Source organism: Echiichthys vipera (assembly GCF_963691815.1).
Source record: "Echiichthys vipera genome assembly, chromosome: 9".
NCBI lineage: Eukaryota > Metazoa > Chordata > Actinopteri > Perciformes > Trachinidae > Echiichthys > Echiichthys vipera.
Window position 1 is genome coordinate 31,354,472 of NC_139834.1, and position 142,901 is coordinate 31,497,372.

The window sequence follows — 142,901 nt, forward strand, 5'->3', positions numbered from 1 at the left end:
TCTGAATTAATTTCAACAATTACAGTATACAGTATTATCAATGTAAACCCTATAAAAATAATACTTAAATGTGTACAGAAGAATGTAATAAATAATAAATTCAGTGCAAAATTTACATTCAAGTGTATCTATGTAAAAATACATACAGTAAATACAAAATCCAGTATGTCAGCTCCCTTAGTGCCAAGGCTGTTCCCTTGTTCTCTGTAGCTCTGTCAGCCCATCACCGGACATAGTCTCCTATAATCCACACACTGGCTGGGTGGACAGAAAACATTGTAATTGTGAGAAATGGATCATATTGTAGGCTGTCGAGGAAAAGCCTTAGTTATAAAAAAATAAAATGTCTGCTGTTCTGTTTTACATTAAATAGCAATAGAAAAGTAACGTATTACTCACATAGCACAGGTTTACATGCCATTGTGACATGACCTGAAACAGAAAAGATTAATATCAATGGCTTCTTAGTTACTTATGTTTAACATTGTTAACAATATTAATAATTCAGTTAAAAAGGACTAGTTAAAACTAGTTAAGAAGAAGAAGAAGAATTACTTTATTTTTATCCCACACGGGGAAATTCAATTTTCACTCTTATTATCATACATGTTACACACACAGGCCCGAAATACACACATGCACAACCAGGACCTATACATGCAATTGAGGAGAGATGTTAGAGCGAGGGGGCAGCCAGTGACCAGCGCCCCGAGCAGTTGGGGGTTCGGTGCCTTGCTCAACAGCACCTCGGCAGTGCCCAGGAGATGAACTGGCACCTCTCCAGCCACCAGTCCACGCTCCATATATGGTCCACACAGGGACTTGAACCAGCGACCCTACGGTTCCCAGCCAAGTCACCTATGGACTGAGCTACTGCCGCTTAAATAAGCTCATGTCCATCTGCTGATAGCCTGAGTCTTGAACAAACAGCACGTCATTAACAAACTGTAGGTAATATTATAATAATGTAATATAATACTGTTATCATTCCATTATTCACGTTATCTACCGTCAAGTAACGACAGTGACAGCTTACAACGTGTAACTTCAGCTACAATAACAATACAAGTTTAAAGGTTATTTTTCATGTTTAACAAACGTAGTACTGCTACAAAGCAATTTCAGTCAAAAGCAAGTGGACTTGGTTATTTGTCTAGAAAGACTTTTCACCTCTCATCCAAGAGGCTTCATCAGTTCATGTACGCATCTGACCAGTCCCAGCCTGGGAACAATTGACCGTGTACCTCCCGTTCAGCAGCATGGGACCATTGGAAGGCTGCTCTCTGGGAGATGAGGGTTGTTAGGTGAGCTGCCACAGAACTATAGTTGCGGATAAACCTAGGATAGAAGTTGGCAAACCCCAGGAACTGTTGGCTGAAGGGAAGAGCCCAATCCCCCACTGCGTTAACCTTGGCGGGATCCATGTGAATACACCAAACTGAAATGATGTATCCTTGGAACGATATCTCTTGGTTTAAGGGAGGAGGTCAATGGCACAATCGTACGGACGGTGTGGAGGAAGCGAGGAAGCCCGTACCTTGTTAAACACCTCCTTTAAGTCATAGAACTCAGACAGGACATCTAGGAGATCTAGGGTTCGATTCCCACTTGGAGCCCTACGAACACCAACAACATCCAGTGTGGGCCCTTGGGCAAGACCCTTAATGCTATACTGCCCACCTCATACCACGATGAGAGACAACAAACGCAATGAGATGCCGGCTCAGAAGTCGCCCGGCCAAACAAGGTCTGCGTCAGGTGCCGAGGAACCAATGGGCTACTGGAACAAGTCAGAAATGGGCGAGATGCGAGAACAAGGCTCTGTTGGAATGCTTCTGGAAGAGCATATGGGAGAAGGAGGCAGCACATAACAACAGTGCACAATGGCTGGTCTCTCTGAGAGAGGAGCACAGAAACCTTCCTGAACAGAACCCAGTGATCATCACAGAGGCAGACATCCAAGAACGAGTCTCAGGTATGAAAAACTGGACAGCACCCAGCCCGGACATGATCCATGCCTACTGGCTAAGGAGACTCACAGCACTCCATGAGCGTATTGCAGTAACTTTGCTGCTGAGAGACGGGACCCCATAAAGGGTGCAGTCCCCTCCAACTATCGGCGAATAACATGTCTCTCCACAACATGGAAGCTCATGTCTGGCATCATATCAGCAAAGCAAAGAAGGGCATTGGTAGAGACACCAGAGGAGCCAAACACCAGCTCCTGGTTGACAGCTCCTGGTCGCCCAAGACTGCAAGTCCCGACACACCAACCTGTGCACAGCCTGGATTGATTACCAGAAAGCCTACGATTCGATGCCACACACATGGAAAACGGAATGCTTGAAGTTGTATAACATCAACAGGACTCTAAGGGCCTTCATTGCAAACTTCACGCAGGGTCTCTTCCTGCTTTGCTACAGTGCGGACGCTTTTCTGCTTGCTCTCGCCTTTGCTTGCATTTTTTGCTACTATCTGCTACTATTTGCTTCTCCTCAATAAGAAACAAAGAGCAACAGCTCCTGGATACTTACAAAACCAGTGGGATTATATTTCTTTTAGATAACAGAGGCATTTTTCAATATTTTTACGACTTCCTCAACGCTAGGCAGGGAGGCCTACCATTCAAGATAAGCCTGAGCCTGTGCTACAGTGCTAAAGGTTATCACCAGAAGATGCCTCCCTTCTCTATGGAAGATTACCACAAACTACTACAGAAGATTTTGCTGTTGGAAACAAAAATTAATCGGCTAGAAGTATTTATAGAAGTGAATGGATATTGTGACAACAATACCACTCTAGCACTGACTGAAAACAGTGGACAGGGGCAGGCCAGAGCCCAGCTAACTAGCAATGATGAAGCTACGAGGAAACGGGAGGTCCCTGCACAGGGTAATAAATCTACCAGCGATAATCCTCCCTGGAACACACTTGGGGCAAAGCCAAAGAGAATACCACCTCCCTGCGACAAGGGAGAACGGATAACCGGGAGGACCCAGCGCCCCGATATCTCTGATCTGACCGGTTGGCCTACGCTACCATCTCTATCCAGGCATAGCGCTTCATCAACTCCCCTGCCACGTAGGACACAGCAGCGGACAGCTGAGAAGAGGAAAAGTACCAAGAAACTTCCCCAGCAAGCAAGTGTTCAACTAAAGAACAGGTTTGCTCCACTGTTGCCCGACAATGGATCCCCCTCTGATAGCCTGAATAACCCACCATCACCACGCAGAAGGGTAAGACCTGCTAACTTAAAACCACAGAGAAAGCTTACAAGTGGGCCTGAAAATCTGATTGTGGGTGACTTTTCTGTAAAAGATATGAAAAGCAATAATAGCACCAAAGTACTGTGCTTTCCGAAGGATACGGTGTCTGACTTGGAAAAAAGAATCCTGGATATTGTGGCTGCACACCCAAATGTGAAAAATATCATTCTGCACATTGGTTTTAATGACATTGAAAAACAAAAATAAAGGGAGCTGAGAGAGCACTTCAATAAACTCTTTGAAACAGTCAGCGCTGTGAATGCTGAGGTGTTTATCAGTGGTCCTCTACCTCCGATCAGGAGAGGAGCTGAGAGATTCAGTCCAGTTTACTCGCTGAATGAGTGGCTCTCCAGCGTTTTTCTTGCTCGTTCGATGCATTTTATTGACAATTTTAGCTTTTTCTGGGACCGCAGGCATCTTTTTAAGGCAGACGGACTTTGTCTAAATAAGCTGGGAGTAAAGCTTTTCATGACCAACATGTCTTACTTCCTGCGTCATCCATCTATCATCACTGCCAAGGACAACAGACAAGAGGAACCAACGGAAAAGACAGACACAACACAGCTTATCATGAACGTCGAAGGAGGACCGCCATTGCAAAAGGAGAGCGCTGACCATGAGAGACACCGGCGCAAAGAGGAGACGTGTCAATCCCCCTCTACCTCCCCTTTCATTTCAAGAGGGCGTGAAGATCCCTCCCCCACACCCCCCAAGACTAAATCCAGGTCTCCATCCTTCTCCCTTCCTCAAGTAAGCCTTTCTCCCCCCTTCTCCCCCTTGGAGTTCCGGGAGCTACCCCCACCCACTCCCCGCCCTACTCCTATTTTTACCCCCCTTGACCGACCTCAGCGATCCCCCCCTCAGCGTCATCTCAGTGACACCTCCCTCCCACCTCCTCCCCCCCTCCACGAAGGCGTGCTTCACAAACCCTCAGCCCTACTCCGCCCCTCTTACGTAAACCCCCTCTACGCCCTCAACGTCCACCTCCAGTAGTTCATTCCAGCTCTGACGCTGCCCACTCCTCCTCCCCCTCATGGCCATCCCTGCCCCGCCCCGACAGCAGTCCTGAATACTACTGATACAGAAAAGGGTTCAGCAGTAGACCACATTATCAGCTGGGCCCAAGGCTGCCTACGTCAAAGCTTGGCACCTTCTACATTCCTGTTGTGACTACCAAGTGAACATTGGGAAACGTAGACACCCTGCTAACCTAAACAATCTCATTCCTATCCTCTCCAAATCAAAGTCAACATCGAAGCCTGTCAATAACACCATTAGGATGGGTCTGCTCAATGTTAGGTCTCTGAATAACAAATCATTTTTAGTCAACAATTTCATTACTACTTCCAAACTTGATTTTATGTTTTTAACTGAAACATGGCTGGAGCAATATAACAGTGCAAGCATTCTGATCGAGACAGCACCCCCCAACTATAACTTTATTGATGTATGTAGATCTGGGAAAAGGGGGGGAGGGGTTGCTGCTATATTTAAAAACATATTTCAGGGGAAACAGATGTCACTTGGTGATTTTACATCATTCGAATACCTGTGTGCTGTGTTGAAATGCTCTCCCAAAATTCTTCTGTTAATTATTTACAGGCCACCTAAATACTCAGCAAATTTTTTCGAGGATTTTACCGAATTATTGTCTAGTATCTCCACTGACTTTGACTGCCTAGTTATAACTGGTGACTTTAGTTTTCATATTGACGATTTGAATGGCAAGGGTGCAAAGGAACTTTTTACTATTTTAGATACATTTGACCTGTCTCAACATGTGAAAGAGGCTACTCATTGTAAAGGACACACCCTGGACCTGATTATCACAAAAGGTCTCAATGTTTCTGATGTTCTTGTGACTGATCTTTCATTGTCTGATCACTTCTGTGTTTTCTTTAATATTTCTTTAATTCCGGAGACACAAACAGAATCAAAGAATGTCAAAAAGCGCTACATCAGTGAACATGCTAATGTACTCTTTAAAAATGCCATCTCCTCGCTACCACCTCTAAACCCATGCCGTGCTGATGATCTTGTAAACAACTTTAATTCCAAAATTGTGAATATCATAGATGTCATTGCACCGGTTACAGTTAAAACGATTTCTGGTAAGCAAAAGGCACCCTGGAAAAAAGCTGCTGTTGTAACAGCCCAGAGAAGAGAGTGCAGGAAGGCTGAACGAATCTGGCGAAATACAAAACTTGATATTCACCATGACATCTATAAAGAGAGGCTCCAGGCCTACAATTTAGTCTTAAAAAGTGCTAGAGAAACATTCTTCTCCAATATCATAAACAGCAACACTAATAAGGCCAAAACCCTATTTGCAACTGTCGACAGACTGACCAAACCCCCGACACAAATACCAGCCGAACTCCATTCCACACAGAAATGCAATGAGTTTGCATTCTTTTATACTGATAAAATTGAAGGCATCAGACGTGCCATCAATATCTCAAACAAAAAAGTTGGATCACCACCCTGTTTAGGCCAAAATAACATAGCAATGATGGTGAGCTTTAATGCCATAGACTCTAAAACTCTAGTGGAAACAGTAAACGATCTAAAGCCAACCACCTGCTGTCTTGATGCTTTATCTACCAACTTCTTTAAGAATGTTTTTGACTGCCTATCAACAGACGTATTGCAAATAGTTAATAACTCTATTCAATCGGGCAATTTCCCAAAGGCCTTCAAAACTGCAGTCATTAAACCTCTTCTAAAAAAGCGGAGCCTAGATGCCTCTATTATCAACAACTACAGACCAATTTCAAATCTACCATTCATAAGTAAAATAATTGAGAAAGTTGTACTCCAACAACTAAATCGCTTCTTGGATTCTACTGGCTGCCACAAAAACCTCCAGTCAGGATTTCGACCTTTTCATAGCACCGAGACGGCCCTTATTAAAGTTATAAATGACATCCGTCTTAACACAGACTCTGGCAAAACTTCAGTATTAATGCTATTGGACCTCAGTGCTGCATTTGACACTGTCGACCACTCAATACTTTTGGACAGGTTGGAAAACTGGGTGGGGCTCTCAGGCACAGTCTTAAACTGGTTCAAGTCATATCTACAAGATAGGAACTATTTTGTTTCCATTGGCGACTTTGTATCAGAACAAACCAACGTAACGTGGGGAGTCCCCCAGGGTTCCATCTTGGGGCCGACTTTATTTAACATCTATATGCTCCCACTAGGACAAACCATGCAAAATAATAACATTGACCACCATTGCTATGCCGATGACACCCAAATCTATGTAGCGCTATCTACAAAAGATTATCGCCCCATAAATCTACTGTGCCAGTGCATTGAGCAAGTCAAACACTGGATGTGCCAAAATTTCCTTCAACTAAATGAGGATAAAACTGAGATAATTGTTTTTGGTGCTAAGAAAGAAAGGTTTAAAGTCATCCAACACCTTCAATCACTGTCCCTGAAAACCTCAAATAAAGCCAGAAATCTTGGGGTTATTATGGATTCTGATTTACATTTCAACAGTCACATCAAATCAGTAACAAAATCGGCCTATTATCACCTTAAAAATGTAACAAGACAAGAGGGCTCATGTCAGCTCAAGACTTAGAAAAACTTGTCCATGCCTTTATAACCAGTAGGCTAGACTACTGTAACGGTCTCCTTGCAGGTCTTCCCAAAAAAACTGTCAGGCAGCTACAGCTTGTTCAGAACGCTGCTGCTCGAGTTCTAACAAAGACCAAAAAATGTGAGCACATTACACCAATTCTTAAATCATTACACTGGCTTCCTGTACGTCAGAGAATTGATTTCAAAATCCTCCTGCTCACATATAAATCACTACATGGTCTAGGGCCGAGGTATATCACTGATATGCTCCCACTACATAAGCCTTCTAGATCACTAAGATCCTCTGAGACCAATCTGTTAGTGGTTCGCAGAGTAAACTCAAATCAAGGGAAAGCATCTTTCAGTCATTATGCAACAAACAGCTGGAATAAACTTCCTGAAGATGTAAGACTTTCACCCACTCTGACCACTTTTAAAACTAGACTGAAAACTTTTATGTTCACCTTAGCTTTCTGCTAAATCTTCACACTTTTAACGTCCGCACTGTTTTGATTATTGTCTATGTTTTTATTCTCTTTGTCTTTCTGTAAAGCATTTGAATTCATGATATGTTGTGCTGTGAAGCACTTTGAGTCTGCCTTGTGTATGAAAAGTGCTATACAAATAAAGCTGCCTTGCCTTGCCTTGCCTCAAATGGGGATATGGAAAACCACACTTGAGGCCAATGGTAAGCCACTTGCACAAGTATCCATCCAATTTGGCATCTACCCAGGAGATGCTCTGTCCCCCCAAAGCTGTTCTGCATAGGTCTGAACCCCCTAAGCCAAATAATCAAGAAGACTGGCTATGGATACCGCATCAAGAATGGAGCTTCGATCAGTCACCTCCTCTACATGGATGACATCAAGCTGTACGCTAAGAGCGAACAGGACATCGATTCCCTGATCCACACCACCAGGATCTACAGCAATGACATTGGGATGTAATTCAGGCTCGAGATATGTGGTATGACGGTGACACGGAGAGGCAAGGTAGTCCAAACCAAAGGGGTCCCACTTCCAGAAGGAACAATAGCAGACGTGGAGGAAGGTTAAAAGTACCTTGGAATACCAACTGCCAAATACCTCCAGCAAGTCCTAAGAAGCCAGCTCAATGGCAAGAACAAGTCTCGGGTAATAAACAGCTACGGCCTAGAATAATCAGGTGGCCAAAGGACGAGATACAGACCACAGATGTTAAGACCCAGAAGCTCCTCACCATGCATGGCGGGTTCCATCCCAAATCCAGCACCCTGAGACTGTATGCAAGCCGTAAGGAAGGAGGTCGTGGACTAGTGAGCGTGAGAGCCACTATCCAGGATGAAACATCCAAGCTCCATGAATATATCAAGGAAAGGCCCCACGGATGACGTACTCAGTGAATGTCTCAGACAATGGCGAGCAAATGAGGAGGTGCTTGAGGAGGAGCCAACATGGGAGGACAAGCCCCTACACAGCATGTACCACCAGAACATCACTGAAGTTGTTGATCTCAAGAAGTCCTACCAATGGCTAGAGAGGGCTGGCCTACAGGACAGCACTGAGGCACTCATCATGGCTGCACAGGAGCAGGCCCTGTGCACCAGAGTGATATAGGCCCAAATATACCACACCAGACAAGACCCAAGGTGTAGCTTGTGCAAAGAGGCACCTGAAACAATCCAACACATAACCGCAGGGTGCAAGATGCTGGCAGGAAAAGCATACATAGAACGGCATAACCAAGTGGCTGGCATAGTGTACAGAAACATATGTGCAGAGTATGGACTGGAAACCCCAAGATCCAAATAGGAAACTCCTCCAAAGGTGGGAGAGAATGAGCAAGCAAAGATCCTGTGGGACTTCCAGATACAGACTGACAGGATGGTAATGGCAAACCAAGCAGATCGTGGTGGTGGATAAAGGACAGAGGAAAGCTGTGGTGGTGGATGTGGCGATACCAAGCGATGGGAACATCCGCAAAAAGGAACACGAGAAACTTGAAAAATACCAAGGGCTCAGAGAGGAGCTGGAGAGAGCCTGGAAGGTAAAGGTGACAGTAGTGCCCGTGGTTATCAGAGCACTAGGGGCAGTGACCCCCAAGCTGGAGGAGTGGTTACAGAAGATTCCCGGAACAATCTCTGACATCTCGGTCCAGAAAAGTGCTGTGTTCGGAACAGCAAAGATACTGCGCAGAACCCTCTAGCTCCCTGGCCACTGGTAGAGGACCCGAGCTTAGAGAAAGGGTCAACCACCTGCGCACCTGCAGAGGGTGAGGAGGATATATATATATATATATATATATATATTTGGGGTTGAACGGTTTATTAAAAAAATCTGTCCTGTTCGGTATGCATGTCACGGTTCGGTACACACGGTTTATGAGGTGCAACGTGGCGTAAGCCTTCATGACCACTGTCATCTCTTTTATCCATCTCAGCACTACGTCTCAGCGCTACGTCTCAGCACTACATCTCAGCGCGTCAAATCCCGGCGCGCTGGGAGACTTGCTCCATGCGCTCCCTGTAGGCACACGGCCACAACGCTACGCAAGCTCCCGCTTCATAGGTTTTTTTGAATCCTCTTGGCAACAGCTTGCTAAGCTCCGCTCTGTTTGTTCATTTCAGTCTGGTCAAATCCATGGTTAAATCACCTCATCAATGTTTCTTTCTACTCTAAAAGAAAAGTTGTCACAGAAAACCGCAAGGTAACTAGAGAATGGACAGAGAAGTTTTTGTTTCTGTCACTGGGAAGCCTGTGTTTACTCTGCAGCCATATTGGAGTGTAAAGAGGATAAGTAGAGAAGGCATTTTCAGAAAAATCCTGCTACTCAGTATTTATGTTACGTTCATTTGTGACAGTCCAGTTTTTGATGAATAAACTAATGTTTCATATGTACTTGTAAGCCTGGTAAAGTAACTAGTAACTAAAGTAATCAGATAAATGCAGTGGAGTAAAAAGTAGAATATTTCCACTGATTTGTAGAGGAGCAGAAGTATAAAGTAGCATGGAAATAAAATACTCAAGTTACAAGTACCTTGGAATACCAACTGCTAAATACCTCCAGCGAGTCCTAAGAAGCCAGCTCAACGCCAAGAACAAGTCTTGGGCAATAAACAGCTACGCCCTGCCAGTGATCAGATACCCTGCGGGAATAATCAGGTGGCCAAAGGACGAGATGTTACGTACATTTGTGTCAGTCCAGTTTTTGATGAATAAACTAATGTTTCATATTTACTTGTAAGCCTGGTAAAGTAACTAGTAACTAAAGTAATCAGATAAATGCAGTGGAGTAAAAAGTAGAATATTTCCACTGATTTGTAGAGGAGCAGAAGTTCAAAGTAGCATGGAAATAAAATACTCAAGTAAAAGTAAAAGAGCCTCAAACTTTACTTTAGTCCAATAATTGGTTAAACTGGTTCGAGGTTTTATCGTTTAACAAGGATTGTTTTTGACGAGCTTGTTGCACTTTGAGGTCATGACTAATATTTATATTGATAAAATGAAGACATTATATGCACTCCTATGTCGCTGCATTGTTTTACAATATCCATTAATGTGATGCTCATATTTTTACAGCCCCTCATTTTTTATCATTTTCGTCAACCGGCCCCAATTCCAAATTAATAACATAACCCTAGCCTTTATTCAGTAAGTTCAGTGATTGCTGCTTGTGCGTATTTAAGTGAAAGAAAACCTATTTTCTTCATTTTTTCTAAGATTTGATAATGTAAAAGTGTTTATCTTCTTACCTAGAAGGCAAACAATTGTTTACCTTTTTGCCAACTAAATATATAAACGCGTAAATGTAGCAATGTGTATCCTACTGTTTCAAAATCTCACTTCACTTTCATTGTAAGATTGTAATCCCTAAACAAGCTGCCTCATTATTTCAGTTTTTGCATGATTGCATGACATGTCCTTAAGAATATCTGATTAAAAAATATTTTTAATTATTAGACTATGGATTTGATACATGGTATTTTTAGAATCTAAAACAAAAAGATAAAAACAACCGAACCGAACCAAACCGAAAAACCGTGACCCGAAAACCGTGATATGAACAGGGGATTTTGTGAACCTTTCCACCCCTAATATATATATATATATATATATATATATATGAGAGAGAGAGAGAGACTCCTCGGAGAAGGAGACGAGGCACATTTAGATGCTGAAGGATTAAAAATCATGTGTTAGTGTGTGTATTAGTAATAATTCAATTATTAATCACGTGTTAGTGTGTGTATTAGTAATGATTAATAAGAGTGTGATAATCAATGATTGAAGAATTAATAATCATATGTTAGCAAGTTTATTAGTAATGATTAATCAGAATGTGATAAGTGTGATTATTAGGTATGATCATTTAAAGTGTGATAGTAATTATAAGTTCAAGCTCAAACTTTTCTGTTCCCAGCAAAGCACACAAACTTTTGACTCAATCTTTTTCTGCTTTCTCCAAAAGCACAGGAACAGTAAGTTGGTCAAGGTCACAAAGACAATGAACTAGCCATGTTGCAAATATGCACCTGGCAAAGTTAGTTGAGATTAGGGAAATTGCTGTACGTGTTGTGCTTTCTTCACAGATAAAGAAGAAGACTCCTGCTATACAGAGGCTACTCCTACGCGCAGGGAGGAAGATGGAGGCTGGAGGACTGCTACTTCTGAAATACACATATGCACGCACAAGCGCACACATAACCACGCCTTTGTAACAAGTTTATATGCTGGAGTAGTTAGAATAGATATCAGAACTTCTTGACTCTGATCACGGGTACTGTGTGTTCACAGCTACTCTAGATAGAGACTAGAACATTTCTCCAGACGTCTGTAGAATCCGATGTCATCCTGCTAATAAATGCCTGCTGGCGCACTAAACTACCAGCGACTCTGCTGACTCCAGGAAGCCTCCTGTAGAATTTGAATTACGCAATATATACTCTGTTAGGTCCTTTTGATTTGACTTAAGTTTTTTGTGTAAAATTCCTTCAGAGAAACTTGGTGACCCCGGACGTGATTCTAAAAAGGAGGCTAAGCTAAAAGGAGCTGCAGAGGTTGGACCGGTGACCAAGCGGAGTCACTGGGAACCTCCTGGGGCCGACTGAAATTCTCCACAAGGGCGCCCACCACTAAGAAAGGTAAGCAGTCACCTATTCTTCTTAAGAAGTAAAGACTGTGATTCGGCCTATAATCTAAATTGGTGGAGAAAGTCAGTATGTTTCCTAGAGGTTAATTTGATCCAAATTTAGCCGGGGGACTGACGATTTGAAAAAAGGCCTGTTAAACTGATTTGGAATCAGTATAAGTAAAAGGTAAAGGAGTGTTGGGATCATAAATCCTGACAGGTCCTAGGCGCATAAACAGTGCTCAGTAAGACGTTCAGGGAACGCAGAAAGGCCGGAGGCTGTAGAGACCCTTGAATATACATTAGGCATTAAGGACTAAAAGCGCCACAGGGGGATAGCCCCTAGGTGAGCCTAGAAAGCCACCATAGGTCTGGGACCTAAAGGTTCTGGGAACCAAAGAAAAAATTGTAGGTCTGGGACCTAAAGGTTCTGGGAACCAAAGAAAAAATTGTAGGTCTGGGACCTAAAGGTTCTGGGAACCAAAGTGTAAGAAATACTTAAAAACTGTGTTTGTTTGTGGGATTGTTGTATGGGAGGTTTCGAGGATAATAGAGAACACAAACAGATAAAAGTGTGAGTAGGTTTCTGTGATGGTGGATACACCCTGTCTGTAGCCGCTGATGGTGAAACACTGTCAGTAGAAGCTTGTTGCAGACATCACAGAAAAGCCTGACGATTAAACTCACCACTGGTCTTCTCTTATCTGGGGGTACATAAATAACGGGGCTGTGACACTCAGCTTTTGGTCATTAAAACTAGTGATTAACATCGTCTCACTCCGCTCTATCACGGTAGAGTAGAAGCTTGAGTGAGGGGAGGATCACTAGGGACTAGATTCACTGACCAGATAACGAGTGTGTGTGAATAAAGAATAAATAAATACCTGTGAATAGTACTTTAACAGCTGAAATAACTATGGCAGGCCCTGTAGCGTCCCGGCTGATTGATGGTCGGACATCTTAACTGATGGTTCACAAGTGTTTATTTTTGGGCAAAATAGATGATACAGTTGCTCCATTAAATCTTTTGACACCTTGAAGACTCTGAACACACAGTGAACACACCGTGAACAATAAGAGTAAAATCTATGGAATAGAACAAAATAATATAATACCATCTATGTAATATCATGTTCAATAATATCAAAATAGTGTGTTTTTTTATCTTTTACAGAAAATGAATTGTCATTTACAATCATGAATATGATATATAAATAAATTTTATATATATATATATATAATATCCCTTTTAACCTATTATCTTGATTACAAACTCAGAATAGAGTGCAATAAACAAACATATTTAACTTAAAAAATGATATTATAACTGTCAGTTTGCAGCTTTAACTTCCAAAGATTGTTAATGCACACAAAAATAATGATGTATTTATTAAATACTAGCAAGCAGTGTAATGAAATAATTGTCTCCTTCAGAAAGACAGATGCTCTGAATCGCTCCAAAACAGCGTTACTGATTAAATTAAAAGCTTAAAATAGACTTGTATAAAACGATGCAAAACAATACAAGGACATCCCGTTTTGATAAAGCATTAAGCACCACAGTGAAACAAAAAGATGACAAACCTTGTGCCCTTATCAGCCAGGTGCTAAACAAACTTGTCGGTTTACATTTCCTTAAGTTTTTGCACTTTTGATAGACCCGTTTGCCAGACATTTAAAACTGTAAAAATGTTCTTTTTTTCTCTTTTCCGGTTACACTCAAAAAGCACAAGCTTAAAAACAGGAAGTAACGGTAAAAAATAAACACATTTTAAGAGATTTCTCATGAAAATCCAACTACACATTTTGGGAGTATGATGTGCTATATTAAAGGTAATTTACAGGCCGAGGATTAGGTTGGGATGAATACTGGCAGCGAGTAGTAGGACGGGTGAAGCGAGCCAGAGAATATGGTAAAATATGTATGTATATGTATGTAATATATGGTTCAGTTAGAGGAGGAGTTAGAGAAGGACAGAGCACGTGAAGAAGTAGTGGGAAACAGAAATAATGGTCTGAGTAGGCTGTGGCATAAGAGAAAGAAGGAGGAGAAGGAATAGGAGAAGAGGGAGGAGCGAAGAGCAGATTTGCATATGGCCGGACTGGCAGCTGAGAGTGTAGAGACAGCTGAGAAATAGGGCAGAAGAGAAGGAGGCAGAAACAGTACCCCCACCCTATCCACACCCACCCCCGTCACCATCAGCCCCTTCAGCAAGTAGAATTTATCCAGATTTGTCTTTACAGTTACCTACGATTGAGGCAGAAGGAAGTATGAAGGTAAGAATGAGAAGAAACGCAGATTATGAGGATACGAAAAAGAGGGAAGAAAGACTATAGTATAATAACAGGTGAATCTGAGAGGGTGAGACTTCAGACAGAAGAGGAGAGACAGTGGGAGGAGGAAAAACAGTAGGAGAAGGAGAGACAGTGTCAGAGAGGAGCTAGAGAGGAAGGCGCAAGCCACAAACAAGCAGCCAAAGCAAAGACACAAGCACAAAAGAGCCAACAGCAGGCGGAGCCAGCGCCAATGGGAATCCCCAGTTCCAGTTGCCCCAGTTGGAGGCCAATTTTATACAGGACCCCCTCCCCAGGGACCATGGAACCCGTCCGGACCATGGGGCCCACCACAATCACATTATAGAGGAGGAAGAGGACGAGGCTTTAATCCTCGAGGAGGTTATGGAAGGGGCAGGGGCTGATCACCGGGGGCTAGGGACAATGGGTGTTTCGTGTGTGGAGGTCATGTGTGGAGGTCACCAAGAGGGGGACCTCCTCCACAGCAGCAACAACAGCATGTGCCATCGCAACCACAACTGGCCCCAGGTAACCAGTTGCCCCAAGGCACCAGGTATCCAGACCAATACCAGGGGTGCCCAGGGTCAAGGGCAAGGGGAGAGGCTGACCCCTTGCTATGGGGAGAAGTGAACGAACGAAAAGTGAACTTTTTAGTCGATACAGGAGCAACACATTCGACTCTGATACAACCTCGGTTCGGTCAACAGCTCTCCAAATATTCCATAGACCTGGTGGGATTTGGAGGACAGCCAATGCCACTCCCTTTCACAGAACCCCTCACCACTAAAATAGCTGATTACCAGTTTCATCAAAGCTATGTATATTCACCACAATGCCCAATCTCACTACTAGGAAGAGATGTCCTGGTTAGATTGAAAGCATCTATCCTATGTGGCCCACAGGGGGTGCAAGTTCATTTCCCTAATGGGGTAAAAATAGACTGTTCAGAGACAATTACTTCAAGATGTAACAATGGACAATGGATCCTAGGGGAAGATCCTGATCAGCAGCAACAGTCGGCCAACGTTTACTGGGCTCAATTGAAAGAGGACCCAGACCCGCCAATTACCAATGTTTTGAAACTGTATCAACAATGGACACCGTGGATTCACTCAGTGCACCCATATGAATATATATAATAATAAATATATATAGTGTAATAGCGTTAATCTCATCATCCGTTTTTACTCTATCAGACTCTCGACTCAGAAAAGTAGAGGACGGCTTAAATGCAAACATAACGTATACACACAAAGGAGTTAATGCAGCGAGCTGTTTAGCAGTTCCAGAAGACGAAAAACCCAAATGACTGCATTCCACTGACAACGCAAGCCATTAAAGTGAGACCCGACTTGCATGCAAAATCACAGGACCGACCAGACATTGACTTGTATGTATACGGCTGCTGTTTCAGAAAAGATTAGCGCAGGACTAAGCGCAGCATGGGCAGTGGTTATCAAAGATCAGGGAAAGTTTGAGACACTAAGTACAGGAGAAGTGACAGAAAAACCGTCAGCTCAGCGAGAGGAAGTGATGGCAGTGACAGCAGCTTGTAAGCATGGTGAGGGAAAGAGACTGAACATATATGATAGATAGATAGAGGGAAAGATAGATAGATAGATAGATAGATAGATAGATAGATAGATAGATAGATAGATAGATAGATAGATAGATAGATAGATAGGTAACTGTATTTATCCCGAGGGGAAATGAGGTAATCGTAGCAGCGGTACAGAGCAATCGGAAATACTAAAAATAAGATAAAACATAAAATACAAAATATGAACAACAATAAAATAAAATAAAAGTACAGTATCGAAGATAAACACTATATTACAATGTGCTATGTGGATTTTAATGTGCAAGAGAGATAAAGGTGCATTTCAGTGATAGTTCACTTTGAGTAGTGTGAGTTTATTCCCTGAGCGTTGCTCAGCTTTGATGGCAACTACAGGTCTATCATGATTAGACTGTTTGCCTATGGCATTATACTCTAAGAGGGCTAGTGTGAACAGAGAAAAGAAATTTACCCCTTATGAGTTACTTACCGGTTGCACCATCCCTGGACCAAGACAACAGGAACCGCTGCAGCCAGGGGCCACACCAGGACTGGCATGGTCCTACGTGACTCAACTCCAAGGCTGGGTAAAAACATTGTCAGGAAGCCAAGGGGGGTCAGGACCAGTACCGGCCCCATTGATGATTGACCCACATACATCATTAGTAAAAACCCCACAGCATATAGAGTGGATAAATAGGGTAAAAAAGAGAGCACAAAAACAAACAGTGTGTGTGTGGACACTTAGTGTGTTTATTGTAATATTCATTATTTTAGTGGTAATTTATCTCATATGTGCATGGTTTGATAATTGTTGGAGTTATGGAACTTGGCAGGCCACGTCCGTGTTATCCCTTTAGACATCCAGGATTTTGTGGTCTCGGAGGAATGATCACTCTGGTGAGTGATCAACAGGGGGAATTGAAGGATTAAAAATCATGTGTTAGTGTGTGTATTAGTAATAATTCAATTATTAATCACGTGTTAGTGTGTGTATTAGTAATGATTAATAAGAGTGTGATAATCAATGATTGAAGAATTAATAATCATATGTTAGCGAGTTTATTAGTAATGATTAATCAGAATGTGATAAGTGTGATTATTAGGTATGATCATTTAAAGTGTGATAGTAATTATAAGTTCAAGCTCAAACTTTTCTGTTCCCAGCAAAGCACACAAACTTTTGACTCAATCTTTTTCTGCTTTCTCCAAAAGCACAGGAACAGTAAGTTGGTCAAGGTCACAAAGACAATGAACTAGCCATGTTGCAAATATGCACCTGGCAAAGTTAGTTGAGATTAGGGAAATTGCTGTACGTGTTGTGCTTTCTTCACAGATAAAGAAGAAGACTCCTGCTATACAGAGGCTACTCCTACGCGCAGGGAGGAAGATGGAGGCTGGAGGACTGCTACTTCTGAAATACACATATGCACGCACAAGCGCACACATAACCACGCCTTTGTAACAAGTTTATATGCTGGAGTAGTTAGAATAGATATCAGAACTTCTTGACTCTGATCACGGGTACTGTGTGTTCACAGCTACTCTAGATAGAGACTAGAAAATTTCTCCAGACGTCTGTAGAATCCGATGTCATCCTGCTAATAAATGCCTGCTGGCGCACTAAACTACCAGCGACTCTGCTGACTCCAGGAAGCCTCCTGTAGAATTTGAATTACGCAATATATACTCTGTTAGGTCCTTTTGATTTGACTTAAGTTTTTTGTGTAAAATTCCTACAATGCCCAGTCTACAACATGCCACAACCTGAGGGACAGTGAGTGATCGCACATACACACACACACAAACACACACACACAGTGTGAGGGATAATCTACATAATGTATATAACGCGTCTGAATATTTGGACTCCAGTAAAGCCTGTTTGGAATGTTCACCTGTTCATTTAAGAAAATTACGTGTCACATGTGACAGGTGTATATTTTTGAACACTTGCCCGTCACCCCTTTTCTCATTATTCAATAATAGCGGCCGTATTATCTTTTATTACTTTTTATACTATCACTAGTCTAATAAACTATAAAATTTGTAGCCATAAAAACACCATTAGTGATATGTCTCGCTGTATTGTAGCTGCTATTGCCACTACTCATCATTGATCAAGTTTGCCACCATAATTATTATCATTGTCATATTCCATCACCTTAGTTGTGCTTGTTTCTACTATTCTGCTATATTAACCGCCATAACATATAAGTCATATTCACATTACTATAGACATATTTATAGCTTGCATCTCTGGAAGTCTGTCCGTCTCTCTGTCTTCGTGTCTGTCCTTGTTTCTCTCTGTCCATCTGTCCGTCTTTTCTCTCTTTCTCTCTCCCTTTCTTCCTCCCTAACCGGTGTAGACAGAAGGCCGTCCTCCATAGAGCTGGGTCTGTCCGTCGTTCCTGCCTGTTATAGGGAAGGTTTTCGTTGACACCGCACTCTACGGGGGAATTGTTTGGTCTTTGTAAATCATAAATAAGTCATAGAGTGTGGTCTTTACCTACTCTGTGTCCTGAGATAACTTTTTTTAGGATTTGGCACTATAAATAAAATTGAATTGAATTAAATTGAATTATTATTGACATGCTTCAATGGTCTTCCTTTGAAATCCGTGAACGCGCACGCAACAGAATTACTTTCACATGGTTTGACATAGCCGCAGCTTCTCATCCTGGCTTAGTGTATGTGCAACCAATTAAGCCAGAATGATCAGACCAGACAGGTTTAAGGCTGGCTTTTTCATTCATCCCGGATGTCTTAATTCTGCCTTCGTGCAATTTCCCTCAGAAACATAAGCAGTAGGCCTATCAGTTAAAATTACTGCCACAAACTCTGCATGCATTTAAAGAAAAACATTATACAGGAATTTTGACTCACAGTTGTGAATGTGAAATGATGAGATCATAAAACATGTGACATTAAATGACAATGGCCTTTAAAGAGGCAAATATCAGTAATCTATAATGACTCAACGACTCCCATTAGCAACACCACCACCCTTCACATGATGTTGTGATGTTGTGTAAAACATAAATAAAAACAGAATACAAGGATTTGCACTCATTTTGAATTTGATGCCTGTAACATGTTCCAAAAAAGACTGGACTAGGGGCATGTTTACCACTTTTTTACATCACCTTTCCTTTTTAACAACACTCAGTAAGTGTTTGGGAAATGTGGACAGTAATTGTTGAAGCTTTGTAGATGGAATTCTTTCCCATTCTTGATTGATGTACGACTGTTGCTCAACAGTCCAGGACAAGACGCACAAAAACTCAGAGGTCTATGGAAAGATTTGTAAACAAAGCGACGCATCGCGATGACGTCATCAATGCGTGTGACGTGTTACGGCGTGATGACGTATGGACAGGCAAGAAGCATTTGCGCGAGGCCCAGGCAGTGTGAGTACAAACGGGCTGGCCAGGGGGGGTTAGACAAGTACCCTAAGGCCCGGGGCACAGTGCCGTAGGACAGTGTGAGCGCGCCCTAATAGAGGAGAATAAGAACAATCCTAGATTTCTTTTCAGCACTGTAGCCAGGCTGATAGAGAGCCACAGCTCTATTGAGCCATGTATTCCTATAACCCTCATTGGTAACAACTTCATGACCTTCTATAATGACTAAATTAGAACTATCAGAGACAATATCAACTCGCTTGGCCCTAATTTTTCTTCAAACCCAGGAATATTAGAAACAACTGTACGACCTGATATTTTTTTTTGGACTGCTTTTATACAGTTGACCTTAACAAATTAACCTCTACTGTTTCCGCATCAAAGCCTTCTACTTGTCTCGTAGACTCTATTCAAACTAGGTTACTTAAAGAAGTGTTACCTTTAGTTAGCACTGCTGTATTAGATATGATTAATATGTCTTTATCAGCAGGTTATGTACCACAGTCTTTTAAAGTAGCTGTAATGAAACCTCTTCTTAAAAAGCCCAGTCTTGATCCAGAGGTACTAGCCAACTATAGACCCATATCTAGTCGCCAATCAGCTGTGTGACTTTTTACATAATAATGAGTTATTTGAGGACTTCCAGTCCGGATTTAGAGCGAATCATAGTGTACAGTACAGTGTAAAAACGAACTTCTTATAGCTTCAGAGAAAGGGCTTGTTTTACTAGATCTTAGTGCTGCCTTCGACACTATTGACCATAGCATCCTGCTACAGGGACTGGATCATCTAATTGGCATTAAAGGAATGGCATTAAGCATGGGAAAAGGATATGAGGATAGACATTACTGAAGTCCAGTGGAGGGACATTTTCCGGTCCGTTACAGCTTTTTTCTAATCCTAACCAAGTGTTTTTTTTTCGTGCCTAACCCTTACCGTCATCTTTTCTTGGCTAAAATCGTTGTTTTTGGTACATTGTTGCACTTCTGGGTTGGCGACTTTTCGCAGCCATTTTCCGGTCCATTACATTTACATTATTAATATTTGTAATAATAGCAGCAGGAAGTGCCATGCAGGACCACGGCAGCAGGTACCACCGCGATCAGCAGAGACCTGTGAGACGACAAAGCACAAACAACTCCAGGGAAGAAGTTTGCATTAGTAACATGCATTGCTGAGACCTGAATGATACAGAGAGAGGAGAGAAGCTCAGATTATCAGGAACAGTATTATCCCCCAGCTGACTAGGTCTATAGCAGCAGAATTAAGGGCTAGTAGAGGAATGTTTTAAGTCTTAAATATGGGGAATGTGTCTGCCTCCCGAGTGGAGTTTGTTCCACAGGCAGTGTTGTGCCTCAACGCATTCAGTTCATGAATTCATTAATATTTTGGGTGAACCTAAACTGAACATACTGTATTCTGCCTGATGAACGTTACTGTGAACGCGTTCATTCTGGTGTCTGTGAACGACACGCCCTCTCAGCTTAACTTCATTCAGTAGGGTGCCAGATTTCTATAGAGCCTTCCAGGCAAAACCCAGGCTAAAACACACCGTACACAGGCCTCAATATGGAGTGGAAAAAACACCAATCTGGCAACATCAGTCACCAGTGTCGCACCACAGCATGCGTCATCAAAACAAAAAACAGAATGGAGGCAACAGTGAACTGTAGGGGACAAAGCAGCAATGAGGTGTTGTATTATCGGTTAAACAAGTTTTATGACAAGGTCGGTGGGGATAGGAAAACCTTACACCTCTGTGCAAACTTTGCCCCTTGGCTTTCAAAAAAATAAATTCTGCACTTCAGTCACATCCACAGCAAACCAGAAATGGCACATTGAACTGAAGCACCCGGCATTTCAAGGTATGTGCAAGCAAATAAAAAATCAAGAGGCAGTCAAGACAGGTCCTCGACCCAAATCCCATTAACTGAGTACAGTAGCGGCTCCATTGTCATCTCCCAGCCACAGCTGGACAACCTGGTGGTGCAGTATATCATTGGAGACCTGCAGCCCATGAGTAAAGTGGAAAAGTGGGAAAGAATGAAATAATATTAATAAATGACAATTACCAAATGAAAAGCAAACAAAAAAACAGGAAAAGTCTAGAAACTATCTTACAATAATCTTATGATGGGAGCAGACCAGGCACTGATGAGTTTGTGCCAACAGTAGTGTTCCATCTGTCCACAACACCCTCCACTGACATGCATTGTACTGCAGCCTCCATATCATGTGATAGACTGGTTGCTTGTTTTTGTATTAATCAGATACATCAGACGCGCCTTCACAAATGCCAAAGAGAGAAGAGTCTGTGTCAGCCACATGAAAGTAGCAGCCTCCATTTACCATGCAGTTTGTCAATTAGATTCACTTAATCAATCTTGGTGACCGAGCCATGAAAAGAGTCTGATGCCCCACAATGCCCCAGTTCACCAAATGGCAACATTCAGGCCTGCCTGCTCCCAAATATCATTTCCACCTCCTTTAAAAAAACATTTCTGAAATAACTACACCTGAGTCATACCAGAAAACGTATGCTTATATATTTTTATATTCACACAGCATCATTCATCATGGCTCAGTGAGCTGCTGGACCCCCATTAACTCTGCATTCCCCCTCTCTCTGTGTAGAGTGAATGGGATTCTTATGCTGCAATACTACATGGCCTGTTCCTTGTATCCATTTATCCCAGTGTACTTGACAAGATGTTCCATGCTCAGACAGAATTATGCTGCTAAATTGGTTGCTGTCTTTCTTTGTCTCTGCATTAGAAAGCATGGAGGTTTCACTAAACAAGTGAAACCCAAACGTTAGCTTAAAAGCTAATCCAATTTTTGAATGAAGGGAATTATTTCCATACAAATTCAACAGCCTTTTCATGTTGTGGGGGGCACAGGCTGTTTTGGCCACCACAGAAAAAACCTCAGTAATCAAGATTATAAGTCAGCATTTGATACAGAGACATGGTATATAAACATGGGTTTCAGAGTTCCACAGCAGTGAGCCAAACCAAGCCTGATGTGTGGCTGATTTGAAGTTGAAACTTGATTGAACTAATTCAAGTTCACATGGAGTAGTCTTTATGTGGGTCAGGAATTACACTTTGGCCCCACAACCTCCCTGCAAAAGTAATGTACACAGACGACAGCACTGGATCATTCTACTGGTAAATATTGAGCTTATGAGGAACATGTTCCAAGTTGTCTATAGTCAAATTATTAGCAATTAAATTAATGTGGATGAACCTCACTTGATTCAGGTAACTATTGGTCACTACTAAAGAGAAAAGATACAAATCAGTCACACTGTGCCCAGGGGGAAGTCAAAGATTTCCAAAAGTTAAAGTCAGCACTAGACACATAGCTAATTTATTATGGGGTTTTTTTTTAACTGTTTTCTGGCTTATTACGACTCTGTCGAAAGCATCGCTAACTTGTTTTTTCACAGGCGATTACAGCAAGAACAAGACTGGCTCACAGACCAGAAGAGCATGGGACCTTCATGGGTCTCAGAGCCACCTCTGGGATCAATGTTGCCATTTTGTTGATCAAGCAGCACAGATCCACCATGCAAGATGCATTTCGTTTGCTTAATAGCTGTCTGAAGTGCCCATTCATCTAGCAATTTTTCACAGGAGTAAAAGTGGATAGCATGATGATGCTGAGTGGTTGAATAACATCTCCAGTCTGCACGAGATCCATTTGGTACATGTTTTACAAAGTTTGTATTATACTAATGAATGGCTGAAATTGGCCAATGGTTTATTGTGGTTAATTGGTTAATGGCAAGTTGGTCACTTTCTTTGTTACAGAGTAGGTCTGCACCACTGAACGAGCTGGACTTTTCTTTCACATCAACTGATCATTATTAATAATAATGCAAATTACTTATAAATCCCTTTCTATAGGGTTAGGCATACACAGTGTTGCCCCTAAAGTAGAAGGAATAATGACAGTCTAACTGCTAACACAGGAAGGTAAGGAACAAAAATCAACACAATAAAGTCGACAGGATAATGACACAGGCTAATAAGATCCAAAGATAAACTATTAACTACAAAGTTTGAAATAATCTTGTAATTGTAATATAGTGTTCATCTGTGATACTGTACTTTTATTGTAGTTCATATTTTGTATTTTATATTATGTACTTCTGATTGCTTTGTACCGCTGCTACGATTACCTAATTTCCGGGAAAATACCTATTTAGATAAATAAAGTTATCTATCTATCAATCACTCAATCACTCAATCAATCAATCAATCAATCAATCAATCAATCAATCAATCAATCAATCAATCAATCAATCAATCAATCAATCAATCAATCAATCAATCAATCAACCAACCAACCAACCAACCAACCAATCAATCAATCAATCAATCAATCAATCAATCAATCAATCAATCAACCAACCAACCAACCAACCAACCAACCAACCAACCAACCAACCTACCTACCTACCTACCTACCTACCTACCTACCTACCTACCTACCTACCTACCTACCTACCTACCTACCTACCTACCTACCTACCTACCTACCTACCTACCTACCTACCTACCTACCTATCTATCTATCTATCTATCTATCTATCTATCTATCTATCTAACGTTGCATCCACTATGACACAGTGAGATCGTTTATCTTTCTGTCTTTTTAGATGTTTGACTTTAGCTTCTCGTTGAGCTAGCTATAGGGCCTTGGGCCCTGTTCTGCATAATGTGGCTAACTGAGTTAGCTTGATTTGAATGCTGAGTTGATACAAGCCTGGAATGATCAGTTCTAAAAAGCATCTTAATAACGGTCATCAGAGCATCAAGTCCTGTTCATTCACAGTGAGTGAATCATTGACTTCGCCAAGAAGCCTGTTGACCCCCTGAATCAGTAGATGGCTGGAGAAAGATCAAAGAGGATATCAGATAGCATCAGGGTAGAGCATGTTGTCCACTTGATGAAAAGGAATCCTGGGAAAGGGAAATCAAACAGGAGCGATCCCCTGCTCCTCCTGTGAGAGTCCTTGGGTGAGATACTGAACCCCAAACTTCTCCTGATGGTCAGACTGGCATTGCTTTGGATGAAAGCACTAAATTAATCATTCTTTCAACGTTTACATAACAACTAAGCCAGTTTAATTCCCTGATGCAAACTATGACATGCGACATAGTAAGTGGAACTCAAATTGATGCTTTTAGGACAGTAGTCTCCTTTTCAATGGCAAACAGATGTGTGTTAAATCTAGAAAATAATCTACTATATCAAATCATGTTATATTAATTTCTGATACATCAACAAGGGCTAAAAAACAATTGACATGAGAATTTAAACTGAATAAGTGCCGTGACAAAGCTTGTAATGTAAGTGATCTAAGTCATCACACTGTATTCTAATCCCTCAACCTCCCCTATGTGTGTGAATGGGGTTCTTTGTAAAGATATGAATAGAAAGAGGGGAGCATGGAGAACACTGAAAGCCCACATATTGAGGACATTTCGCCTTCTCCTCATTGAAAGTCAGATTGACTACTATAGTCTTTTTGATAAAGGAACATATCATGACAGGGTTGACAAACACTGACTGATTTTCACTGCGTCAGCTTGCAGCAAGTTCATCATAAAGTACACCTACAGTGCAGCAGATATTACCCCTTGAAAAGTGAATGCAGGATTTTTTATGTTTTACAAAACATATGGGCATAAATCTGATGTGGAAGTGGTCGTTTTGAGCAGTGCTTCTAAAACCTCTTTTTTTCAACATCACTCGTCACATGTGTCATATTACGTAAGAATGGGAAGTGATCCTCACTATCCACTGTTCGATCATAGGCAATAGTGGGTGATATTTTTTGTTTTCGGCAATCTGGCTTTATTCAGAATTTTTACATACATTTTCACCATGATGTCATCATTTATTTATTGTATTTGTATCGGACCCCAAACTTCCGCCTGTCAAGATATGGATTCCTTAGAGGACTGGAGCTAGCTTGGTGCCTAAGTATGTTTGTTCAGGGAAGAGACGGTTCTTCACTGCTGTAGCTGTAATAAAAACTCTTATTTTCCTGGGGATATTATGGATTTCAGAGTGAGATATTAAAGCAGACACACATGTGAGGCAGACAGCTGGTACACCTTCATTACAGAAGCTTTGTCCGCCTCAGGTGCTGCTTCCGCCCCCAAGGTCCTTCACCGCCTGCGCAGCGTAAAACCTCTGCGCAGGCTGCTTCCCACGTTTCGCAGTTCAAAATGAGACCGTCCCACCCACCGTGTCTGGTCGGCCCGGCTGGTTTAAGAAGCCCTCGACCCCAGCTACAGCTCTGCCGGCAGCTTGCGTGGGCAACAAGGCGAGAAAGAAGAAGAGTGCGGCCTGACGCGCCCCTCTCTCCACCGGTGTTGCAGTTGGAAGTTCCCCGTTCTCCAGGTCCACCTGTTTGGCTTCTGAGCGTGCATCTAGGGGCCCCCCACACCCCTATCTCCCAGCTGCCACGGACCCTGCCAGAGCAGACCGGGAGAGACAGACATTTGACGGCAGAGGGTTCAGCGGTTGCCCCTCTTTCATGTCCACAAGCACGCACACACACACACACACACACACACACAAAGTTTTCAAAGAAAATAAAATGTGTCCCGCTGTGCTGTCCTCCCGGGCCAAGATGCACAGCACCTCCCGGGGGTCATGTCAGTATTCCACCAGGAGAGGGCGCCACCGCACCGTGGTTGGGCTCTCATGGTGAAGGAGCTGCAGCATGTGTCACCTCTCTGCCGCAGGTGGGAGAGATGGGCCGCGCTCACAGCTCCACCCTGGGTGCTGAGGATGATTTCGAGGGGATACAGGCTGCAGTTTGCCGCTGTTCCCCCTTGATTAGCAGGCATAATATACTCCCAGGCTCAGGGAGAGTCAGCTCTTGTTTTACAGGAGGAAATCCTCTCACTGTTAAACAAAGGAGCAATCTGTGTCGTTCCTCCCACACAGTGTCAGAGCGGTTTTTACTCCAGGTATTTTCTGGTCCCCAAACAGGGGGGAGCGGCATTCGCCCTATCCTGGATCTACGTGCTCTGAACAAATATCTCAGGAAATACAAGTTCAGGATGCTTACACACGCATCCCTGCTGCGCCTGGTGCGACAGAACGATTGGTTCACTTCTGTCGATCTGTTATGTCCGGTCTGTGCAATGCGCACTTACATGGACAGGACTAAGGGTTTCAGGAGGAGCAATCAGCTGTTTGTCTCCTGGGCTAATCCTCAGAAGGGGAAGCCTATCACAAAGCAGAGCCTGTCCCACTGGTTCGTAGAGGCAATTGCTTTGGACTATACGAGTCGGGGTCTGCAGCCGCCTGCGGGCCTGCGGGCTCACTCGACTCGGGGAAGGCCGCATCCTGGGCCTTATTCAGGGGAGTTTCTGTTAAGGACATTTGTGCTGCAGCAAGCTGGTTCTCGCCTCTCACTTTTGTCCGTTTTTATATGCTGGACATCTTGCGGTGTTGCTGTCCTTGGATTGGAACAGAGTGCCTTTCCCTGTGGGTTGGTGGACGCGAGATAAGCCTGTCTGGCAATACGGGAGCAACCATTTCCCATCGTGAGACATCGAACGAAATATTATGAAAGAGAACTTTAGGTTATTTACATAACCCAGGTTCTCTGAGTAATATGAGTGAGATGTCTCACCAGACAACCCTTCTTGCTTGGGCGAGTGAGAAGAGGAGCTTATTTTGAATGAGGTGGTGCCGTTAAGGTAGGTGGAACTACCTGTGGCGGAAGGACACCTTTTAACCAGCCAATCAGGATTGGCGTAAGGAGGCAAGCCCCCGCCTCTTCTGCGCACAATTTCTCCAATCAGCTGTGCATTTCTTTGAAGAGGAAATCCTCCCTCCTCAGGTTACGCTATCTGACTCCCCATTCCTACTTTCACATTCCTGTGTGAGTGTTTCCCTGCGGCTAACTGCACATTCCTTCATTGTGTCATCAGTGTTACATTACTAATTATATAAAAGCATGCTAAATTAATTTTCTATTAATTCTATATGTGCACAATAAACAATAGTAAACTTTAATCAGGTTGTGACAGAAATAAACACTTTATGTATTCAAATATGTGTGCGCAGTGAGCAATAGTAAACCTCAATCATATTGTGACTAGCATTAACATTTTGTTATATTTATGTAGGGGAGTGAGCCTACATTTATTATGACTGGGATATATTAGTCGCTGAATTAATTATGAATTAACTCGACTCGTTAAAATTTAGGATTTAATTTACCTTGAAGTAGGGCACCACACCAAAATAAGACAGGATGTTTATTAAACTTTGGTGAAGGTTTAATACCTGTTAGCACTTAAAGTAATTGATTGTTTAAATTGTATCAGCCTTGTCTCGAACGCGTTAGTTCGTACCACAGCCTTGTCAGTGACCATCACTTTCTGTACAGAACAGAAGACTCTCACAACGACGTAAAGTTATAAACATTTATTTGACTACCTAGCAAGGAGAAAACAGGATAGTGCATTACTGAATAGATGAGTGAAAAGGGTTAAATGTGGATATAAAAAAGTTTAAGACCAGAGTGATTCAGACCTACGGGGCAGGTTTATAATATTACTGGCAGACTTAAACTAGCTCTAATTAGCCTGTCAACAGAACTCAGATCAGAATTTAATTATCACTAACGTTTTCAACCAGGAGTTGTATTAAAATGCCAACCTTACTTTGCCGTTGATATTACAGTTGCCCTGGCGTCTTACAGTACCGATGAAGGTTCCGTAGGTCCGAGTCCCGGTGTTGGGCAGACCTGAGTTCTGGTCTGTAGACTGGGTCAGCTGCGGAGTTGGATCGGCGGGGCTTGTCTGCTCCCGTCCCGGCTTGGATCCAGCTCTTCAGGCGACTGCAGCTCTGCAAGTGGCTTGCCTTTGGCGGTCATTTGTTGGTTGACAAAAAGGTTCTGACCGGTTCGGTGGACTGGTGTCGCGAGTTCGATGCAATTTGCCGGCCGGACAAAAAGGCAAAGACAGCACAAGGGGTTTTACTATACTTATAATAGATAAAAACGTGTCGTAGAAAACTTAGAAAGTCACGCGATAAAAGTAGATGAAAACTAAAATATTTTAACAAGAAAACAAATATAAAGTAATGTCTCTTGCGAACTTTGGGTTAACAAAGTTGAACAAAAGAAACAAAAGAAACCACAACACAGGAAGCGCAGGAGAGAAGAGTTGAAGTAAAAAGAGTGAAGCAGAGTGAAGTGAGACACCTCTGTTTGTAGTTGTTTTTTCTCACGGAGGAGCGAGAAGGGGGGGGGGGGTCAGGGAATATTAAACTATCTCTGGTTGATTTTCCGTTATTAATCTTTCTGATATCCAATTTAACCAAAATCTTTAGGCAGGCAGGAGACTTTGCACTTCTGAAACCACATAAACATCACAACAAGATACAAATAATGCATACACTGTTACACATTTGCAAGAATGTCTTTGAACAGCCAGTTGCGATGAAACATGGAACTCTAACTGTTTTTCAAACTTTTCTAAGTCCTGTTGTTTCACTGAACGTCCCTCTGTCTCCAGAACAGAGACCGACCCTCCAGTCCAAATTGCGGTCAGATTTGACGTTGATTTAGGATAAAAGGTCCTCCGTCCTGAAGTTCTGGGGTTTAATTACCCTAGGAGGGTTTGAGGTTTGTAAAACACACCTTATCTCATATTGAAACAAGTATGAAAAACGTCTTATCTCCCACTCCCTTCCTGTGACGCTGAACAGAAAAACACACAGGACTCACAAAAGAGCGCTTCCTATTGGGGTCCTACAATTCCCCCCTGTTGTCGAGCAAAGGATTAGGAACCTTTGGCCTCGAGAAGTCCTGCAGGTCCATGTGGAAGGGCTCCGCTGGTCATCGATGGCGAGTTCTGCCTGTCGTCGTTGAGGAGGCAAGAATGGTTATGGCACAGCTCATGGTTAAACGTTGGTGATAATTTTGTAAAGGTAAAAGGGGATAAGGAAAGATAGAGGGAGGTTGATGACGATCCCTATCTCTCTCTGTTCTGGATTGACATAAATGGGAACGGTGCTACCTAGCGAATATGCTAAATGGGCCTGCAGAGGGGTGACGTCCCTAGTGGTGGTTGCCAGAATGTTCTGCACCAGAAAAAGGGGAACGAGGTATTGGGGGACCCCACTCATCGCTAAGCTATCTACTGACGATCCTATGTCTCTAAGCATGTCGTTCAGCAGGGTAACTAGTTGAATGTGAGCATAATCAACCGAAACAACTGACAGGAGAGAGTTTAGGGCGCGGATGGTCTTGTTCAGGGCCTCGCTGTGAGTCTTCACCACGAGGATGGTTCCTTTCAATGACTGTCCTACCACTTGTAACTCGCACTGTTGTCGGTTAACCTGTGCTCTGAGGTCTGGGATTTCGGCCTGTAATTCACCCGTTTGGCTTTTTACCGTGGACAAGCTGACAGCGCTGACTGAGGAGAGTCCCAATCCAAAAAGGGAGCCCACGACAGCAGCCGCCGTCAGGAGTGTCAGCAGCCAGGTCATCTCGGCGAGAGGAATACACCTGATTAGATATACAATTTAGTCTGTTGGCTACCCCCCTGAAGTGTCCAGAACTTCAATTGGGTGACTTTGAGATGAACCTACAATCAATTTTCTTTGAATTTGCAAACAACACAACAACAAAAAATGAGATTTCCTATTTTTCTACTTTCTTTTTATGACCTAAATAGAGACGTTGGTGTCCCCTACAAGTCCCATGGGGTTTTTGTGTGGTCTAATCTGGTTTCTATGTACCCATTTAAACGTTGGCTCTTTCTGACCTCTGCTAACCTTGATCTGATAAACCACGACAGAGAGTTTGTCTGTGATTACATAAGGACCAGCCCAGTGAGGGAGAAACTTGCGAGTAAGTTTCCTGGCTCCCTGGTTGTCCTTTCTGTTCAGTGGAGCAAAGATGTAGTACCACATCTTGTCTCCCACCTTGAGTTCGCCGTGGGACACTTTTTGGTCATAGTACGACTTGCGTCCTTCTGCGCTTTTCTCTAAGTGTTCTTGAGCGAAAGCAAAAGTGGCCTTGGGGTGTTTGTTCAAGTCAGCCATGTATTCATGAGTGGTGTGTGCTGTAGCTATGTTTGCCTCGCCTGGTTGATAGAGCAGGTGCAGTGGGAGTATCATCTGTCTGCCAGTCATCATTTCAAAGGGATAAACTCCTGTTGATTTATGGGAGGTGGCTCGGGTAGCCATCAGACCTAAAGGAAGCTTCATGTCCCAATCTCTCTGGTCGAGCGCCACATACTTTCTCAGTATGCTGACGATTGTCTGGTTAGCTCTTTCTACCTGGCCAGAGGACTGAGGGTGGTATCTGATGTGGAGATTGGCTTTCACACCCAGCAGTTGCCATAGCTTCTGCATGACTTCTGCAGTGAAGTGTGTGCCTTTATCTGAGTCCACACGACTTGGGAGACCGAACCGCGAGAAAATGTGGTTCATCAGTAGGTAGGCCGTGGTCTGTGCTGTGTCATTTGGAGCTGGAAGGGCTCACCCATTTGGTGAATGCACAGGTGATGGTAAGAAAATACTTGTTGCCCCTAATTGACTTTGTTAGGGGTCCCAGTCAATTTCATGTTCATGGGGAGTCATGGGCGTGTATAAGCATCACCTGCCTGAGGCTGCTAGGAACCACGAAAGCAGAGGAAGTGAGGTCCTTGGAGACGTGAACAAGTAGCCCCTTGACGACATGCAGGGACGGCCGCACATTGTACGGGTGCCGCAAGCCAGGGATCGCGTCCAAGTCCTCGGCAGAGACGCCATGGGCGGAAGCGTCAGTCACATACAGAAGCCGGGACAATAGCCGGGTCAAGGGACTGAAGGGACACGAGGTCCGAATCAGTGAATTCAGGCGCGACAGAAACAGCCGCCGGCGCCGTACCAGGGGTAGGAGCCGCTGCTTGGGCCCGAGTGACCGCATAGACCAGTGGGTTGGGAGGGCAGGGAAAAGACTCAGCGTCGAATTGCCATTGAGACCCATTTACAGCGCCCTGTTTGCCAAATGTCAGTCAGGTCGTTGAGCACTTTGTCCTGTCCAGGGACACGAGAGTGTCCTCTGACCTTTTTCCAGTAAACCTGCATGTCGTGTTCCTCTACCAGGTGATCGCAAGCCATGAAGAGTTCCCTGTGCTTGACCTCCAACCTTCCTGTTGGAGGTCAGGAAACCATTCCGTTTCCACAAGGGCAGGTGGCATGAAAAGCTCAGACGTGTGTAATTGGAGTCCGTGCAGACGACCAATGTTTTGAGGTTTCCCCACACTGCCAACTGGAGCGTGATCAGAATGCCCGCTATTTCAGCATATTGGGAGGATTGGGAGCCCAGGTCGAACTGTTCTGGTTGAAATGGATTGTCATCGACCCACGCCCCACTTACATCTGCCCGCACCGTTGCTTTGTGGTGAAAAGAACAGCCATCCACGTAAGCTGTGATCATGCCTGCACAGACATTTTGATCAAAGTAGTGGTGACGTGACGGTTCTGTAGGCTGGGGGTCTAAGATTACCGTGCTATCAGGGGAATCATCCCCTGTGCACCTTTGGCAGGCTGCAAGACCGGTGCCAAGGGGTGTTCTATTGTTTTGTGCATAGCGCACCTCCATGTCAAAACTCTGGAGAGCCATCAGCAGTGATACAACTCTGGCGTTGGTCACAACGCCCTCTCTAATCCGTTGGCTGTTGAGGAAGGTCACTGGCTGGTGGTGGATTTCGACGATAATCTTTTGTCCACCCAAGTAGTTGGAGAAGTGCTTAACAGCCCACACCTTCGCCAGCAGTGCCTTTTCACAACCGCTGTATTTGAGTTCGGGGGCCAGTAAGGCTTTGCTGGCATAGGCCAAGACTCGTTTATCGCGGTCATGCAGCTGGTACAGGCCTGCACTCATACAGCCATCAGAGAAGCCCACTCCCAGTCGGAATTCTTTGGTGCAGTCTGGATACGCCAGGCAGGGAGCAGAGCAAAGCCTTTCTTTCAAAGCCTGCATGGCCTGCTCTTGTGGTGCATCTAAGATGAAAGGAGAGTCTTTCTTAAGCAACTCTGTTAGTGGTTTGGCTAAATCTGCATAGTTCTCTATAAACTGGCGAGAATAGTTGCAAACTCCCAAGAAGCTGCGAAGCTCGGATATGTTTGTAGGAGCTTTGATGTTCGAGATGCCTTGAACGCGGTCCGTTTGCGGTTTGACTCCATCTGAAGAAAATGTTGAATTCGGCAGGTGAGTTGGCATAACCAAAGGGGCACCTGGTGAAAGTATACAGTCTGTTTGCAAAGGTAAAAGCCAGCTTGTGCTGGTCATCCGGGTGGACAGAACCCTGATGCTATGTCCATGGATGAAAAATACTTTGCATTCGTGACATTGGGAAGCTCCTGTCCCAGTTGAGTCATTGGCCATCTGGACAACGGCAGCTGCTGGTTGAGCTTGCGATAGTCAATAGTCAGGCGCCACTTGCCATTTGGTTTATCACCGGCCAGAGGGGTGCTGAGTATGTGCTGTTGCATGGACGGATGATGCCTTTTTCCAATCGGTCATCTGTGATTTCCTGTACCGGTTCATAGGAGGCTAGTGGGATTTTGTACTGTCGTACAAAGGTTGGCGGTGCATTAGGTGGGGTTGGGATACACACAGAGTGAATGGTGGTAAGACCACAGTCGAGGGAATCCTTTGCAAATTACGCTTTATACTTGTTAAGTACATTGCAGAGTTTATTGCCTTCATCTGCACAGCTTAGAGCATCTGCTTGTGCCACCACCTGCTCAACCTGAGCTGTGAACACTTCATTTAGATCCCCAATAGAGTCAGTTTCGGCCTCTGAGGGCTCATGTCTGACGCTGTTTGTCTTCAACGGACAGCCCCAGTTCAAAGAACAAAGGGGAATGTTGAAAGAATGCCTGTGAATGATTCAAGCGTTGGCCAGGTTGAATGTACACTTCTACAGCGACATCTTTGGTTCTGGTCGGGACCACCATGTGATGACTGCGAGCCACCTGGCAGACTTCATGTTTTCTGGGTCATAGACAGTGTCATTGTCTTGAACACCTGTCAGGGCCGTTGATATTACAGTCGCCCTGGCATCTTACAGTACCGATGCAGGTTCCGTAGGTCCCAGTCCCGGTGTTTGGCGGATCTGTAGACTGGGTCAGATGCGCAGTTGGATTGGCGGGGCTTGTCTGCTCCTGTCCCGGCTTGGATTTTTGCTCTTCAGGCGACTGCAGCTCTGCACGTGGCTTGCCTCTGGCGGTTGTTTGTTGGTTGACAAAAAGGTTCTGACCGGTTCGGTCGACTGGTGTCGCGAGTTCGATGCAATTTGCCGGCCGGACAAAAAGGTAAAGACAGCACAAGGGGTTTTACTATACTTATAATAGATAAAAACCTGTCGTAGAAAACTTAGAAAGTCGTGCGATAAAAATAGATGAAAACTAAAATATTTTAACAAGAAAACTAATATAAAGTAATGTCTCTTGCGAACTTTGGGTTAACAAAGTTGAACAAAAGAAACAAAAGAAACCAAAACGCAGGAAGCGCAGGAAGGGGGAGAAGAAAGAAGAGTTGAAGTAAAAGAAAAAAGTGAAGCAGAGTGAAGTGAGACACCTCTGTCTGTTGTTGTTCTCTCACGGAGGAGTGAGAAGGGGGGGGGGATCTTTAGGCAGGCAGTTTTACCCTACAGATACCCTACTGAGTGAAGGGAAGTATTATTAAAACACAGAATATTTCAGGAATTAGACAGAGACTTTGCACTTCTGAAACCACATAAACATAATCACAACAAGATACAAATAATGCATACACTGTTACACATTTGCAAGAATGTCTTTGAACAGCCAGTTGCGATGAAACATCAAACTTTTTTTCAAACTTTCCTAAGTCCTGTTGTTTCACAGAATGTCCCTATGTCTCCAGAACAGAGACCGACCCTCCAGTTCAAATTGCGGTCAGATTTGACGTTGATTTAGGATAAAAGGTCCTCCGTCCTGAAGTTCTGGGTTTTTAATTACCCTAGGAGGGTTTGAGGTTGTAAAACACACCTTATCTTATATTGAAACAAGTATAAAAACGTCTTATCTCCCACTCCCTTCCTGTGACGCTGAACAGAAAAACAAACACACAGGACTCACAAAAGAGCACTTCCTATCGAGGTCCAACTTACACTGTATATATATAAATCACCACGATCTTCAAAAGTTGAATCTAAATGTGTCTCTGAGATTGCTAGGATGTGTAGGTAATCAGAAAATAATATTTCACTTATCTTATTCGTATTACTCATCTCATCTCATCTCATCTTCATCCACTTATCCGGGGTCGGGTCGCGGGGGCAGCAGCTTTAGCAGGGGACCCCAAACTTCCCTTTCCCGGGCCACATTAACCAGCTCTAACTGGGGGATCCCGAGGCGTTCCCAGGCCAGTGTGCAGATATAATCTCTCCACCTAGTCCTGGGTCTTCCCCGAGGCCTCCTCCCAGCTGGACGTGCCTGGAACACCTCCCTAGGGAGGCGCCCAGGGGGCATCCTTACTAGATGCCCGAACCACCTCAACTGGCTCCTTTCAACGCTAAGGAGCAGCCAACGCTTGTGTTTCCCGCATTGAGAGTAGCCATGGTCAGTCTGTTCTAGAGTCCTCTGCTAACGCCGAGTCACCCCTTACCCCTTAATCCCCCGCCCTGCGAACCCTATGTACCCGCACCTGAGTGTTATTATGTGAAGTTAGGTGAATGCAGAAATGTTTTGTTTCAGTGTTCACTAGTGTTTGTCCAACAGCCCCTTACTTACGCTAATGACGGCGCTAAGATAGCCTATGTGTTAGGCTTGCTCACTGGTAGGGCCAGTACCTGGGAAGCAGATTTCTGGCATAACCCTCTGACTGAACATAAAACTTTTTGGCAATTTTCACCTGAAATGCTCTCTGTGTTTGATCATCCTGTTGCTGATTGTGACACTAGAAACCAGTTGCTCAACCTGCACAAGGGTTTCTCCAGTGCAGCAGATTATTCGGTGGATTTTCGTACCCTGGCGGCTGAATTGAGAGGGGATGATAGAGCGCTGCAGAGTATTTTCTTCAAGGGCCTTAACAAGGAGGTAAAGGTGGGTAGATCTGAGACCAGTAGCTTTACGGAACTCATCGGGTTAGCTATAAGAATAGACAACCGTCTCCGTGAGAGATGCCATGAGCATCGGTCATTACCTCCTGTTCTACAGATGCCACTTGTGCGCACTTGTGCACAGAACCAGCAGAGGAACTGCTGGTACAAGAGGCACAAAAGAAAAAGCAAGGGTGGGGGACTCATCATGTATGTGAACAACCACTGGTGTAACCCAGGACATATCTCAGTAAAGACAGTCTCATGTTGCCGGGGCCTTGAGCTGCTAGCTGTTAGCCTACGGCCATATTGTCGGCCGAGGGAGTTAAGTCACGTGATCACTTTCTATGTTTAGATCCCTCCCAGAGATGCAGCCACTGCCTGTGGTGGACAGATCCACTCAGTCACTGCAAGGCTGCAGTCACAGCACCCTGAGGCATTTATGATCAGCTCTGGGGACTTTAATCATGCAACTTTGGACTCTACTTTGGCTTTTTCTCACCAGGTTGTAGACTGTACACAACAGGACAATTGATCTCCTGTATGCTAATGTGATGGATGCATACAGAGCGACTGGTGGACTGGATCAGAGACTATCTCACTGACAGGCCACAGTACGTCAGGCTGAAGGACACCACGTCTGACACTATGGTCAGCAGCACTGGAGCCCCTCAGGGCACAGTGCTGGCCCCTCTTCTCTTCACCCTGTACACCTCAGACTGCTGCTACAACTTGGAGCTGTGTCACATACAGAAGTATGCCAATGACACAGCCATCGTGGGATGTATCAGGGACGACAAAGAGGAGGAGTATCAGAGTCTGGTGAGAACTTTGCTCTCTGGTGCCACACTAACCACCTACAGCTCAACACCTCAAAGACCAAGGAGCTGGGGCCTCATGTACTAAGAATTGCGTGGCTTTCTTACTAAAACATGGCGTACGCTAGAATCCAGAAACTGGCGTAAGCACAAAAAAATTCAGATGTATCAATGTGTGCGTACGCATGGATCCAAGGACTTTTCCTTTGTACATCCCAATCAACGTGGAATTGAGCGCACATGCAGAAGTGCTAAACTCCTCCCTGTCCACGCCCCCATTTAAATATGCAAATCAATGTAAATAGGGCCTGCACCGGGGATTCCCTCTCTGCACTATCAGATTTAAACGATGAGTAAAGGTAAGAAGCGCAACTTCAACGAGTCTAAGCTCGAAATTTTATTAAATGAAGTGGAGACCGAAGAGCGGTTTTATTTGGTAGCCTCTTTTCTGGGATAAACACAAAGAAAAAGACATTTCTGGGGAGTGTGTGTGTGAGGCAGTGAACGCTGTTGGGTCGGAGCAGCGCACAACCACTGAAATAAAAAAAAAAATGGTCCGACGTGAAGCGGAGGATTTCGGCCCACCGCCGAAGTATCACCGCAACGGGCGGGGTGACAGGAGGGGAGGAACTGACCCCCTTTTGATCAGAGAGTGGCGGCTATTGTGGAGGGAACAGCTCTAAGCGGAGTTGTGGGGGGCCATGAAGGCGACACAGATCATCCTCAAGGTAAATGTGTTAAACTCAGAAATGTCATTATACTAGGCTGCTCTCATTACACATTCTCGTGCGTTAAGTTGCCAGGATATAAACACATTGACTCATGTTTAATTACTTCATTTTTTTTATTATTATTTCTCAATAGACGATGAGACAGGAGAGGGCTCCTCCCTCTGCACCGTGCGCCCTGTCGTCTCCACTGGCTCCTCCAGCACCACGCGCCCCGGCGACTCCACGCCAGCTGACGTCCGCCCGAATGGCCGTGTCCTTTCACAAGCTGTGCTGGAATCACAGGAGGAAATAGTGAGAGCAATCCGTGGCGTCAGTGATCTTCTAGATCAAATTGTCATTGCACTGGGAGATATTTATCATGCAATGAATGCACGTACAAAGTAAATCGTGTCCTTGCCTCTTTACATCATTGAAATCAGACGCTGACGGGCCCGTATCGCTTTGCGGGGTGGGTCGAGGTTGACGGGTCCGGCATCCGGTTCCTCTGGTGGGGGGGATGTGCTCTGGCAGTGGTATGCCATGGCGGTGTGCCAAGTTGTGCAGGACACCATAGGCCAGCACGATGCGGCACACCTTCTCAGGTGTGTGCAGCAGCACCCCGCCCGACCTGTCTAGACAGCGCCAGCGCCCCTTCAATAGGTCAATTGCCCTCTCAACCACTGCCCGAGTTCGGGAATGGCGGTCGTTGTATCTCCCCTCTTGGTCGGTGCCGGGGTTAGTGAGAGGGGTCAACAGCCACGTTCTCAGGGGGTAACTATATATATATAAATCACACTACTGTTCGCGGGAAAAACAAACAGGACAAAATAACTGCATTACAAGGATTGACAAGACTGATCACACTTATATTAATGACTGCAGAGGTTCCAACTTTACGCACGCGTTTATTGAGACGAATAATGAACACAAGGAGACATTCTTTTTTCACCAGGGAAAAAAACAAATACACATATTTGAATGCGCGTGTCCAAACGGGCATTGTGCTGGTTTAAATTCGGGGCGCATTAAACGGATACATGATTTACTCACCGAGAAGCCACCCATCGCGCACCGTGCCAGCCTCCAACCTGTTACCAACCATGCTATTGTTTAGATTGAACGAGTCATGCGTTGCCAGAAATCCCAGAGTGGTCAGCACCTGTGTGGGAATGGACAACCCCTGGCTCCTGAGCGTGTGTCGTTCTAAGTCTGGCCGCGGCTCCGCGCACAGCTCCAGTAACACTGGCCTCGGCAACCCGAAACGACTCATGAGCCAGTTGTCGTCATTTGCAAACAGATCTTCCCGCTCTCTAAACACCCTCTCACGGCTGACATAACCATTTGCGATGTCTTCTAACAAGGCCAAGGCTGCCATTGTTAATTCCATTTTTTATTAAATTGCGCATGCTTTTATATCCTTCTCCTTATTTTATATCCTTACGATTGCAAACACGTGTGTGTTAATTGTCCATTAATGTGTCTCTGATGCGCACATTACACTGAGGATGAATTGTTTTCACATAACTAACAGTTTCCCAGCATCACCTCTAAGTGTCGCCAACGAAACAATAGCTGTAGAAACGTGCGTACGCCAGCCATGAAGTTTGCGTGGCGCACCGCACATTTCCACGGTCATTTCACTTTTGATACATCCGAACGTTGGCGTGGAAAATGGCGTACGCCACGTTTTTGTGCGTACGCAACATTGATACATGAGGCCCCAGGTCATTGATTTTCGGAGGTCCAGACCAAGACCGCGACCAGCCCTGCTAGAGGGAGCTGAGATGGAGGCTGGTGATAGACAATAAACTGGACTGGACAACACACACCAGCCACCTGTACAGTAAGACTCAAAGCAGGTTGTACTTCCTGAGGAAACTGCAGTCCATCAACAACTGCAGCAAACTGCTGTGGATGTTTTACCAGTCTGTGGTCACCAGTGTCCTCTTCTACACTGTGTTGTGCTGGGTGCTGGAGGGGGGCAGCATATCCAAGAAGGACAACTCCAGACTGGATAAACTGATCAGGCAGACTGGACTGGACTCACTGGTGAAGCCGGCAGAGAGGAGGACACTGGACAAACTGCTGGATATTATGGAAAATGCCAGCCACCCCCTGCACACCGAGTACCCAAGAGTAAGACCAATAGACTCAAGAAATCCTTTGTCCCTCAGGCCATCATCCTCTACAACTCCTCACTCAGGGGGAGGAGGAAATAAAGAGGAAAGAAGGGAAGGAGCCACTTGCTGTAAAATACCGCATACCGCAGTTTGTGAGATTAAAGAACTATGTTTCTGGTTTTCTGAGCAGCAACATTGGGGCCTCAAATTACAGGGTCCTGGTTGACCTCTTTGTGAAGTGGTGTGGGGAGAACCCCCTGCAGCTAAACGTGGAGAAGACGAGGGAGATGGTGGTGGACTTTAGGAAGAACAAGCCCCTGCCCTCTCCAATCAGCATCAGTGTTAAGGATGTGGACTTGGTGGACTGGATATAGGTATCTGGGTGTCACACTGGAAAATAAATTGGACTGGTCCACCAACACATAGGCCATCTACAAAAAGGGCCTGAGCCGGCTTTACTTCCTGAGGAGGCTCTGGTCCTTTAATGTCTGCAACAAGATGCTGCAGATGTGCTCAGTCTGTGGTTGCAAGCACCATCTTCTTTGCCGCGGTGTCCTGGGGTGCGGGCATCAAGGAAAAGTATGTCAACAGACTGAACAAACTGATTAGGAAGGGTCTGTAGTTGGCTCCAAGCTTGTCACCCTGGAGGAGGTGGTAGAGGACAGAATGCTGGCAAAACTGCTACCAATCATGGACAATCCCTCTCATATACATATACTCTAGTATTTTATTTTACCATCATCCTGCCACTGCACCTTACTATTCATTTATCTTGCTTTATCTCATGCTTTTGTCTAAGTGCCCATGTTCCGTTTTGTGTTTCTACTTATTTCTTATAATCAGATATTTCTATTTTTATTTTATCTTATTTTTATTATTTTGTATCGTATCATATTCAGTTGTACCAGATTGCTGCAACAAAATAATTTCACTTCAGGGATGAATAAAGTAATCTATCTCTAAAGTATCTATCTACCTATCTCTAAAGCATTCCCAAACATTTGACTGTTACTGTAGATCTCATTTTTACATTCTTAAATCACCTGAAAACAACAGCAGGCTCTACTCCGAGTTCCTCACGGATGGCTGAACTTCTCACCCTATCTCTAAGGGAGACTCCAGCCACCCTCCTGAGAAAACCCATTTTGGTCGCTTGTACCCACGACCTCGTTCTTTCGGTCATGACCCAGCTTTCATGACCATAGGTGAGGGTAGGAACGAAGATTGACCGTTAGATCGAGAGCTTTGCCTTCCGGCTCAGCTCTCTTTTCATCACAACATTGCGGTAGAGATCCAGTGAGGGCTGAAGGTCACTGACCGACGATATTATCAGGACCACATCATCTGTAAAAAGCAGAGACCAGATCCTCAGCCCACTGAACTGCCAACCCCCACCAGGAACGAATCCAACTTACTGCCGAGGATCCGGACACAGCTCTCGCTTTGGGTGTACAGAGATTGGATGGCCCACAGAAGTGACCCACTCACCCCATATTCCCACAGCACCTCCCACAGTATCTCCCGGGCGACCGGGTCATATGCCTCCTCCAGATTTACAAAGCACATGTAGACTGGATGGGCATACTCCCAGACCCCCTCCAGGATCCTTGCGAGAGTGAAGAGCTGGTCCGTTGTTCCACGTCCCTGGGGCTTTGCCACTGTGGAGTTGTTTGACTACCTCAGTGATCTGCCAGAGATATTGACAATGATTCCCCATCAGCCTCCAGCTCTGCCTCTACAAAAGAGGGTGTGTTAGTCGGATTAAGGAGTTCCTCAAAGTGCTCTTTCCACTGCCCGATTACCTCATCAGCTGAGATCACCAGTGTCCCGTCCTTACTATAAACAGCTTGGATGGTTCCCCATTTCCCCCTCCTGAGGTGTCGAATGGTTTTCCAGAAGCACCTTGGTTCCGCCAGAAAGTCCTGCTCCATGACTTCTCAGAACTACTCCCACACCCGCTGCTTTGCCTCTGACACAGCAGAGGATTTAGCCCTTCTGGCCCGTCGGTACCTTGCAACTGCCTCCGGAGTCCTCTGGGATAACATATCCCGGAAGGCCTCCTTCTTCAGTCAGACAGCTTCCCTGACCACTAGTGTCCACCACGGTGTTTGAGGGTTACTGCCCCTTGAGGCACCTAGGACCTTGAGGCCACAGCTCATTGCTGCAGCTTCAGCAATGGAAGCTTTGAACATTGCCCACTCCGGTTCAATGCCCCCAACCTCCACAGGGATGCCAGAAAAGCTCCGCCGGAGGTGTGACTTGAAGATCTCTCTGACAGGGGCCTCCTCTAGACGTTCCCAGTTAACCCGCACTACCCGTTTGGGCTTACCTGATCCGTCCAGAATCTTCCCCCGTCCTCTGACCCAACTCATCACCGATGGTGATCAGTTGACAGCTCTGCCCCTCTCTTCACTCGAGTGTCCCAAACATACGGCCTCAGATCATCGACCTTTGTAGTAGGGTGCTCTGGTACCACGTACACTCATGAGCATCCTTATGTTCAAACGTGGTGTTAGTTATAGACAATCCATGGCTAGCAGAAATTTAGATCAGGGAGGCCCAATCACGCCTCTCCAGGTGTCTCCATCATTGCCCACGTGGGCGTTGAAGTCTCCCAGCAGAACTATGGAGTCTCCTACTGGAGCCCCATGCAGGACTCCATTCAGGGTCTCCAAGAAGGCCGAATAGTCTGAACTGCTGTTCGGTGCATATGCACAAACAACAGTCAGAGTTTTCCCCCCTACCACCCGCAGGCGTAAGGAAGTGACCCTCTCGTCCACCGGAGTAAACTCCAACACCGCGGCACTCAGCCGGGGGTTTGTGAGTATCCCAAACTGGGCCCTCCTCTTCCTCATTGTTCCATAGAGTCTTTGTGAACCATTCTTTGTCAGGCCCCTCGCCTGAGACCACTCTGCCATGGGAGACCCCACCAGGAGCACTGGCCTCCAGACAACACAGCCCTCAGATTCACAGGGAAACCCAAACCTCCCCACCACAATAAGGTGATGGTTCCCGGAGAGGGGCAATATTTCATATTACTTATATACTAATTCCCTTTTAATTGTTGGCTTTGTATAGTATATTGACTATCTTGAAATAATAAAAAACATAATGGGTCACTAGTAACATTTGGGCATAGAAAGTGGTTATGTTGTTACTAGTCTAATCAGTTTGCAGTACCTTTGCCTTCCAGTGACAGCTTCAATCTCTGCTCAAAGATGACTTAGTTTTACCAAAAATGCCAAAGATATCCTGATTATATCGTTAAAGAATTCCACATTGGCCCCACATTTGCCTTTGCCGCTCCAGCACTTTTTACCATAGCAATGCCATTCAGGCACAGGATCATGGATGTGTGTGTGTGTGTGTGTGTGTGTAGCCCTACATACTCTGGATGTTTGGATATTCTCTCATTTAGTAATGTCATCTGTAAGTTACACTATTTCTGAAGTTTCACCACAATTGTTCTCATCTGGCTTGTAACTACGGCCTGGCATGGCCTGATAGCCTAAAACATGTTCAATACAATACAATAGGTCCTCGCCGATTTCGTCAGTGCTCTGGTCCTATTAATAATAATAATAATCCTTCCAATTACAATACTACATCGGTGCTCGGGCCCTAATAATAATAATAATAATTATTATTATTATAATAATAATAATTCCAATTACAATAGGGTCCTCACCGACTTTGTCAGTGCTCGGGCCCTTATAATAATCATTCCAATTTTTTTATTATTATTAGGGCCCTCGCCGAATTCTGGCTCTAGTATTAATAAAAAAACATTTTATTGTTGGCGCCTTTGTTAACACCCAAGGTCACCCTTACATGTTAAAAAAACAGATATGAAATACAATAGCACATATACAGTAAATACATACACATAAAGGATGGAGGATAAAACCGTTGGGGGACAGATTTTTATTATTATTATTAAAAAAATGTTGTTGTTATTTAAAAAAGTGTGTTTTGAGATGGGACTTGAAGTTGACAATGGAGTCCAAAGTCTGTGTTGTAAGTGTGAGTTCCAGAGCAAAACAGCTACTGTAAAAGCATGAGGGCCCATTGAGGTGAGTGAAAACGAACGGTTGGAAAGCAGTGAGGAACAAAGTGAATGGGGTGGGATATAAGCATGTAGCATATTAGAGAGACATGGGGAGGCCTGGTTATGGAGAGCTTTAAATGTTTGAGCTGTTGGACAGGGAGCCAGTGGAGTTGCATGAGGACTGGTGTAAAATGATCCGAGGAACGCCACCAGGCGCCAAAGATTCGTCTGACCGCAGCGGGCCCGTCCTCCACCTCGGCACCCGGTATCCACTGGTTCTTGAGTTCACACCAAGCAGGTCCCGCTGCATCTGCTGCAGCTGCCAGTGACCAATAGCCACATCACAAACCCTGTCGGACGGTACAACATCCCGTATAGACAGCCTGTTCTCCAGGTTCTCGTTCGCGACCTTAGCAAGTTGCAGGTGGCTTCCTGGTTTGTTGACTTAGTGGGAAAGCCGGCTGGCTTCGCGTTTCGTGCAGTCTCAGGACCAGGGCATTGGTGTATATCTCCAGATAACAATAAACAGTTTGATTACCACCCCTGCTGTATAAAGACATGCGAGCCCTTCTAGCAGTTATGCTGCAAAATGGCATTTTAACTGAAAGTTCTAACCCCTGGGCAGCACCAATAATTATAGTGAGAAAGATGGCAGTTGGAGATTTTTTATGTGGAAAATAGGAAGTTAAATCCTGTGACTCATAAGGATGCTTTTCCACTTCTCAGAATTGAGGAGACCATGAATTCGATGACCCAATGGCCAGCGGCTACTGGCAAGTAGAGGTAGACCCACAGGAACGTGAGAAAACTGCCTTCACAACCCCATTAGGTCTATTCGAGTTCCAACGCATGTCCTTTGGCCTCTGCAATGCTCCAGCGACGTTTCAGCATTTTATGCAGCAGTGCCTCTCGGGTAAAATCACAGACTCTTTATTCGCCTATCTGGAGGACATCAGTGTCTACTCCCCAAAAGAAAGAAAGAAAGAAAGACTCCTGTCAGTAGAACATTACATTAGTCGAGTCTATTGGCGATGAAAGGATGAATCAGCTTCTCCTAATCAGTTTGGGACATAAAAGCCTTAATTCTGGATATGCTCTTAAGTTGAAAAAAGGCTGATTTGGTGACTGATTTGATATGGCTGTTGAAGGTCAGATCTGAGTCTATCAGCACGCCAAGGTTTCGGACTTGGTCTTTAGTTTCTAAAGACAGTGACTCAAGGTGTTTAGTGACAGCAACCCTCTTCTCGTTATTGCCAAAATCAATTATCTCGGTTTTTCCCTGATTTAACTGAAGGGAATTTTGGTTCATCCAAGTCTTGACTTTGGCTCTAAACAGTGACATAATGACTCTATTGGACTGCAGTCATCTGGAGACAGTGCAAAATACCCTCACCAGCTACTTTATTAGGTACACCTGTCCAACTGCTCGTTAAAGCAAATTTCTAATCAGCCAATCACATGGCAGCAGCTCAATGCATTTAGGCATGTAGACATGGTGAAGACGATGTCTTCAGTTCAAAGCGAGCATCAGAATGGGGAAGAAAGGTGAATGAAGTGACTTTGAATGAGGCATGGTTGTTGGTGCCAGACGGGCTGCTCTGAGTATTTCAGAAACTGCTGATCTACTGGGATTGTCACGCACAACCATCTCTAGGGTTTACAGAGAATGGGCCGAAAAACAGAAAATATCCAGTGAGCGGAAGTTCTGTGGGCACAATGTTGATGCCAGAGGTCAGAGGAGAATGGCCAAACTGGTTGGAGCTGATAGAAAGGCAAGTAACTCAAATATACACTGGTTACAAAAGATGAATTCAGGAGAGCATCTGTGCACACCCAACAACACCACCTACTTTCTAGCAGATAGGTAACAGCAGCAGAAGACCACACTGACACTTTATTTAGCACCAGGTATGCCTAATAAAGTGGCTGCTGAGTGTATATATGTGTATGAAAGAGTTTATGAAATAATGTTTTGGGGAGTGATCATAGATTATAAACTTTGTTGGAAGCCACATATAGAATATACCAAAAGGAAATTTTCTAAATCTATTGTTCTTTACAAAACAAGGGATTTGTTGAATAAGAAATGCTTTCATATATTGTCTTGTTCACTTATAATGCCATATATGTAATATTGTCATATAAGAAGGAGCCCATTGATGATTTATTCCAGCAAAATACGTAAACGTTGTGGTTTGTGGCAGTTTGGTGAAATATCTTTACCTCCAGTCTCTCCGTAGTCAGTTGCTGCACTCGTGGGATGGCATTCTTCTTCAAGCATGCCTTCTTTGAGTCAGAAGCTCTTCTAGGAATTATGAAGTCGTCCTTTTTTAAAATCTTTGCTGCTGACACGGTAATCCCTCTGCCTAAGTGTCTCAATGTTCAGATTCAAAACAATGAGCCACTGGTTTATCAGAACACGGTCATCGTACCACAATGGCAGTCAATGAAAAGTTTTTGGGCTGTGAACTTTAATTTTTGTTTCGCAGCCAGGAAAGATACAAACACGAACCATTATGTCTCTCTTCACTTCAAGATACAGGCTACTTGGCTTTACCTGTGCATCCTCCAGCAACACACGCCCCTTGACCCCTGACCCCTGACCACTGACCCACTGACCTCTTGCGTGACATTTCGGCTCTGCAGTAAAGATGCTGTGGGACTTTTCCAAACCTTTTACCGTCTATTATTAACTTATATTTCACTATCACACCAAAACGTTCACATGTTTTGCTAGAATAAATCATCAATGGGCTCCTTCCTGTTGGATTGCATTTGTAATCTACTTGAATGGACTTTACTAAGAGACAAGCTGCTACCGGTCGAGTTGGTAAGTCTTTCCATCACAGTGACTGCAAAGTGTTTTGATGATAGACACTTGGCACATAAATTCCACTGTATTAATCATCTTATGAGCATATGAGATGTACTCTGTGATATTTAATATTTAATCTCACGAATGTAACTTTGTACCAGTGAATGAAAAGTTTTAGGTCAAGACAATAAATCTATTTTTCACAGTGGTCTTAGTTTGTTCATCATAACTTATTATTTGTTATAAGATTCACTTGAGATTTCACTATTATAAATAAATAGAATACATGTAAATATACTGTATATAATGAAAAAGAGAATCTGAGGAAGATTTGAGCCCTTGGAAGAATATTCATTGATTAGGTACATGTTTGTTTCACCTAAAGGCAGACGTTGGGCCCATATGCAGGAGACAGGAGAAGGCTTTACTTGGCAAACATTATATTTCGTTACACAAAATGAATCAATCTTCTCGGGAGTAAAATAAACAGGCAAGGCTCTAAAACTACTTGAGGAACTGAGTAATACAGTGTCACCAAGCAAAATAAAAAACAAGCACTGAGCAACAAAAATCAAGGCTTTAAATACAAGTCGTAACAAGATTGAATTCTCTTGAAATGTCCCCCACCCCTGCTGGCCAGGCCTGGCTTGCACTCACACTGCTTCCGATCCAGGCCATGGCAAGATTGCTTCTTGCTTATACACTATCACCCCTCTAAGGTTTGTGCATTTTGTCCAACTGCTTTTTAATATTTTCATCTGAAAAATGTTTCTACAGTAAACACTAATACCACCACAAACCCTTTGTTGGCATTTTTAATGTTACAGGGAACAATCGCATATTGATGTCATGACCACCTTTTATGCTCATGCTCGTACACGTGACATTGTGCCGTGCCAAAGCCCACCTCTCTCAACCAGGCAAGTGCTGAGAGGCACGGTTGCGCTCACACTGGTCAAAAGAATTAGACTTTAGCCATGAATCATGCTTGGGAACGGTACGAATGCCAAGTGTGAGTGCAGCCTTAGTGTACACACTAAAACATGGGAAAATAGGGTCCAGGTGGAAGCATATCTAAGTTTCCAATATATTCACAATATATATCAGTACCAGTGTACATGCAAATTTAAAAACATAGGTCAGGAAATACTTATGTGTCTGTTTCTGGTTAATTATTTTAAGAATTAATACCTTAAACTGACCATGTCACTTCCATTTCTATTTTTAATTTAATTTTGTTTATCCCCATCAAAAGCTCACCTCAGTAAGAAGTAAAACTTCCCTGAATGACATATAAATCTTTATAGGCAATTTTGAGGAAAGGGGCCCTGAATTGGTCAGTTTGTGTCACTTGAAGTTTGCCAAACTGGTTTCAAGGATTTAAATGAAGGTGATGCTGACAGTTATGTAATGCTGACATCTGCTGGCCACATTCTTAGATACACCAAAGCCTTTAAATGTCTGTGGTAATAACATGTGCTTGGGAGGACATTTACACAATTTTCTGTAATAGGACACACAGATATTAGGATTTTCAAGAAATGTTGGTTTTCATTTCTTTCTATAAGAACATCCAAATCTGAACATATTTGTATAACAAAGATGTCAATGTGACATTTTCATCATTTCATCAAGAAAAACAGTCTAAAAAGAAAAGAAGTCCATATGAAACCAAGTTCTGATTCAAACAGTTCGGAAGCTCCTTTTGACTGTCATTAATTCACGAACAAACACACACACACACACACACACACACACACACACACACACACACATACACACACACACACACACACACACACAATGTCTGTAATTTGTTGTGATTTATTTGTTTCCATCATGTTGTATACCACTGAGGACCACATTGGTTTTTGGGATTATTGTGTTATGATACTTCTTCGAGTTGTTGTGCTTAAATTCCTGATGAAAAGCAAATCAGTGTTTTCACACAAGACAAAAAGATACTGTTGACTTGTTTATAAGCAGTCTCTTTTTCTCAGTAGGTTTGGCCAAGTGTGTAATCAGATGTTCAATATATCTGTGTAGGTTTATAGATGTTTCAACCATATTTTGCCTTCTCTGCTCACTGATTTTTTAACTCTCAGGGCAAAGTTCAGGCGTCACAGATTGGTGGGAGGTGTTTTCCTGTGCTTTTGGCCACTAATCGAATATTGTTACATTAAATAATGAAGATCAACATCCAATTTTAGTATCTGTTTTTTCCCCCCAAGATAATAATTTAATTTAATTAATTCTTTCAAATGATCTAAGCTACTCCACAATCTTTCTAAGTACCCTTTCGTGTGTAGGCCTACACTGCTGTAGTCCATGACCAAAAGCTTTTCATCCATGTCAACCATGCAGTGTGATCAAGTATGTAACTGTCCTCAGATGTGTGCTCAAACACCCAGAGAGCACAGAGGTCAAAGAGATCTTTACCACTCATATGAGATGGCTGATGTGCTGACGTGTTACAATGAGTGAATGGCCTCATTTTTGATGCTTCTGTGTGTTGGTCACTAGCAGCTCACTGTTTGCAGCTCGAGCTTTAAGCTATGATCTATATCCTGATTTTTTTGGTACTTTTTGCTATTCATATTGTGTAGATCGGACTACAGCACCATAATCACCATATAAACGATGTTAATAATAACTACCAATATTCAAAATGGTAGAGCATACCTTAAACTGAGCAATGCCAGCAAAATTGCGGCCAGTCCGGTCGTTATCATGCATGAGTAAAGAAATATCTTTGATTTTCACACCTAAAAAATGGACTCAATACCCAACCATAAACAATTATTGTAGAGAGTTCAAGAGCTAACAATGTCTGACTTTCGCTTTTAGTTTAACAAACTTTTGACTAATGCTAGCTCTAACGAACTAGCTAACCGTTAGATAGTGTAATGATTCACAATTTTGCGGCTACAATGGAGAATACGAGAATGGCTGAAAAAGGAGGAGACGGAGTGACGGAAACAATCTACAAGACCGATAAAAATTTCTTTCATTTTTAAGCACTGAAGTCACAACCATAGATGTACATTCCTCAGCAATTTCCCAGCTTGGATCAATAAAGTATTTCTATTCTATTCTATTCTATTCTATTCTATTCTTACGCACAGCAGAAAGGTCCAGATTGTGTGCTGTTACTGACTCCATGCCCAGTACTCCTCTGTGAAGAAAGAGAAACCAGAGCCAACCCTGGCTGAAATGCAGGACAATATTGTCAGGCTAGTAGTAGATTAAAAACAAACAAACGAGAGAGCAGACGGTCGAGAAAATAAGGCTGATGATCTGGAAAAGTTGATTAAACAAAATACAGGAAGTATCAACGCCTTGAAAGAAAAGTTTTTTTTTTAAAGTACAGGATATGACAATAGATGTCACAACAGTGAAGACTACAACCGCAGACCATGAGCAGAAAATTTCTAAATTTGAAGACAAAGTGAATGAGGCTGAGCGCTACTAACGAAGATGGAACCTGACGCTATATGGATTACAAGTGCAAGAATAAGAGAATGTCAAACAATGTGTGATCGATATATGCCGTACAATCATTCCAAAGGTCGGAGATAATCTTCTCTCCACAATGATGTCCTACTTTCCTTCACATCTCTACTAACATGACAGCTTCTTCACTGGAAATCTGAGCGTGCCCAATCCATCTCTCAATGGCTTCAGCATATCATGTTTTTTTAAAAGTCGAAAAATCTGGAAGGAACAAATGGGTAACTTTGTTTTTAACTGGACTTGTTTTACCAGATCTTAGTGCTGCCTTCGACACTACTGCTGACCATCACATCCTGTTACAGAGACTGGAGCATCTGAATGGCATTAAGGGAACCACATTAAGCTGGTTTACGTATTATTTATCAGATCAATCTCAGTTTATTAAAGACGAATGCACACTAAAGTTAGTCACAGAGTTCTACAGGGTTCTGGCCTTGGATCGATTCTATTCACCATATATATGCTTTCCTTAAGGAAGCACTACAGAAATTTTCATTGTTATACTAATTATACCCCATTGTATTTGTCGATCAAACCAGAAGAAACTGATCAGTTGGATAAACTTCAAATGTGCATTAAGGAAATAAAAAGCTGGATGATCTGCAATTTTCAGATAAAAATGAAGTTATTGTAATTGGCCCCGAAGGCCTCCGAAAACTCACTAGCTAAAAATATTGTTACTCTGGATGATGTTGTGTTGTCCTCCAGCACCACAGTAAGGAATCTGGGTGTTATTTTTGATCAGGATATGTCCTTCAATTCTCACATAAAACTAACCACAAGGACTGCATATTTTCACCTGCGTAATATTGCGAAAATTAGGAACATTGTGTCTCAGAAAGATGCAGAAAAGTCCATGCATTTGTTACTTCTAGGCAACTCCTTATTATCAGGCTGCTCCAATAAGTCTGTTAAGAGTCTCCAGTTGGTCCAAAATGCTGCAGCTCGAGTACTGACTAAAACAGCCGTGGGATAATACTGTTCCTGATACTCTGAGCTTCTCTCCTCTCTGTCTGTATCAATTATGTTTCATCAATGCATGTTACTAATTCAACTTCTTCCCCTGAGTTGTTTGTGCTTTGTCGTCTCGCAGGCCTCTGCTGATCGTGGTAGTGCCTGCTGCCGTGGTCCTGCATGACGCTTCCTGCTAGTATGATTACTATTACTCATATTGTCATATCATTAGTTTTATAAATTATAAAATTTGTAGCCATAAAAACATCATCAGTAATATACAGTATTTCATTGTATCATAGCTGTTATTACCACTACTCATCATTGATCATATTTACCACCATGATTATTATCATTTTCATATCATAGCTGTGCTTGTTTCTACTATTCTACTATATTAACTGCCATAACATATGGGTCATATTCACATTACTATAGATATTATTCTATGGGCTTTGAAAAGCACACAGTCTATTATTGCTCGGGCTTATTGTTCGAAATACTTTGTAAGCATTTCCAATTACTGTTATTCTGTTCGCCATTTTCTTTATTGGTGGAAATGCTTTGAGCATATTGTTAACCTGTTCAGCCATTTTGTTTATCATTATTATTATTATTATTATTATTATTATTATTATTATTATTATTATTCCATATGTTTTTCAGCAGCCTCTAGCTTCTGCATACTTTCAGCTACAGAAACTATACAACTATCAGCTCTTTTGGCTCTCTCTTGGCCATCTTCATCTTTTTTCTGCCATTCATACTTTTTCATATATTCAACCTTTTCCATAATTTTTTATAATGCAAACAAATGGAGATCAGCTTTAAATCCTTTCAAACATGCCTCTCTTTGAACCTCATCTAGTTCGACATATTTCCACGTACAGACTTCATTCCAGCTTTAAACAAGACTTTGGCCTATACGGCTATGTCTTTTCACTTTCATGTCTTTTAAAGTTTTCCTATTATCACAGGTTATGTTTTATGATTTTAGACCTCATCAGAGTTTATAATGAGTGTGTATTGTGTGGCAGAGTGAAGAGAATCTCTTTGATCTCTCCCCCACTGTAGCTCAAGTGTTCAGTTCATTTTCTGACTAAATGTCCTATAGCTTCCACTGTGTTCAAATCTCATATATAATTTATCTATCTCAAAATGTAGGCATTCTTGTCTTCTTTCATAAAATGTGCTCATTGTAGCACTGGGACTTATAGTTTTTTTCATTCTGTAGTTCAAACCACCAAGAAGTTTCTTTCTGCTCCCATTCACTCCAATGTTAAAATTTGTTCAAATGAACGATCAGAGAGAGATAACTTTGTGATTTTAAAACTATAATTTATCAGTCATTTTTTACTTTTTCTACACAAAAAACATGTCTCCATGTCAATCAAACCCTCATAATGCTCAAAGTGAAGACATTTTAACAATACAATTCATAGTTATTCTGTGAGAAGGAGTTGTTTTCGAAGCATGTTTGAGAAGTTTGGTCAAATACATTCTCTATGAGTCCCTGTCTGCCCCAGGGGTCAAAGAGCACTGACCATCGCTATGGCAACATCTCACTGCTGCTGACATGACATCATCACTGCAGTATGACACTCCCTTCAAAATAAAAGCCCAATATGGTATATTATATATTGGCATGGTATATATATTTATACTGATGGGGTCTTTGATACTGTCTGTCTGTCTGTCTGTCTGTCTGTCTGCTTGTCTGTCTGTTTGTCTTACTCTCTCTGTCTGTCTATCTGATCTGTCTGTCTGCCTGTCTTTACCTCTGTCTGTCTATTTGCCTGTCTGTACCTCTGTCTGTCTATCTGCCTGTCTGTCTGTCTGTCTGTCTGTCTGTCTGTCTGTCTAACTGGCATAGAGAGGGTTTTACTGGCATTGAATAGAAGAGTTAACTTTGTCAAAAACAATGACATAAAATAATAAAACAAGCACAAAACCATTAAAATATTAAGCTGCTTATCTTGAGCTTATTTCTACCTTTAATATTATTTTCAAAACGTTATGGTTTTTTTCACATTTGTCAAACTATTTAGCTTCTTTCATACTTTATTAAAAAAATAACTCTATTTAGTGTTTTATACTTTTGCCAATGTTAAACTTTTTTCATATATCTTAACACAGCTTTCAACTGCTTTGACGTGAATATATACTCTTATCTAGTAATTTGTACTCCATTCGATCCTAAAAATGTTCCACACATTAGTGGTATTATTCATCTTTTAAATCCGATCCATACTAATTAGACCCTTTTCAACATTTCCAACGTATCCATTCCTCATCAACTGCTTCTCCATACACACCAGCAATGCAGTTTAGTGTCAGCTTTTAGACAACGCTTCAAATATTCAAAGTGTTTTTAAAAATATATTACGGGTATTATTCATTCTCTAAATGCTTTGCATAACAATTAAACCTGTTCCCCCTTTTTAAACTGTTTCTACTACTTCACCTTTTGGGAGGTCCAGACCAAGACCGCAACCAGTCCTGCTAGAGGGAGCTGAGCTGGAGGCTGTGGACTCATACAAATACCTCGGGCTGTGGCTGGACAACAAACTGGACTGGACAACACACAGCAGCCAACTGTACAGGAAGAAACAAAGCAGGTTGTACTTCCTGAGGAGACTGCGGTCCTCCAACATCTGCAGAAAACTGCTGTGGATGTTTTACCAGTCTGTTGTCACCAGTGTCCTCCTCTACACTGTGTTGTCCTGGGGGGGGCAGCATGTCCCAGAAGGACACCTCCAGACTGGATAAAGTGATCAGGCGGGCCGGCTCTGTGGTTGGCATGAAACTGGACTCACTGGTGACGTGGCAGAGAGGAGGACACTGGACAAACTGCTGGACATTATGGACAATGCCAGCCACCCCCTGCACACCGTCATCAGCAACCAGAGGAGCCTGTTCAGTCGAAGGCTGCTCCTGCCCAAGTGTAGGACCAACAGGCTCAAGAAGTCCTTTGTCCCTCAGGCCATCCCACTCTACAACTCCTCACTCAGGAGGAAATAAAGAGGACAGAAGGGAAGGAGTGGGAGCCTCTCACTGTGCAATTAATAATCCACTCATACACACCTGGGCACTTATGTTCTTTTTTTGTGCAATAACTTTATCCACCACTTAAGTGCAATAATTTAATCTTACTGCTCATTTCTGTCATATACAGTCACACATATTTTATCTTATACATTTCCTCTACATTTAACTTATCTGATTTAACTTTCTGTGAATTTTATTTGATCTGATTCTTACATCTACCTCATATATATTTGACTAAGAGTTTATTGTTTAGTGTTTATTGTTTTTTTATACTTTCTGTATTTATTTAGCTGGGAATTTTTGTTTATCCTATAGTGAATTTCTTTTATACCTCCCTTGTGGTTTTGTAAGCTGCTGGAAACTCAATTTCCTTGCAGGAGTCATCCCAAAGGATCAATAAAGAGAAGTCTAAGTCTAAGACTATTCGGCTTATTACTATTAGTTTCAAATATTCAACTTTTTCATACTTTTTCAAATATTCAGCTTTTTAATATTCTTTTCAAATATTCAGCTTTTTAATACTTCTGTACATATTCAGCTTTTTTAATATTTTCTTCAAATCTGCAGCTTTCCAAATTTTTGCACATATTCAGCTTTTTAATATTCTCTTCAAATCTTCAGCTTTTTTATATTTTTGCAAACATTAAGCTTAACATTAACATTTTAGCATTAAAGCATTTCCACGCTTTTTCCGCAGGAAAGGCATTTTCTAGTTGTTCTTTTTCTGTACGTTTTTGAGTCATTTCTAGCTTCTTTATACTTTCAGCTACAAAACCATTCAACTATCAAAATATTCAGCTCCTTCAGCTGATTTATGCTTCCCTTTCATACTTTTTAATATATTCAGCCTTTTTCATTTTTTGTTTTTAAAAATGCAAATCAATAGAGATCAGCTCAAAATACTCTTGAACATGCCATCTTTGAACCTCATCTAGTCCCACATACTTCCACTTACAGACTTCATTCCAACTTTAAACGATTCAAAACACTGTCATCTATAAAAATATAGTTGTGTATAAAAGTGTTCAGTTCTCTTTCTCAGTAAATTTCCTCTAGCTTCCACTACGTTCATTTCTCAGATATAATTTATATCTCAAAATGTAGGCATTCTTGTCTTCTTTCAGAAAATGATTTCATTGTAGCACCAGGACGTATAGTTTTTTTAAATTATGTAGCTCAAACCACCAAGAAGTCACTTTTTGCTCCCATTCAATCCAATATGACTTTGTGATTTATCAGACATGTTTTACTGTTTTGTACACAAAAAAAATATATATCTCTATGTTGACCAAACCCTCATAATGCTCAAAATGAAGAAATTTTAACAATCTATCTATGTAGCAAATTGAACTACACATGCACATTTCTTAGTTAGAACAACAGAGTCAGTCGTCATAGTACATTGGCCTCTGATTGTCTCGCGGCCTCTGATTGACTCTCAGAGTTGCCAAGTCATCGACTCTCACAGAGCTGGCCTCTGATTGGCTCTCACAGAGCTGGCCTCTGATTGGCTTTCACAGAACTGGTCTCTCATTGCCATTCGGGCATTTGCACAATTTCAGCTTTTTTTAAAATATTCTTTTCAAATATTTAGCTTTTTCATACTTTTCCACTTATTCAGCTATTCTAATGTTCTTTTTCACATACGAAGCTTTTTTAATATTCCTTCCAAATATTCAGCTTTTTCATACTTTTGCACATATTCAACTTTTTTTATATTTTCTTCAAATATTCATCTTTTTATATTCAGCATTAAAGCATTTCCACACATTTTCTGAAGGAAATGCATTATCTAGTTATTAGTGGAAATGGAAATGCTTTGAGCATTTGCAACTATTGTTATCCTGTTCGGCCATTTTGTTTATTGGGAGAAATGCTTATTCAGCATTTCAAACCTATGTTATCCTAATCTTTATTTTTTTTCTCTTCTGTACGTTTTTCATTCGTCTCTAGCTTCTGCATCAAAATGTTTTTTCAGCTCTTTTGTGATGACTTTCAACCCATTTTCTGCCTTTCATACTTTTTCATATATTCAGCCTTTGTCATATTTTTTTTATAATGCAAACCAATGGAGATAAGCAAAAAACTCTCTCAAACCTGCCTCTCTTTGAAATTCATCTAGTTTCACTTCCATGTACAGACTTCCGTTCAACTTTAAACGGTTTGCAAGACTTTGACCTATGTCCTTTTAACTTTCATATCTTTTATAGTTTTTAAATGATCGCAGTTTAAATGTGATGCTGTTTTCAGACTTCTTTTGAGTTTTCAATGGGTGTGTATTGGACAGAATGTTCAGCCACAGAGTGGGGGCTCAATCATTAGAGTGAAGGTGTCAAGACTCGGTTCTGTCAGTATCCTCCTCTCTTCCTTTTGTGTGAGTTTGTCTCCCTCTGTCTGTGTTTCCCTGTATGTGTCTCCCTCTTGTTTTTTTTTGTCGTCTAGGTCCGGTAGGCGTATTTCCCCCAAGCTGCAGCCCGTTACGCTAATCACCTGGTGACTACTTATACCCTGGGCTGACAGGCATGCAGCGCCGGACCGTTGTATTCCTTCATTGGTAAAACTATTGGCATTCCTTTCTCGTTTGTGGTTTTCACGCTCCCCGTAGATAAGTATATTTAATATAATAGTTTGTATTTTGTTTCTTCGTAGTTTCCCGTGTTCCTGTTTCCTCGTCCGTCTCCCTGATCATCCGTCGTCTCCTCGTTCCTGTTTTCCCTCGACCGTCTCGTCCATAGTATTCCTGTTTTCCCTGTAGTGTTTAACGTTTTGTTTGTAGTTTATATTAAACGTTTGTTTTGTACTTTTATCCCGTGTCCGTGTCTGCATTGGGTCCAGTCTTTTGTGTTATCTGTGTACCGTTCATGACAGAAGGGCAACAGAGAGATAATCTCTCTTAAACTGCTATTATGTCAACAATTTTTACTCGTCCTACATCATTTTAGTGTTAACATGTAGGAAAACCTGTGCCCATTCTAAAGATGTAGCTTTGCTAGCAATCAGACTCATATGTGGCACAGTGAGCCTCCAAGTGACAGAAAGTCAACCAACTGCCGCATTGACTCCAATAGTAAAGGAAGGTTTCCGGGTCTTTGTAAAAACTGCTCTGATGCTCACAGTTTTTGGACTAACCACACAAATTTCAAAGATAATTTATACGTCTTTCTGCTATTTCGGCTTCTTCTTATACATTTAAGCGAGCATTGCAGTGTAGCTTCAGCCTTTAAGCATAATTCTGCTTTTATTCAACTTTTTTCTCTCTTTAATATTCTTTTCAAATATTCATCTTTTTATACGTTTGCACATTAAGCTTTTTAAATATTCTTTCTAATATTCATCTTTTTATACTTTTGCACATATTCAGCTTTTTTATACTTTTGCACATATTTACCTTTTTAATGTTCTTTTCAAATATTAAGCATTTTTCATACTTTTGCACATATTTAGCTTTTTTAATATTCTTTTTAAATATTAAGCTGTTTTTATACTTTTGCAAACATTACACCTTTTTCACTTTAGCTTCAGTATTAAAGCATTTCCACAAATTTTCTGCAGGAAAATCTTCCGGTTCCGGGTCGCTGCTCGTGTGGTCGACCAGACGGAGCACAGAGCAACTTTTAGCGTTATTTAGCATTTATTACGTTTTTCCACTTGTTTTATGTATACATTTGTTACTTTTTAGTTTACCTTTTGCATGCCACACACGCCGAGTGTGTTTTCTAACTTTTTAACTACGTTACATAGACGTAGCGGACTTTCTTTTCCTGCCCGTCCCTCGTGACTCTTTGTTTACCTTCCTGTTAACCCCGTGACTGCCGGACAACGCGGAAGTTCTTCTCCTTGTTTTTCTTTTCCTTTTCACCCGGCACTTTAACTCTCCACTCGGCATGGATATACCCGTGTTTTTTATGGCCATTCTTCAAGTGTGGTTTCTCCTGGAGTTTGTGACGGCGAGCAGAAACAACGACCAGCGGAACACGCACTCCAGAGAGACCCTACTGCAGCTCGGACTCCATCCTCTACACGCCTTCGCCGTAGACACGCTACCGAAGGAATTACTGCGGAGTAACTCAACCAGCCATGACAAGTCCACACACAAGAGAAAGAGTGGAATCAGGGCCAGGCTCAAACGAGAGACTTGTAAACAACGGCCGCTTCCATCTATAGTCCTAGCTAATGTTAGATCCCTCCGGAACAAAACGGACGAGCTACAAGCTAACGTTAACCACATGCATGAGTACAGGACTGCCTCAGTTCTTGCTTTCACTGAGACGTGGTTAAATAAGAACGACGATGACAATGCCCTGCACGTTGATGGCTTCGGCCCCCCTCTAAGACTTGATCGAGACAGTGAGCTCACCGGTAAACAACATGGCGGCGGCGTGTGTCTGTATGTAAACACACGCTGGTGCTCAGCGATCGTCGTGAGGGAGAAACTGTGCACCCTGGACATTGAGCTTCTGGCTGTCTCCCTTCGCCCTTTCCCAGAGCCAACGCAGTCACAGCCACTGAACACATCACAGACTCTTTAAACAAACTGGACCACATTTCACCGGACTCTCCCAAATTCATCTTGGGTGATTTCAACCACTGCTCCCTGGACAAATCATTAAAAGGTTATCGACAGTATATCACATGCCACACACGCCATGAGAAGACACTGGACAACTGCTATGGTTCAGTACCCGACGCATACAGATCTGTCGCCCTCCCCCCTCTGGGCTCTGCTGATCACCATGCCATCCTGCTTGCATCTCTGTCATGAGAGGGGTGAAGAAAGTTGTCAAGAACATCAAGCAGTGGACCAACGAAAGCATCATCACACTCCAAGGATGCTTTGAATCCACTGACTGGGACAACCTCCTGGCCCCCTCTGATGACATTAATGAACATGTGGACACTGTGTCATCGTACATTTCCTTCTGTGTGGACAACATCATCCGCTCCAAAACGGTCACTATCTACTCCAACAACAAACCCTGGATCACCAAAGAGCTCAAGGAGATCCTCAACAAGAAGAAATGGGTCGTCTTCACCGGCTCTGAAAGGGAGAAAAAGGAGGTCAACAGAGAGGTCAAGCATGCCTTAAAAACTGCCAAGCTGGAGTACAAGAGCAAAGTGGAGGAGTGCTTCACGCAGGGTAACCTCCGCTCAGCCTGGCAGGGACTCAAGAACATGGCTGCTGTGAACACTGCTGCCAGCAACACAAAAACCATCCAGGTTTCAGGCAGCAGCTCTTCATCTCTCCCCAACAACCTTAACTCTTTCTACACAAGGTTCGAGCAGGACAACACCACCCAGCTTGAAGAAGCGATGTCCAAGCTCAAGCCCAGTGACTCAGCAGCCTTCACCTTCAGCGCAGAGGATGTGGTGAAAGCCCTCAGGAAGACAAGGGAGAACAGCTCACCTGGCCCAGACAACATCAGCCGCCGCGTCCTGAAGCACTGTGCTGAGCAGCTAGGGGTCGTGTTTCAGACCCTGTTTCAAAGATCCATGGACAGCGGCATAGTCCCTCAGCAATGGAAACACTCAACAGTTATCCCCATCCCCAAGAAGAGTGCCGTCAAATGTCTGAATGACCTCCGGCCGGTGGCCCTCACCTCTCTTGTGATGAAGGCCATGGAGAGGATCATAAAACAACACATCATCAGGGAAACCCACTCCCAGATGGACCCGCTCCAATTCGCTTATCGAGCTGGCAGGGGCGTCGATGACCCAACACCGCAGCCAGACTCCTGTTTGCAGACTTCTCCTCTGCATTTAACACCATGCAGCCCCACATCCTGGCTGACAAACTCTCAACCCTCTTTCATCTGGACCAACAGCTAATCCTGTGGATACTGGACTTCCTGACCAACCGTTCACAGAGAGTCCTGGTCAACAGCACCTTCTCCGACCTCCAACACACCTCAACCGGCTCCCCCCAGGGCTGTATGCTCTCACCTCTGCTCTTCATCCTCTACACCGATGACTGCAGAACCACACAGCCTAACTGTCATCTGGTGAAGTACACTGACGACACCGTCCTCCTGTCTCTGCTGTCAGGCCCATCTCTGCACCACGGACCAGCTCTTCAGGAGTTTGTGGAGTGGTGTGACAGCTCCTGCCTGGAGCTGAATGTCAACAAAACCAAAGACATGGTGGTGACCTTCTCCAGCAAGCAGAGGGAACTGGCTGCATCAGCAAACACCGTGATCCACGGGAAGCCTGTTGAAGCAGTTGAGGGGTACAGGTACCTGGGCACAGCCTGCTGAAATTCTCCTCCAACACAGAGGAGATTCTCAGGAAATGTCAGCAGCGGAAATACCTCCTTAGGAAGCTCAATTCCTTTGGAGTCAGCAAGAACATCCTCCTGACCTTTTACTACTCCTTCATCGAGAGCATCATCACGTTTTCCATCACATGCTGGTTCTACTCCACCAGCCTACAGAACAGAAACCGCCTGCAGAGCGTAGCCACGGTCTGCTCTAAGATCATTGGACTTCCTGTTAGAACTCTGTCGACCATCCACCAGCAGCAGACACTCAGGTTAGCTGGTCGGATCATGCAGGACCCCTCTCATGCTCTCTTCTCAGCGTTTGAGTGGCTCCCCTCAGGACGCCGTCTTCGCTGTCCCTGCTGCAGGACACAGAGGAGAAGAGCAACCTTCATCCCCAATGCTGTCCAGCTCCTTAACTCCTGACCCCGCTGACCATCCCCCTCCCCACTTTTGACACCCTCCCCTGGACACTTCACCCCCCCCTCCCTGGACACCATCACCCCCCTCCACTCCAGACACCCTCCCTGAACACCTCACCCCCCTCTCCACCCCGGACACCCCTCCCACCACCCCTCCTCCTCCCCTCTCCAGACACCCTCCCTGGACACCATCACCATCACCCCGCCCTTCCCACCCCTGACACCTTCCCTGGACACCTTCACCCCCTGCACTACAGTTCTGTTCATACCTGTTTCAACAGTCTACTGCATGTTTACATTGTTTACATCATATACACCCGTTCACATGTCTGCTTACATCTGATACATGCATGTCTTTCTACATCCCACGCCGACGATGTTCTCCGTATCTAACCTGCACTAACACACTAATATCCTGACACTTATTCTTCTCTTACACTTTATTCTTGTTGTTAGGTTAAAATGTTTTGTATAGTTGCACTGTCGTTATTTGCTGCTCTGTGTGCCCTGAATTGCCCCACGGGACAAATAAAGTTTTTTGAATTGAATTGAATTGAATTGAATTGGAAATGCATTTTCTGGTTCTGTTTATTCTCATTCTTCCGCCTTCTTCTTTTATTCGATTCAAGTCTGAAAGCATTACCAACATATGTGCAAAACATACACCAAAACGTGCGGAATGATCAAGAAAGGATAAGCTATTATTTTTGTCAAATATTTGTCAAGCTGTTTTTAACAAAAATCACAAATAAACGTGTCAAAATTTCCACATATGATGGATGGACTTTATATTGTATCAGGCTGATGTAAACATTAAAGTCAGCATCTTCAGTGAAGCCTCCTGTCGTTCACAGTTAAATAGGTTTTTAGATACAACTTTTGGATTTTGAGCCGAGAGTGTGTTGTTAATGAAGTGCCACAAATGCTACCACATCCTGCATCTGGATTTCTTAACTGTTAGTGAATTAAAGGGGATGTCCAATCCAACTCCTGCATGTTTTAGGTTTCTCCCTGCTGTAACACACCTGAGTCTAATGTTCTGCTGAGAATTAGACTTGGGTAAAATAGGTCAAAAACTTGAAATGCTCTGCTCGTTATCAAGCAGCTGAAGGTAGATAAGGGAAGCTGTTTTATTAAGCTCATGCGACATGAGGCTACGGTTAATGTGTCGGGTTTTAACGCTAGCTTTAGCGTTAGCCACTGGAGCTGAGAACGTGTTTGTGTGTGTGTGTGTGTGTGTGTGTGTGTACTTATTTGTGAGAGTGTAAGTGTGTTTTTAGTTTCTACCTGACTGACTCACTCTATAAGTGCACTAAACTTCCCCTTGTTGGCCAAATACTTTCACTAGTTTTGTATTTCACAGAGCAAATCACACCGAACCGAATTTGGCATCAACATAAATTGGATTAACTATTCTAGACCTGTACATGCATGTAAACTTAAGATATCTGCATGGGTTTGGCTAAAAGAAAATGTTGGTTTCGTCAATACTACTAGGTACTTTTATTATACTGATTAAATATAATTGCATTACTAAAAAAGAGACTAATGTACAATTTTCTTTGACTAAAACTAGACTAAAATGCTCAGACTTTTAGTCGACTAAAACTAGACTAAAATGCTCAGACTTTTAGTTGACTAAAACTAGACTAGACTAAAAGTAAAACAGACCGCCAAAAACAACACTGGTTGAGTGCTGATTTTTGATCGTTTCATTCATTTCATTTTTTTCTTTGCTTAATTTGAGAAAATTCTGCTCCATCCAGTCGTTTATTTGCTTCATGCATCTACCCAGTGCTTGTATTGGACTATAGTTGCCAGGTAGTTATGTAGATTTGTCTCTCGTCTGCATAGCTGTGGTAACATATGTTGTTTTTCATGATATGAGCCAGTGGCGTGGTCCAGCATGACGCTTCCTGCTACTATTATAACTATAAGTCATATATACTATCACAAGTCTTATAAACTATAAAATTTGTAGCCATAAAAACACCATCGGTGATATGTCTTGCTGTATTGTAGGGGCTATTGCCACTACTCATCATTGATCATGTTTGCCACCATAATTATTATCATTTTCATACTCTATTACCTTAGCTGTGCTTGTTTCTACCATTCTGCTGTATTAACTGCCATAACATATCAGTCATATTCACATGACTATTGATAGTATTATAGTTACGGTTACTTTTTGGTAGCTTGCATCTCTGGAAGTGTGTCTGTCTCTCTGTCTTTGTGTCTGCCTTTGTCTGTCCGTCTTGTCTCTGTTTCTCTCTCCTTTTCTTCCTCCCCAACCAGTCAAGACAGATGTCCGTCCTCCATAGAGCTGGGTCTGTCCGACTTTCCTGCCTGTTAAAGGGAAGGTTTTCGTTCCCACCGTACTCTACTGGGGAATTGTTGGGTCTATGTTGGGATCAGGATGCAGAGTCACAGTTTAATACACCTCTCTGCGCTGCCCTTACCACAGACGTACAGGAAGCAGAGTTGCAGTCTTACACACCTCTCCATGCTCCCTGTGGATCACTTTCCAGCTTAGTATCCTAAACAAATGCTGTGTGCCTCACGGTCATCTAAATTAATTAAATCAAAAATTAACATTAGAGGAGCTATACAGCAAACTTGATACAAATCCACACCAAATCTGCTATAATACAACAAAATCAGAAAATAAAATGTGGAAAAATCAGATCTCTGTCATCTAAAGCTGTATTAATAAATTATCTGATATCAGATAACCATATTGATTTACTCTGCCTGACTGAAACCTGGCTGTCTCATGAAGAATATGTTAGCCTAAATGAATCCACTCTTCCGAGTCATATTAATACTCATATTCCTCGAGGCAGTAGTCGAGGAGCAGGCATTGCAGCTATTTATGACTCAGGCCTATTAATCAACCCTAAACCTAAACTTAATTATAATTCATTTGAAAGTCTTGTTCGTTGTCTTTCACATTCAATCTGAAAACCATGCAACCAGTTGTACCGTGCTCCTGGTCCGTACTCTGAATTTCTATCTGAATTCTCAGAATTTCTGTCAAATTGAATCCTTAAATCCTATAAAGTAATCATTGTAGGAGATTTTAATATTCACGTGGACGTTGATAATAATAGCCTTAGTATTGCGTTTATCACTCTATTAGATTCGATTGGTTTTAGTCAGAGTGTACATAAACCTACTCACTGTTTTAATCACACCCTCGACCTTGTTTTGGCTTATGGAGTGTGTTATAGCCTTAACAGTGTGTCAGTACTTTATTAGAGGTTTGCACCCCGGAACCTTGGTGTCGGGTTTTTGTACCCTGTGGGACTGTTATTGGTGTTACTCCCCACTTGTACACATGGATGGCTGGCTACAACAAAGTTTCAGTAAAGTACACAGAACTACATTGAAAGTGTGGGTCCATTATTACCCTCGGGTTACCACACTTTTTGGCGACGAGGATTAAAACCGAGAGCAGCCGAAAGTGAAGTTAGAGTCGAAGAAGACGTTCATAATGGCTATGGTCGGCTCGCTTAGTGAATTCGTCAAGATGGACGGAGACTGGATTGAATATGTCGAGAGACTTGAGCACTTTTTCCTGGCGAATGACATTTCTGAAGAGGAGAAGAAACGGTCAATTCTTCTGAGTGTGTGCGGTGCTAAGACGTATAAGTTGGTACGCAATTTAGCAACGCCGTGGAAGCCAGGTGACTTGAGCTTCAAGGAGTTGGTGACGCTGTTGCAAAATCATCACAGCCCGAAGCCATCGGTGATAGTGCAGCGCTTCAAGTTCCACACCCATTCACGCAAGCCTGGGGTTTCAGTAGCTGCGTTCGTGGCGGAGAGGAGACAACTGTCGGAGTACTGTGAATTTGGGGCTGTACTGGACGACATGCTGCGGGACAGGTTGGTTTGTGGCATAAATGATGACGGCCTGTTAGGAGAAACCACACTTACCTTCAAGAAAGCGCTGGACATTGCTCAGGCATTGGAAACGGCAGTTAACAACACTAAAGACATTCAAAACGGTAGCACACAGCCAAGCGCCGTTCATCACGTGTACAAGGACAACAAAGGCAGACCATCAAAACCCGTTGAATGTAACCGTTGTGGAGGAGCACATTTTGCCAATGATTGTGGCTTTAAGGACTCTGTGTGTCACAACTGCAAGAAAAAGGGACACATAGCAAAGAAGTGCAGGGGTGCTAAACATAAACAAAACAAAGACTTGGGGAAGATAAGACCCAGGGCAACACATCACCTTCAGAGTGAGGAGCCTGAGGAGCAGTGTTCCTTCAACATGTTCAACCTCAGTGAGCCAAGGGCGGAGCCCATCTATGAAACATTGCAGGTGAATGGAAAAGACCTGAAAATGGAGGTGGACACAGGCACCTCAGCTTCAGTGATAAGTCAAGCAACCTACTGCAGTTTGTGGTGCTCTGGAGAGGCACCTGTGCTTTAAAAGACTGATATCAGACTGAGACAATATACGGGTAAGTGCATTCCACTTCTTTGGGCTATAGAGGTGGAGGTGCTGTATCGAGGCCAGGAGGCTACAGTGAGACTGCTCGTGGTTAAAGGGGCTGGACCAAGTTTGCTGGGACGTGACCTCCTACAGAAAATCCGTCTGAATTGGAGAGAAATCAGGTATGTGGCAGTGATGGGAGAAATCCTAGAAAAATATGCAGATGTTTTTAAAGATGAACTTGGCACCCTACGTGGCACTACAGTGAAGCTGTGTGTGGACCCCAAAGCGCCACCACGCTTTTTCAAACTGCGCACAGTCCCATATGCCATGAAGGCTAAAGTAGAGGCTGAGATGGACAGACTGCAGCAGATGGGTGTCATCGAGCCTATTGAGTTCTCAGACTGGGCAACTCCGATTGTGCCAGTGCTGAAAGTTGATGGTGGGGTACGCATATGTGGTGATTACAAACTAACAATAAACCAAGCCTCACAACTGGACACCTATCCTTTGCCTCGCGTGGAGGACCTGTTTGCTACACTGGCAGGTGGACAAACATTTACCAAGCTGGACATGAGTCATGCATATCAGCAGCTGTTACTGGATGAGGATTCTAAACAATATGTGACCATAAACACCCACAAGGGACTGTTTAAGTACAACCGCCTGGTGTTCGGCGTCGCATCCAGTCCAGCTATCTTCCAACGCACTATAGACAACCTGCTGCAGTCTATTTAGATGACATTTCGGTCACAGGTAAAACAGAAGAGGAGCATCTTAAAAATCTGGACCAGGTGTTAAAAAGACTGGCAGAAGCCGGGCTGCGTTTGAAGCGCAATAAGTGTGTGTTCCAAGCTCCGAGTGTAACCTACCTGGGCCACCAGATTTCGGCTCAGGGCATATCTCCGGTGGAAGAGAAGGTGAGGGCAATAAAGGAGGCTCCAAGTCCAAAGAATGTAGCAGAGCTCAGGTCATTCTTGGGCTTAGTGAACTATTACGGGAAGTTCTTACCCGAGCTCTCCACGGTGCTCGCCCCTCTCTACCAGCTGCTGCACAAAGACAGCTCATGGACGTGGCAGCAGGCTCAAGAGAAAACGTTTGAGCACGTTAAAAAACTGTTACACTCTGCACCGCTACTTGTGCATTTTGATCCAGACAAAGAAGTCATCTTATCCTGTGACGCATCCCCTTATGGCGTGGGAGCTGTTCTGTCGCATTGCATGGAGGATGGAGATGAACAGCCTGTTGGGTATGTGTCACGCACTCTCACAGCAGCAGAAAAAGGGTATTCGCAGTTAGAGAAGGAAGGGCTAGCTGTAGTTTTTGCTGTAAAACGTTTCCATCAGTACCTGTACGGACGCCCTTTTACTATCTTTACGGACCATAAGCCCCTACTAGGTCTGTTCAGTGAATCAAAAGGCATTCCACCCATGGCTGCAGCAAGAGTGCAACGCTGGGCATTAACTTTGTCAGCGTACCAGTATCACATAGTCTACAAAGCAGGCAGAATGCAAATGCTGATGCTTTCAGCCGTCTTCCTCTCCCAGAGACACCAAGCCAAACGAGCCTACCTCCTGAAACTGTATTTTTGTTGGAAAGACTGTCTAACTCTCCTGTGACGGCAAAACAAATCAAACTGTGGACGGAAAGAGACCCAGTGTTGTCGCAGGTGAAGAGAATGCTGATGCAGGGCTGGCCGGCAATGGTTGAGCATGAGGAGCTCAAACCTTATGCGAAGCGGCAGCAGGAGCTGAGTGTTCTTGATGGATGTATCCTATGGGGATCCAGGGTGGTGGTTCCACCCCAAGGACGAGCCCAGATTGTGGACGAACTGCATGAGGCCCACCCCGGAGTCTCCCGGATGAAAAGGCTTGCCAGTTAATTTGTGTGGTGGCCTGGGATGGACTGCGCCTTAGAGGAAAAGGTAAAAGCATGTTCACAGTGTCAAATAATCAAAAGATGCCAGCACCTGCTCCCCTCCACCCATGGGAGTGGCCAAGCCGCCCGTGGACAAGGCTCCACTTGGATTTTTGCCGATCCATTTATGGGTCATATGTTCCTAGTGCTGGTGGACTCACATTCAAAGTGGATGGATGTACATATCATGACAAACATCACAGCTCCAGTCACCACTGACAGGCTCAGAAGCGTGTTTGCTATACATGGACTGCCAGATGCTGTTGTAACTGACAACGGGCCCACTTTCACTAGTGAGGTTTTCAAGGAGTTCATGGAGAGAAACGGTATACGCCACATCCTCACTGCACCTTATCACCCAGCCTCCAACGGCTTAGCAGAACGTGCGGTGGAGACTCTGAAAGAGGGTCTGAGAAAAATGTCTAAGCTTGCACGTTTCCTGTTCCAGTATCGGATTACCCCTCACACAACAATGGGTTTGCCGCCAGCAGACATGTTACTGAGGAGAAAACCTAAATCTCATCTGGATCTTCTCCGACCAGACGTGGCAGCAAGAGTGGCTCGATCACAGGAGGAGCAGAAGGTGAGGCGAGACCAACATGCCAAAGAACGGTCCTTTAAGACAGGGGACGCTGTTTATGTAAAGAACTTTGCCAGGGGCCCGCCCTGGTTACCAGAGGTTATTCAACAACGGGCAGGTCCGGTGTCTTTTGTGGTGGAGTTAAAGGATAGCAGGCAAGTTCGCCACCATCAGGATCACGTGCGACTCTGCCTTGACAGGGGTGGGGAGGTTTCACAGGGTGTTTCACACAAGGACAGTGTGAGCGGCTCTATGGACTGTTGGGTGGAGCCTGCATCACTTCAGCACACTGATGGACTGTCTATTTCATCTGATGGACTGTTAGTTCAAACTCCCCCACCTACTCTTGTCTCAAACTCTGCTCAGGAAGCACAGGCTGCTCCAGAACCTGTGGACACTACAGCAGGGCTGAGGAAATCAAAGAGGCAGCATAAGCCTCCTGATAGGCTGAACTGTTGAAAAGAAATGCTGTGCAATACAGAAGACAATGTTGTTGTCATTGTATGTGAGCATCAGTTTGTCATTGTGCAATATTCTGTTCTGTTGAATTCTAAAGAGGCAGCTAAATGACTAAGTTCTAGTTAATTGTTTACAATGTAGCCTATACTGGGGACTGTAAGTCCAGGTATGTGGTTTTCATTTGTACCTTATATGTTTATATGGGGAGAAGTGTTATAGCCTTAACGGTGTGTCAGTACTTTATTAGAGGTTTGTACCCCGGAACCTTGGTGTCGGGTTTTTGTACCCTGTGGGACTGTTATTGGTGTTACTCCCCACTTGTACACATGGATGGCTGGCTACAACAAAGTTTCAGTAAAGTACACAGAACTACATTGAAAGTGTGCATGCATTATTACCCTCGGGTTACCACAGAGTGGAAATCAATGACTTAATAATCTTTTCACAGAATGCTATTTTATCAGACCATTATTTAATAACTTTTGAATTCGTATTACAGGACTACCCAACTCTGGGCAAAAGTTTCTACACTAGATGTTTACCTAATAGTGCTTTAACTAAATTTAAGGAATCTATTCCATCTGCATTTAATTCAATACCTTATCCTAATAGTCAAGATTCCTGTACTAACGTCAGTTTCTCTGAAAGTGTTGCAGGCTCACTACGAACAACACTCGACTCTGCTGCTCCTTTAAAAAAGAAGATAATGAAACAGAGGAACTCAGCTCCAAGGAATAACTCACACACGAGTGAATTATGTAGGAATTTTACACACAATACGTTAGTCAATACAAAAGACCTCACAGAGTATATATTGCGTAATTCAAATTCTACAGGAGGCTTTCTGGAGTCAGCAGAGTCTAGGTAGTTTAGTGCGCCAGCAGGCATTTATTAGCAGGAGAACATCGGAATGATACAGACGTCTGGAGAAATGTTCTAGTCTCTATCTAGAGTAACTGTGAACACACAGTACCCGTGATCAGAGTCAAGAAGTTCTGATATCTATTCTAAAAACTCCAGCATTTATGCTTGTTACAAAGGCGTGGTTATGTGTCTGCTTGTGCATGCATATGTGTATTTTTGAAACAGCCGTCAGCACGCCTTCATTTCGACACCCACGCGTAGGGGTTCCCTCTGTGTCCACAGGAGTCTTCTTCTTTATCTGTGAAGGAAACAAAACACGGACAGCAATTCTCCTAACTCTTACTCTATCTGCGTAAGTTCTTTGTCTTTGTGACCTTGACATGTTCCTGTGCAGAGAAAGCAGATACAGATTGAGTCAAAAGTTTGTGTGCTTTTCTGGGAGCAGAAAAGTTTGAGCTTGAACTTAGAATCACTATCACACTTTAAATGATCATACCTAATAATCACACTTATCACATTCTTATTAATTATTATTACTAATACACACGCTAACATATGATTATTAATTCTTCACACATTGATTATCACACTCTTATTAATCATTACTAATACACATGCTAACACATGATTATTAATTGAATCATTACTAATACACACACTAACACAAGATTTTTAATTCTTCAATTCCCTTGTTGATCACTCACCAGAGTGATCATTCCTCCGAGACCACAAAATCCTGGATGTCCAAAGGGATGCCACGGACGTGGCCTGCCAGGTTCTATAACTCTAACAATTATCAAACCATGCACATATGAGATAAATTACCACTAAAATAATGAATATTACAATAAACACACTAAGTGTCCACACACACACTGTTTGTTTTTCTGCTCCTTTTTTTTTTACCCTATTTATCAACTCTATATACTGTGGTGTTTTTACTAATGGTGTATGTGGGTCAATCATCAATGGGGCCGGTACTGGTCCTGACCCCCCTTGGCTTCCTGCCAATGTCTTTACCCAGCCTTGGAGTTGAGTCACGTAGGACCGTGCCAGTCCTGGTGTGGCCCCTGGCTGCAGCGGTTCCTGTTGTCTTGGTCCGGGGATGGTGAGACCTGTAAATAACTCATAAGGGGTAAATTTCTTTTCTCTGTTCACACTAGCCCTCTTAGAGTATAATGCCATAGGCAAACAGTCTAATCCTGATAAACCTATAGTTGCCATCATTTTAGCTATTTTCTCTTTCCTCATTTCCTCCTCATGCTTAATAGGCAGACCTGAAGCTGTCACAAAACCTGCTCTCTCTCTCACACTCTTTCAACTCAAAATGCAATGCTGCACTGGCATATACAGAGTCTGCATATGCCAGCCATCAGACTGTACAGCGCTGCACGACAACGCTGAGCGACACTCAGGGAATAAACTCACACTACTCAAAGTGACCTATCACTGAAATGCACCTTTATCTCTCTTGCACATTAAAATCCACATAGCACATTGTAATATAGTGTTTATCTGCGAAACTGTACTTTTATTCTATTTTATTGTTGTTCATATTTTGTATTTTATATTTTATCTTATTGTAAGTACTTACGATTGCTTTGTACCGCTGCTACGATGACCTAATTTCCCCTCGGGGATAAATAAAGTTATCTATCTATCTATCTATCTTTTCCTCTATCTATCTATCATATATGTTCACTCTCTTTCCCTCACCATGCTTACAAGCTGCTGTCACTGCCATCACTTCCGCTCGCTGAGCTGACGTTTTTTTCTGTCACTTCTCCTGTACTTAGTGTCTCAAACTTTCCCTGATCTTTGATAACCACTTCCCATGCTGCGCTTAGTCCTCCATTATCTTTTCTAAAACAGCAGTCGTCTACATACAAGTCCATGTCTGGTCGGCCCTGTGATTTTGCATGCAAGTCAGGTCTCACTTTAATGGCTTGCGCTGTCCGTGGAATGCAGTCATTTGGGTTTTTCGTCATCTGGAACTGCTAAACAGCTCGCTGCATTAACTCCTTTGTGTGTGTACGTTATGTTTGCATTTAAGCCGTCCTCTACTTTTCTGAGTCGAGAGCCTGATAGAGTAAAAACGGATGATGAGATTAACGCCATTACACTATGCCTGGTCAAAATTTTGAGTGGATGCCTGCATTACCTTTTTCTCTAATTCTGATTGTGAGGTGATGTGATGAGTGATCTTGTACACTGGTCCTTCTTTAGAGTATGTGACTGCCTGGATTGTGGTTTGTTCCCAGCCCTGTAACTGAGATGTTGTTTTTACCATGGGCCCTAAATCTTTAGCTTGACTTCCTGCTCCTAATGCTAAGCTAATATGGGGTGCTGCAGTGTCACCCATGTTGTACCACTCTGCCTGTTCTGCATTGAGCAGGACTTGTGCTACTACTTTCTTTGATACATATATACTATGTACTAAGGTCACTTCTGTTTTTGCACTATTTGGTCTTATTAACTCATATTTATTCACTCCATATTATATTATTACAAAACAAACAAAACCAGAACAACTGCACCATATCATGTGAATATTTACATATATCTATTTCTATTTCTTCCCTTTTTAAAATTTAACTTTATTGCTTATTTTTGCTATTTTTAATCTTATTTTGTAATATTCTGTTGCTGCTGTGACAAAAGAATTTCCCCGTCTGCGGGACATTAAAGGTTTTCTGATTCTGATTCTGATATATACAGTCTGAAGTCAGTGTCCAAGGGGAACCCTCCACTTCCCCTCAAATTTTCCTCATTGACTTCTTCAGTTTGGATGCGGTCATAGAGAAGAGTACGGTGGGGAACGTAAGGGACCGGTTCATATGGGTGCACTGAGTGAATCCACGGTTTCCATTGTTGATACAGGTTCAAAACATTGGTAATTGGAGGGTCTGGGTCTTCTTTCAATCGAGCCCAGTAAATGTTGGCCGACTGTTGCTGCTGATCAGGATCTTCCCCTAGGATCCATTGTCCATTGTTACATCTTGAAGTAATTGTCTCTGAACAGTCTATTTTTACCCATTAGGGAAATGAACTTGCACCGCCTCTGGGCCACATAGGATAGATGCTTTCAATCTAACTAGGACATCTCTTCCTAGCAGTGAGATTGGGCATTGTGGCGAATATACATAGCTTTGATGAAACTGGTAACCAGCTATTTTAGTGGGGAGGGGTTCTGTGAAAGGGAGTGGCATTGGCTGTTCTCCAAACCCCACAAGGTCTAGAGCTGTTGACCGAACCGAGGTTGTATCAGAGTCGAATGTGTTGCTCCTGTATCGACTAAAAGGTTCACTTTTCGTTCGTTCACTTCTCCCCGTAGCAAGGGGTCAGCCTCTCCCCTTGCCCTTGACCCTGGGCACCCCTAGTATTGCTCTGGATACCTGGTGCCTTGGGGCAACTGGTTACCTGGGGCCAGTTATGGTTGTGGTGGCACATGCTGTTGTTGCTGCTGTGGTGGTGGTCCCCCTCTTGGTGGCCCTCTCTGGTTTTGTGGACAGCCTCGTGCCCAATGTCCATGACCTCCACACACGAAACACCCATTGTCCCTAGCCCCCGGTGATCCGCCCCTGCCCCTTCCATAACCTCCTCGAGGATTAAAGCCTCGTCCTCTTCCTCCGCTATAATGTGATTGTGGTGGGCCCCATGGTCCGGACGGGTTCCATGGTCCCTGGGGAGGGGGTCCTGTATAAAATTGGCCTGCAACTGGGGCAACTGGAACTGGGGATTCCCATTGGCGCTGGCTCCGCCTGCTGTTGGCTCATTTGTGCTTGTGTCTTTGCTTTAGCTGCTTGTTTGTGGCTTGTGCCCTCCTCTCTTTTGCTTTTGCTAACTGTAATTTGGTCAGTTATATTTTCAAATTCTCTATCTCTGTTTTGCTCGCAGCCTTTCTTTCATCTGCTCTACGCATGTGATGTTGGAGTGTCCTCATCCATATGTGTAATGGCTCTGTGTCTGCTCTGGGGTCATCCTCCATCTTTGCCTGTTCCTCCTTATCTGTTCCTTTCATAAGTGCAGCTTTAAACATTGATCCCTGCAGTGGATCTGACCCTGGGTTTGTTCCTGACCTCTCCTGCCATCTTCTAATTCTCTTCGATTCTTTTCCACTTATTCTTGCATCTCTACTAATTCCTGCATATATACTCCCTCATCCTCCTTTCTTCCTTCATGTCTCGTCTAGTCTTAGTTCCTGGTCCTCTGCTTCCGCATTCTGACCATAGTATCTCCTCTTCCTCCCCCTCTGAGCCAGAACTCATCTTACTGATTTTTTAGACTTACGTGTTTGTTTTTAAATCCCTCTCTCTTTCTCCCGTGTTTGTCGCTTTTCTGGCTTCTACAGTCATAGTCAGAGTGGTCTGAGTCAGTTAAGTCAGTCTCAGGTTTGGGTTTTCCTTCTTTGTGTCGCTGTCGTGTGTGTTGCTGCTCCCTCTATTTCTCCCTCTAACTCTTCTCCTAGTATTCCTGACTTCCCATGTTCCCTTTCATACTTTTTTTTTTCTCATACTGTCTCTCCGAAAGCCCCTCCTTTCTGTTGTGCCCTCTCATGCAATCTCTCTTCCTCCTATCACGCTCCTCTCTGACGCCGTCTCTCCTTCTCCTACTGTTTTTCCTCCTCCCACTGTCTCTCCTCTTCTGTCTACCTCAGCTGCCAGTCCGGCCATATGCAAATCTGCTCTTCGCTCCTCTCTTCTCCTATTCCTTCTCCTCCTTCTTTCTCTTATGCCACAACCTACTCAGACCATTATTTCTGTTTCCCACTACTTCTTCACGTGCTCTGTCCTCCTCTAACTGGATAATTTTAACCATAGGTTAAAATGTTTTTTGTATTATTGCACTGTCGTGATTTGCTGCTCTGTGTGCCTTGAATTGCCCCCCGGGGACAAATAAAGTTTTTTGAATTGAATTGAATTGAATTGAATATTCTCTGGCTCGCTTCACCCCCACCTTTACACGTCTCTAAATATTCCTTCAAATCTGTCAATCTAGTCTTATGTTTCTTTTTATCCTGACCGTGAGTAGGCCTTCCGGAAATGGCCTGTCCTACTACTTGCTGCCAGTATTCATCCCAAACTAATCCTGGGCCTGTAAATTACCTTAAATATAGCACATCATACTCCCAAATTTATGATGTTTTTAGGCTTGTGCTTTTATTTTGATAGAGTATGACCAGAAAAGAGAGAAAAAAAACAAAACAACTTTACAGTTTTTAAATGTATTGCAAACGGGTCTATCAAAAGTGCAAAAACTCAACGAAATGTAAACTGACAAGTTTGTTTAGCACCTGGCTGATAAGGGCACAAGGTTTGTCATCATTTTGTCTTAATGTGGTGCTTAATGCTTTATCAAAGCGGGATGTCCTTGTGTTGCTTTGCATCGTTTTATACAAGTAACACTGTTTTGGAGCGATTCAGAGCATCTGTCTTTCTGAAGGAGTCAATTATTTCATTACACTGCTTGATAGTATTTAATAAATAGAGCATTATTTTTGTGCGCATTAACAATCTTTGGAAGTTAAAGCTGCAAACTGACAGTTATATCATTTTTGAAGTTAAATATGTTTGTTTATTGCACTCTATTCTGAGTTTGTAATCAAGATAATAGGTTAAAAGGGATACTTCATGATTGTAAAAGACAATTCATTTTCTGTAAAAGGTTAAAAACACTATTTTGATATTGTTGAACATGATATTACATAGATGGTATTATTTATTTATTTATTACATATTATTTTTGTTTCATTCCATAGCTCTTACTCTTATTGTTCACTGTGTGTTCAGAGTCTTTAAGGTGTCAAAAGATTTAATGGAGCAACTGTATCATATATTTTGCCCCAAAATAAACACTTGTGAACCATCAGTTAAAGAGTCCGACCATCAATCAGCCGGGGCCACTACAGGGCCTGCCATAGTTATTTCAGCTGTTAAAGTACTATTCACAGGTATTTATTTATTCTTTATTCATACACACTCGTTAGCCGGTCATTGGATCTAGTCCCCAGTGATCCTCCCCTCACTCAAGCTTCTACTCTACCGGGATAGAGCGGAGTGAGACGATATAAATCACCAGTTTTAATGACCAAAAGCCGAGTGTCACAGCCCCGTTATTTATGTACCCCCAGATAAGAGAAGACCAGTAGTGAGTTTAATCGTCAGGCTTTTCTGTGATGTCTGCAACAAGCTTCTACTGACAGTGGCTCCAGACAAGGTGTATCCACCACCACAGAAACCTACTCACACTTTTATCTGTTTGTGTTCTCTATTATCCTCGAAACCTCCCATACAACAATCCCACAAATAAACACAACTTTTAAGTATTTCTTATACTTTGGTTCCCAGAACCTTTAGGTCCCAGACCTATGGTGGCTTTCTAGGCTCACCTAGGGGCTATCCCCCTGTGGCGCTTTTAGTCCCTAATGCCTAATGTATATTCGAGGGTCTCTACAGCCTCCGGCCTTTCTGCATTCCCTGAACGTCTTACTGAGCACCGTTTATGCGCCTAGGACCTGTCGGGATTTATGATCCCAACACTCCTTTACCTTTTACTTATACTGATTCCAAATCAGTTTACCAGGCCTTTTTTCAAATCGTCAGTCCCCCGGCTAAATTTGGATCAAATTAACCTCTAGGAAACATACTGACTCTCTCCACCAATTTAGATTATAGGCCGAATCATAGTCTTTACTTCTTAAGAAGAATAGGTGACTGCTTACCTTTCTTAGTGGTGGGCGCCCTTGTGGAGAAGTTCAGTCGGCCCCAGGAGGTTCCCAGTGACTCCGCTTGGTCACTGGTCCAACCTCTGCAGCTCTTTTTACCTGAACCTCCTTGTTAGAATCACGTCCGGGGTCACCAAGTTTCTCTGTAGGAATTTTACACACAATACGTTAGTCAATACAGAAGGACCTCACAGGGGTATATATTGCGTAATTCAAATTCTACAGGAGGCTTTCTGGAGTCAGCAGAGTCGTTGGTAGTTTAGTCCGACAGCAGGCATTTATTAGCAGGAGAACATCGGAATGATACAGACGTCTGGAGAAATGTTCTAGTCTCTATCTAGAGTAACTGTGAACACACAGTACCCGTGATCAGAGTCAAGAAGTTCTGATATCTATTCTAAAAACTCCAGCATTTATGCTTGTTACAAAGGCGTGGTTATGTGTCTGCTTGTGCATGCATATGTGTATTTTTGAAACAGCCGTCAGCACGTCTTCATTTCGACACCCACGCGTAGGGGTTCCCTCTGTGTCCACAGGAGTCTTCTTCTTTATCTGTGAAGGAAACAAAACACGGACAGCAATTCTCCTAACTCTTACGCTATCTGCCAGATTCCTTGTGTGAGAACCGACTAGTTCTTTGTGACCTTGACTTGGTTCCAGAAAGCAGATACAGATTGAGTCAAAAGTTTGTGTGCTTTGCTGGGAGCAGAAAAGTTTGAGCTTGAACTTATAATGACTATCACACTTTAAATGATCATACCTAATAATCACACTTATCACATTCTTATTAATCATTACTAATACACACGCTAACATATGATTATTAATTCTTCAATCATTGATTATCACACTCTTATTAATCATTACTAATACACATGCTAACACATGATTATTAATTGAATCATTACTAATACACACACTAACACATGATTTTTAATTCTTCAATTATAAATGAAGAGCTCTTTTCCAAAACGAGATAAAAGCCAAATTTAAAAAAAATGAGTTTGATACACTTTGCTGCATACAGAACCTTTTCACTGCTTCATCAATGTGTCATGCCAAATCGCTGTATTTCCTTGTTTAACATGGTCCGCAAGATGCAGTTCCATTCCAAACCGCGACCAGCGCCAAACCTATTTTTAGCCTAAATGCGATACGTCCTCTCGACCAATCAGAATTCAGTGAGCGGTCTATGCGAGCCAACATGGCGGCGCTCTGAAGCGGGAGAGTTTTTTTGTTTTGTCCGTCCGTTCAATATGTTCAGACTGAGCCATAAAAAACATTTTGACAAGATACATTGAATATTAACCAAATGTGTGGGTCTAGGTAAAAAATGTAATTATCCTGAAAACTATTAAAATGGATTTATAGCGTTTTGGAAAAGAGCTCCTCAAATAACGTTCCACTAAATTGGAGGAATCTCACTTAGTTTGGCAAGAAAGTCTAACAAATATATATAACATAAAGGAAGGCCCTCCGTAATGCCAGAGCAGCCTATTACTCATCTTTAATAGAGGAGAATAAGAACAATCCTAGATTTATTTTTAGCGACAGCTCTATTGAGCTATGGATTCCTATAACCCTCAGTAGTAACGACTTCATGACCTTCTTTAATGACAAAATTATAACTATTAGAGACAAAATCAACTCGCTTAGCACCAATCTTAGTGTGAGAATGACCACAATTACAGCTGGATGATACAGCAAAAAATGATCCACAGGCAAGGTTTGAGGTGGGTCATCAAGGCGATTCTTTTATTCATTGCCCTTGGCAAACCGTATAGGCACATCAGGATCACCAAACAAAAGAGAACCCCAGGTTGCCAAAATGGCGACTATTTATAGGGTGTCAACCTATTACCCTGGAAGAATCCATTCTCCGGGATCCCCTGTCTAAAACATTTTTAACCCACCATTGTTTTTTTATTTCTGTATCTGCACCACATCATCTGTGACTTATATACATCCTACTCTACATCCACTGACAGAAAAAATACACCAATACACTTCATATTACCTCCACTAAAATACAATGCACACATTTACCATCCCCACACCAATTTACACTTGGCTGCCCCCGGAACTATATAAGTGGCGTCCGTTTCCTGGGGAAGCGTTTTGCCTGCACACCCGGAAGACAAAAGACTGGTGAGTACACAACACTCTTGATTTATCCACTGCACACTCATTAAGCAACACAATACACATTTTTAACTTAGCTCCTTGTTTGATCAATTAACAACTTAATAGGCACATTTAACCCCATGTCCCTCTGCTCTAGGTAAACTGCGTGGCCTACACAGCACCTATCAGCCAGATCAAGACCCGCCAAACATCAATCAACATGGCTACAAATACTCAATACACACACACACACACACACATCTATATATATCCATACAAATGTGCCAAAAACAGTGTTAAAATGTATTGTGCAAATCTCCAATAAAGTGCTGTTGCTCTTCTTAAAGTGTCTGTGCAATTATTAAAGTGCATCTGTAATCATAGTCTAAAGTGCGTGGTGCCATGTGTGCAAAACTGGTGACGATGTGCTCTTCATCACATTTCCTCCTCCCTCTCCCCAAAGAGAACAGTACCTCATTCCTCTGACACTCTGGACAAACAGTCCGCCACCACATTTGACTTCCCCGACCTGTAGTGCACCGTGAAGTCATAGGGCTGCAGGGCCAGATACCATCCAGCGATGCGCATGTTGGCATCCCTCATGCGATGCAGCCACTGTAGAGCCCGATGATCAGTTTCCAGGAGGAAGTGCCGTCCCAGCAGATAATATCTGAGGGTGTCGATGGCCTACTTCATCGCTAAGCACTCCTTTTCTACTGTAGAGTACCTTGTCTCTCTGTCCAGCAGCTTCCTACTTAGAAACACCACGGGTCTCCTTTCTCCTTCCACCTCCTGCAGCAACACTGCTCCCAGGCCCACTCCGGAAGCGTCCGTCTGCAGGAGGAAAGGCTTCTCAAAATCAGGACTGTGTAGGACTGGGTGAGTGCAGATGGATTCCTTGAGGTCCCTGAAGGCTCTATCACATTCATCAGTCCATTGAATCTTGTTTGGAGCAGAGGCTTTGGTTAGATCATTCAACACAACAGCTTTATCTGCAAAATGAGGCACAAACTTACGATACCAGCCCACCAGACCAAGGAATCCCCTCAATCTCATTTTGGTAGTGGGAACAGGAAAGGATTGGATGGCCTCCATTTTCCCCAGCTGTGGTCTAATTTGTCCAAAACCAATGACGTAACCCAAGTACTCCACTTCTCTTTGGGCAACAGCACACTTGTGAGGGTTAATGGTGAGGCCGGCTGCCCTATTTTCTGCAGCACCTGCTGCAGATGAACCATATGCTCCTCCCATGATTGGCTGAAATAACTACATCATCCAAATATGCAGCCACACAGCTGATTTCATATGGCCCATGCCATTTAGTCAGTAACTTTCTTTCACTGGTTGGCAGCAATAACAGCACTTTTTGACCTGGGTGAAAGACCCGCTCTCTGGCCTTTTGATCATACCACACCTTCTGGTTTCGTTGAGCTGACTCCATGTGTTCATGTGCAAGCGCCGTCATCTCCTCCAGTCTCTCCCTCATTTTTACCACATATGCCACCACATTTTCTCCTTCCGGCTTCGAACTCTCCCAGTAGTCTTTCAGCAGGTCCAGTGGTCCTCTCACCTGGCGCCCATACAACAGTTCAAACGGAGAGAAACCTGTAGATGCCTGTGGGACCTCTCTGTAGGCAAACAGAAGGTATGGCAGCCAGCGGCCCCAATCAGAGCCTGTGTGGGATACAAACTTGCGCAGCTTGTTTTTCAGTGTCTGGTTATAGCGCTCCACCAGTCCATCCGTCTGGGGGTGGTAAGGGGTGGTCTTAATGCCCTTTACTCCTAACACTTGATAAACCTGCTGCAACAGTTTGGACAAAAAATTTGTCCCACAGTCTGTTAAAATCTCCTTGGGTATGCCCACTCTAGAAAAAAGTTGCACAAGGCAATCTGCTACTTGTCGAGCTTTGAAAGATCTGAGTGGGTAGGCTTCAGGGTACCGTGTGGCATAGTCGCAGATAACCAAAATCTAACGGTGGCCTGAGGAACTTGTCTCTATTGGGCCTACAATGTCCATGCCTATCCTCTCAAAGGGTGTATCAATGATGGGTAAAGACTGTAATTGGGCACATACGACTCCTTTAGCAGAGGTTAGTTGGCAGGTTTCACATGAAGCACAGAAATGAGGGACTTGAGTGTACATCCCTGGCCAAACAAAACGGCTTGCAATCCTGTATAGAGTTTTCTGGAAAGCCATGTGGCCTGCCCATGGAATTGAATGACCCATCTCCATAACTCTCTGTCTAAACTGTTGTGGCAGCGCTAAAGTCTCAGTTTTTCCCTTTTTCTGATAGAGAAGACACTCCTTCACCATGTAGGTGGCATCATCTAAACAGCTTGGGTTATTTTGCTGAACACCCTCTACATCTGTCACCCTTTCAAACCAGTGCTTCAGTGTCACATCTTGCTTTTGCAGTGAGCTCAGATCTGGGGGAAACTCAAAATCAAGCAGTTCTGGTGGTTTAGGAGGGCTTTGTGCTCCTTGTCTAAGTGAACCTTTTAGCTTCTCCTGCCTTCTCTGTGCTCTTGACTTGTGAGGTTTCACTGGCCCTGCTTCCCAGTCTACCCCAAAGAAAGGCAGCTCTCTGAGGACTCCCTCTGCACTCTGTGCTCTGGTGGTGACATTACATTGTTTTACAGGCAACGTGACTGAATCACTCAGTGGCCCACTGAAATCGGCTACTGAACTCTGACCATCACTGCTCCTGTCAAGTTTGCATATTGGCTGGGTCATAAGGTCATAGAGTGTGGGTACATCATTGCCTAAAATTACAGCATATGGCAATGTTGGCGCTAATGCCACAGACAACAGAAAAGTCTGTCCCGCCACCGTCAGATAAACTTCAGCTGTAGGATAAACATGCTCATCTCCATGAATACAGCTTATACGTGATCTGTCTTCACTCCATTTATCTCTGGGGACCAAACCTGACAAAACTACAGTCTGAAAACATGCAGAGTCAAGTAATGCAATTTCACGCTTTCCATTGACCAGAACTGGGGCTGTACGGCCTGCATCCCTCACTGTACCCACTGTGGCTGGTCTTGGGGCAGAACAAAGGAAAGATGGTTTAGTGGGGCTCAAGACTGGACAAAATGGTTTTGTGTGCCCTAAACCATTAGTGGTAACACCTGACATCATTTTTAGAGGCTCGGGGGGGGGGGGGGGGGGGGACTTTTTAGCATAGCTTGTGGCCTGGGGAGTAAACTGCCTATCACTTGAAAACCCTCTACCTCGTGGCTGACCAAACCCGTTCATCCCCAGAGGACTTACTCGAATGGTCCTGGTGGTTCTCCCAGCCAAAGGTGGCAGCTCGGCTTCCTTTTCTGGCTGATGTGAAGACGTCGGCCAGTCGTGCAGCTTCCTCTGCTTTCTTGGGGTCATGCTCTCTGATCCAGATCTCCAGCTCTGGATGGACCATCCTGAGGAACTGTTCAAGTATCATAGTCTCTACTAGTTCTTTAACTGTTGATTTCTCTGGCTTAACCCATTTGCAAAAAAGGTCTTTTAGACGCACATACAGCTCTCGGAGTTTCACCAGACTCAATCTTGAGGGATGGGAATCTTCTTCGGTAAGTATCCGGTGCATGCTTTGCCAGTGAGCAGAGGGACCAGACGCACAGCCCATCCATCTTTAGGCCAGTGACAAACCTGGGCCATCCTCTCAAACGTTGTTAAGAAATGCTCAATGTCATCATCTGGAGATAATGGAAGTAGTTTGGGTTCCCTCTGTCTGACAACCCAACTTGCCTGGCTCATCATTTCATCTGGGTCATCAAAATCACCATCATTTTTGTCATCTATTTGTGGGTGCTGACTCCCATCCATAGTGTCCGGCTCTGTTCTTTGTTCTTCTCTCCTCATGTTTACTTGTTGCTGCATTTGGGAGACTTGAGACTGCATGCGTCTCCATCGCTTTTCTTGAAGAGAGGACTCTTTCTCTCTTTGGTGGTCTCTCTCTGTTTGTGCTCGTATGAGTGATTTCACCAGACCTGCTAATTCATCCAACTTGCCTTCTGTCTTAGGATCTGTCATGGTGTATGGCCCGCTTGGCCCCTCATCTGGTTCTTCTTGGCCATCGCTCTTCCCCTTCCTTGGCATCATTTACTGTAACGTGGTATCCCACTTCTGACACCACTTGTGAGAATGACCACAATTACAGCTGGATGATACAGCAAAAAATGATCCACAGGCAAGGTTTGAGGTGGGTCACCTAGGCGATTCTTTTATTCATTGCCCTTGGCAAACCGTATGGTCACATCAGGATCACCAAACAAAAGAGAACCCCAGGTTGCCAAAATGGCGCCTATTTATAGGGTGTCAACCTATTACCCTGGAAGAATCCATTCTCCGGGATCCCCTGCCTAAAACATTTTTAACCCAACATTGTTTTTTATTTCTGTATTTGCACCACATCATCTGTGACTTATATACATCCTACTCTACATCCACTGACAGAAAAAATACACCAAGACACTTCATATTACCTCCACTAAAATAAAATGCACACATTTACCATCCCCACACCAATTTACACTTGGCTGCCCCCGGAACTATATAAGTGGCGTCCGTTTCCTGGGGAAGCCTTTTGCCTGCACACCCGGAAGACAAAAGACTGGTGAGTACACAACACTCTTGATTTATCCACTGCACACTCATTAAGCAACACAATACCAATTTTTTAACTTAGCTCCTTGTTTGATCAATTAACAACTTAATAGGCACATTTAACCCCATGTCCCTCTGCTCTAGGTAAACTGCGTGGCCTACACAGCACCTATCAGCCAGATCAAGACCCGCCAAACATCAATCAACATGGCTACAAATACTCAATACACACACACACACACACACACACATCTATATATATCCATACAATTGTGCCAAAAACAGTGTTAAAATCTATTGTGCAAATCTCCAAGAAAGTGCTGTTGCTCTTTTTAAAGTGTCTGTGCAATTATTAAAGTGCATCTGTAATCATACTCAGTCTAAAGTGCGTGGTGCCATGTGTGCAAAACTGGTGACGATGTGCTCTTCGTCACACTTAGTTAGCACTCCTGTATTAGATTTGTTTAACATGTCTTTATCAGCAGATTATGTACCAAAGTCTTTTAAAGTAGCTGTAATAAAACCTCTTCTAAAAAACAGCTTGATCCTGAGGTGCTAGCCAACTATAGACCTATATCTAACCTTCCTTTTCTCTCTAAGAGAAATTAGTCGCCAATCACCTGTGTGACTTTTTACATAATAATGAGTTATTTGAGGACTGTCCAGTCAGGATTTAGAATGAATCATAGCACTGACATTACTAACGACCTTCTAATAGCTTCTGACAAAGGAATTGTCATTGTCTTGTTTTACTAGATCTTTGTGTGGCCTTCGACACTATTGACCATCGCATCCTGCTACAGAGACTGGAGCATCTAATTGACATTAAAGGAACCGCATTAAGCTGGTTTAAGTCATATTTATCAGATAGGTCTCAGTTTGTACATGTTAACGACAAATCCTCCATGCACACTAAAGTCAGTCACGGAGTCCCACAGGGTTCTGTCCTTGGACCGATTCTATTCACCTTATATGTGCTACCCTTAGGAAATATTTTAAGGAAGCACTCGCTGATGATACACAATTATATTTGTCGATCAAACCAGTGCATGTGAATTAAGGAATTAAAAAGCTAAGATAACTAAGAAAACTAAGATAAAACTGAAGTTACTGTACTTGGCCCCGAAGGCCTCCGAAACTCAATAGCTAAAGATATTGTTACTCTGGATGATGTTGTGTTGTCCTCCAGCACCACAGTAAGGAATCTGGGTGTTAGTTTTGATCAGGATATGTCCTTTGATTCTCATATAAAACTAACGTCAAGGACTGCATATTTTCACCTGCGTAATATTGTGAAAATTAGGAACATTGTGTCCTGGATAGGGGTTGGACCCTATTCTTCTCTGGAGTTGCCCAGGGTTTGGGGGCCGGGCAGGTGTGGGGATACTCACAAACCCCTGGCTAAGCGCCGCGGTGTTGGAGTTCACTCGAGTGGATGAGAGGGTCGCCTCCTTAAGCCCCCCCTACCACCTTAGGTGGTAGGGGGGGAAACTCTGACTGTTGTTTGTGCATATGCACCGAACAGCAGTTCAGAGTTTTTGGCCTTCTTGGAGACCCTGAATGGAGTTCTGCATGGAGCTCCAGTAGGAGACTCCATAGTTCTGCTGGGAGACTTCAACGCTCACGTGGGCAATGATGGAGACACCTGGAGAGGCGTGATTGGGAGGAACGGCCTCCCTGATCTAAATTCGAGCAGTCGTCTGTTATTAGACTTCTGTGCTAGTCACGGATTGCCTATAACTAACACAATGTTCGAACATAAGAATGCTCATAAGTCTACGTGGTACCAGAGCACCCTAGGCCAAAGGTCGATGATAGATTTTGTGATCGTATCATCTGATCTGATCTGAGTTGGGTCAGAGAATGGGGGAAGATTCTGGACGGATCAGGTAAGCCCAAACGATTAGTGTGGGTGAACTGAGAAAGTCTGGAGGAGGCCCCTGTCCGAGAGATCTTCAACTCACACCTCCGGCGGAGCTTTTCTGGCATCCCTGTGGAGGTTGGGGGTAGAACCGGAGTGGGCAATGTTCAAATCTTCCATTGCTGAAGCTGCAGCGGTGAGCTGTGGCCTCAAGGTCTTGGGTGCCTCAAGGGGCGGTAACCCTTGAACACAGTGGTGGACACTGGTGGTCAGGGAAGCTATCCGACTGAAGGAGGAGGCCTTCCTGGATATGTTATCCCAGAAGACTCCGGAGGCAGTTGCAAGGTACCGACGGGCCAGAAGGGCTGCAGCCAAGGCTGTGTCAGAGGCAAAGCAGTGGGTGTGGGAGGAGTTTGGAGAAGTCACGGAGAAGGACATTCTGGCAGCACCAAGGTGCATCTGGAAAACCATTCGACACCTCAGGAAGGGAAAACGGGGAACCGTCCAAGCCGTTTACAATAAGGACAGGACGCTGGTGACCTCAGCTGATGAGGTAATCGGGCGGTGGAAGGAGCACTTTGAGGAACTCCTTAATCTGACTATCACGCCCTCTTTTGTAGAGGCAGAGCTGGAGGCTGTTGAGGAATCATTGTCAGTATCTCTGGCGGAAGTCACTGAGGTAGTCAAGCAACTCCACAGTGGCAAAGCCCCAGGGATTGATGAGATTCCTCCAGAAATAATGAAAACTTTGGGTTTGGAGGGGCTGTCTTGGTTGACACGTCTCTTCAACATTGCGTTGAAGTCTGGGACAGTGCCATGGGAGTGGCAGACTGGGGTGGTGGTTCCCCTATTTAAAAAGGGGGACCAGAGGGTGTGTGCCAATTACAGGGGTATCACACTACTCAGCCTCCCTGGTAAAGTCTACTCCAAGGTGCTGGAAAGGAAGGTTCTTCCTATAGTCGAACCTCAGATTGAAGAGGAACAATGCGGATTCCGTCCTGGACGTGGAACAACAGACCAGCTCTTCACTCTTGCAAGGATCCCGGAGGGGGCCTGGGAGTATGCCCATTCAGTCTACATGTGCTTTGTGGATCTGGAGAAGGCGTATGACCGGGTCTCCCTGTGGGAGGTGCTGCGGGAGTATGGGGTGAGGGGGTCACGTCTGTGGGCCATCCAATCTCTGCACACCCAAAGCGAGAGCTGTGTCCGGAACCTGCGCAGTAAGTCGGATTCGTTCCCGGTGGGGGTTAGCGTCCGCCAGGCGTGCGCTTTGTCACCAATCCTGATCTTGATTTTCATGGACAGGATATCGAGGCGTAGTCGTGCTGGGGAGGGGTTGCAGTTCAGTGGGCTGAGGAACTCGTCTCTGCTTTTTGCAGATGATGTGGTCCTGATGGCATCATGGATCAGTGACCTGCAGCCCTCACTGGATCGGTTCGCAGCCGAGTGTGAAACGGCTGGGATGAGGATCAGCCCCTCTAAATCTGAGGCCATGGCTCTCAAGAGGAAACCGATGGATTGCTTACTCCAGGTTGGGAATGAGACCTTACCCCAAGTGAAGGAGTTCAAGTACCTCGGGATCATGTTCACGAGTGAGGGGACGATGGAGCGTGAGTTTGGCCAGAGAATCGGAGCAGCAGGGGCGGTACAGCAGTCGCTCTACCGCACCGTTGTGACGAAAAGAGAGCTGAGCAGGAAGTTTAAGCTCTCAATCTACCGGTCTACTGGTCATGAAAGCTGGGTCATGACCGAAAGAACAAGGTCGCAGGTGCAAGTGGCCGAAATGGGTTTTCTCAGGAGGTTGGCTGGAGTCTCCCTTAGAGATAGGGTGAGAAGTTCAGCCATCCGTGAGGAACTCGGAGTAGAGCCACTGCTCCTTTGCGTTGAAAGGAGCCAGTTGAGGTGGTTCGGGCATCTAGTAAGGATGTCCCCTGGGCGCCTCCCTAGGGAGGTGTTCCAGGCACGTCCAGCTGGGAGGAGGCCTTGGGGAAGACCCAGGACCAGGTGGAGAGATTATATCTCCACACTGGCCTGGGAACGCCAAGTTAGAGCTGGTTAATGTGGCCCGGGAAAGGGAAGTTTGGGGTCCCCTGCTAAAGCTGCTGCCCCCGCGACCCGACCCCGGATAAGCTGTTGAAGATGAGATGTTATCCTGATTCAACCAGGTTTCAGTTAAAAATAAACAATCAAGATGATAATTAAATCATTGATTAAAAATCACCACTTCTCTCTAACCTATCATGCTTCTCCTTGATGAACTCAGCCAATTAGGTCGTAGCTGTCAAAATTCACCTCCAAGTCCCTGCAACATCTCAATTATCAGGACTTCTTCTCCAGTCTCAGTCGTCTCACCACCACCAGCCCCCGATCGCTTCAGGTTTCTGGGATCTACAATGTCTCGAGCCCTGTCAACACAGTCATCAAAAAGGCCCAGCAGAGAATGGACTTCCTGTGCCAGCTCGGGAAGTTCAACCTGCCTCCTGATCCAGTTTTATACTGCAGTCATCAAGTCTGTTCTCTGCACTCTAATAACTGTCTTGTTTGGATCGGCCTCCAAACAGGACAGGAACAGGCTCCAACGAACAGTCAGGTCTGCAGAAAAGATCATCGGTGCCAACCTGCCCACCATCTAGCACCTACATCTCCAGTCAGAGTCAGGAAACGGGCAGGAAAAATCACAGCAGACTCCTTCAGCCCTGGGCATCACCTGTTCCAACCCCTCCGGTAGGTGCTACAGAACACTCTGGAGGGGGGTTAACCTTTTTATGTTTTTAACATTTCCACTCTGGAGGGGGTTTACCTTTTTATGTTTTTAACATTTCCATTCTGGAGGGGGGTTTACCTTTTTATGTTTCTAACATTTCCACTCTGGAGGGGGTTCACCCTTTTGAGGTTTTTAAGCACCAAAAATGTTGTCTAAACAAAAGGCACATCTGATCAAATATTGTGTCGTTTGTTTATAAAATAAAGCCTTTTTCATGAGACATTTTTTTGGAATAAAACAAGTACTTATCACTTGATTAAGTGTCACACTTGATAACTGAGCAAACTTAATTCAGTGAAGGTTGAGAGAAATATAACCCAGGTACAGCTGATCACTGGGGGAACACTTGCACTCTTCACAAAGGCTCAATACAGTTTTTGCACCTTTATTTTTTTACATACATACATATGTTTGAAAGTTTGAACAGACTACAAACTACAGCAGCTACTGCATGCAGGTACTTTCACCTTCCGGAAGCAAAACACAAACACTTTGTGTAGCCCAGAGTAGATTTCAGGGAGAAAAAAACTCATCATACTAAACAAAACCAAAAAGCAGCAAATTGATAAAGTGCGTATGTTCACTCTTAAGGAAGTGTTGTACGACAGCCTCCCTGCTCACTAGGCAACACAGTGTATGGCTGTAATTTACAGCATGGCCCAATCAACCAGACCTTTACATAGTGAACAAATGTAGGCACATCCACTCTGGTGTCGTTTTGCCCCCCTTAGCATTTCCCTATTCTTTCCAATTGAAAGGCAAGTTATTAAATGACATTATATACACACATTTTAGAAACCAAGAGTACATTTTAATCTCAAAAAGGGGCTGTTGCTAGATTTGGCCACTTACATATGGCATCATATGTAGTTCATATGTGACTGACAGAGGGTGACAGACAGTTGATCTGCAGTAACAGGGTCTGGCATATTCATGTTGTTTTAGTGTACCTGACAAATCAAATTCCTTCTGAACTCCACATTGATGGTTTGAAAATGTAAACATTTTCCAGATGAGAACATTAAATGTAAGGTGTCAGAGCAGAGACCCACCCACGGAGGATTTTAAAGGTTCATAATAAATAACAGTGATGGTATTTCTGCAGAGAAGGAAATTAATAGTGATAGACCGATACATCGTCCAGCCGATATTTGCGTTTTTTTATATGTACCAGCATCGACCAATGCAGGCTGCTGCGTTTGCCGATAGTTTTTTCCCGGCATTATTTTCAGACAGGTGCCCACAGGCAGCTCTGTGTTGCCGGAGAAGTCAGTTAGTTTTAAGTGATGAAAAAAAAAATCCATATCTCCTGATCCCTAGAAATGAACATACACTCCTGTGGTCTCTCTCAGGACAAACTCTGATTGAGTCCTCAGACATATCTTTGGTATTTCTGTACTGACATTTGTTACTTAAAAGATGACATATGCTGATACACTATTCAAAATTTAAATGGTGAAAAGGTCAAATTTCTGATCTTCATTGTTTACTATGCTCAAATCTTTTAATTTTTTTCACAGGCCAACTGATTTGTCCTCGCAAGTAAATAGATGTAGGTTTCCTCTCAGAAGGAACAATAATGGAAATACACTGAACAAATAAGGCTATTCTACATGCAGGGTGAAGGGTTTATGTGTAGTTGATATCCTAATGTATTTTTATTTGAGTAATCATCCGTCAGTGTGTGAAGTCTCCACTCTGACACTACAAACAGCTGTGACAGGCTCAACAAAAATCAGTTGAACAGGTAAGATCAGTTCTAGTGCTCACAGAACTAAACTTTTAGAGTGAAAAGCAGTTTTCTGTCTATTCACTTTGATTGAAAAATTTGGGCATGTAATTACAACAGTGATTTTCAAGATGCAGCCTCCTGCTCCACCAAGATCATTTTGGCAGCTTCATTCTCTGAAAACAGACAGCTACATTTGTCAAATATAGTGCAACAACTGGAGGAATAAATGTTTCACTATCCCTTCATGTGAACAGTATTGCACTTTTCCATTGTTCAATAATGTATATACAAAATCAAATATACACAAGGTCAATGTGGCAGAGTTAATTTGATTAGATTTAAAAGACGACAGAGTTTCAGACAGAACCTTGTACAAGTCACTCAACAGTGCTAATAATCATAGGAGAGCACAGACTACCTGTTCTGGAGTCAGATCCATGAGCCACCTGGGGAGCTCAGGCTCATTTGCATCTCACTTCAACTGAACATGAAAGGTGAGTTCAAATGAAGCCTAAGGAAATACATTTCTCAAGTCTCAAGACCATTTTAATGCATGTTGTGACTTATATTTAATAGCCGATTCCCTTTTTAAACTTTATTTTTGTGTGACAAGTCACCAGCTGACCGCAGGATTCCCATTCTAAACAAAAAAGTCCACATATCCACAACTCACATCACTTATATCAGATATCCAAACTATACCTTGCATTTCTCTCTTCTGTTCACAACACTGTGGAGTATTTTCTCACATGAAACTACATAAGTGTGTCAACTAGAGGGGAAGCAGGAGTACCAAATGATCCTCTGGTGTTGCTTAGTCTCTCAGGTGGATGCTTTATTTGGTTTACTTGCTGTGGTGGAGGTACTGCTGGGTGAACATGTTGAGCTCACTGTCCAGCCAGCCTGCCTTGTTCCTAAAACCAGAAAACATACATATTATTATTATTACTACTACTACAACAACAACCCTGTTTTCAAAACACATTATGAATTAATAAATCATATTAAATGTTGAAATTAACTAATTCATCCATTAATTTTTCTTAAAAAATTATATGCACATTTTGACTTTGATGCCAGCAGCAGGTTTAAAAAAAATTGGGACAGTGGCAAAAAAAGAGTGTAAAAGTGGTGAAATGCTCAAAGACAACAGCTGGTGGAACATCCCACAGTTAATGAGGTGAACTGGTGACCAGTCAGTAACTTGATTGGGTCTAAAAAGAGCATCCGTAGAGACACGTTCACGGTTATTTTTTCAAAACAGAGACATGTCCCTGCGTCTGTGAAAGTCTGCACTAGAAAATAGTGACACAATTTAACAATAATGTTTCAACGTAAAATTGCAAAGAATTGGGGATTTCATCCTCTACATACAGTTGTTTCTTATTTTGTTTGACCGACTTCCTGCCACTCAAAGACGGGACATCGCAGCGGTAAGCGGGGGGCTTCATTGTGTGCTGCACTTGATAACTGCAGACACTAGGGGGCAGCAGTAAGCTTAAATCTGTTTACAGGATTGAAGAAAAATACACCCTCAGACCACAAAGTGAGTTACAATGACAGAGTGGTGCCATCCGTATTTCTGCATGTTGAATTCACAGGAAATAAGCAGAAGAAGAAGTAACATGAGTGACAGCTACAGCAAAGATGCTAAAGTTGGCTGTAAAAAATAACCGAAATCTGAGAGAACCGTGTCCTGCCATGTTTCTGGTGGCTCAAACTCACAGAACTTGATGTTGACTGGTGGACTGATATTCATCTTTTTTATCAGAATCAGAAAGACTTTAATAATCCCAGGGGGAAATTGTTTGTGTTTCAAACTCCAGCTTTACAAAAAATATATATATATTTATAGAAATATATAAATATATATATAAATATATATATATATATTTATAGAAATATATAAATATATATAGAAATATATATATATATAAATCTATTTATATATATATTTATATAAATATATATATATATATATATAAATATATTTATATATATATTTATATATATATATATATATATATAAATATATAAATATATATTTATATATATATATATATATAAAACATCAAAATTACAATGGTAATGTATATACAGATCAAAACTGTAATACTGTGCAAAGTACTGTACAAATGTGCAAAGAACAGATTGTTTATGATTGAATCCATTATTTCAGAGAGTAGGTGAAAGACTCTCCTAGGGATGCATTGTATAGTTTAATGACCATAAACAGGAAAGATTTCCTGCGGCGCTCTGTGGTGCATCTGGGTGCGAGGAGTTTTCTGCTGAAGGTGCTGCTCTGCTGGGCCAGTGTGTCGTAGAGAGGATGTGAGACATTGTCCAGGATAGACCGGAGCCTGGACAGCATCCTCCTGTCTGCAACGGTCGTCAGGGTGTCCCGCTCCTCCCCCACGACATCACCAGCCCTCCTGATCAGTTTGTGTCTGTTCTGTTGATATCTGCAACCTTCAGCCCACTGCCCCAGCATGTGACAGTGTAGAAGATCGCACTGGCCACAACAGACTCATAAAACATCCTCAGCATGTCTGGCAGATGTTAATGGACCTCAGCCTCCTAAGGAAGAAGAGTCGAAGTATACCCCCAGGTAAATATACTCCTCAACAGTCCACAGGGACCCCCTGGATGGAGAGAGGGGTCACAGGTGTTTTCACCCTCATCAGATCCACTATGAGCTCTTTTCTTTTAGTCACGTTGAGCTGCAGATGATTCTACTCACACCAAGTGACAAAGTTGCAACAGTCCTGTATTCACTTTCATCCCCCTTTCCAATGGAGCCATCTATTGCTGAGTCATCAGAAACTTCTGAAGGTGAAGAGAAAGGGAGAGAGGCCAGTCCCCAGTGGGGCCCCAGTGTTGCTCACCACCCTGCCAGACACACAGTTCTGTAGGCGTACATATAGTGGTCTGCCCACCAGGTAATCCACAATGAGGACACGATGGGGGCCTCCACCTGCATCGCAGCCATCTTCTCACCCAGTCTCGTCAACTGTCTGTCTATACAATGTGTAGGCTGCTCATAAAGCAAGTTTTATGGAAGAAGTAAAAAAAGCATCAACCAAATGGAGGCTGGTGCACTGTACATCACAGACCAGGAAGAAGCCTGGTGATTGAAAACCTTTAACAGGGACTGTGACTTGTTCTTTAATGTCGTTCATGATTAGCCTCACCACCACTCCATCCAAGAAGCTGTCTAGCTGTGTGTATATATATGCTAGGTGAGGTTCTTCGAGGGGTGGGCGATAAGATGATATTAGCTGGTGAAGGATTAGAAAGTGCTGACTATCGTAGTACAGTCTGTAGGGCACATTCCATCCACTGCTGTTCTATGCTCTTGCACAGACGCATCAGGTTTTTTTTCCCTCAACCAAATCACACTACTGGCTAGTCCACCTCATGCACCGCCCTAAAGTCACGGCGATCGACCAATAATAGCGAACTAGAGGCAGTGACCAGGATTGATGGTTGAAAAAATATAAACGAAACTACCAGGTCCTAACAGCACTCGAGCGTCAGACTATCGCATCAATGCTGTCTGTCCACACATATTCATAGAATTTGTGGAAAAAGCTGTAAAATATTCGCTTATTAAAACAGATAAATATCCTGTGAAGCCGCAGTTTCCTAATGTGTTTAACAAGGAGGCAGAGTCGTCACTTCACAGAGCACGCTAAATGCTCTGTTATATATTTTCTCTTTTGGGGCTATATTTTTTACATAGGGAAAAACTTTGGTTGCACTGTTCAGTCACTTGCAAAATAATTAAAAATCATGATAAAATCGTGATTGTGATTTTACTGTTAAAAAATTGTGACATGATATTTTTGTCATATCACCCACCCCTAGGTTCTTACCTCAGCAGCTTTGCCTTGCTCTGTAGGTTGTCCAGCAGCTCGATCTTGCTGTTCATGTCAGTAATCTCATCCTCGAGGTTCTGACGGGTGACATCTACCTGCTGGCAGAGCTGAGCAAACACACCTGCTAGCTCCCTGATAACCACAGACAGCAGCGACAAAACAGGGTTAGAAAACATGATAGAGATTCTTCAAGGTTTTCTTTCGAATCACTGATTTAACTGACATCATAACTGCTCTAAGGTAATGAATTTCTAATTGTTAGCATGCTCACTGCTGGACTTGGTGGCTGCAGTTGGATCCGGTATAGCTGACAATGAGTTGCAGCTTCTCGCTGGCGTAGTCTACAAACTGTCTCTTGAAGGCTCTCTCCTTGGCCTTGGTTGTCCAGGTGAGCCGCTCGTAGATGTACAGGAGTCCATACAGACCCACTGAGAGGGCGATCAGACGCCAGCCAACAGCCTTCCAGATCTGCACACACCAACAAAGCTTTAGGTCTGGCTGAATGCTCCTCTCTCTGATATCTACACACATTGAAACAGAATTTAGCTGCAGAAAGCCCTGTATGACATGAAGACTGTTGGATGATGGTTTGTCCTGGTGTACAAAAGCTATTCGAGGTAAAGGGCTTTAAGAATGAATGGAATAGGTAATTAACAATATAACTAGTCAAGACCCTTCATAATAAATGCAGGCATGAAAATGGGTTAGGGATAAAAAAGGTGAGAAGGAAGTGGAAGGGGGCATGCTACCCCTGGAAGAAAATTTGGAATATTATTTAGCATCAATCTGATGCATTTTGAGAGAAACATTAATCATTTTGAATATATATTAGAGTATCAATCTATATATATGTGGTCAGAACTGAACTGAACTATTGTGCTTTAAAAGAAATGAGACTGCCAACTTCTCTCATGAAATGCACAACAGCACAACTTTAACAGCGCAATCTGCCGCAGAATGAACAAAGCAAGCCCTCAAAAATCGTTTCCGGTTTGGCTGAGATGGTGAAATCCAAAACGCTGACAGTTACTGCATTATCATGGGTGGGGACTTCAATCTGGTGCAGGATGTGATACTTGACAGATCTTCTCCCACACAGATTACACTATCCAAATCAGCACACACAGTTAAAACATATGCATCACAGTTGAGAATTTCCAATCCTTGGAGGTTTAGAAACCCCCATGTTAAAGCTTTCTCCTTTTTTCCCCATGTACACCACACAGTCTCCCGAACTGATTTCTTCTTACTTGATAACAATCTCCTCGACTGTGTGAATGCATGTGAATATCACCCAATGGTGAATTTTGACCATGCTCCTACCACAGTTGACATTAGTTTTCCACGAGATACAATTCCATGTTCACGATGAAGGTTCAGCTCACACTTACTGTCGGATAGTAAGTTCAAAGATTTTGTTGCGACCCAAATCTGCTCTTACATAGAGTTTAGTGACCCCCTGTCGTCAGCAGTGGCACTCTGTGGGAAGCGCTTAAAGCTACTATTCAGGAACAAATGATATTGTATTTATCAAATGAGACACACGTAGTAGAGAGGCAGCTGCGACAATCCAAACAAAGCTTTTTTGAGCAGGGAGACTCCTGGCACAGCAGGCCCGCGCAGCTAGTGCTTCCAGACTAACTCTAAAATTCAACTACCGGACGGCAGCCACACGTCTAGTTCACAAACTTTCCTTATATGCTGATGACCTTCTCTTATTTATTTCAAACCCCACATCCTCCCTCCCCCCAGTTTCATTAATCCTGGATCAGTTTGGGCACCTATTGAGGTATAAGTTGAATATTCAGAAGAGTGAGTTATTTTTTGTCAACAACTTGGCGAGATCAGTCCCACAATCCATATTCCCCTTTAAAACAGCTGACAAGGGATTCAAATATTTGGGGTGTTTATCACCAGCTCCTTCAGGGACCTTTTTCAAAAGAATGTCCAGCCACTATTAGATAAATGCAAGTCAGACTTGTCTAGATAGGCAGGCCTCCCCCTGCCCCTTACAGGCCGGGTTAATCTTATTAAGATGGTCATTTTACCAAAGTTTCTTTATCTTATTCAGCATCTCCCAAATTGTCTTAACAAATCGTTCTTCACTAACCTAGACCAAAAACGTAATGCCTTTATCTGGCAAAATAAACCAGCCCGTATCAAAAAACATATTCTTCAACTCCCTAAACCTGAAGGGGGACTCCTTAATTTCCGCCACTACTTCTGGGCTTGCAACATCAATAAACTTATATTGGTTCAGCAGTGAAGGTGCAGACGTATACCCGCCCTGGGCTCATACTGGGATAACATCTTCTTCCTCCACTTTGGACTCTACGATTTGCTGACAGCTCACCATAACCGCTCATAAGGTCTCATCCAATCCGGTTGTCTTTAATACCATTCAAATTTGGATCCCTTTACGGCTGTATGAGAAAGGTGTTTTTACGTCCTTTGCATTTATGTTGGACAAATACAACCTGCCTAATAGCCACTTTTTTCGGTACCTTCAAATGAGACATTTGATCCAAAAGCAATTCCCACATTTTCTGAACCGCCCCCCTGAAGTTGAGATGGACCAATTCTTGTTTCTCAACGTACAACACAAATGACTGATATCTGTCATTTATAATAAGATTGCTCTTCTGAGCCCAGTCCCCACTGTATTGCCTAAAAATGCATGGGAAAAGGATTTGGGGGTTGGGGGGATATTAATAACAACCCATACCAAAGTTAAATATGCATAAACTTGGGCCAGCTGTTTGCCCCGTTGGCAGCCATCAACATAGCTGTAAATGTCTTAACCACAGCTGTGTGAAATAAAGTACTAATAGTCAACTATATGTTGCTGCACTGTCATACCAACATTATGTGCTACATAGAAAACATGAAATCAATTTATGTAGAACAGGACTTATTCATTTAATATATGTCTGCTTACGGAAAAGGTTTGCTTCACCACAAGTGTGAGCACAATTTTATTTCGTATTTTTTTGTGTGCGTTTCCTGCCTAAGATTGGTGCTGCCTCAGAGTGGCGGTCTGTGCGCACAGGTGTGTGTGTGTGTGTGTGTGTTTGTGTGCGCCCTCACCACGCCACCAACCACAAGGACACCCATTGAAGTACGTGAGGTAAGGGATGCAAGACCAGTCACCATGGAGACCATCAGCTCTTCCTGGGTCATGGAGCTTTGTGGGAAGGGAGGCATGCTGGTGCTGATTGGAGTTAGAGCCATGGGCCTAGGAACCTGCAGGGGGAACACAGCTGATAAGAGCACAGAACACAGTGGCTCAGAGTGTTACTGACAGTCTTGGGTGATAGTTGGCCCAAGCCTAATTCAGAGTAAACAAGGGTTGACTGAAGCATGACTATCGCATTGTTGTTAGTCAGTTCAGTAGAAATTGAGTTACACATCTGATGATTAATTGTAGGGAGAGAGTGCAGAATAAGCCTATTCAAAGGCACAACACAGCCATATAGAAGTTCTATTTATGACATTAACATGGTGGAGTGCACTAGGGCTTTCCCCGATAGAAGCTATTCTTAGTCGACTCACGCTCCACTATAATATTGACCAACTTTTTTGTTGATTCATTCATCAAATCGACGGATCTGTAAAGCTGAGTTTCTCCATAAAGCGATGTGCTCATTAGTTTCTTGGAAATAAGACATTCAGCATGAAAAATCCTAAAAAATGACTACCAAGGGTGCACTCACACTGTCCGTCCGTACCGTGCCCAAGCACGTTTCACGGCTAAAGTCTAGTTCGTTTGACCAGTCTGAGTGCAACCGTTGCTGGCCACAGCCCGTTTTGGAGAGGTGGGCTTTTGTAAAGCATGTTTGCACATATACGAGCATGAGCACGAGGCCTAAGGCGGTTCTGACGTCATTTTATGTGCGCCTGTTCGGACATACTGTAGAAAAAAGGACGGATCATGCGCGGACATTTAAAACAATGGCGTCGAAAGGTTCACGTTGGTGTGATGCGAAGGTGGAGTGTTTACTGCAGATTCGGTCGGATCAAAATATTCAAAAACAGTTGGACAAGACGCACAAAAACTCCGAGACTTATGGAAATATTTGTAAACAAAGCGGCGCATCGTGATGACGTCAATCAATGCGTGTGACATGTTACGGCGTGATGACGTATAGGCAGCAAGAAGCATTCGCCGAGGCCCAGGTAGTGCGAGTACAAACGGGCCTGGGCTGCGGGGGGAGAGGGAGGGGGGGACAAGTACCCTAAAGCACGGGGCACGGTATGGATGGACATTGTCAGTGCGCCCTCAATTGCTAAAGAAATCATGGTCAACAAAGAGGGACAGAGTGGCTTCATGCTCTCATTTTCGGTCCTTTTACAGTGCCTATAGAAAGTCATGATACCCTTTTGAAATAGTCAGGCTTTTTGTTTTACAGCCTGAAATGATAATACAAAGAAAAATATATTTTTCCAGCGTGATTTACACAAAAAAAAGAAAAACAAGAACAGCAGTGTTGGAAAAGCGATGAGTCCCTTTGGTATAACCAATCACCTTCCAGATTCCAGTTAATTGGCCTCCACCTGACATCAACTGTGGTGACTTTGATTACTTCAGAAAAAAATCTGCTGTTTCTTGAGGATTCCACTCCTAGTAGTTCATAGTAAGAGAAAGAATTCACCATGGTTGGAAAGATTCTTTCAAAAGAGCTCCAGGATAAAGTTGTGGATAGGCACAAGTTAGAAGAAGGATATAAAAAATAGTTCAAAGGCTTTAACTATCGCTCTGAGGACCATTCAGAGTATTGTCCAGAAGTGGATCCACCCAGACCTTGCCTATATCTGGCCGCCCCTCCAAACTGGAGGACCAGGCCAGGAAAAGATTGATCAGAGAAGCTACCAAGAGGCCCATGGTGATCTTGAAGGAGTTATAAGTCTTAACAGCAGAGGTTGGTCGATCTGTGCATGTGACAACAATTTCACAAGTTCTACAGGTATGGCAAGAAAGAAGCCTCTTCGGATAGAAAAATGAACACTGAGTCTCATAAAAAACATATTGAAGATTCTGATGCCATTTGGCAAAAGGTTATATGGTCAGATGAGATCCAAATTGAAGCATGGTAGTGGCAGCATTATTATTTGTTTCTCTTCAGCAGGGACTGGGCAGTCTGCAAGACAGAAGGGAAAATGGATGCTGCCAAGTCCACCCAAATTCTTGAGGAAAACTCTTGTCCCTCTGTTAGACACTAAAAAATGGGCAGGTGGTTCACCTTTCGGGAAGACAACGACCCAAAACACACCTCCATAAAAACAACACAGTGGCTAAAGGACAGGAAGGTGAATGTCCTAGAGTGGCCCAGTCAGAGCCCTGACCTGAATCCTACAGAACATCTGTGGATGGACTTGAAGAGTGCAGTCCATCACCACTCACCACAGAATCTGACTGAACTCCAACAGTTCTGCAGGAAGAATGGGGAAATATTTCCCAGTCTAGGTGCACAAAGCTGGTAGAGACTAATCCAAACAGCGGAATGTTTTAAAGCAAAATGTGTAAATCACACTGGACAAATATTTGTTTTTATGTATTATCATTTCAGGCTGTAAATAAAAAAAAGTGACTATTTCAAAAGGGTATCATAACTTTCTATAGGTACTATATGTGTGTTTGTTGTTCTCAGATACTCCAGTGACTCAGTTTAAGAAGAAATATTCTGGTGCTGTCACTCTCATCTGGTAGAGGGGGTTCATGTCCCCGAAGGTGTTACCTGGTCGTTGTAGCCCATAAGAGCCCGTCGGGTGTTCTTGGGCCCCAGGAAGCGGTTGACCAGCATGGTCCAGCCCAGTGAGAAGTGGAAGCTGATGTCCTCCTGAAAATCACTGCAAAGCTTGTCACAGGCCAGGTCATAACTGAGGCTGAAGCACTGACGAGGAACCAGCTTGTTAACCTGCTCTCTGACCAGGTTGGGCAGCAGAGGCTTCAGACCGTCTGCACGCACACACACACACACACACACCCGCACACATGAAGAGAGCGATAATATAGGCACAGCTGTCACACAAGTGTGTCCCCTAGATTTACAGACTTGAAGGGGGGGTAAACAGGTGTAAACATAAAGAGTTACCGATCATGTCAGTCTGTGTGGCCTGCAGGGCACTGGTGATGGAGGTGGAGCACCTCTCTGACATGTTCTTTCCCAGACCCTCCTCTATGTGCCGGTGGAGCTCCTATAAAAACAACCACAACAAAGAAACGGTCAAAAAACAACTGCTGCCATTTGGTTTCCTGACGTGTACATCCAAACTGCTGAGTAGAAAATGCCTGACCACTGAGCCAAGATAACTGATGTTAACCTCTCTCATCAACTCACACCATATCTACCATCACTCTCTCCCCTTCCCTTCAGCAGCATCCCCAAACCAGCCGTGGTCGATGAGCTGACACTTTCAGGATAGAAACACGGATAAATAGAAAAATAACCAACCAACGAGGCATTTTGAGGGGTACAGAATGAAAGTATTGCTTTCCCATAAAAAATATATTTAGTCTGAATTAATATTTAAATTATTTTGACGGGTTTGACAATGACTTTCCGTCACGTTCTGTTTACATTGTACCATCCAATGGTGGCCGGCATTGTGGGGTTGCCAGGGGTGTCTGTTGTTCGGTGCAGCTTCTGTAGGCTGGCACCGGGGGAAGCCAGTCATATTAATACTCATATTCCTTGAGGCAGTGGCCGAGGAGGAGGCATTGCAGCTATTTATGACGCTGGCCTATAAATCAACCATACACCTAAACTAAATTATAATTCATTTGAACACCGTACTCTACGGGGGAATTGTTGGGTCTATGTAAATCTTAAATAAGTCATAGAGTGTGGTCTTAACCTAGATTGTAAAGTGTCCTGAGATAACTTTTGTTATGATTTGGCACTATAAATAATATTGAATTGAATTGAAAAAAAATCACCATTATTTTCCACTTGCTCCATTGGAAAACTCCAAGAGGCATTCCACTTGCCCAAACACAGAGTTTACTTGCCATGGGCAAAAAGGCAAGCCTTAATGTCGAGACCTGATTTTCACTTTGGCAGATGTCACAATTCACATTAGGGGCTGAGCCCCCCTAAAGGTCTGATCCTAGAATTGCTCCTGGCCCATGGAATGAAAGCAGCATAGTCTCCCAAAGCAGGTGGTATTACGCACAGCCGTTCACTGAGTTTAGCTTTATGTAACCACCTGAAAATGACACCAGGCTGATAAAGTATCACCATACAGACCTCAACACACATCAAACTACTGCTTACACTGTATAAATTAGCCTAGCAGCTAGTGGACTTCATAGCTTAATCCCAACAGTACACTGCAGCAAATTATAGCCTGTGTTATACAACATTGTTGAAACAGAGCAGCTAATATTGGTAGTGAAAACAACAAGTGAGGGGACTGCTGCGCACCAGGTGTGTGTGTGTGTGTGTGTGTGTGTGTGTGTGTGTAATCAGAGATCAAAAGAGAGGAGAGAAATTACACTAAATGACAGTAAGACTGAAGGAAGGAAGACTCTCACACTAAGATGAAATAGGAGTCCAATGTTCGATCCAGCCATATTAATGCCTATTCTATTGATTCGCTCATCTACCAAAATCACAAAGCATGTCATCAATTAGATTCATTTTTTGAAATGTTTGACAGCCCATGGAATAACAGATCTATTTCGACAAGAAGATAAAACATAAAACATTTCCATTTTAAACAACATTTAGGGTATAGATTACAGAGTTTTTGAGGTGCACCTGATTGCACCATGCCCCAGTCCGTTTCCACATAATTGATTTGAGACCACGGCTCTTTGAAGTTTAGATGGGATGACCTCAGTTCTAAAGCGAACAGACATACAATTTTCCTGGGACAACACAAAGGCACCTGTAAGTACCTCCTCATTGATAAGTGTTAATTATCACTTCATTATTTAGGTTTGCTGATACTAGATTATGTGCTCACTCACTCATGAAGTTTGACTCGTGTCAAACTTCATGCAGCAACATTAGTAAAGCCCCCCTGTAGCTCTGGTCTTTGTGTTGTGACCTGTGATGGTCTTCACACCTTCCCAGACCTCCCTCATGTTGTTCTCCCTAAGCTTCTGCTCCACCTTTCTCCTGTAGGTGTCCTTAGCTTCCCTCACACAGTGTTTCACCTTCTGCTGTGCTGAGGCAGCCTTCTTCTTGTTGAGGACAGCCTTAACTTCCCGCATTACCCATGGCTTGTTATTAGGGTAACAGCGGACAGTCTTGACAGGGGAGATCACATCTGCACAGAAGTTCAGGTACTCCGTCAGAGTATGTGTCATCCCCTCTATGTCCTCACTGTGCTGGTCGATCAGCACATCCCAGACTGTGGTGTTGTGACAGTCTCTCAGGGCACTTTCCATCTCAGGGGACCACCTCCTGGTGTTGTGAGTTGTCACAGACTGTTTTTGGTCCAGGGGGGTATACAGTGGCTGTAGGTGAACCAGGTTGTGATCAGACTTCCCCAGTGGGGGGAGGGGAGTCCCTCTGTATGCATCCTTTTACATTAGCATACAGGAGATCAATTGTCCTGTTGTTTCTGGTGGGACAGTCTACAACCTGGTGAAAAACAGCTAAAGTAGAATCCAAATTTGCATGATTAAAGCCCCCAGAGATGATCATAAATGCCTCAGGGTGCTGTGTCTGCAGCCTTGCAGGGACCAAGTGGATCCTGTCACAGGCAGTGGCTGCGTCCACAGTGATCACGTGACTGAACAAACTCCCTCTGCGAATAATATGGCGGCATGCTAACAGCTAGCAGCTTGAGGTCCCGGCAACATGAGACTTCCTTTATGGAGATGTGTCCTGGGTACACCAGCGGTTGTTCACATACATGAAGAGTCCCCCACCTTTGCTTTTTTCCGCTCGATTCTGTGTCTCTGTCGGCTCTCACAGCAGTGAATCCCGGCAGGTCCACGCTAGCATCCGGTACAAGGTGGTTTAGCCATGTCTCCATAAAGATGAAAAGCTGCTGTCACGGTAGATCCGCTGGTTGTTCAGTGCAGACAGCTCAGAACCCTTCCGCTATCTGTTTTGCAAGGGCACCATCGCTGCATCATGGGCTTAGCCCAGCCCAAGATGATTGTGGTTGGTTTAAAGAAATGCAAACAGCCCCATTTCCTCCTATACTGAAATGTTAACTTGAGCAGCCATACTTACTGCAGTATGGTCTGGCAATGTGAGACTATCATTTCAGTGAGAATATACCCATAACTTTTGCTCAGCAACTGAGGAATTTATTGCTTCTACATTTACCATCAACACTGATTGGACATCTTTATTAAACGTGTCAAATTTCTCTTTCGCAGTTTAGAGTCTATTTAGAGTACAGATGTCTTTCTGAAGACCAAAAAGTCTTCTATCCAAACTCTTGACCATCAGTTTGGGCTTGGGCTAGACATGGATTTCTGCACAAAGATCCTGATGAATATAGAAAAATGACAGTCTTTATTTCATGTGGAAACTAGTTGCGCATTGGCCAACTGGCTGTTGATATGCAACACTCTGAAGTGCTTTTAACTGGCATGTGTACACAAGTGAATTTGCCATAAGTACAGTAAGGAAAGTATGGAAGCTGTGTTGACACTAATGAAAACAAAGAAAATGTATTAAAAATGGCAGAAATAGACAGACAGAAGGTTAGTGCTCTATATTAGCCTGCCCTGTGAAGCTCACACTAAAAACAAAGAATTATGTTCAATATCCATGTTAAACTCACAATCTTGTAGACCTTGAGCACCACTGTTGATGGGTGGAAGTCCATGTGGAAGTCATCCACCAGCACATGGAGCTTCCTGATCTCCTCAGACATGGCATTAGACACCTAAACATGAGCAGACAACATGGGTGAAAAGATTCCCTCCGTTAGAACCAACTGAACTAGGACAACCAGCATCTGCTAACACTTCCTTTGTGACACATGCTGAACTTGAAAATAAACTTAGAAATGTAGGTTAGCTTTGACTGGACTGGTTTAAATTGTTATTTGAGTTAGGGGATTTATGTTATGATTCCATGTTGGGGTTCACCTGTCTTTCCACCTCCTCAGTAATCTGCTTGATCTTGGCCTTACAGTCCACGGTCAACAAGTCCAACTGCTTGTCTATAAACTCCAAACGGTCCTGACGGTCGTCTTTGGTCTCAAGGCAGTAGATCCTAGACACACGTGCGCGCACACACACACACACACACACGCACGCACGCACGCACGCACGCACGCACGCACGCACGCACGCACACACAAGATAGAAGGTAAATCGACAGCACTATCACTGTCAGCACACAGACTGTCTGCCGGCAGCTCGTCACATACGGAGGCTTCAGGTCTGTCCGGTGCGGACACTGAGCCTATAACCTGTAGCTTGATGTTAACGAAACTGCGGGAGCTCACCTGTTACGTGTTTGTGTTACAGTGCTGATGGCACTATCTTCTTACTCTGCTTACATATTGTTTCTGTCTCATCTGTCACTCTGTTGCTGTTTAGCCTCTTAAGGATTGATATGGGGAGATATCTGGTAGCACGCACGTGACCAGATGAAAAATTCAGTTGCACACTCTCAAATTTTGGTCTCAAAATGCAGTCTGGAGCCATGTAGAATGTTGAAAAAAGTCATAAAAAGTCAACTGAAATAAAATTAACCATCTTTATGTTTTACTGTCCACCTAACACAGTACAATGTTTTAGTGCAAGCATCAGGTGAGTCTTGTCTTCCCCTAGAAACTATCATTCGGTAGAATGTTTCAACATTACTAAATACTTACTTTACTTTTCCCTGTATTTTCTTAAACAATATAGTAATAAACTCTAAATTAGCACTCTCTTACTACTCCTAATGTTCTGTGTGTTTATGGCCAGCCAAAGCAGCCTATGTTTTATTATTATTTTCCTAAAGTGGAGGCACATTAGTCGCTCTCCTGCTGTCACATCTCTTCCTCTGAGGGAGGTAGAGATGCGGTACAGAGGAGAGTGGTGTTTAGGTCAGAGATGACATTAGCTGACATCTATGTACATGTGCAAATAAATCAGACAATGCACAAGCAGGTTAGTGATGTGCCCTCGAGAACGGTCTACAGTAGGCTACAACAACAACAACAGGATGCTAAAAACACAAACTAGCAAGCTAGCTGCAAGCTAGCCAGATGGAGTCATATGACGGCTGAAAGAAACCGTTTACAAAAAGTCAGTCCTCAGGTAAGTCTTTAACAGTAGTCTGTTGTATTGCATCAATTCCAAGCTCAACTTTCAAAGCCATAAATATCCAAACGCTTGTTTCTCTGTTGGGCTCTAAACTTTATTAGTTATGCGGCATAATCAACCTACTGTTGTTAAACGATTACCAAATTAGCAGAAAAGATTGCACCAATGATGTAAACAAAAAGTGTTCATTGTAGCGCGGTCACCCTGCAGTGTTAACAAGCTTTTCTTTAATAAAGGTAGTCCGATTGATTTATAAACAATCTAGCGTTCCTTATGGTGATATGTTATACATAGTGTTATTCTTGCTATGCCCCAGGAAATAAAGCAAGAATATTTTTCATAGAGAAATATGTATTTCAAATCTAAAAACAGCCACAGGAAATTTTAAGTACTGAGTCCAATCAAGGAAGGAGTGATGGATAAATCTAGTCCCTGTAAATGTGTTTATCCATTTTACAGTTGCTCCGACTTGTCAGTTTCAAAGGCTGAAGTTACAACAAAATAACAGGAATATCTGTAGCAATATATCCATATATTCGTGAATTCGGGGTACATTTTATTAACCTTAAAAGAAGGTTATTATCCACTGGAGGGCCCTGGGGCGGCCTTTAAAAGGCAGCCGTATAAAAAAACCTCCAGAGAGCTGGATAAGTGCATCTGCAACTGAATAAGGAACAGACGGACACATTACCGACAGCACAATAACATCCAGAACACGATTTGCGATTATTATTCAAAATCATAATGTTTAAAAATACAAAAACAGACAATATACACAGAGCTACCTATGACTTAGATTCTTGTGGACACAGCCTGTGAATGAGGTCATACTTCCTCTCACACAGAGGGTTCAGTTGAGTAGGCAGTCCTTAATGTGGACAGCGTCACATACCTGTTATCACATTCACTACTATCAGAATATGGATAGGTAGCCTGAACCGCCTCCAAACGTGTTTTTTTTCACCTATCCGTATGGGATCGAATCACTCAGAACACATGTTACTGCCAGGTGAGAACAGCCCCATATAGTCTAAATCCATGCACTTGTACAATCTGCTTTTAATATCCAACTGACCTCTGCTCTTGTGCAGAAATGTGTACAGAATCCATAATGCGGCGCAGGGCTTCAGAGATCTGTTTTGCCCTCACTGTGTGCTGCTCAAACTTGGTCTTCACGGCTGACTGTGAGATACATTCCTACACACAGTAGCAGACAGGAGAACAATTAGACATTAACTCAAGATCAATGGATGGTTGACTCACTGGATACCTCACTACTCCAAATGAATTTTAATACCTTGGTTATGTTACACAATGAAAGGTATGCAATAAAGTCAGAAAGTGCAATCAATTAAAAGTAGGGCTTAAAGGTTGAATATGTAGAATCTTTATTAAAAGCTATATTCTTAAAAAAACGAATACACCCACAGGGTGTTTTGAGGGCTACAGAATGAAAGTACTGCTTTTCCATAAAAAACATATATTTAGTCTGAATTAATTATTTATTTATTTTTAATTTTGACGAGTTTGACAATGACGTTCTGTCCCGTTCTGTTTCCATTGAACCATTGTTTGCATTGCTAGTTGCCAGGGTTGTCTGTTGTTGGGTGCAGCTACTGTAGGCTGGCACTGTGTGAAATGGAGTTTGCCAATCCTGAGCGACCGGAGACGGGCAAAAGCCAGAGTCAATATAGGCCAAGCATTCACTCCATGGACTGAGAGACGCCCAAATGGCAACGTTTCTCCTTGATCGCTAACATCACTTTCACCTTTACTTAGCTGGAACGGCTAATGCTAACAGCTAACACTAACTGTCAGTCAAACTCCTCTAAAACTTGTCTTTATGGTGTGATTTGCTGGAGAGGATGGGTTCAAACAGGCTCAAACAGACTCCAGTCTCCTGTAGGCTACTGGGCCGGGTCTGACTTATTGGTTGCTACGATCCTGAGACACTAGATGGCGTTCTGCGCATTCTCCATATTCAACCTTTAAGTAACACTAGTTGCTTATTTTTGAAAGGAGCACTAACATTTCGGGGGATATGCTTGTTTGCCATCTTAGCAAAGTAAGCTCTGTGTGTCCAGAGAAAGAGTGTTTAGCCTATCTTAGCACAGATACTCCACCCATTATTGCTAGAATTTTATTGAGGTCAGAGTGATTAATGCAATGGACAACCAATAAAACCATGGTAGTAAATAAAATTTAATACTGTTAGAATATTAAAATCTGTGATCCATTAAAATCACAGTCCTAATTCTTCCATGTATGAGGCTCGTACCTCGAACCGCCTCTCAAAGTTCTGGAACTCAAACATTCTGGCTTGAAATCCCTCTGCAAGAGCTCCACCTGAAAAAGGACAACAACACTTTACTGTAGGAAACTGTGGATATTTTTCCACACAGTCAACTGGTGTGGTCTTTTTAAAGCTATGGTATGTATTATTCATGTGTAGCTTGTGATGAAGAATGGATGTTATTCCAGACAGGAAAACATACTGCTGTAGCCCAGTACACCTGTGATCATCAATGACCTGAGAGATCATCTACTAGCATTGTGTGATTAACTACACTAGTCATGTTTAAATCTGAACAACATTAAAACATCCTTGAAACTATTTTCCATGGTTTTTCTAAAAACCTTTCTACAAAAATTCCAGACCTGGAAAACCAGGTTTTTCATGACCGGACAAACCCTGACAGAATCCACACTGACTAGCATACCGACCTGCTTCAGGCATTCCTTGAGCCTTCTGTACACGAGCCTGAAGTACCTCCTTGGCAGAAACGAAAAAGATGCGGTCACTGGCCTGGGCTCGATCCACCACACCCAGCTCATCCACCAGGAAATTGGTGCAGCGGTCCATATGCTGCCTGTGGACCTGACAGAGCAACAACAACATTTTTCTTTCTTCTTTATGTTTTTAAAACTACAACATGGGAGTTGACTTAGAACAACCTCAAAAGTGAGAGTTAAAATGTTGTATAAATGTTGAAATGTATTTTCAGCATGTACAGTATGTAGTCAGTGATTTCCTGAAGTCAAAAAATTAGTCATTGTCACGAATAGAGGAGCAATGAAATTTGTTCAAATCATTGCTGTCATGTTTTATGGAGATTCTTGAAATTTGGATGTCAGCCATCTTGGTTTTCTTCACCGCTGACTGTGAGATACATTCCTACACACAATAGCAGACAGGAGAACAATTAGACATTAACTCAAGATCAATGGATGGTTGACTCACTGGATACCTCACTACTCCAAATCAATTTTAATATCTTGATTATGTTACACAATGAAAGTTATGCAATAATTTCATTTTATGAACGCTTGTTGGAGGACTTTTGGATGCACAAAAACTGACAAAATGTTTTGTCCATGTTCAAACTAGTAATTACTTTTGATTTGTTGTCAAATCCCCGTAATCACCCCCTGAATACTTTTGAGTTGGTATTGGTGCTCAAAAACACATAGAACGTTCCACATGAATCATAAGTGGCGAAACTTAATACCTGATATGGGTCTTTGGCTTGGGTATGTTAAAATAGCTTGACACAGAGATGGTCACAACTCAAGTCTCAAGTCTTTGAGGAAAGAAGCAAGTCCTAACTTGAAGGCAGACACATCTGGCTGTAGATATTCTGCATTATATTTTCATGATTATGCTCAATTTTGATGTATATTTGATCTTTTTTATTTGTTATATGATATATTTTTATTGTATGATAGTCATGGATTTTGTGTTGGCTGCTCAATATGTTTGTCAGAAACGTTGTCAGTCGTGCTGCTGTCTGTCTCAGGACACAATAAAAAAATCTGTAATCTAAACTTGCCTTTAAATTACAAAATCTGTAATTTAAACTTGCCTTTGGCTAACATTAATAATTGACGTGCATTTCTCCTGGTTTAACGGCGTTAGCCAGCAGATGGAGGCAGCACGGGCAAGAACACACTTTAAAAACATATGTAATTTAACGAACGCTTATCTAAAAGTTAGGCTCTCACAAAGCTAACATTAGTAACAAGCTTAAGTTGATAATTTATGCAGCTGAGCTTAACACAGATGTTGCATTCTGTGATTCTTTTGTTTCAGCTTTGAGTGACGTTATTAAAGCCAAACAATATGACAAACAGTAATGTAAGCAGCAGACCAGGATGAAATTAGTTTGAAGTTGGATATTCAGATAGGCTGGAACTGAAGTTAATATCCATCTACTATCCAACTTACAACTAACTTCACCCCGGTCAGCAGCAGCAGCAGGTGACGTGCTCTCCGTGATATCCGTGGAGTGTGGCCTCTCACACATCTCTGTGGGAGAGAATGACTTTCTGCTCCTGAAGTTAATGCTCCAAAAAGGACAGAAATAAAAAGAAAATTGTGCACGAGTGTCAAATCATGAGTCCGAGTCCAGTCTCAAGTCTTTGGGGGGGCGAGTCCAAGTCAAGTCTCAAGTCACATTTGAATTTGACTTAAGTGCAATTCGAGTCCAAGCCTTAAACTCGAGTCCCCATCTCTGGTTTGACGCCGTCCCCTAGAATATTTCAAAGTCACTGCCCCAAACTTTAAATTTGACATAGACGTGCATAAGGTTGGTATGCAAATGTAAAGTAAGGATACTTCTAAAAAAGGAAATATTTTGTATTGGCTTTCATAAGCCCTGCGGTTCGCCATTTTGAATTTTATGCATTTTTTCATGTATTTCATACAAACTGATTTGTTTCGATTGTGGTTGGTATAATCGTCCATCAATTTTGATGCTTAATTGTGAAGAAATAGTTGATGCCTCGAACAATGTCGTGCTGGTTTCCACACATGGGCGCTTAGGGGCATTACATGTTGGTCACAAGTTCACTATGTCATTACAGGGGATTGATTTCCAGTCACATGCAGACCACGTGCAAGGCAGGGCCCAATCACGGACCTGTCACGGCCCCAGCATGGACGTACGGGAAATTATAGGTGGCTTCATTCGTACCTGCAGCAAGAAGCTGCATAAACCATGTATGGTGACTCAAGAGCCATGCACCAGTGGTCCATGCATACACAATATATAATTTAAAACATGGTGGCATGTTTTAAGTTTCAGTGTGTGTTCCCAGGTGTAGATATTTTGCCTAACTGACCTCTTCCATGTATTCAGGTTCTGAGGCTGAGGCATCCCAGCGGTTGTTGAGGATGAAAATGTTGGGACTGGAGAGCCGCTCATTGACCTTATGAAAGAAGGACTTCTCCTGTATGAGACATCATTTAAAAAACATCATACATTTAAGAGATCAGTATTGCACTGACATTTGCAACAACAGTCCAGCAGATTATTCCACTATCTCATCAACAGTTCACTTAATTCTAGAGCTAATTGACAGCTTCAGTCTCAAACTACAGCTTCTTCAGAGACTGTGTGCTCTTTTTTAAACATACTGGCTCCATTTAGAATGACACACGCAGCTGTCTCACCGTTTGCATCAGTGTGGACTCAGAGTTTGCTACCAGAACAAAAACATCAGCATCCAGGCAGAACTTGTCAATCCAGCTGTCCAGTTCTGTGGTAACATCAATACCTGGGCTGGAGGGGAAAACAGAGAGTAGAATAAGCATCTGTATTTTTCGAATTCTGTTTCTCCACGTGAATACCACTACATACAGTATCCCCACCATGTAAACACCTTATGCAGGCTAATTATGGTAATGTGAATATGTTTTCATCATTGTATTTCTAAAGATGGGAACAACCGGGGGTGCACTAAAGTGCCAAAAGAGAATTCTTGTCATGTTACATGTAAAGACATCATTCAGTGCGTTTACACGCACGGCAATAACCCAAAAATGGCCTTACCCGGTAAAGGGAATAATGGGATTATTGGAGTTCCCTATTATGTATACGTGCATGAAAGGGGGTTGAATGGGAATATGACGGAGTAACTCAACCTCCTGTACAGTAGGTGGTGCTCCGCCAACATACAGCTGGTCAGAGTACGGCTTTTTTTCTCCGGTTCATCTTTGTCAAAAAGAGCATGTGCAGACGCAAAACCTGATAGTTATCCGGGATAACTATCAGGTAAGGGAACTGAAGGAGTTATCTAGGTCTGTTAACCGGGGTATGAGAACTCCGATTTTATCCGGGGTACGGTGTTTACATGGTGTTTGTTTTTTCCCCTGTACCCCTGTGACATATAACCACTATCAATTTAATTTGTGATTAATTCAAACATATAATAAAGTTTAGTAGTTGTGCAATTTTTATTCCACCATGACAGCATATGCATAATAGCAAATATCTTGATTAAATAGTGTTAACTTATGTCTGACCTGTCCACCAACACCAGATCATCCCTGAGCAGAGCACACTTTGCTTTAGGCCACATGACACAGACCAAGCTGCCGGCATCCAGGTCCTCATCCTGGTGGAGAGCGTGAGCCAGCTGGTTCACTGTCTGTAAACACACACAACATCAGCATCCTACATACACAGCAAAGACCAATATTTCACTTCCAGACCTGCCAGGCTGCAAAACCTGGACAAATGTCCACTGTGGTGACCTAGATGTGTCATAGGCCAATAACTGCGTTTCACACAATAAATTACTGTACTCTGCATACATGTACATTACAGTACAATATTTGCATGCATGCACCAGGCAGACAAAAAAGATAGGGGTACACTGATATGAATTTTTTTACGATACTGATAACAGATTGTTGACAAAAGTATTAAAATGTAATACTGTTGGTCGATCATGTATACTTATTATCTTACCAAGGAACACAATTCGACTTGGGCCCTGATCAGACAGAGCACATTTTAGAAGCCTTGGGTGGCTTTTTTTTTTTTAATGAGGGAAACATTTTTCTCGTTGCCTTTCTATGTGCCTTCCTTTTGCAGGGACCCCCTGAATGCATCAGGTTGAAAAAAACTTCAACTCGGAGCGGAAAAGGATCTAATGATTTTTGAATTCACAGCAAAACTGATCGTGCAGTTTTAAAAAAAAAGCCAGCATATATTCTAACCTGTGCAACAGGCTCTGATCAGGAAACAGTAACCTCCCACTACTATTGCATTTATATGGTCTCCAAAAAATCAGACTTGCACTGTTGATGGTATGTGACATGTGCGCAAGCACGACCAGTTGAGCTAGGAGGCACACCTTATATTGCCATCCTGAGATAGACTAACTTGTAAATTACGTAACATTGAGCAAACGCTAAATATTTTTTTCTTTCCAGCTCAGTCCCTTTACCTTTGCAAAGGACTTAAAAGAAAAGTCCAGTCAGCTGGAGTGAGAAGGGAGAACAAGAGTTCTCCAGTTTTGCTGTCCATTTGAAAAAAATGTCAATAATAATCGTCCCCTCTTGATATTTGGGTGAATCTGGGTAAAGGGAGAGGGAACGAACGCAGCGCTATCATTGGTTGAACTGGTTATTGTTGTTTTTTTCAGCAGGCTAGTCACTGCTGTTTGAGACAAAACTATTTCACCTGCATACTCTGAGTTCTGCTGACCTTAATGCTCTTTCTCTCCTCAGAGCCTTCAGTGAGGAGGAAGGCCTCATTGCCATCCGTGCCCTCCACCCTCAGAAAGCAGTTGGTGGTGTGTCCTATTCCTGATGGCAGCACCTTGTCACACAGCATGGCATTGATCACTGAGCTTTTTCCATTACTGGTCCTACAGAACAAACAACATGGCCGTCAGCAATGCCTGCACTTCTGCTTTAGTTGATGTTTAATCTTGTACTTTCAGGTCAAATTTAACAATTGTAACATAACATTACATTGTTTTTCACAGCACCAAGGAATTTGGTTGAAAATTAATTTAATAAACGAAAAATTAAGAAAATATAGTTTTCTGTAGTAAAACCAAGTCATTTTTATGGAACACAAAACGAAGCAAGTGTTTCAGGCAGTGCTATTACATGCAAACACAATACAAAAATGTGAATTTGACAGTTTGTGTCAAAAGCCTGTTAGTATTGACATTCTCCTGCATAGCATAGTCCTATGCAAAAAGCAAACTTGTTGTTTGCCTGTCGTCTTGTTGACAGACCTGACAGAGAATTAATTTGACAATTTATGATTTATACTATAAATCATAATTATTTTGGGTTCATAACGTTGTAGTAGCGGCAGTCATCAAAGCAGTTGTTTGCTTGTCAAATCATGCATCATTATGTATTTATTAAAGCATCATTTTGATCCTTTTATTGCAATTAAACAACATTGAATAATTATTTAACCTTAAAATAACAGCTTCAAAATCATTTCGATTCTACACTGATTTATAATAAGGAGAATGGGGCCATTCACACTTGATGCCATGAAAGCCTGTTCTTGCGCTTTGTGACTTTGGCGAAAAATAAAATAAAGTGTTCTGGTTTTCCCTCTGAAGTCCTCCTGCTGCTCTGCCTAAGGGATTTACAGAGTTCCCTTATGGACAGAAAGCTTAAATTGTTGCTAGAGTAAGGCTGACCGTTAGCTATGCTGCCAGGACTGGAAGCTTGGAGAACCGATGGAATGTTAGTGGTTACTCCGCTAGCACAGGAGCCTTTGCTGAAACTGCTGAATGGAGGAGGTTCTCAGGCCCATAGCACGGTTAATGCTTGTGGGAGCTGCGCTGGTATCATGCCATACCTGGAGGTGGGCTAGCACTAGAGGTATTGCCCAGAACTTCACAAAACGATACATATCACAATATGTTACATATGTCAATACACACTGATTTCGAGTAATGACCTCCTACACAGAATTTACTACAACAGCTGTTCTTAACTATTCTGCATAACAGCCATTGCACAACTGAAAAACTAGTCCTTGCCCAATACGATCTTGAAAGTAAACAGTATTTTATTATTATTTATCAATACATGCAAAAACTTTTTTTTCATTTTTAAACTTAACGTGCTTGAATGAATGCTTTTGGCAAGGCGAGGAGCTGTGTGATGAGGGTATGAACCCAGATATGATGGCGTTTGGTTTTCCAATGTATCTGGCACATCCAGAAAAGATACAGAGCTGCAATAGTGGTTATTTTTTTTATTTCTAAGTGACTTTGAGAACCCGGAAAAGCGATATATAAATTTAATGTATTATTCACAATAATAATAATAATAATTATTATTATGAGTATTATTACTATTTTTGTTATTTCGATTATGGTTGATGACAGAAAGAAACATTGTTGGGCCCCGCAGGTCTACACTGCCGCGAGACGCACAAGTTATGGAGGTCAAAAGTTCCCTTTGGGTTTTGTGTGAGAATAGAATGAGAAACAGATATACATACCTCCCAAAGAAGACCACCTTCATGTGTCTGCGTGCGAGCACTTCTCCAATTCCTGCCACCTTGGCGAGGAAACCTCGGACCTCCTGGACCTGCTCCTCTGTGGTGACCGGGTCCAGATCTTCATTTTTGTAAGCATCTTAACATGTGGAGGTCATCAAATAGAGGTCAATCATTACGGTTATTCCATGGAAGTATTATACGAAACAACACGAGAATTGGCATGTATTAAGACTGATGTCAAACATGATGCTTCGTGTACTGTTGTTTAGAAATGGTTTGCAAGCTGTAAGTTAAACGTTTTACTTTAAAAACACTTTGGAGTGTTTAATCTTTCTTGTGTCTTTCTCATAAAAATACATTTTATTAATACTATTACTTACTTATTAATCCTTCACTTGTCTTAAAATCATTATCATTTGATAAACGAAGACCAACGCCAAAATTAACCCTGCAGTTGTGACATCACTTGTGGTGGGTGTTTTCTGCAGTCACTCTCTTTACATCAGCATGTCCATTCTAACCAATCAGAGAGCAGTTCAGGATGCATGTTATTGTGCCAGCCCAGGCACATCTGACCAATTAGTGAAGTGCTTTTTTTTCTCCTTTTGTCCCAAACCTTTGAGCCGATGTGCAGCTTCATTTTGGTTCACTTCAGCACGTCATCAACGGATTCAGACCAGATCAAATGAAAAGGTGCGAAAGTGCATGAAGACTGAGATAATAAATGGATCAAAGCTATATCAGAAAATCAGAACAAGGCACACATTTCTTTCTCTCTCTATGTGCATGTTGAAATTTGTGCTGCTGCAACATTTATTCGATATCATTCAATTCAGACTTGTGCTGTGTTGAAAGTGTCAGGTAAATGTTACTCCATGTCTGACCTAGTAAGATTGCCCCCTTAACTTTTATATAAAATTCACCCAAGTGCTGATTCCGATATGAGACCAGCATTTCAAATTGCCTCAAGATTATAGAAAAGGGGTCCATGTGTGAAAGAGGAAACAATAGCAGGTGGGATGGTACCATCTAGAAAGGAAGTGCTCTCCTTGATGTATGCCCCCAGCTGTTCAAAGATGCCGTTGATCTTCTTCTTTGCTGTGACAAAATGCTTGAGTGGGGAGGCATTCACTTCTGCCATCAGTCTCTTATCCTTCTTGCTGTGTACTGAGTTGGTGTTGGGTCGCAGGAAAACCAAAGACATGGCACTGGACAGAGGATAAAACATGAAAAACACCCATATCATTATCTGACTGAAATCTGAAATACACATGTTGTGGAAGTAGTGTGCAAATGTTAAATACCTTCACCTTGTAACTATAGACTGGATTGACAAACTGCTTAAAGGGATAGTGTGGATATTTTGAAGTGTGGTTGTATGAGATGCTGGTCGTCATGTGTAGGGGTTGTGGTCTTAATTGCCGATGAAAATGCCAGGCAGCTTTAATGTTTACAGACGAGTGTATTTAAGTTTTGTTCAGGTTACGTTTTGTAACGTAGCTAGTTGAGGTGGAATGGTTTATTTAAAAAAATCTGTCCCGTTCGGTACGCTTGTCACGGTTCGGTACACATGTTTACCATTCGGTTTATGGGGTGCAACGTAGCATAAGCCCTCATGACTGCTGTCCTTTGTCGTATCCATCTCAGTGCTACCGTCTCCCGGCACACTGGTAAATGCGCTCCATGCGCTCCCTGTAGGCACACGGTCACAATGCTACACACGCTCCTGCTAGGCACGCTCCTTCTAGGCACGCTCCTGCTAGGCACGCTCCTGCTACGCACGCTCCTACTACACACGCTCCTGCTACGCACGCTCTTCTTCTATGGTTTCTGAATCCTTGCTAAGCTCCGCTCTATTGTTAAATCTGTTGTTAAATCACCACATCTATGTCTCTTTCTACTAAAAAGAAAGGTTGTCACAGCAAACCGTCAGTTCACCAGAGAATGGACAGAAGTTTTTGTTTCTGTCACTGTGAAGCCTGTGTTTACTCTGCAGCCGTATCTGTGTGTAAAGAGGATAAGTTGATTGGCATTTTCAGAAAAATCATGCTACTCTGCAATTACGTTACTTTAATTTTTGTCAGTCCAGTTTTTGATGAATAAACTAATGTTTTATTTGTGCCTGTAAGCCTGGTAAAGTAACTAGTAACTGAAGTAATCAGATAAATGTAGTGAAGTAAAAGGTAGAATATTTCCACGGATTTGTAGTGGAGTAGAAGTATAAAGTAGCATGTAAATAAAATACTCAAGTAAATGTTAATCTCACTTCACTTTAATTTAAGATTGTTACAGTAATCCCTAAACAAGCTGCCTCATTATTTCCGTTATTGTCCTTAAGAATATCTGATTAAAAAATAATCGAATTATTAGGCTATAGATCTGATACATGGTATTTTTAGAATCTAAAATAAATAGAAAATAACAACCGAACAGAAAACATTAACCCCAAAACCATGAGATCGACCAAACAGTGGATTTTGTGAACCGGTCCACCCCTAGTTCGTATTGAAAGGTCAATCGCCACATGGATAAATGAATCAGTGTTAAAAGGTGTTACCAATCACCAGACAGAAGGATCACAATTATAGAGCAATAATCAGAGCCACAATGCAAACTCAGTTTAAATCAGCGTATTTCACAATGAGCTACACTCAGCAACAGAAAATGTAATTTAAATAATTGTCCAAAAGGTCCAAATAATGTTCCCCAACAGAAACAGTCCATAGTTAAATCACTAATCACTTTATGGTTTCAAGCACAACAAAATAAAGAATTCTGTTTTAGTGGTTTTTGTGTAGGAGTGATTCATCTCCAAAATAATAAAGGATCTCTGATAAGTTTCAGTTCCGTTTTCCCCGTTAGGAGTGGAGCCTCTTCACAAACAATTCAACAAACGATCTTTGAACAAGTGAATCTCCAACGCTGTCCAATTTTCTGAGAATTGTGAACACGCGACCAAGTAGAGACAGAATTTACATGCTGTTGTGCAAATAAGATCAAAAACATAAGGCTGTTTAGTGTGTTTACTTAAAGCAGTGGTCCCCAACCTTTTTATCACCACGGACCGGTGAATGCTTGACAATTTTACTGCGGACCGGGGGGTAGTAGATTGTTTATATTGCGAATATAATAAACGTGATAATAAATAATAAAGAAATATATATTATAATAAAATAAATAATAAAATAATAAACGTTAAAAAAAAATACGAAGAACCAGCAATTCCACATTTCACATTTTTATTATTAAACACTTCATGAATGATATTTTTCAACAGCTGAATTAAAGTTTGATCCCTCTCCTCTCCTCTCCTCTCCCCTCTCCCCCCTCCCCCTCTGTTGCGACCACAGCCCTAACGCTGTCGGACTCTGGTCGCTATGGTAACGTATAAACAGGCCTTCAAAATAAGATACAGATAAGTCACAAAAATGAATTTAAAAAAAATCAAGTGCATGAAAAATGTAACTCACCACAACGCTAAATTAATGAGAGCCCTGAGCTTGTTTCTCTGCAACGAGATGGTCCCATCTTGGGGTAATGGGAGAGAGTGACACCCGAAGTGTGTTGCTTATGTCCAGTCTACTCCGTTGTTTTGTTTTGGTTGCGGTCACAGCAGAAAACCCCGCTTCACACAGATAGGATGTCGGAAATTGCAACAGGGTTTTAAGTGCTGTGGTGGCGACCTCCGGATATTCTGCCATGACTTTAATCCAGAACATCGGCAGAGTTGATGTCTCGAAAATACTTTTAAAGCCGCCGTTGTTTGCGGCAGCCGATCTTCTTCTTGCACAGACATGCTGGATTCACCTGGTTGGTTGATAAATGGGTCGCGGATCCATTCCATGCCAGTTCGTGGGTCCTTTTTGGTCGGGAAGTAGCGCTCGAACTCTTTTAAAAGCAAAGACAGGTGATCGTGCACCAGCTGGGAGAATGAAGGCTCAGGCTCAGTCTCGCTCAAAATCCCTGCTAATCTTTGAAACATGTCCAATATGCCTCTGTTGACGCGCCGTCCCCAAAAATCCAGTTTGGCTTTAAATGCAGCTACTTTATCTGCCAACTTGAAGACCGTGGTCATTTTCCCATGAAGTGACAGATTTAATTCATTCAGCAGGCTGAATATGTCGCACAGGTATGCCAGTTTTGCGACCCATTCCTCGTCACTGAAATGTGCTGCTAACGGTGACTTCTTTTCTGAGAGAAATCTTTGCAGCGCCTCTCGTAATTCAAACACTCTGGCCAGCGATTTCCCTCTGGATAACCATCTTATTTCTGTGTCTAAGAGAAGCCGCGTGTACTCCGCGTACATCTCCTCACAAAGATGCTCAAAAAAGCATGAATTAAGGGCATGTGCTTTAATGTGGTTAATCACTTTAACGACATCATTCAAAACGCTGTTTAATTCCGGTGGCATTTTTCGGCTTGCAAGCATTTCCCTGTGAATGATGCAATGCGTAGATTCACACTCAGGTGCAACCTCCTTAATCCGAGCCGTTAAACCATTCAGCCGTCCGGTCATGGCAGCAGCTCCGTCTGTGTATATGCCGACACAAAAGGACCATTTCAGTTTTCCTGATATATAGCCATCCAGCGACTTGAACAGTTCTGCGGCTGTGGTGTTGGTTGGCAACGATAGTGCACACAACATGTCCTCATGGACATCGTCCTGATAAAGATATCGCACATAAACAAGTAGTATGGCCTTATTGTCAACATCTGTAGATTCGTCTACTGGAGCGCGTACCACGGTGACGTATTAATCCTCTCCAACAATTGTTTCTAAATGTCTTCGGCTATTTCCTCAATGTGCCGAGCCACAGTGCTAGCCGACAAAGGTACCCGTGCTATCTTGTTAACAGCAGCCTCTCCTAGAAGTCCACGGCAAATGTCTTTAGTGGAGGGCAAGATCAACTCTTCACCAATAGTGAATGGCTTTTTAGCCTTAGCAATACGGTTAGCCACCAAGTATGATGCTCTCAGAGCATTCGCATTTATTGATGTGGTGGCCGCCAGTAATTTCTTCTGTCCTTCGTGTTCCTGTTTTTTTCTTTCAAAATACTCCAGGGGCTTGTTTTTTAATTCAGGGTGCTTGGTCTCCAGGTGGCAAAGCAACTTTGAAGGCTTCATTGCCTCGTTAGAGAGCCGTTCGCGGCATATCACACAGAGCGGGCTTGGTCTGTGGGAATCCCCTGTCGCGATAAATCCATACTCCAAGTAGAACTCCTGGTACTGTCTGTTAAAAACTTTCTTTTTCTTGGAAGTTGGCTCTTCTTCTGTCTCTTCACCGGCCCTTTTCCCCTTCGAGAAGAAACTTTCCAAAGACGTCTGTTTTCTGCTCATTTTGCTTGCTTGTAGGTTAAATTTTTGGCGCTCAAATGACCGGGATGTAACCGAGAGAATCCGGTCATTTTTCAAAATAAAAGATTGTTCAGACTCAGATAATAAATACAACGGAAATAATTAATGATTTATTGGGCGGCCCGGTACCAATTGGTCCGGGGGGTTGGGGACCACTGACTTAAAGGACAAAGTATAGAGCTGTTCCATAGGAAAAGGGATCCTTAAATGACCCCTGTTGAGATCTGACGCTATTCAGAAAATACAATTAGATAAAAATTAACTTAACGTTCAAGGAGGGCGGGGGGTGCCGTTTGGGGGGCGCAGCGCCCCTAATATAATGGTCGGGGAAACACTGGGGTATATTCTCAGGGGACAAAAGAGGCCCTGCTCTGATAGGGCCTCTTTCTACTCAGTCAAACGGCCTTGTCAGCGACTCACGGCCTTGTCAACGACTCACATGCAAATTATTGGCATTTTTGGCGAGATAGACCCACCTCATTCAGGGTAGTCCTCCATAGTGGAAACGTACCTAATACTGTTCCTGATATAATAAGCTCCTGTCCTCCCTGTCTGTATCATTCATGTAACATCAATGCATGTTACTAATTCAACTTCATATCTATTACCATAATTGGTATCGTCATCGTCATGTTCTGTCACCTTGGCTGTGCTTGTTTCTTGCTGTTCTGGTGTATTAACTGCCATAACATGTAAGTTATATTTACATTACTTACTTTAACTATTAATATAGTTACTGTTACTTTGTGTCTCTCTTTGTCTCTCTCTGTACATCTGTTCCGTCTTTTCTCTCTTTCTCTTTCCTTTTCTTCCTCCCCAATCGGTGCAGACAGATGTCCATCCTCCATAGAGCTAGGTCTGTCCGTCGTCCCTGCCTGTTAAAGGGAAGGTTTCCGTTGCCAATGGGGCAATTGTTGGGTCTATGTAAATCATAAATAAATCATAAAGTGTGGTCTACTCTGTTAAGTGTCCTCAGATAACCTTTGTTATTTGAGGACACTTTAGTGTAAATACAATTGTAAATACACTGTTAATAAAATTTAATCTAATTTGTCCCAGCACCTGAGTGACCGGAGATGGGCGAACAGCTTTACTTAGCTGTAACTGCTAACGGTAACTGTCAGTCAAACTCCTCTGCAATACTTGTTTTTTAGTGCGGTTTGCCGGAGGGGATGGGTTAAAACCAAGCCCCAACCATAGCCACTTCCTGGCAGGTTTCATAATAGAGCAGTTTCTCATTGACCAGACCATTTTTACAGCATCCTTAAACCTGTTTAAGGCCTGGGACAAAAAACATTCTAGTCTGTATTTAGGTCATGTCTCCGTGACAACACTGAGGGGGGTGAATTTTTTTGTACCAGGCTAGTTTTTATTTTATTGGAGGTTAAGGTTTATGAATAATTCGGGGCGTGGGTGACAGCTAGCCCTCACTTCTCCTCAGAGGTAAACGTCAGCCAGATGGAGGTATGTCCCTCCCCCCAACATCACATACATGCCCTTTTTTAGTAAGAGGAAATGAGGCGGAGTCTGACAAGATGGCGACTGTAGGCAAGTATGATTGGATCAAGTGGAGAGAACGGACAAACGTAGAGGCTACATCCATTTTTTTTTACAGTCTTGAGTTCAAACAGACTCAAACAGACTCATGTAGGATACTGAGCCTGGTCTGACCAACCTGGCAACCCAACCGCTGGAATTATTCTTTTGTTGTTTAACTACGATCTTGAGACACTAGATGGCGGTGTTCTGGTCATTCTCCATATTCAACCATTAAACATCAAACATGTGTGTTTGAAGTTTTTTGTTTTAGTTAGTCCTCTGGAGTCTGCATTATGGAATCTGATTCCTGCATACTAGTATTTCATTATTGACACATATTGAAGGGATAAAGAACAGGAACAGTAGGCTGCGGTCCCATTTAAACTGTGACATCAGAGCGACTATGGTGCGGCTGAGCTCACCAAGGCCATTACTGAGCGTTGACCGTTCACACAGTTTGAAGGTAACCGTGTTGTCCTGCTCCAACTGTCCTCTTTCGCTCGTTTAAAAGCCGTGTACCTTACTAAAAGTAACAACCCCGAATTGAAAAGCGACACGGACACATCCAGATGAAACATATTTCCAGTCAACGCTCAATAAAGTCAGCACAAGTTAACGATAGCCTTTATTTATGATTCATCGCACTGTCTTACGTTAACATCCAATAAGGCCAACGTCAATGTCATGGCATTAACTAGCTGCGACTTTACTGTCCTGACTGAACACTTACAGCGCGTCGAGTGGGGACGAATGCATGCTAAATTACAAGCTAACTAACGTTAGCCTTCAAGTAAACTGAAACTGGTTTAGAACAGCAGCCAGCGACTGAACTGCGGTAACCCCCCGAACAGATTGTCAACTTCTTCAGTTCGTGACTTACCGTGGATGGGGTTCGTTCCTCACAAATAATCCTCTTGCATCCTGGTCCCCCGGATTTGGAAATCTCAAGCTAAATAACTTCTAACTGGGCGACTGAAGGACTATGCTGAGTGTTTGGTAGAGATAATGTTAGGTTAGCTCTCTATGCTAAGTCGAGGGGCGTTACTGAACGTTTCTTCTTCCTGGGTCTACTAGACGCTTCCAAGGAGTATGACCAAAGACTGGTGAAAAGAGGCTAAGTCACCAATCAAAGATGGCGGTGCTTTGGGGATATGACGCATGCGCAGTAAAATCTGGCCTGCAATTGCCATGATGCCCAAAAGTGTTTTTATTTTAAATAATTGTATTTGCATATTTTCACAAATATCAATATACAGACATTTGCAGAACATTTCGGCATCGTACTTGACAAAGAAAAAAATGTATACATAAGGAAGTCATTTCTCCTTTCAAGGAACATTACAATCTTAAATTATAATGACATAACATATGTAAATTTAGGAAGAGATACTAGTGCTTAAATTCACAATAAAATAAAAAGGCAGAAAATAAAACAATAAATCAAGCATAAATAGATACATAGAAATAAATTGACTTTAAAAAGTGGGCTATATTATTACATTTCCTTAAAATAAATATTGCAATATATCAGCAGTAGAAGTACATTTCTTATTATTGATCATTTGGATGGACTCAAAATAAATTCGAAATTAGTTTTATGGATATGAAATTCTCCTTGAAGAATTAGTAAGTTGAAAAGGTGGCGCACTATCAAGCTCCAGTTCCACAGCGCATGTGTCTTACCCCCAGAGAACCGCCATCTTTGATTGGTGTCCTTGCCTCTTTCCATAGCCTTGGTATGACCGCCCTCGACAGTTCTTTCTTCTTCTTCTTCTGTGATTGATGACGGATCGCAAAACAACGTTTAAGGCGCATACTGCCACCTACTGTAGCCAAGCGGAACATATAACACCAGTCTTCTTATAGTTAAGGTTCCATTCTTAGTTCATTAAAAAAGAAAAAAAAAAAAAACAGCTATATTTTATGATCTAATCCTGAATCTTTAAGAATCTCCCTACAGCACTCCCTAGTTTTTTCACTCATCCCTAAAACCCCCTCCAAATCACATCCCAGTTCTAATTCATAAATCCCATATCATATTTGCCAAACCTCATAATTACATGTTCAACATTTTCAACATTACATTCATCTCATGTATCTGCCCCCCCCCCCCCCCCCCATAGAAATACCCTAAATTATTCAAAATTGAACAAATGCCTTTTCAGATTTCACACTCTTCACATTTTAGATTCTTATGGAAAAAGAAATAATTGAAATGGTGGAACAAATCATTTTGTTGGGTCAACTTGTGTAACATGATCAGTTAGTTTACACAACTTGGCTTGATATTCATCCATATTAATAAGTCATGCATAAAGTAGTCCCATACACTGGGAGAAAAAGAAGATGGTGAGAAGAACTGGGGGTAAGTAGACTTTACATGACCCTTAAAATGATGATCTACTTATATAACAGATCAGTAAAATGATGGTTTACTAATATAACAGTTCAGTAAATGATGATTTACTAATATAACAGTTCAGTAAAGTGATGATTTACTAATAGAACAGTTCAGTAAATGATGATTTAACAATATAACAGTTAAGAAAAATGATGATTTACTAATATTACAGTTCAGTAAAACTTGACTTATTTATTTACTTATTTCCCACTCATTGTTCAAGGCCCAAATTCACATTATTCTGTTTTACTGTTCTAATTCTCTCCCCCCTTGCACAGTGATTTATCCTGTGTGAATCAGGAAGTAGTATCTCATCTCATCTTCAACCGCTTTTCCGGGGTCGGGTCACGAGGGCAGCAGCTTTAGCAAGGGACCCCAAACTTCCCTTTCCCGGGCCACATTAACCAGCTCCAACTGGTGGATACCGAGGTGTTCCCAGGCCAGTGTGGAGATATAATCTCTCCACCTAGTCCTGGTTCTTCCCAGAGGCCTGGAACACCTCCCTAGAGAGGAGCCCAGGGGGCATCCTTACTAGATGCCCAAATCACCTCAACTGGCTCCTTTCAACGCAAAGGAGCAGCGGCTCTACTCTGAGTTCCTCATGGATGGCTGAACTTCTCACCCTATCTCTAAAGGAGACTCCAGCCACCCTCCTGAGAAAACCCATTTCGGCTGCTTGTACCTGCGACCTCGTTCTTTCGGTCATGACCCAGATTTCATGACCATAGGTGAGGGTAGGAACGAAGATTGACCGGTAGATCGAGAGCTTTGCCTTCCGGCTCAATTCTCTTTTCTTCACAACGGTGCGGTAGAGCGACTGCAACACTGCCACCGCTGCTCCGATTCTCCGGCCAAACTCACGCTCCATCGTCCCCTCACTCGTGAACATGATCCAGAGGTACTTGAACTCCTTCACTTGGGGCAAGGACTCATTCCCTACCTGGAGTAAGCAATCCACTGGTTTCCTGCTGAGAGCAATGGCCTCAGATTTAGAGGTGCTGATCCTCATCCCAGCCGTTTCATACTCTGCTGCGAACCGATCCAGTGAGTGCTGAAGGTCACTGACCGACGATGCCATCAGGACCACATCATCTGCAAAAAGCAGATACAAGATCCTCAGCCCACCGAACTGCAACCCATCCCCACCACGACTATGCCTCGATATCCTGTCCATGAAAATCACAAACAGGATTGGTGACATAGCGCACCCCTGGCGGAGGCCAACCCCCACCTGGATCGAATCCGACCTACTTCCGAGGATCAGGACACAGCTATCGCTTTGGGTGTACAGAAGATTGGATAGCCCACAGAAGTGACCCCCTCACCCCATACTCCTGCAACACCTCCCACAGTATCTCCAGAGGGACCCAGTCATATGCCTTCTCCAGATCCACAAAGCATAGGACGGAATCCGCATTGTTCCTCTTCAATCTGAGGTTCGACTGAGGGACGAACCCTCCTTTCCAGTAACTTGGAGTAGACTTTACCAGGGAAGCTGCGTAATGTGATAACCCTGTAATTGGCACACACCCTCTGGTCCCCCTTTTTAAATAGGGGAACCACCACCCCGGTCTGCCACTCCCTTGTCACTGTCCCAGACTTCCACGCAATGTTGAAGAGACGTGCCAACCAAGACAGCCCCTCTAAACTCAAAGCTTTCAGCATTTCTGGACGAATCTCATCAATCCCTGGGGCTTTGCCACTGTGGAGTTGTTTGACCACCTCAGTGACTTCCGCCAGAGATATTGACAATGATTCCCCATCAGCCTCCAGCTCTGCCTCTACAAAAGGGGGCGTGTTAGTCTGATTAAGGAGTTCCTCAAAATGCTCCTTCCACTGCCTGATTACCTCATCAGCTGAGGTCACCAGCGTCCCATCCTTACTGTAAACAGCTTGGACGGTTCCCCGTTTCCCCCTCCTGAGATGTCGAATGGTTTTCCAGAAGCACCTTTGTGCCGCCCGAAAATCCTTCTCCGAACTCCTCCCACACCGGCTGCTTTGCCTCTGACACAGCAGAGGCTGCAGCCCTTCCGGCCCGTCGGTACCTTGCAACTGCTCGTCGGGGCTTTCAACTCATTCCAATGTAAGCAGCCTGTCCTCCAGTCTTCTGGGATAACAAATCCCGGAAGGCCTCCTTCTTCAGTCGGACAGCTTCCCTGACCACCGGTGTCCATCACGGTGTTCGAGGGTTGCCGCCCCTTGAGGCACCTAAGACCTTGAGGCCACAGCTCACCGCTGCAGCTTCAGCAATGGAAGCTTTAAACATTGCCCACTCCGGTTCAATGCCCCCAACCTCCACAGGGATGCCAGAAAAGCTCCGCCGGAGGTGTGAGTTGAAGATCTCTCGGACAGGGGCCTCCTCCAGACGTTCCCAGTTCACCCGCACTACTCGTTTGGGCTTACCTGGTCTGTCCAGAATCTTCCTCCATCCTCTGGCCCAACTCATCACCAGATGATGATCAATTGACAGCTCTGCCCCTCTCTTCACTTGAGTTTCCAAAACATACTGCCTCAGATCAGATGATACAATCACAAAATCGATCATCGACCTTTGGCCTAGGGTGCTCTGGTACCACGTACACTTATGAGCATCCTTATGTTAGAACATGGTGTTAGTTATAGACAATCCATGAGTAGCACAGAAGTCTAATAACAGACGACCGCTCGGATTTAGATCAGGGAGGCCGTTCCTCCCAATCACGCCTCTCCAGGTGTCTCCATCATTGCCCACGTGGGCGTTGAAGTCTCCCAGCAGAACTATGGAGTCCCCTACTGGAGCCCCAAGCAGGACTCCATTCAGGGTCTCCAAGAAGGCCGAATACTCTGAACTGCTGTTCGGTACATATGCACAAACAACAGTCAGAGTTTCCCCCTCTACCACCCGCAGGCGTAAGGAGGCGACCCTCTCGTCCACCGGGGTGAACTCAAACACTGTGGCGCTCAGCCGGGGTTTGTGAATATCCCCACACCCACCCGGCGCCTCACACCCTGGGCAACTCCAGTGAAGAATAGAGTCCAACCCCTATCCAGGAGTACGGTTCCAGAACCAAGACTGTGTGAGAAGGTAAGCCCCACCAGATCTAACTGGTAGCGCTCCACCTACCGCACAAGCTCTGGCTTCTTCCCCGACAGAGAGTTGACATTCCACGTCCCCAGAGCCAGCTTCTGCTGCCTGTGTCTGGTCCGTCGAGGCTCCTCACCTACACTGCCACCCTTCAGCAGCGCACCCAACCCCAGTGGTTCCTCCTGCGAGTGGTGGGCCCACAGGATGGAGGGCTGTGCCCGGCCGGGCTCTGTGGCAAACCCGGCCACCAGGCGCTCGCCGGCGAGGCCTCCGTCTGGGCCTGACGCAGAAATGCTAAAACAATTTTACACAAATCACTATTAAGTAGGAAGTAAGTAAGATGCCGCTGCGTGAGTGGCAGCCTGTTACAGCAGCTCTCGCTCACTTTTGAGCTTTTTCCTCTTTTTTTATTTCTTTGTGGACTGGTGCCGGCGGAACCACCTCCAGCTAAACGCCGGGAAGACCAAAGAGCTGGTGGTGGATTTCCGCAGGCACAAACAACCCTGCACACAGCTGAATATCCGGGGAACGGACATTGAGATGGTGACATCTTACAAGTACCTGGGAGTTCACCTGAACAATAAACTGGACTGGTCTGACCACACCGCAGCAACATATAAGAAAGGTTAGAGCAGACTGTACCTTCTGAGGAAGCTCAGGTCCTTTGGAGTGCAAGGGGCACTCCTGACCTCCTTCTATGACTCTGTGGTGGCATCAGCCATTTTCTATGGAGTAGTCTGCTGGAGCAGCAGCATGTCGGCAGCAGACAGGAGGAGACTTGATAAACTTATCAAGAAGGCTGGCTCCATCCTGGGACGCTCTGTGGACCCAGTGCGGGTGGTGGGAGAGAGCAGGATGCTGGACAAGCTGTCATCCCTGCTGGTGCAGGAGTCCCACCCCCTGCAGGTCACTCTCACAGCACTGGGCAGCTCCTTCAGCAACAGACTGATACACCCTAAGTGTGCAAAGGAGAGGGGCCACAGGTCCTTCCTTCCTGCTGCTGTCAGACTTTACAATCAGCACTGCTCCCAATAGACTATTGACCTCATCCTTTACCCTGCACTGTGCAATATATCTGTACCAAGGTCACTTCTGCTTTTTTGCACTATTTGGACTTATTTAATCATATTTATTCACCCCATATTACATTATTACAAACAAACAAAACAAGAACAACTGCACTATATCATGTCAATATGTATATATGTCTATTTTCCATTTCTTCCCTTTTTAAATTGAACTTTATTGTTTATTTTTGCTATTTTTTATCTTATTTTGTCATTCTCTGTTGCTGCTTCAACAAAAGAATTTCCCCGTCTGTGGGACATTAAAGGTATTCTGATTCTGATTCTGATTAAAATTCACTTTACTTCAACCTGCAAACTTAATATTTTCAATGTATCTGCCTGTGACACTGGTGATATTAGAGTATTACAGGGACTATTCATGCCAACCAATATTACTGGTCTAGCAATCCTTAGATTTTCAAAAATATTAAACTTCTTTAGCAGCTTTATGTCTGGCTTTAGCTCTATCTTACTGGTTTATCAATTTTCAGATTTGTTATACATATTTTGATAATAATATTTTTCAACCTTTGAATTTGAAAACACATTTGACGCATTAAAATCAGTTCGATTGGATCTGCCATCTATGCAAATCCATTGTCTCACAGAAGATTCTCCATTGTGGTTTTACCCAAAACTCCTGCCAACACTGATTTAATGTTGCCCAGTGCAAGCAACTTTACCACTGTTTCTTCCTTGAAGTGTCTTATCCAGCAGCTAGCTGTCTCATGGATTTCAGGTAATCTGTGGATCAATGCCTCAAGGTCTTGGGTTTGCCAAGGGGAGTGATGCCCCTGTGACCCCCGTATCAGTGATATTGACCAGGGTCAGTCCATGTGTGGTGTGAATGTAATTACATGTCCTATCAACTGTCGCTGATTGACCAAGCGTCAAAAACTGACGCTTGGTCAGGGGCCTTTGGCGTTAGTTACTGACTAAAAAGGTCTCCTTAAGCGTACAAACCCGACACAGAGGGCTTTCAACTCATTCCAATGTAAGCCCGTCCGCGGCGATATTTGAAGCTCAGGGTGCTCCTCAGGGCGCTCCTCAGGGCGCTCCTCAGGGCGCTCCTCAGGGCGCTCTTCAGGGCGCTCCTCAGGGCGCTCCTTAAACGTACAAACCTGACGCAGGGGGCTTTCAACTCATTCCAATGTAAACCCATCCGCGGCGATATTTGAAGCTCATGGCGCTCCTTAAACGTCCATATTTAAAGCTCAGGAGGCTCCTTAAACGTATAAACCCGACGCAGGGGGCTTTTAACTCATTCCAATGTAAGCCTGTCCGTGGCGATATTTGAAGCTCAGGCTCCTTGGGGCACTCCTTGGGGCACTCCTTGGGGCACTCCTTGGGGCGCTCCTCGGGGTGCTCCTTAAACGTACAAACCCGACGCAGGGGGCTTTCAACTCATTCCAATGTAAGCAGCCTGTCCTCCACCCAAAAACGACCACATAGGTCGTTTGATCAAGGAGCTTATTACGACCCATAGGCACGTTTTGAGTTTAGCGGTCGTGTACATAACTACAATAAACGGTGTGTTGGGTATGTCGTCATCGTCTGCCCTTTAATCTTTGGCACCAATCAAAATGTGATGCACCAGAAGGAGACGTGGCATTCACGTTTCACTGAACGTCGTAGCATTGGTAAGTCCGTCCGTTTGTGTACTCAATTTATGTGGTTATAATGTGTTTTGTGCGTGAGCTATCACGGTGATTGTCTTCAAATCATGTGTAACCAAGTTAGTTCAGTTTGACGTTTAAGTTACAAATCAGTTGGGAATGCCACGGAGGTCATATGTTAACTATCAATAAGGCGCTAAGGTTAGCGCACATGCTAACACGTTTTTTATTTATGCTATCTTGACAAAAAAATGCTACCTTATGTGATTTTGTGTATTTCCGTCAGTATTAGGACATCTGTTAACTATTTATTTTGGTAATAAACAGGTGAAAATGCACTGTAAGAACTTAGAGACCGCATTTTGATACTTAATCATTTCTAAAATACAGAGCCCTGATAGTTTTAATTAGTGTTAGTGTACTCATAACTTTTGTAGGCACACATTTTATTTCTCTTTTCATTTGATAATTTACTCTACATTCTGCTAAATGTTTATTTTTAGTGGCAATTAGTAACATTTATGGAAGTGCAACTAATCCTGCTTCATTTTTTTTAATTTTCCAGGTCTTTGTACATCAAAAAAACTCTCTTCATATATCACAAATCCAACGGTTCTTTTAAGAGCCATTTTCTTAATCTTTCTCCCTGTAACACTAATTTAATTTTCTGAGCTTTTGCTTTGTCATTTTGTCTCTTTGTCTTTGTCTTTACTTTGACTGTAGCCTTTGTTTGTTCTTCTGTTTGTTAGTTTCTTTTCTCTCTCTCTCTCTCTCTCTCTCTCTCTCTCTCTCTCTCTCTCTCTCTCTCTCTCTCTCTCTCTCTCTCTCTCTCTCTCTCTCATCTAAAATGGCATCTGGGCCATCCCAAGTTTTGAATGAATGGTTGGAGGCAGGAAAAGCCCTGATCGCCGAGTTGGAAGCAAAAAGGGTTAAGTTTCCCTCTAATGCAATTATTAATTTATTGACTTATCAATCACTGAAATGTACACTTCTACACATAACTGAAAAGGATGTGTGTGCCTAAGTATAGGCAAATTTATCACCTTATTTTTTTTACTTTTAGCCTCCGAAAAGAAAACAGGGGGGGACTAAAGTTTCCAGAGTTACCTTGAGGAAGAGGGACAAGAATGGGAACATTATAGCTCAACACTTTAGGAAGAATAGATCTGGTCAGTAAAATATAATACAGTTATACTGTTATTCACAAGTTGGTCAGCAGTAATGTTTCCTACATTATGTTTTGTGTTTATAGTTAAACCTTGTGGCGCTAGGAAGCCCCCAGAAGTGGAGGAGTTGCTGACAGATGACATTCCTCAAGATGTCCTAAGTCTTGGTACGCATATTGACATCTGATAGCTTAAATAGCTTAAAGACGACCTTTCATTTAAAAATGTGAAATTTAGGCAACTGACTTAAGTAGTGGCCGTGATTTTTTTTATGCACATGCAGTAACAAAGCCATTATGGAAAGGACTTTTCTGTCTTAAAATACACTGTCCTTTACATCAATTTTTGTGTTTTACTATTTTAGATCAACATCTTTAGAGACTAAAGTGGAGGAGACACCCACAATGTCAGCATGGACAAGAAAACAGTTAATGTCTGAAAAAATTTAGAGCTGCAATGCCAGAGCTCTTGAATTCGAAATTGGGCGCAGAGACTGTAACTCCACGTTGCTGACAGCAATGTAAAACAGCTGATGCTGGTTGGTGTGTAGTCAGAAAAGGGTAGGCTTGACACGGTACCAGATTGTAAAATTTGTCTGAATTTTGATATTTTCTGGGGGGTTTTGTGTGTGTGGATTTTTTTTTTTACAGGCAGAGCAGATATGATAACTGTGCTTGCCATGGGATGGAACAACAGGAAGACAGAGAGTCTGCACAAGACCCTGGCAAAAAGATTTTTCAAAGTAAGAAGTCTTTACTGCAACTTAACATTTGTCATTTCATCGTTACTTTCTGTGGGCTTGGATACTGGCATCACAGGTTAAAGGAGTGACAACTTTGTTCAGCTCATGTCCTGTGACTGGTGTGGTGTGGAGGCATGGCAGAGCCATATGCTGGTTGGCTGCTGGCTTGCTGGATCACTGTGTTTTTGTGCTGCATTGGCTACAAACAAATGAGCAGAACAATGGGCTTATGGTTCACTGACTCACTGCTGCCACTCTGAAGAACGTCTCCCAAACATCCTCCCAACGAGCTGTGGCACACTTTACGGCCCCACTGGCTTGTGTTGTCATCATGACAACTCACAAAAATCACCATTTAGTGTTTTTGACATCAAATGACTGCAGCAAACAACTCAATGTCCTTTCTATCCAATTAGCATTCTTATATACGTATTGCTATCTGAACATTTCCTGGTACAGCTGTGTGTGTACACAAATATCGGATTCAGTCGGACCGGGCATCAAAAGGAGTTTACCCTCCCAGCTTAATAGTGCAAAGACTGGGTAATTCCACAGTGTGCACATATGTGAATACAGCTGCACGCTCCCCTTGCCTAAACCAAACTAAGTAGTTACATTAAGTGTGAACACGTCTAAGTGTGTGCTGCATGTGTGAAAGAGAAACTCGGGACTATCTCCGGACCTGATTCTCTGACATTATTCTTGGTTCAAATGTGAAAACATCTTTATTCTCTTATCTCTAATGCCCTATGTTAACATACCATTTTACGGATCACACGATGACTTATCTATGTTTTTTTTTTTTAAAAACATTCTAAATGGACTAAACAGAGAGCAGAAATCGAAGGAGCTAATCTTGAGAGTCTCAAACAGGAGCTCAACATCTCTCTGGAGGACACGGAGCAATGGGTATGTATTATGGTTACGGGTGTATAAATTTGGTAGTCTTGCCATACATTTCGCTAAATGTTTTACAATACTATTTTTTATGGTCAATTTTGCTTGTTTCTGTTTTTCAAAAGAGACATGTAGCTCATAGTAGTAGTACTTGGGAGCTGGCCAGGTAAATTCCACTTGATGTCCAGTCTGACTGGATCAAATATTTGTGTTTTCACATACTGATTGTCTAGATAATTTTATGTTTGCAGTGTATATGTGAAAGGGGCTTAAGGGTTTTACTTTTGTCCCATCTGTTCTCTTTTCCAAAACAGTGGTGAGTCTTCGCCTGAAGAGGTGACTTTTTGATCAGGTTATGCTGGTCAGGCCTATGGAAGAGGAAAAAGTTATAATTGTGAAGGAGATGAGCCAGCATTGCCAGTACCTGAGAAAGGCCTTGGACAAAGTATACAGCCTCCTTCATCACACTCAAGAGAACATCACGAAACATAGTATGTAGTAGTACAGTCTCAGAGCTGGGCAGACAATCTGCATTTTAATGTTCATAAAGAGTTGCCTTATTTTCTATCTGATTATTATTATTTATTTTTTTTACATTTTATTTTAGCACCCACAGAGCTGAGAGAAGAGGGATACAGGGGGCTGCTCTGTTGTCTCCTGTGCAAGCGGCACATTCTGCAGCAGAAACTGAGCGCAGTCACCAGCACTTACGCCCATTTTGACACTGACCCCTCCTTTTTCATGTTGGAGGAAGACAATGAGGACGTTGAAGAGGACAGTGACCAGGAGGACAACAGCACTCCAGATATTTCAGAGGAAGAAATGTAAAGCCTGTGGGGCCGTGATTCAGTTGTGGACATAAGGCCGCAGGCCGTGTGCCTTTTACATATTCACAGCTGTGATGATGTTCAGCACAACATCACTCCCTCTCGTGTGATATTGCTTTTATACATCCTTTCTACAAAGCACCAGACTTGAACTGGACTGTGGCTAAGCAACACATAAACATTTGACTGTGCAATAGCCTGATACTTTGTGTAAGCTAGAAACTAACTGTTGTATAAAGTTTCCATAACAGGCGACGAAAGTTGTGCTCAGTTTTGGGCAGACTGCTGTACTTGTTACTCGTGGAAGTTCAGTAAATGGCTGCATTTATATAGTGCCTAATGCTGGACAGTATGACCAATTATTTGTTTAAATATTTTAAAGATTCTGTAAGTTTTACAGTATATCACAGTGGGGTGTGTTTTATTTTGCATGAGAGTGGCATATTCTAATGTGAGTACATAGAATATAAAAACAGCGTTCTGAAATGTAACATTATTCGTGTCACAAATTTTGTGCCATGGTGTTCTGGTTCATCCAGTATACCGGTGGCTCATTCAAACATTACTGTTATTACAAACGAGGTATTTTCATACATCTAACATGTCTGGAGATAATCTTTAAAAATATTGTATTTTGTATGTAATAACAACGTAGACATGAAGAATTAAGCCTCACAAATAAATGTCTAATCTACAGCTTTGTCCAGTGAATGTTTATGATATATTATTTATGAGTTATTACAAAGCGAACAAATAGTTGGAATGCACAGATGCATCGTTTTCTATTGTTGCTATGGTGGTTTCCACGCACGCTGCGGAAGCCGGAAGTGGCTATAGAGACGGAGCCAGTCCGCTACATGCAAACCCTAATTTACTTAAAAGTGATAAATATTGTTGTTCAAACACCTAGCATCTGAACTGTTTCTTAACATAAAGACCATATATATTAAGAGAAATCGGGAGTTAGGCTATATTCAATATTTAAAGTATACGACACATTATTTACTACCCTTTTTGCAAACCAGAAGACTGCATACCTATTTCAAGAATACATCTTTACTTTTTGTTGACATAGATCATCTTTATGTAATCTAATTACTAACCCAGCTGTTCTAGATATTTGATATATGTATTATATATATATATATATATATGTATTTTGCGAACCAATTTATTTGCAAACCGGAAGTACCCAAATCCCCGTTTTAGAATACTCACTAAAATATCTGTATGCCTAATAAACAAACATTTTAACTTTTTCTTTCTTGATAAAGATCATCTTAATATTATGTAATCACTTGTTTGGCTGTACTAGATGGTTGATATATTTAATAGGTATATAATTTTACCCCATTTATTTGCAAACCGGAAGAACTACAGAAGAACTACAACTATGGCAGATAGTAGTAGTTAGCGTTATTGCGCTTCTCATTGGAGTTGTAGTTCTTTAATTAGGGTTGTATTTTTCATAGAATTGGAAGTTGTAAATGTTGAATTGAGAATACATTGAGGAGTTTAAGGGCATAGTTAACACATTGATGTAATCAGATTTTTAAAATCAAATTATTTCATAGGTGAAAATTAATTTGACCCATAATTGACAAAACCCAAAATTGTTGACTGTACTCTGGGGTCACTGTACTATAGCTGGGGTCAAGAGCTTTCTATAACAGTTGGTCCCATTTCTGTATTTCTTTTTATTGCAGAATTATAAGCCCTCAAACAGGCCATGAGGTCAAGGTTCAAAGTTCATTATTGCAAAACAGGAGCCATGTATAATATAATAATAATAATACTAACATATTATTACTCCCCATGTCGAGACCTTTCCAATGATGTATTTGGTTTAGCTCTACAGCAAAGTTTTAAATTTTTCATGTCATGGACTCAGGTCATCCAAACCCCACATCTAGACAGCACATAAAAGTTTGTATGTTTGTTTGTTTCTTTCATTCTTTGTTTGTTTCTTTGTTGAATGACATGAGTCACCTTCATATATCACAATATTCACTGTGTATATGTTATTATTAGCCAATGCAAGCATTAAGAATGATGTTTTATGTATGACGCACAAATGCTGCACGAGCGCGCGCACGCACACACACACTCACTCACTCACTCACTCACTCACTCACTCACTCACTCACTCACTCACTCACTCACTCTCACACACACACACACACACACACACACACACACACACACACACACACACACACACACACACACACACACACACACAGTGCTTTATTTGATGATGTAGATCAAATATCCTCAGCAACATATTATTACATATATAGATTATATGATTTTCAAACCTGTGACAAGCTACATCTGCTTTATAACGAGCACATCATTAGAATCAGGTGTGTTGGAGCAGAGAGAAACTTAAACATGCAGGACAGTGGCCCTCCAGGACTGGAATTTGGGACCTCTGATATCGACCTTTTTAATGGGATTCCATTGCTGGGCAACAGGAACGGTCATCAGAAAATGTCAAAGTTGTAAACATAAACATTCTAAATGTGTCCAAGTTTATTGCAATTATTATTTGTTGTAGTGAATGTGAATTACATCAGCTGATGGGAAGTAAACAAAGACCAAGGCTGTTGCCTAGCACGGGAATTACGTTCAAATGTCTATAGCCTGTTGTCTATTATTTAGTATTTACCTTTTATTTATTTTTTGGTCTTTTTCCTTTTAATATGACAATATGATAATAAAACCTATTCTGATTCGGATGTGGTTCAATATTAATTGAGGAAGACACATACGAAATAGGATTTTATTTTAAATATAATCAGCCATATATTCTTGAAAATATAATATTAAATTATATTAATGAGCCACTTCATATTTTACAATCACTGGCTATAAAATGTCTCATCAACAGAGCTAGGGACGCTGACCGGCGGCAATTTGAGTTGGAATGGAGCCCATCCACGGAGGGCAGCTCAAAATAGTATTCGAACACACCACTTCCGCCTGCAACATAAGCCAAACAAGCGCAACGGTGGCTGGGGGTAAAAACGTAGCCTTCCGTTATCCAAAAATGACAAAAAAAACCTACAATTTTCAGATCCGAAAGAAATAATTATAATCGATGGCCATTGCATTAACACATCGTATTGTGAAGTTATCAAGGACTCTTTATCAAGAGATTTGTTGAAAAAAATACTTCCGGGAGGCGGGTCCTCAGTTCTCCAATGGGACTGCAGGATGATTTAAAACCCATGTCAAGTCATAAATGTATTCAAAAACAAAAGCCCAATTATTTACTTAGTAAAGGACAACAATTATGAGTCTAAGCTAAGTGATTCTACGATAAGAATGTTATCCCTCTCTGGCATCTTCTTACCTTATCCCTATGGGTGTTATTACACCGGCCAAGAATGAGCATTTCAGATGTATCGATAAGGTGCCTGTAGATCATGGTGATTGTGAATACATTTAAAAGTTTTTTTTTAGCTGTGTGAACAGGATGTACTCTTCCTCTTGTCTGGGTATTGTCTTCAGCGTACAAATACATAATACGTAGAAAGAAACCCAGGGGATGGAAAATTATTTCTGCTTTAAGAAATGGTGAGGGAATAAGCCAAAAAATAATTGTTTTACATTCACCTTTTTTCAGTAAATCATTCTATTTCTCATGTTTTTAAGATGGTGACTGAACACTAAATTTGCCAACAGTAAAAATAACACAAATGTTTTTTTGGGGGGGAAACTGCAACTACTACAATTCGCTCTTGAAAGGTTCTGAACGATCATAGAAATCAAGTGTATATGAAGGAACACAGCCAGTAACTGGTATATATGATTTTATTTATTTCTGCAAAACATTTTCTTTCGGCTCCTAGGAGTTTTTCCATTTGTCCCCACTGTAAGACAGAAACACAGCAAGAAGTATTACTGTCAAATTGTTCATAATTTTTGAGAATATAACTGACACTGTACTATTTACAATGAGACATGGATTATACAGGTATGCATGCATTCTTTTTTGAAAATGAGCTTTTCAATATCATATTTTGACAGTGTATAACAAAACTCCCCAACGTCTGTGTGAAAGGTATGGAGAAGGAATGGGGGCGACAGAGCTGTTACACCTCTGAGCTGCATTGGAGGTAGACACAGAGACGCAACAGCACAGAGTCGACGTCTGTGTAAATGGGAAATTTGTATGGGGAAACAAAATGTAAATTTAGGTTTCATTTGACCAAAGAATATATTGCCAGTATGAATCTTTTTTTCTTCATGTTTTTGGCCAAGTTAAATCAAATAAATTTTGTGCCGTTTTATGAGGATATTTTTTTCTTAGATTGCATTAGACACCAGGCCAAAACTGAGACAATTGTGGCGTTCACTTTTATAAGGTGATACAATTTTGAATCATTTCACATTATAGTGATATTGCACAGGGGGTTTCTTGATTATGTTATATACTGTGAATTTATTATAAGTCCAATGCACAATACTGCCCAAAACATTTGACTGCTATGTGACTTGCTTGGCCCTCAGACTTTGCTGTCCCTTATTAAACTGCAGTTAAAGTTGAAGACATTTTTCTATTTTTATTAGTGGATTTTCCTCATCTACAGTAAAATAAACTTAAGAGAACATACACACCATCCAGAGCAAGGCAGCCACTGCACCAACACCTCGGCACGGTACTTAAAAAAGAAAGAAAGATATAAGGAACAATAAGTGTGTGACACTTGATTAGAGTGTTGCGAGTGGTTCTGGACAGTCTCCCCCTTTCCTTTTTAATCGTTGTTTTTGTCTCCCTCTGTCTGTGTTTTTCTGTCTTTCTTTCTGTTTTCTGGTTTGAGTTTGTTTTCCTGGCAGGTGATTCTTGTTGGCACTAATCACCTGCCACTCTGTATATCAATCCGGTACTGAGCCTCACTCAGTGCCGGATCATACCCTCTACTTACCCTGATGTCTCCCTGTGTACCTGTTCCTCTTGTGTCCATTCATCTTGTTAGTTTGTATGTAGTTCTTCGTGTTTTTCCTTTGTGTTAGTGCACCTTTTTGTAAATAAGTTTTATTAAATTTGTTAATACCGTCTCCTGAGTTCCGTGTCTGCATTTGGGTCCCCTCCTCCGTCGTCACACATGACATAGAGCACAAAACAGTTTGCTGTACAAGAACATGTCAGTACCAAATGAAAGAGACATAATACCACTATGGAATCAATCAAGATTCATTATTCCACATCAAATTGTGGAAGGACACAGTTAAAGAAAGAAAAGAAAAAAAGACTTTGCTTTGCTATATGCAGAAATATGTTGCAGAGGCAGTATTTCAAAGGAGTCTTGAAAATATAGCATGCACTGTGTACATTACCGCTAAGAAGACTTTCATAAATCCTCTTAATTGTGATAAGGGCATTCCTGGCATCTTCTGTGTCCATGTCCCATGGACAGACACACTCGGCTGTAAACCCATCTGGAGCTCTGCTGGCAAGGAGGATGGGATGTCGCTCTAACAGTTGCCACTTGTGGAGGTGAAACAAAAATGGCACAAAATTACAAGACAGAAAATTGGATACATAAATGGAAGGTCATAATACATAAAAAAAATATATTTTATGCTTTGATACCTATACATATAAGCTATACATTAAGACTCAGAGTGAGGTCACTATAAACTGTTTTAGTAGCAATGTAAAAAACAAAAAACCTTGGTAAAAAAGACAGCTTTTCAAATTAAATTGTATTCATGGTATCTAATCATAACAGAAGTTGTCTCAGGACACTTTTCATAAAGAGCAGGTCAAAACCACACTATAAGATATCAAAGACTGTCAGATATGCGTTACGGAACAACTTCCGAATTCTAATCCTGCAATGTAAATGTTCATTTTCAGGTTTTGCTATGTATTTGAAAGTTGCTTGAATCAATCTTGCATGCTATTACATACTTTCTATGACTAAAATCTTGTCAAACAATATGATGCATCATATGTTTATACTCAGCTAGATTGGGCCCAGTTATTGTGGATATTACATATTACTTTTTGTTCGATCCCGATCGTGTTTTGCCCAGTTAATCAGTTGAACAACTGTGTTTGAAATGTACTTGCCCCAAGCAATCTTTTAAAATATGTTTTTTTATTATTTTTGAAGCATGAATTTAAGATATCTAGCAGGCTAAATATCTGGAACTGTGGGGGAATCCAGGAGCCAATAAGAGTGCAATGACAGTGGTTTTGTTTGCGAGGCTCCCTCTAGTTTTTTCTGAACCTCAGCCGAGGCCGAGGACCATATTCCTAGGAGACAGTTTGTCTCCTCCACCGAGCACTGCTTTGATTTTCCATCCATATTTTATCCAAAGAGGTTATAACTGTTAATGATCTGTTTCCAAAAGCCCTGTGTTTTTAAAAATGGCGCTCAGAACATTTATGTTTCTCTTGTTGGTCATCATAATCCCGCCCCCAGGCCCTGACGGGAGCAAGACTTGATTCCAGACCTGGTACAAGATTAAGCACTCAGTCCAAACCGGCCCTCAAAATGCCTTGGTCGAATAGAATACGCAGACTGAGGGGAGACCAGGAGACGAGGTCACCTGAAGCAATAGGAACTGTATTTGCGGCCTTAAATGGAACCTGTCATTGGTGGGGACCAGTGGAGAAGAAAGGAGAAATTCTTCTCCTGGCCTCAGGAGAAGCTACTGCTGCCGGGTGTTCAGCTTTCCCCCTTCCACAGAAGCAACAACTGCGGGTCAAAGGGGGCAATAAACGATCTGGCGATAGCAATGTGTTTATATATACGCAATAACAGCAGGCTCTGATCTAGTAGTGCATAACCCTGTTCACCAGTGACTTAGGTAGAGTGAAAACAAGACAAGACAATTGGGAGTGGTACAGTAAATCGAGAATTCAGGATTGTCTTGCACAATACAACAAAGATGAGTGTTAAATTGCTGCAAAAGCAAATAATGTAAGAGAAATATAGCAATGTAAATGTAAAGATCAGCAATTAATTACTTATTATTTTATGACAACTGTCTGAAAGAAAAAAAATAACCTACCAGTAGATTTGTTGCATCATACATTTTGTTGATGCTACAGTTTTTTTTTGTGTGTCTCCAATCGTGGCCAAATTTCTTCTTTTGATTTTCAATTTTTTTTTTGTAAGGCTGCTTGGCCCCGCACTGCTTACACATCTTGCTGGCCACACCAATCGTTTCCTTGCATGTGATGCATTGTTTTTGAGTAGGTATCTGGAGACAGAAACAGAAATAAGAAATGAGAACACTGCATGCTGTGTTACCAGTGAATAATAAATTAACACAATAAACACAGTGCTCATACATGTTGACTTTCAAAGAAAACTGCTACAGCATAATACTACCTGTTTCCCTCAAATTAGTTTTTTTTCCAAGTCAATTTATAAAAACTGTATATGTGATAGTTTCTTGAGGGCTCTAGAAGGTAACAATAAATGCTTGTTATGAATTAAGAAATACCTATGGACCTTTTCAAAGATGTAAACTTAAACATTCCAAAACAGTCCTAGTTTATTTCCTGTTGAGGAAATAAGACCTCAGAATGGCTATCTTACTCACTTCATTTCCCAGTGTATGAAAATTAGAGCGTACTATATATCACTCTTCAAAGCAACTTTACACACAGATTATGTACAGAGGCATTACGCAATTTTTCTTAGTTCACTCCACAGAGTCTGTCAGACAGCGACAACTCAACTCACTCAAGTTTATTCAACATAATACACTGCAGTACGAGGCAGCCAGTCTTTTTCACTCTCTCTGTCGGTGCGGTCTTGCTCACTCAAACAAACATACGCACATGTACGGGCCCACGCAAAGAGCCATGCCTCTTATGCCAGGGGAGGAGATGCAGCTCTGATGTGGTGTCTTGTTTGTAACAGCAGTGGCGGACTCAGGGGGGGGGGGGGGGGGGGGGGGTTGTGCCTCTTTTGTTGAAAAAGCGGGCTAAATTGCCCTCAAGAGTGGCAAATTATGAGACAAAATCCGATCTAGAATAAGAACATTCGATAACGTGCTCAATGAGTGCGTTTCTTTCATGTGTTGTCGCTAGGAAGAACTGTGACATCGAGTGGTCCTGAAAATCTGCATTGGATAACGACGCAAAAAGAATATTAAGAGTACGCCCGTACCATGGCCCGTAGTGGAAAAGCGCAATTAGATGCAAAGTTTGAAACATGATAGTAATCTCATCTGACAATGCAATCATACGACAATGCAAATGGTTGCCATCAATGACACAATAAAGTACAATAAACTACTAATTTCCATTGTTAAAAACGATCTATTCCCTTCATTTACGTTTTCAGTTTTAGCCACACCCCATTTAGAATGTTTAGGTTTCAGAGGGGGCTTAATATCCATGCTGAATACAGAGTTGTTACTCTCTGGCATCCTACGGTGTGTGAGGCAGGTGATACAGCAAGTTTTCTTTAAAATTGTAAAGATAGATCTACACCAATGATTCATCACTAAATACTAATGTACACTGCAAGTGCTTTTATAGGATAGCTGTAGACATTGCCTAGATTCAGAATCAGAATCAGAATCAGAAAACCTTTAATGTCCCGCAGACGGGGAAATTCATTTGTATCAGCAGCAACAGAATATGACAAAATAAGATTAAAAAAATAGCAAAAATAAGCAATAAAGTTAAATTTATAAAGGGAAGAAATGGAAATAAACATATATACATATTCACATGATATAGTGCAGTTGTTCTTGTTTTGTTTGTTTGTAATAATGTAATATGGAATGAATAAATATGATTAAATATGACAAATTGTGCAAAGAACAGAAGTGACCTTAGTACAGCCATATTGCACAGTGCAGGGTACAGGGTACAGGAGGAGGTCAATAGTCTATTGGGAGCAGTGCTGATTGTAAAGTCTGACAGCAGCAGGAAGGAAGGACCTGCGATACCTCTCCTTCGCACACTTAGGGTGAATCAGTTTGTTGCTGAAGGAGCTGCCCAGTGCTGTGAGAGTGACCTGCAGGGGGTGGGACTCCTGTACCAGCAGGGATGACAGCTTGTCCAGCATCCTGCTCTCTCCCACCACCTGCACTGAGTCCACAGGGCATTCCAGGATGGAGCCAGCCTTCTTGATAAGTTTATCAAGTCTCCTCCTGTCTGCTGCTGATATGCTGCTACTTCAGCAGACTACTCCATAGAAAATGGCTGATGCCACCACAGAGTGATAGAAGGAGGTCAGGAGTGCCCCCTGCACTCCAAAGGACCTGAGCTTCCTCAGAATGTACAGTCTGCTCTGACCTTTCTTATATGTTGCTGCAGTGTGGTCAGACCAGTCCAGTTTATTATTCAGGTGAACTCCCAGGTACTTGTAAGATGTCCCCATCTCGATGTCCGTTCCCCGGATGTTCACCTGTGTGTAGGGTTGTTTGTGCTTGCGGAAATCCACCACCAGCTCTTTGGTCTTCCAGGCGTTGAGCTGGAGGTGGTTCCGCCAGCACCAGTCCACAAAGTCCTCAATAAGTTCTCTGTAGGCTCCGTCGTCACCGTCCCTGATGGGGCCGACGATAGAAGAGTCATCAGAGAACTTTTGTAGATCGCAGTGAGGGGATTGGTGGTAGAAGTCTGCGGTGTACAGGGTGAACAGGAAAGGAGCCAGGACCGTTCCCTGTGGGGCCACCGTACTGCAGATTATTGTGTCCAGCACGTAGTCCTGAGTCCTCACATACTGTGGCCGGTTAGTGAGGTAATCCAGGATCCAAGATATGAGGTGTTTGTTCACCCCTGCCAGCTCCAGCTTGTCCCCCAGAAGTGCAGGCTGGATGGTGTTAAAGGCACTGGAGAAATCAAAGAACATAATCCTCACAGTGTTTCCAGCCTTCTCCAGGTGAGACAGTGATCTGTCCAGGAGGAAGATGATGGCGTCGTCCACTCCGATGCTGGGTTGATATGCGAACTGGAGAGGGTCCAAAAAGGGGCCCACCAGAGGGCGGAGATGGATGAGGACCAGCCGCTCCAGGGTCTTCATCAGGTGTGAAGTGAGAGCAACTGGTCTGTAGCTGTTGAAGTCTTTTGGGTGAGGGATGTTTGGTACAGGTACCACGCAGGAGGTTTTCCACAGCAGTGGCACTTTTCCCAGCTTCAGGCTCATGTTAAATATGTGCTCTACAATCCTGCACAGCTGGTCTGCACAGGACTTGAGCAGCCTGGAGCTGATCCCATCTGGACCCGTAGCCTTCTTCACCTTCATCTCCCTGAGCTCATTCCTCACCTGGAGAGTCGAGAGGGATAGAGTGGAGCGGGGGGCTGAGTGTCGGGTATGGGGGAGGGTGAATGTCAGGGGGGGCGGTGGGGGAAGTCTGTGGCATGAGAGCCGTGGAGAGGGAAAGAGGTGTATAGGTGATAACGTGGCAGTGAGTGTCGGATATGGGGGGAGGATGAATGTCATGGGGGGCGGTGGGGGGAGCCTGTGGCATGAAAGCCGTGGAGAGGGAGGTAGAGGTGATAACGGGGCAATAAACAGGAGGGATGGGAGAGGTGGGGACTCCACTGACATTTCTCTGCTGCAGCTGGTTTTCCATCTTCCTCCTGTATCTGTTCTTCCCCTCTCTGATGTTCATCCTCAGCTCCCTCTGCACAGCCTTCAGCTCCTCCTTGTTTCCTGACCTAAAGGCCTTCTTTTTCTCCTTAAGAAGGGCCTTTATGTCAGGATTAATCCCCTTGCTGTTTGAAAAACACCGTACAGTTCTGGTGGGTACAGTGTTATCAACACAAAAGTTCATGTAGTCCGTTATGCAGTCTGTTAAGCTGTCGATGTCCTCCCCATGAGAAACACACAGTTCTTCCCACACAGTTGAGTCAAAGCAGTCCCTCAGAGCCTCCTCAGACTCCTTAGTCCATGCTTTAACTGTGCGGACTTCCTAGCTAAGGAGCTAGCTAACTAAAGCTAATTTAAGAGTGGGGTTAGTATTGGGCTACCCCTATTATTACAGAATGCCAAGGAGAGAAAGAAAGCTGAAAGACATAAAGAAGGAGTTGAAAAATGATGCAGGAGGTAGCTCTTCTTTGAAAGGATGGATCCAGAGCTGCAACAGCCAGGGAGGAGATAAGGATAAAGGTATGCTAAGTCATCTCATTGCTAGCTATAGTGCATTCCGTTTTTGTATGTACTCAATTCAACACTAGAACCGCCCGTGGTGGTTTTTAATTTCCCCATAACTATACTTTTTGAAAATATTAAGCCCCCCACTCTTTGACTTTTCCTAAAATTGTGTTGTGATGCTCTCCCTATAGTTAAATATAGTCACAATTACTGACCGCACTGGGTAAAGTTGAATCATTTTCAAATTTATATTTCTCAGATTAGCAAAGGATCAATTACACACTACATATTAGAATGTCACTACCAATTCAGCACCAATTCATTTCCTTTAAAACATGAATTTAATAAATGTTTCAATCAAGTCTGGAGTGAAGGGGTCTCACAACTTTAAGAAGACAATGCATGTAAAGGCTTGTCACACAGAGGTCTGCAGTCGCGAATTCAGAGCCATAATGACAAAGCTTTGTACGTGCACTGCCATGCCCACTGTCTGAACCTGGTCTTGGTTGAGAGTGCCAAATCAAACCAGCATTGTTAGGTTTTTCAACTTAGTGGAAAGTCTATTCACATTTTTTGCCGGAACTACAAAACGCCATGCTGCGCTTGTTAAAATGCAACAGTCCATGTACCCTGATCAAAGGGTCTGTAAATTGAA

At 42.9% G+C, this 142,901-nt stretch overlaps 1 protein-coding gene across 2 annotated transcripts; it reads right to left on the bottom strand.

Moving 5' to 3' along the window:
• Nucleotides 1-75,150: 75,150 nt before the first annotated feature.
• On the bottom strand, nucleotides 75,151-120,429 carry mfn2 (mitofusin 2). 2 transcript variants are annotated; one of them, XR_014593345.1, is made up of 19 exons: nucleotides 120,266-120,429; nucleotides 113,518-113,699; nucleotides 112,492-112,627; nucleotides 110,716-110,878; nucleotides 109,527-109,651; nucleotides 108,675-108,783; nucleotides 108,344-108,451; nucleotides 105,947-106,100; nucleotides 105,501-105,568; nucleotides 104,298-104,419; nucleotides 102,053-102,179; nucleotides 101,743-101,847; nucleotides 98,085-98,187; nucleotides 97,728-97,948; nucleotides 95,080-95,235; nucleotides 92,264-92,460; nucleotides 91,990-92,124; nucleotides 88,908-89,028; nucleotides 75,151-75,167 (listed from the first exon to the last, which is right to left on the bottom strand). XR_014593345.1 is itself a non-coding variant. In XM_083920110.1 (18 exons), exons 2-18 carry the CDS (start codon nucleotides 113,693-113,695, stop codon nucleotides 88,959-88,961), a joined length of 2,277 nt encoding a protein of 758 aa, XP_083776236.1. In that variant the 5' UTR covers nucleotides 113,696-113,699; nucleotides 120,266-120,429; the 3' UTR covers nucleotides 86,760-88,958. The 2 variants fall into 2 exon arrangements, 1 of the variants encoding a protein (XP_083776236.1); XM_083920110.1 differs by lacking the exon at nucleotides 75,151-75,167 and having other exon boundaries at nucleotides 86,760-89,028.
• Nucleotides 120,430-142,901: the final 22,472 nt, after the last annotated feature.

Coding starts and splice junctions, on each gene's coding strand:
- mfn2 (XM_083920110.1), bottom strand. CDS start 113,695: ATGTCTTTGGTTTTCCTGCGACCCAACACCAACTCAGTACACAGCAAG. Junction 112,628..113,517: donor GAGCACTTCCTTTCTAGATG/GTACCATCCCAC, acceptor CCACATGTTAAG/ATGCTTACAAAAATGAAGAT. Junction 108,452..108,674: donor AGTCCACACTGATGCAAACG/GTGAGACAGCTG, acceptor TGTCTCATACAG/GAGAAGTCCTTCTTTCATAA.